The 142686-nt window shown below is 46.6% G+C and overlaps 8 protein-coding genes across 30 annotated transcripts; 2 read left to right on the forward strand and 6 right to left on the reverse strand.

The window, feature by feature from the left end:
• Positions 1–25977: 25977 nt before the first annotated feature.
• LOC113523643 (uncharacterized) lies at positions 25978–26696 on the reverse strand. The gene is made up of 2 exons (NM_001367002.1): positions 26414–26696; positions 25978–26206 (listed from the first exon to the last, which is right to left on the reverse strand). The coding sequence occupies exons 1-2, from the start codon at positions 26621–26623 to the stop codon at positions 26030–26032; spliced, it is 387 nt and encodes a 128-aa protein (NP_001353931.1). The 5' UTR covers positions 26624–26696; the 3' UTR covers positions 25978–26029.
• On the reverse strand, positions 26501–27378 carry LOC101027244 (uncharacterized). The gene is made up of 2 exons (NM_001367001.1): positions 27082–27378; positions 26501–27000 (listed from the first exon to the last, which is right to left on the reverse strand). The coding sequence occupies exons 1-2, from the start codon at positions 27283–27285 to the stop codon at positions 26785–26787; spliced, it is 420 nt and encodes a 139-aa protein (NP_001353930.1). The 5' UTR covers positions 27286–27378; the 3' UTR covers positions 26501–26784.
• A 394-nt stretch (positions 27379–27772) lies between these two features.
• On the forward strand, positions 27773–41010 carry LOC100382773 (uncharacterized). Its single transcript, XM_020539085.2, has 28 exons — positions 27773–28184; positions 29536–29625; positions 30291–30392; positions 30480–30656; positions 30861–30991; positions 31091–31169; positions 31249–31406; positions 31483–31558; positions 31734–31862; positions 31947–32091; positions 32167–32297; positions 32555–32707; positions 32828–33017; positions 33935–34074; positions 34158–34316; positions 34423–34728; positions 34822–34998; positions 35231–35314; positions 35391–35600; positions 35704–35793; positions 35883–36004; positions 36101–36256; positions 36346–36453; positions 36529–36589; positions 36812–36946; positions 40243–40330; positions 40400–40472; positions 40620–41010. Exons 1-28 carry the CDS (start codon positions 28044–28046, stop codon positions 40738–40740), a joined length of 3732 nt encoding a protein of 1243 aa, XP_020394674.1. The 5' UTR covers positions 27773–28043; the 3' UTR covers positions 40741–41010.
• Positions 41011–44142: 3132 nt separating this feature from the next.
• On the reverse strand, positions 44143–45431 carry LOC103630552 (ethylene-responsive transcription factor 12). Its single transcript, XM_008651603.4, has one exon. The coding sequence runs from the start codon at positions 45016–45018 to the stop codon at positions 44386–44388; it is 633 nt and encodes a 210-aa protein (XP_008649825.1). The 5' UTR covers positions 45019–45431; the 3' UTR covers positions 44143–44385.
• A 10956-nt stretch (positions 45432–56387) lies between these two features.
• On the reverse strand, positions 56388–57639 carry LOC103630553 (ethylene-responsive transcription factor 8). Its single transcript, XM_008651604.4, has one exon. It carries the CDS (start codon positions 57247–57249, stop codon positions 56587–56589), a length of 663 nt encoding a protein of 220 aa, XP_008649826.1. The 5' UTR covers positions 57250–57639; the 3' UTR covers positions 56388–56586.
• A 4472-nt stretch (positions 57640–62111) lies between these two features.
• Positions 62112–80357, reverse strand: LOC100281752 (zinc finger C-x8-C-x5-C-x3-H type family protein). 21 transcript variants are annotated; one of them, XR_004849963.1, is made up of 9 exons: positions 80162–80357; positions 77557–80019; positions 76137–76323; positions 75804–75979; positions 74335–75719; positions 74112–74261; positions 67415–67460; positions 64142–64240; positions 62112–62996 (listed from the first exon to the last, which is right to left on the reverse strand). XR_004849963.1 is itself a non-coding variant. In XM_035959588.1 (6 exons), exons 2-6 carry the CDS (start codon positions 77567–77569, stop codon positions 74193–74195), a joined length of 1830 nt encoding a protein of 609 aa, XP_035815481.1. In that variant the 5' UTR covers positions 77570–80019; positions 80162–80357; the 3' UTR covers positions 72309–74192. The 21 variants fall into 21 exon arrangements, 2 of the variants coding, with proteins under 2 accessions (XP_035815481.1, NP_001148144.1); XR_004849959.1 differs by lacking the exon at positions 64142–64240 and adding an exon at positions 65610–65754; XR_004849960.1 differs by lacking the exon at positions 64142–64240 and adding an exon at positions 65610–65760.
• Positions 80358–97157: 16800 nt separating this feature from the next.
• LOC100384043 (Glyoxysomal processing protease glyoxysomal) lies at positions 97158–102804 on the reverse strand. 3 transcript variants are annotated; one of them, XM_008649942.3, is made up of 14 exons: positions 102641–102804; positions 102496–102542; positions 102225–102408; positions 102091–102141; positions 101377–101448; positions 100426–100565; positions 100235–100328; positions 100026–100129; positions 99474–99559; positions 99305–99399; positions 98536–99226; positions 98199–98397; positions 97859–97947; positions 97158–97744 (listed from the first exon to the last, which is right to left on the reverse strand). In XM_008649942.3, exons 1-14 carry the CDS (start codon positions 102704–102706, stop codon positions 97515–97517), a joined length of 2148 nt encoding a protein of 715 aa, XP_008648164.1. In that variant the 5' UTR covers positions 102707–102804; the 3' UTR covers positions 97158–97514.
• A 17310-nt stretch (positions 102805–120114) lies between these two features.
• LOC103631585 (60S ribosomal protein L10a) lies at positions 120115–121196 on the forward strand. The gene is made up of 3 exons (XM_020540154.3): positions 120115–120333; positions 120615–120780; positions 121054–121196. The coding sequence occupies exons 1-3, from the start codon at positions 120292–120294 to the stop codon at positions 121194–121196; spliced, it is 351 nt and encodes a 116-aa protein (XP_020395743.1). The 5' UTR covers positions 120115–120291.
• Positions 121197–142686: the final 21490 nt, after the last annotated feature.

Genomic DNA, 142686 nt, shown 5'->3' on the forward strand with positions numbered 1-142686 from the left:
TGATTTTCCCGAAGCTCTTCCTTTTGTGACGAAGCAGAATCAAAAGCGAGGTTTCGTCTGAGCACGATGATTAAGCTTCGGCTATGACTAAAATTTTGGCAGCAAAAAAATGCAATAGCAATGAATGCTGTGTTAACTTCACACCTACCCGTCTGTTTATATAGTGCCGCAGGTGGGAAGGTGAATCGTCAAAGTCTCCCACACCAAACAAACATTTACCCGCACTCGCTGAACGGTGGGCCACAGGGTCCGAGAAGGTGAATCGCTGGGGGCGCGTAATTGCTGCAAGATGGGGCCACCACGCGCGTGACGATTATTTTAATCGTTTCTCGCCAACGAGCTCAGGGAAGGTGTTTTTTGGATCTTCGGCGTCCCCGAAGCCTAGAAGACCTTTTCACGGATCAAGCTCGTTACGAAAAATGATCTAGCACCGCGAAGGGGCTACTGTTGGGGGTATGCTTCGTAGCCGAAGATCCTAAAGAAAGAGAACACCTTCGGAAGATCTTCTCAGGAGCAAGCGTCGAAGCTATTACCTAGAGAGCTTCGACACAATGATAGATCTCAAGACGAAGGGGCAAACCGACTTAAAGATGGATTGACTTAAAGACCCATGATGTTTTGTGTCATTATTGTAGTCGATTATAAAGGACATAAATGTAATTTTACGCAGGTTGCACCCTGTGCCTATAAATAGGTGAACAGTACCCCAACACTATTCACGCAATCTTGTAATCGCTGACATATTATGCTTAAATCATTGCTTCCCGCCAAGGTGAAGCATTTGAGAACAAGTCCCCAACAGGATCGGCTTGGAATCTTGCACACATGCATACAGAAAGCATAATATCCGGTCGAGATGCACATAAATAGAGTAAAGATCCTATCATCGACCAATATACCTTTTGATCTACGGATTTACCTCCCGTGTCGAGGTTGAGAGGCCCATTGGTTCCCATGGGTGTCTTGATGGGTTTGGCATCCTTCATTCCAAACTTGGTGAGTATGTCTTGAATGTACTTAGTTTAGCTGATGAAGGTGCCCTCTTGGAGTTGCTTCACTTGAAATCCTAGGAGATACTTCAACTCCCCCATCATTGACATCTCAAATTTTTGAATCATGGTCCTACTAAACTCTTCACAAGTATATTTGTTAGTAGACCCAAATACGATATCATCAACATAAATTTGGCATACAAACAAATCATTTGCAATGGTTTTAGTAAAGAGAGTAGGATCGGCTTTACCGACTTTGAAGCCATTAGCGATAAGGAAATCTCTTAGGCATTCATACCATGCTCTTGGGGCTTGCTTGAGCCCATAAAACGCCTTAGAGAGTTTATACACATGGTTAGGGTACTCACTATCTTCAAAGCCGGGAGGTTGCTTAACATAGACCTCCTCCTTAATTGGTCCATTGAGGAAGACACTTTTCACGTCCATTTGGTAAAGCTTAAAGCCATGATAAGTAGCATAGGCAAGTAATATACGAATTGACTCAAGCCTAGCTATAGGTGCATAGGTTTCACCGAAATCCAAACCTTCGACTTGTGAATATCCCTTGGCCACAAGTCGGGCTTTGTTCCTTGTCACTAGACCATGCTCATCTTGCTTGTTGCGGAAGACCCACTTGGTTCCTACAACATTTTGATTAGGACGTGGAATAAGATGCCATATCTAATTCCTCGTGAAGTTGTTGAGTTCCTCTTTGAAAGTCGCCTAGAGGGGGGTGAATAGGGCAAATAGTAGAGGGTTTGCAAGAATTTAGTTCAACAATCTTAGCATGTGAAATGTCATTCTCATCTCTAAGATTGGAAATAGAAACATTGCAAACATCTAATTCCTTAGCCTTAGCAATTAATTTTTCATTCTCATTTCTAAGGCTAGCAAGAGAGGCATTTAATTTTTCAATCTTAGCAATTGAACTAGCATTATCATTTCTAAGATTGTCAATTGAATCATTACAAACATTTGATTTCTCAACCTTAGCAATTAATTTGGCATTTTCATTTCTAAGGTTAGAAATAACATCATGGCAAGTGCTTAGCTCACTAGATAATTTCTCACATTTTTCTACCTCTAGAGCATAAGCATTTTTAACCTTAACATGTTTTTGTTTTCTTTAATTAGGAAGTCCTCTTGGCTATCTAAGAGTTCGTCCTTATCATGAATAGCACTAATTAATTCATTTAATTTCTCCTTTTGTTGCATGTTTAGGTTGGCAAAAAGCGTTAATAAATCACCCTCATCATCACTAGAGCTAGCCTCATCACTAGATGTTGCATACTTAGTGGAGGACTTAGATTTTACCTTCTTCTTCTTGCCGTCCTTTGCCATGAGGCACTTGTGGCCAACGTTGGGGAAGAGAAGGCCCTTGGTGACGGCGATGTTTGCGGCGTCCTCGTCGAAGGAGGAGTCGGTGGAGCTCTCGTCGGAGTCCCACTCCCGGCAAACGTGGGCATCGTCGCCCTTCTTCTTGTAGTACCTCTTCTTTTCTCTTCTCTTGCCCTTCTTGTCGTTGCCCCTGTCACTATCACTTGATAATGGACATTTTGCAATAAAATGATCGGGCTTACCACCCTTGTAGCAAACTTTCTTGGAGCGGGGCTTGTAGTCCTTCCCCCTCCTTTGCTTGAGGATTTGGCGGAAGCTCTTGATGATGAGCGCCATCTCCTCATTGTCGAGCTTGGAGGCGTCGATGGGGACTCTACTTGGTGTAGAGTCTTCTTTCTTCTCCTTCGTTGTCTTGAATGCCATGGGTTGCACATCGGGTGTGGAGGAGGCGCCTTGCTCGATGATTTTCTTAGAGCCTTTGATCATCAATTCAAAGCTCACAAATTTTCCTATCACTTCCACGGGAGACATTAGCTTGTATCTAGGATCACCATGAATTAATTGAACTTTAGTGGGATTAAGAAATACAAGTGATCTTAGAATAACCTTGACCATCTCATGGTCATCCCATTTGGTGCTCCCCGAGGTTGCGCACTTGGTTCACCAAGGTCTTGAGCCGGTTGTACATCGCTTATGGCTCCCCCCCTTGGTGAAGCATGAACCGACCGAGCTCCCCCTCGATCGTCTCCCTCTTGGTGGTCTCGGTCACCTCGTCTCCTTCGTGCGCGGTCTTGAGCACGTCCCAAATCTCCTTTGCGCTCTTCAACCCTTGCACCTTATTATACTCCTCTCGACTTAGAGAGGCGAGGAGTATAGTGGTGGCTTGGGAGTTGAAGTGTTGGATTTGTTCGACCTCCTCCGAATCATAATCCTTGTCCCCTTCCTTTGGTACCTGCGCTCCATATTCAACAATATCCCATATAATTTTGTGGAGTGAGGTTAGGTGATGCCTCATTTTATCACTCCACATAGAATAATCTTAACCATCAAACATAGGTGGTTTGCCTAATGGTACGGAAAGTAATGGAGTGTGTTTTGAAATACGAGGATAGCAAAAGGGCATCTTACTATACTTCTTGCGCTCATTGCGCTTAGAAGTGGCGGATGTCGATTCCGAGCCGGAGGTGGAGGGTGACGAAGAGTCGGTCTCGTAGTAGACCACTTTCTACATCTTATTCTTATTGTCACCCTTCCATTGGGACTTGATGGAGGAAGATGATTCCTCCTTGTGCTTATGGGCGGACTCCCTTGAGTGTGTTCTTCCCGAGCTTGCGGACTTGTCGCCGGTCCCGATCTCCCTCATGGTGGATGCTCCCGACATCACTTCGAGCGGTTAGGCTCTAATGAAGCACCGGACTCTGATACCAATTGAAAGTCGCCTAGAGGGGGTGAATAGGGCGAATCTGAAATTTACAAACTTTAAGCACAACTATAAGCTGGGGTTAGCATTAGAATTAAATTCGAGTCTGAAAGAGAGGGCGAAAACAAATCACAAGTAAATAAGGCGGATGACACGGTGATTTGTTTTACCGAGGTTCGGTTCTTGCAAACCTACTCCCTGTTGAGGTGGTCACAAAGACCGGGTCTCTTTCAACCCTTTCCCTCTCTCAAACGGTCACTTAGACCGAGTGAGCTTCTCTTCTCAATCAAACGGGACACTAAGTCCCCACAAGGATCACCACATAATTGGTGTCTCTTGCCTTAATTACAATTGAGTTGGAATCAAGAAAGAATGAAGAAGAAAAGCAATCCAAGCGCAAGAGCTCAAATAAACACAAATGTCTCTCTCTAGTCACTAATTTGGTTGGAGTGATTCCGGACTTGGGAGAGGATTTGATCTCTTTGTTTGTGTCTTGTATTGAATGTTATAGCTCTTGTAAGAGGTGTGAAGGCTAAAAACTTGGATGCATTAAAGTGTGGTGGTTGGGGGGTATTTATAGCCCCAACCACCAAAAGAACCGTTGGTGAGGGCTTATGTCGCATGGCGCATCGGTCAGTCTGGTGCGCCATCGGACACTGTTCGGTGCGCCAGCCATGTCACCCGGCCGTTGGATTCTGACTGTTGGAGCTTCTGACATCTGGGTCACCGGACAGTTTGGTGGTGTACCGTACAGTCACTGTTCACTGTCCGGTGCGCCTTCTGGCCATGCTCTGACTTCTGCCGCACTGTAGCGCATTAACTGCTGTTGCAGACGACCGTTGGCGTTGTAGTAGCCGTTACTCCGCTGGCACACCGGACAGTCCGGTGAATTATAGCGGAGCGGCTCCCAGAATTCCCGAAGGTGGCAAGTTCATACTGGAATCCCCTGGTGCACCGGACACTGTCCGGTGGCACACCAGACAGTCTGGTGCGCCAGACCAGGGCACACTTCGGTTGTCTTTTGCTCTCTTTGTTTGAATCCTTTCTTGGTCTTTTTATTGGTTTGTTGTGAACCTTTGGCACCTGTAAAACTTATAATCTATAGCAAACTAGTTAGTCCAATTATTTGTGTTGGGCAATTCAACCACCAAAATCAACTAGGAAAAGGTGTAAGCCTATTTCCCTTCACTCTTGCATTGCCAACACCCAATCCAAATCTCTTAATGCATCTTCCACCCTGTATGGCTCAATAGAAGACACAAAAGAGTAATGTTCACAAAAATGAGCGACACGAGATCGAGTAGTTACCCCCTTATGAATGTCGCCGAGGATGGAGTTCACGGGGTGATCTCGTTGTATCGCTTGGTGGACTCTTGGGTGTGGCGGTCTTGGACCCTGATCATCTTCCTTGTCTTGATCATTGACATCTCCCCCTTGATCATTGTCCTCCTCTTGAGGTGGCTCTTCTTGATCTTCATTTTCATCATCTTGAGCTTGATCCTCATCTTGAGTTGGTGGAGATGCTTGTATGGAAGATGATGGTTGATCTTGTGCATGTGGAGGCTCTTCTGATTCCTTAGGACACACATCCCCAATGGACATGTTCCTTAGCGCGACACATGGAGCCTCTTCATCATCTAGCTCATCAAGATCAACTTGCTCTACTTGAGAGCCGTTAGTTTCATCAAAGACAATGTCACAAGAAACTTCAACTAGTCCAGTGGACTTGTTAAAGACTCTATATGCCCTTGTGTTTGAGTCATAACCAAGTAAAAAGCCTTCTACAACCTTAGGAGCAAATTTAGATTTTCTACCTCTTTTAACAATAATAAAGCATTTGCTACCAAAGACTCTAAAATATGAAACATTGGGCTTTTACCGGTGAGGAGTTCATAAGATGTCTTCTTGAGGATTCGGTGAAGGTAGAGACGGTTGATGGCGTAACAAGCGGTGTTGATTGCTTCCGCCCAAAACCGGTCTGAAGTCTTGTACTCATCAAGCATGGTCCTCGCCATGTCAAGTAGAGTTCTATTGTTCCTCTCGACTACACCATTTTGTTGTGGCATGTAGGGAGAAGAGAACTCATGCTTGATGTCCTCATCCTCAAGAAAGCCTTCTATTTGTGAGTTCTTGAATTCCGTCCCGTTGTCGCTTCTAATCTTCTTGATCCTTAAGCCGAACTCATTTTGAGCCCGTCTCAAGAATCCCTTTAAGGTCTCTTGGGTTTGAGATTTTTCATGTAAAAAGAACACCCAAGTGAAGCGAGAATAATCATCCATAATAACTAGACAATATTTACTCCCGCCGATGCTTATGTAAGCTATCGGGCCGAATAGGTCCATGTGGAGTAGCTCAAGTGGCTTGTCGGTCGTCATGATGTTCTTGTGTGGATGATGAACACCAACTTGCTTCCCTGCTTGACATGCGCTACAAACTCTGTCTTTCTCAAAATGAACATTTGTTAGTCCCAAAATGTGTTCTCCTTTAGAAGCTTGTGAAGATTCTTCATCCCGATGTGGGCTAGTCGGCGATGCCAGAGCCAGCCCATGTTAATCTTAGCAATTAAGCAAGTGTCGAGTTCAGCTCTATTAAAATCAACTAAGTATAGCTAACCCTCTAACACTCCCTTAAATGCTACTGAATCATCACTTCTTCTAAAGACAGTAACATCTATATCCGTAAAAAGACAATTGTAGCCCATTTTGCATAATTGAGAAACTGAAAGCAAGTTATAATCTAAAGAATCTACAAGAAAAACATTGGAAATAGAATGGTCAGGAGATATAGCAATTTTACCTAGTCCTTTGACCAAACCTTGATTTCCATCCCCGAATGTGATAGCTCTTTGGGGATCATGGTTTTTCTCGTAGGAGGAGAACATTCTTTTCTCCCCAGTCATGTGGTTTGTGCACCCGCTATCCATTATCCAACTTGAGCCCCCAGATGCATAAACCTACAAAACAAATTTAGGCCTTGTTCTTAGGTACCCAAACGGTCTTGGGTCCTTTGACATTAGAAACAAGCACCTTGGGTACCCAAACACAAGTCTTTGAGCCCTTGTGTTTGGCCCCAACATATTTGGCAACTACTTTGCCTGATTTGTTAGTTAAAATATATAAAACATCAAAAGTCTTAAATAAAATAATAGGCTCATTTGATGCAATAGGAGTTTTCTTCTTAGGCAATTTATCATGAGTGGATTGCCTAGAACTAGATGTCTCACTCTTATACATACAAGCATGATAAGAGCCAGAGTGAGACTTTCTAGAATGAATTCTCCTAAATTTGTGCTCGGGATAACCAGCAGGATATAAAATGTAACCTTCGTTATCCTGAGCCATGGGAGCTTTGCCCTTAACAAAGTTAGACAATTTATTAGGGGCATTAAGCTTGACATTGTCTCCCTGTTGGAAGCCAATATCATCCTTAATGCCTAGGCGTCTCCCACTATAGAGCATGCTTCTAGCAAATTTAGTTTTTTCATTTTCTAAGTCATGCTCATTAATCTTAGCACTAAGTTGAGCTATGTGATCATTTTGTTGTTTAATTAAAGCTAGGTGATCATGAATAGCATTAATATTAATATCTATACATCTAGTGCAAGTAGTAACATGTTCAATGGTAGATGTAGAGGGTTTGCAGACATTCAATTTATCAATCTTAGCATGTAAAATAGCATTCTCATTCTTAAGATTGGAAATAGAAATATTGCAAACATTTAAATCTTTAGCCTTAGCAATTAATTTTTCATTCTCAATTTTAAGGCTAGAGAGTGATTCATTCAACTTGTCAATCTTAGTAATTAAACTAGCATTATCATTTTAAGGTTGACAAGAGAATCATCACTACCATTTAATTTCTCAACCTTAGCAATCAATTTATCATTCTCAAATCTAAGGTTGGAAATAGTGTCATGGCAAGTGCTTAGCTCACTAGTTAATTTTTCATATTTTTCTATCTCCTGAGCATAAGCATTTTTAACTTTAACATGCTTCTTATTTTCTTTAATAAGGAAGTCCTCTTGGCTATCCAAGAGTTAATCCTTCTCATGAATAGCACTAATCAATTCACTCAATTTTTCTTTTTGTTGCATGTTTAAGTTTGCAAAAAGGGTGAACAAATCATCCTCATCATCACTAGAGTTTTCCTCATCACTAGATGTTGCATATTTAGTGGAGGCTCTAGATTTTACCTTCTTTTTGCCGTCTCTTGCCATGAGGCACTTGTGGCCGACGTTGGGGAAGAGAAGACCTTTAGTGACGACGATGTTGGCGGCGTCCTCGTCGGAGGAAGAGTCAGTGGAGCTCTCATCGGAGTCCCACTCCCGACAAACATGGGCATCTCCACCCTTCTTCTTGTAATACTTCTTCTTCTCCTTCCTTCTTCCCTTCTTGTCGTCGCCCCTGTCACTAGATAATGGACATTTTTCTATAAAATGACCGGACTTACCACATTTGTAGCAAACCTTCTTGGAACGGGGCTTGTAATCTTTCCCCTTCCTTTGCTTGAGGATTTGGCGAAAGCTTTTGATGATTAAATCCATCTCCTCATTGTCGAGCTTGGAGGCGTTGATGGGGAGCCTACTTGACGTAGACTCTTCTTTCTTCTCCTCCGTCGCCTTGAATGCGACGGGTTGCACCTCGAGTGTGGAGGTGGCGCCTCGCTCAATGATTTGTTTGGAGCCTTTGATCATCAATTCAAAGCTCACAAACTTTCCTATCACTTCCTCGGGAGACATTAGTTTATATCTAGGATCACCACAAATTAATTGAACTTGAGTAGGGTTAAGAAAAACGAGTGATCTAAGAATAACCTTGACCATTTCATGGTCATCCCATTTGGTGCTCCCGAGGTTGCGCACTTGGTTCACCAAGGTCTTGAGCTGGTTGTACATCGCTTGTGGCTCCTCCCCTTGATGAAGCATGAAGCGACCGAGCTCCCCCTCGATCGTTTCTCGCTTGGTGATCTTGGTCACCTCATCTCCTTCGTGCGCGGTCTTGAGGACGTCCTAAATTTCTTTGGCACCTTTCAACCCTTGCACTTTATTATACTCCTCTCGACTTAGAGAGGCGAGGAGTATAGTAGTGGCTTGGGAGTTGAAGTGCCAGATTTGGGCTACCTCGTCCGAGTCATAGCCTTCATCCCCTACGGATGGTTCCTGCGCACCAAATTCAACAATGTCCCAAATGCTACGTGGAGTGAGGTTAGATGGTGCCTCATTTTATCACTCTACATACAATAATCTTCACCGTAAAAAACCGGTGGTTTGCCTAGTGGGACGGAAAGTAAAGGAGTGCGTTTGGAAATGCGAGGATAGCGTAAGGGGATCTTACTAAACTTCTTGCGCTCATGGCGCTTAGAAGTGACGGACGGCGTGTCGGAGCCGGAGGTGGAAGGCGACGAAGAATCCGTCTCGTAGTAGACCACTTTCTTCATTTTCTTCTTCTTGTCGCCACTCCGGTGCGACTTGACGCGGGGAGGTGATTCCTCCCTCTTCTTGTTGCCGGACTCTCCCGATGGAGCTTTCCCGTGGCTTGTGGCGGGCTTCTCGCCGGTCACCATCTCCTTCTTGGCGTGAGCTCTCGACATCACTTCGAGCGGCTAGGCTCTTAATGAAGTACCGGGCTTTGATACCAATTAAAAGTCACCTAGAGGGGGGGTGAATAGGCAAATCTAAAATTTATAAAGTTTAAGCACGACTACAAGCCGGGGTTAGCGTAAGAAATATAATTGAGTCCGAAAGAGAGGGCGAAAACAAATCACAAGCAAATAAGGCAGATGACACAGTGATTTGTTTTACCGAGGTTCGGTTCTTTCAAACCTACTCCCCGTTGAGGTGGTCACAAAGACCGGGTCTCTTTCAACCCTTTCCCTCTCTCAAACGGTCACCTAGACCGAATGAGCTTCTCTTCTCAATCAATTGGGACACTTAGTCCCCGCAAGGACTACCACACAATTGGTGTCTCTTGCTTTGATTACAAAGAACTTGGGAACAAGAGTAGAGGAAGAAGAAAAGCGATCCAAGCGCAAGAGCTCAAAAGAACACGACAAAACTCTCTCTTCTAGTCACTAATGCTTTGAGCGGAATTGGGACTTGGAGAGATTTTGATTCACTCTATTTGTGTCTTGTATTGAATGCACTAGCTCTTGTATTAAATGTGTTGGCTGAAAACTTGTATGCTTTGAAGTGTTGGTGGTTGGGGGTATTAAATGCACTGTAGCTCACTGTTCACCTTTTGCAGACGACTGTTGGCACTGTAGTCGTTACTCCGCTTGGCACACCGGACAGTCCGGTGCTACACCGGACAGTCCAACGAATTATAGCGGAGAGCCATTTTCTGAAACCCGAAGCTTAGCAGTTGGAGGAAATTCTCCCTGGTGCACCGGACACTGTCCGGTGGCACACTGAACAGTCCGGTGCGCCAGACCAGGGCAGCCTTCGGTTGTCTTTTGCTCTTTTTATTTGAACCCTTTCTTGGACTTTTTATTGGTTTGTGTTGAACCTTTTGGCACCTGTAGAACTTATAATCTAGAGCAAACTAGTTAGTCCAATTATTTGTGTTGGGCAATTCAACCACCAAAATCATTTAGGAAAAGGTGTAAGCCTATTTCCCTTTCAGAGTGTTCTCAGGTTCGCTAAACAAAATGATCTAACCATCATTGATTATTATAATTCAATGATGTATAATATTGATGAGGTGACCGACAAGAGGGTGATAGCTTTCGGAGCAATAGAAAAGGACAAGATCATGGTAGCCAGGGCCTACAACAAGAAGGTCAAAGCAAAGTCATTTCAAGTAGGGGACCTGGTGTGGAAGACTATCCTGCCTCTAAGGAATAAAGACCGAAAGTTTGGGAAATGGTCGCCAAGCTGGGAGGGTCCTTACAAAGTAAAACAGGTAATGTCTGGTAACGCCTATTTACTACAAACATTACAAGGCAAGGATTTACCCAAGGCTTTGAATGGGCGTTTCCTCAAACAGTACCACCCTAGTATATGGCAAGATGTCTAAGAGAACCGATGTAATCACATTGAGTTAGTTGCTTTTGGTTTGCTCAGCTCCATCAAAAGGCAGGGGGCATATGTTGGGCACCAAAATGAGTTGCGGACGGTCTGGCCCTGAGGCCAGACGGTCCGTGGTCCGGACGGTCCGCGCGTGCGCAGAACAGATTAGGGTTCCGAGTTTTGTGCTATGGTGTTAGCTAGATTCGCGGAATTAGCTCGAAAATTAGTTTGTAAAGGGTCCAGCCCCCTCCTCTATAAATAGAGAGGTATACGGCCGATTTGTAATCATCAATCGAATCAATAACACTTCTATTTCACATTTATTTCCTAGGAGTAGTTCTAGTCTAGTTCTAGTTTAGCCTTCCAAACCCCAAATTCTTCGCTTCTCTTCGACTCTACGTCGATTAGAGGAGTCTAGGTCGGTATGCCGAGCCTAGACATCACCTAGGATCTCTCCTCCCCGATGGGGTCCCTCCTGGGAGAGAGATCCAGGCACCGCCGGCGATCTTCCACCGCCCCTGCGCACGCGCGGACCGTCCTGTCGTCAGGCAGGAACCCTAGCCTCGCGCCAGGCCGCGGATCGTCCGGCCTCTAGCCACGAACCGTCCGCCCCTGTGCAGAGAGCACCACCGCTGGTTCGTGTTGAGTGATTGGCGCCCTAAAAAGGTGTCAACAATGGGTTCAAATTATATAATCTAAAGCCCAGATTATGATAATCTCATAATCTCTTCAATAGTAGCTTATTTGAGATTATTTTGGCAAAAGACCCACTATCCATGGTTACGTAAATAGAAATTACAATATATGTCATCCTTATTTCCTCACCTCAAATAAACAACAAGGGTACTGCTGTCTTTATGAATAATCTACATTTGTATAATCTAGACTATCAAACAACTACATATAGATTATAATATATCTAGATTATAATCTAGAATATATAATTTAGATTATAGTCTATATTATATAATCTATAAGCTGAAACAAACAAGCCCTAAATCTCAAAGCCTGAAAGTTCGAATTAATTACTTTTTCCACCATTTTTATCAAAGGGTAAATCAAATAACCTCTGAAACCCGCAGCTAAAAGTGGCATCGACACACCAAGTGTCTAACAAAAATCTGGTATTGACACCATTTCCTAGCTTTTTGCAGAATCTATGTAAATACTATTTTGCCTCCAAAACTCCCCTCTAAAAAATGACAATCACCCTGATTTTTTCCATTTAATACCAAAGTGTGTCCCTAATGTATTTGTGTCTGACAATCTGCTACCACAGACCATCAGAGGTTTCTAATTTCCACAACCATTTGGCCAAGAGGCTGATGCTCATACATCTAAGGTCTAAAATGCCTAACCCACCTTGATCCCTTTGGAGACATACGTAATGCTAATTAATCATGTGGTGTTTTTTATTGCTATTGCCCCCCTATTACAACATTATTTTTCTAAAACAATCCTATTTCTTCATGACCATCTTAGGGGCAAAGTAGATAGACAACATATGCAGAGGCACATTAAAGAGGCTACTATTGATCAAAGTCACCTTACCTCGTCTTACGCTAGCCATCCACCACCACCACCATGGCCACTATATTACTTCCTCTCCCCAGTTGTGTAAGAGCTCTTGTTCATTCTCGCTATATCCTTGCATTCATTTCTCACTCTCGTATCATTTTTCATTCTTCCTCGACAATGGTCATTTTCAACCTTTTTAGAACTATTTATGAAATTAACACCCGAATTTTTTTTCAACACTAACCTCGTTTATTCGCACCAATCTCCTTTGCACAGCCAAACGACACGGGTCTGCTTGGCATAGATGGCTTGCCAATATGGCAGATTAGTTGTATGCTGATTGATGTTCATGATGTGGCCCTCTTTTATTACGCTACTGACTTAGACACGACAAATGTCGCGCCATTCCAGGGCGGTGCCGGTAAAATCCAAGGCCCTATGCAGATTTGAAACGAGGCCTCTCTTACTAGTCGAGAGGTTAGACGCCAGTGAACGAATCACCACAAAATTGTAGGCCTGTGGACTATGCTTAGGGATGACAACGAGAAATTCACCGTTGGAGAATGACTCCCATCAACGTCCCTATGGGGAGAAAAATTCCACGTCTCTGTCTCAGTGAACGCTCACGAAGATGTTTTTTTCTCCATCCATATCCTTGTCGGAAAATTTATCCCTGCGTGTGAAAGGAAAATAGAGTTTAACATTTTCCTATAAATGATTTTGGTGGTTGAATGCCCAACACAAATAATTGGACTAACTAGTTTGCTCTAGATTATATATTCTACAGGTGCATAAAGGTTCAACACAAACCAATAAAAGATCAAAGTTAGGGTTCAAAAAGAAAGGAGCAAAGAAACCCAAGTGTGCCCTGGTCTGGCGCTCCGGACAGTGTCCGGTGCACCAGGATCGTACAACTCCGAACTGGCCACCTTCGGGTTTCTGCAGCGCCACTTCGCTATAATTTACTGGACTGTCCGGTGTACCACCGGACTGTCCGGTGCACCAGTGGAGCAACGGTTACTAGCGCAACGGTCGACTGCAACAGACACCTGCAACACGCTATAGTGCGTGGACAGTGCGCGCAGAAGTCAGAGCAGCCGCCAGAGGCGCACCAGACAGTGAGCAGTGACTGTCCGGTGCGGCACCAGACTGTCCGGTGCCACTAGAAGACAAATCTCCAACGGTCGAACTCTAACGATTGGGTGACGTGGCTGGCGCACCGAACAGCGTCCGGTGGCGCATCGGACTGTCCAGTGCGCCCATCGACAACAGCCACCCCAACGGTTGTTTTGGTGGTTAAGGGCTATAAATACCCCCAACCACCTCCACTCCAACCATCCAAGCATTCATCACTCTCCATTCAATACAAGAGAAAAGAACAACACTCCAAGACACAAATCAAAGCCACCGATCCGATCAAAGTTCCCAATTCAATTCTAGTGCATTAGGACTTGTGAGAGGATCACTTGTGTTTCTTGTTTCTCTTGTTTGTTTGGCTTGGCTTTTTTTCTTTCTCACTTCTTACTCTCAAGTGCTTTGTAAGCGAGGAAAGAGACACCAGTTTGTAAGCGAGGAAAGAGACACCAATTATTTCTCACTTCTCACTCCAAGACATGATATTTATTGAGTTTTAAGTACAATTTTTATAAGTAAATGGACTGATTCAAATCAAAAGAAGTTTATGGGGCGTGTACGCGAGGACATGGATGAAGATGGTTCCCCATCCCCGTGAACCCGACGAAGACTACGTTGTTCTTGTTTTGATAGACTAAATTACTCTCATACACATCCCCTAATAGGGCCCCATGGGGAATCAAATCACTATTACCATCTCTAGCTGTGGCTAAACTCATACTTCACGATCATAAAATAAAAACATGCATATAGACAGATGTAACGCCCCGAATTTTGCAGTTGAATTTTTTCTTTTCTTTACTCGCCAAAATTCGGGCGTTACCTTTTCCTTTTCTTTTTCCCCTCGCTAAACCTTGACCTTTTCCAAAGTTCTAGCGGGATCCGGTTTGGAATTCCCGTACGTATAAAAACCCTAAATGCTTTATGATGTTTGATGCACCATGCCGCCCTTGCATTTCTTTTGATTGCTTTGAAAGTGCAAATGCATTCATGTAGAAAGATCGGATTTCGAAAATGAGAAGAAGATCTTTCTTTCTCTTTTCTCTCTCTCTTTCTCTCTCCCCTCTCTCTCTCTCCCGCGCCCTGGGCCGACCCCGGCCGGCCCAGCCGCCCCCTTGCGCCCCCCTCTTGGGCCCAAAGCAGGCCCAGCCGCCCCCACCCCCCCCCCCTCTTTTTCCCCAAATCCCCTCTCCCTCTCCCTCATTCTCTCCCTCTCTCCCTCCCCACCCAAGCCGCCGCCCCCACCCACCTCCCTGCCCTAGCCGTCGTCGCTGCCCCGACCCCGGCTGCGCGCCCTCGCCGTCGGCCACCCCCCTCGCCGGTGAGCCCCCCTCCCCTCCCCCTTCTCCCTCCTCTCTCCTTCCCCCTCCCCTCCTTCTCCCCTTGGCCGCTGGCCCTTGGCCGCGCCGCCCGGCCGCCCGGCCGCCCCCAGCCCCGCGCCGCTCGGCCCCCTGGCCGCGTCCGCCGCCCGCTCGGCCCCCTGGCCGCGCCCGCCGCCCGCCCTGGCCCCTGGTCGCGCCCCCCCCTGTCCCGGGCCGGTTCAGCCGCTCGGCCCCGGCTCAGCCGCCCCGCCCCCCCCCCCAGCTCGGCCGCCCCCGCGCTCGGCCGCCCCAGCTCGGCCGCCTGCCCCCGGGCCGGTTCAACCGCCCTAGGGCCGGTTCAACCCCCCCCCCCTTTTTTCTGTTTTTTTTATTATTTTTTTTATTTTATTTTATTTACTTTATGTGATCATAATTACTGTATTTTAAGTAGGCTAATCACTGTTTATGCTATGAGAAAATAGGAAGTTTAATTTAAATTCCGTTATGCTATTGATTCACGTAGTTAATTGTTTACCCTGTGCAATGTTGATCAACTAAAAGTGATTAGGTTTCCATTAGTAGATATAAATATGTATAACAGAATTATCTTGTTAAAAACCAATTGTGTCGTTAGTGCATAAGATTTAACCCCCTGCGAGACCTTTCCCGTTTCTTTCTAACCATAACAAATGCGTTATCGAATGTCATACTTGATGCATATTCGCTTTATTTGTTATCTTGTATGGTGTACTGTTCTTTTGTATTAAATATGTGGATGTATGTATGTATGTTTGCGCTCGCATAGAGAACGATCTGGTCGAAGAGCCCGAGGAATTCGCAGGAGAAGCCCCTGAGCAGCAGTCGTTTGGTGGAGGCAAGTGTCCTTTGACCTATCTATGTCCTATTCATTCTTTAATTCACCTCCCGCATTACACATTTATACCTAAGGATTGACTAGCTTTTGTTATCCATGTCCTTGTTTACCTATTTGGGTCGGATTATTACTACTTAGTCTGATGCTATTGCTCAACTCTAATCAATGAACATGATGTGATTATCTATGATACGCTGTTTTCCCGTTCTTCTTTATGATTAGTGATACTTGATCAGAGACATTGTGGTACAGGTGGCAATGAGATTGATGATTCTGGTTATGATTATGGTGCTGGTAAGTGGTATTCTTTCCGTTTGGAAAGGGTACATCGGGTTAATAACTTGGGTAAATGCTAAAACTTGGCTTTCTACTAGTAAATAATAATCTGACCAACTAAAAGCAACTGCTTGACTTATCCCCACATAAAGCTAGTCCACTACAGCCAAACAGGATACTTGCTGAGTATGTTGATGTGTACTCACCCTTGCTCTACACACCAAACCCCCCCCCCCCAGGTTGTCAGCATTGCAACCACTGCTCAGGCGAAGATGAAGCTGTGGAAGGAGACTTCCAGGAGTTCCAAGACTACGACGAGTTCTAGGTGTGGGTTAGCGGCAACCCCCAGTCGGCTGCCTGTGAAGGCCGCGTTATCTACGTTTCTTTTCCGCACTTTGATTTATTGTAAGAACTATATGGACGTCTCAGACGTATGATGTAATCGACTATTTCCCTTATTAATACTATTTTGAGCACTGTGTGATGATGTCCATATTATGTAACTGCTGTGTACGTGAATAACTGATCCTGGCACGTACATGGTTCGCATTCGGTTTGCCTTCTAAAACCGGGTGTGACATAAGTGGTATCAGAGCCGTGCTGACTGTAGGACCGCTAACCTAGAGTAGAATGGTCGTTCTAAGGATTATAGACCTCTGTCTCTTCCTTGACTTTGATATCCCTTCAAAAGTTGGTCCTACTGACCAAACCTATGTTCTACTATATATTATACCTTGCTGAAAATTATGTTTTATTCTAATCCTTCACCTACTTATGATTCATTACTTGCTGGTCATATTAATTCTGTTCTCACCCTTTTGCTTGCGATGTCTTTTGTAGATGGCTCGACTTAGACACACTGCACGAAAGTCAGTCATCCCCTTCTTACCTTCCCGCCTTGCTGAGCGTCCGCTTCGCCGTCCCGTGGCCGGACAGTCCAGCCACTTGGAGAGACTACACCACCGCCTGCGTGAGGAGCAGGAACGTCGACGACAGGAGCAGCGGAGCTCTTCCCTCTCGCTCCACCAGGAGATAGAGTCTGTGAGGAGCTGCTCCCCTGTGCTTCCTCTGGAGCCGCCCCCTGCACCACCACTGGGCGCCCCAGCCTCTGGAGTAGCTGCTGGAGGAGACCCAGACGACGGAGATGGCGACGACAGCTCGAGCCACGACACCGACTTCTCTGCTAACCCTGAGCCGGAAGGATGGGTTGCTCGACCCATCACTCGCGACGCTGCTCGCGGGTGTCACTTCCATGATGCGCTCGACACCCTGCTACGTCGGGCATTTGACCGGCATACTTGGTCCATCGAGTATCGCTGTGTGGTCTACCAGCATAGTCGCGGGGTCTACCCGGACCGCTGGGAGGCGACTTGCTTGGTGCGCTGCCCGGAGGACAGTCTCCAGGGTGCAGAGGCCTGTTCAGAGCACTATTCTATCTCTGAGCGGGACTCAGCTGAGGCAGCCATGCAAGATGCTGCACGGCGTGCGCTTTCGCACTACTGCTCGGTTTTCGGTGGGGCAGCTGACGGTCTCGACCTGAAGTATTACCCCCGCCGTCCATCTGGCAGCACAGGAGGCGTGATTGTCTCACCTGTCGGTGAGGGCAATCCTAGGTTGAGCAGCACAGTCAACCTAGCCGCCGTGCTAAACACGGAGCTGGACCATGCACTAGACGAGCTGAGTAGGGCTCGTGCTGAGATCGCCCAGCTGCGGGCTGAGCGCGCGGAACGTCGTTATTTGGACGGTGGTTCCCCCGCTCCCGTTGGGACTCAGCACCCGTACCGCTCACCTCAGCGTGGACACCAGTCTTATGGCAATCCCGCCTGCAAGACCAAGATAAACCTAGAACCATAGATCGTTAGAGTTGGATCTTGTAATTAATACGAAATAAATATATACATGGAAGCTTCAGTCTTAGCGTTAGTCTCGGTCTTAGTTAGTTTTAGTTAGACAGGGTAGTTTGCTATATCCTGTGCATTTATGTTTGTCATGATGAACTATGTTTGGTTTGGATCTTTGTAATGATTGTCACCAGAGTGTGGGTATCCCCTGCATTTTGGTTTACATACTATGTCAATAAAGTTAGTTATATAGTTGGGAAACCCATTATTCTCCTTTCCTCTTTATCTGAGAAGTTGTGTGGTCTGTGTTGGAGATCAGTGAAGATGCTCATCTGTTCAGTGCTGTTGGAGAATTCTATACTCTTTTCTTATGCTGCAAGCTTTGCCAGATCAGTTCTGATGTGTGGTTGCGTTCTGCAGATGTCAGAGAACAGGCGTAGAGGAGGAAGGCGTGCTCAGCAGGAGCGAGCCGCTCCGCAGGATGAGGTGCCCCAGCAGCAGCACCTGCCGCCCCCGCCCCCGATGTCGATTGAGCAGATGTTTCTGATGCAGACTCAGGCAGTTCAAGCCATCGGTCAGACTCTGGCCGCCATTCAGCAGCAGCAGCAGCAGCAACAGCAGCAAGCACCACCCCAGCCTCAGATGCCTCAGATGCCTAGAGACAAGCGTGCTGAATTCATGAGAGGTCATCCACCAACGTTCGCTCATTCCTCTGACCCCATGGATGCTGAAGATTGGCTGCGCACTGTGGAGCGGGAGTTGCATACCGCTCAGTGCGATGACAGAGAGAAAGTTCTGTATGGTCCCCGTCTGTTGAGAGGAGCAGCCCAGTCATGGTGGGAGTCTTACCTCGCCACCCATGCCAACCCCGACACCATCACTTGGGAAGAATTCCGAGGTAGCTTTCGTCAGTACCATGTGCCTGCAGGTCTGATGACAGTGAAGAAGGAGGAGTTCCTGGCCCTTAAGCAAGGGTCATCGTCTGTCAGTGAGTATCGAGACAAGTTTCTGCAATTGTCTCGCTATGCTCCTGAAGATGTCAACACCGATGCCAAGCGACAGTACCGTTTCCTGAGAGGCTTGGTTGACCCTCTGCAGTATCAGCTGATGAACCACACCTTCCCGACATTCCAGCACCTGATTGACAGAGCAATCATGACAGAAAGGAAGCGCAAGGAGATGGAAGATCGTAAGCGCAAGATCAGTGGACCCCAGCCTGGAAGCAGCAGCCGCCCTCGTTTCTCAGGCAATCAACCTCAGCAGTTCAGGCAGAACCAGCGTCCACCTCAGCAGCATCAGCAGTTTCAAAGGCAGTACCCTCAGAATCAGTACCAGAACCGTCAGAGCAATCAGTCAGGAGGTCAGTTTCAAAAGCAGAATCAGCAAACACCTCGCCTTCCTGCCCCAGCAAGCCAGCAGAACAGTCAGGCAACACCAGCTCAGGTTGGAAACAGGGCATGTTTCCACTGTGGAGAGCAAGGCCACTGGGTGATGCAATGTCCGAAGAAGGCAGCCCAGCAGCAGTCAGGCCCCAATGCCCCAGCAAAGCAGAATGTGTCTCAGTCTGGAGCAGGCAATCGCTCTCAGCAGCGCTATAATCATGGAAGACTGAACCACTTGGAGGCTGAAGCAGTTCAGGAGACCCCCGGCATGATAGTAGGTATGTTCCCAGTCGACTCCCATATTGCGGAAGTGTTATTTGATACTGGAGCAACGCATTCTTTCATTACTGCATCATGGGTAGAAGCACATAATCTTCCAACTACTACCATGTCAACCCCTATTCAAATTGACTCAGCCGGTGGTAGAATTCGAGCTGATAGCATTTGTTTAAATGTAAGTGTGGAAATAAGGGGGATAGCGTTTCCCGCCAACCTTATAGTGATGGGTACTCAGGGAATAGATGTCATCCTAGGGATGAATTGGCTAGATAAGTATCAGGCAGTTATCAGTTGTGATAAAAGGACCATCAAGTTAGTGTCCCCACTAGGAGAGGAAGTGGTGACCGAGTTAGTCCCGCCTGAGCCAAAGAAAGGAAGTTGTTATCAGATGGCTGTCGATAGCAGTGAAGCAGACCCAATTGAGAGTATCAAGGTTGTGTCTGAATTCCCAGATGTGTTTCCAAAGGACTTACCGGGTATGCCACCAGAGCGGAAAGTTGAATTTGCTATAGAGCTTCTTCCTGGAACCGCCCCTATCTTCAAGAGAGCTTACAGAATATCTGGACCAGAGTTGGATGAACTTAAGAAGCAGATTGATGAGCTGTCAGAGAAAGGTTACATCCGTCCAAGCACCTCGCCTTGGGCCGCCCCTGTCTTGTTTGTGGAGAAGAAAGATGGCACTAAGAGGATGTGTATCGATTACCGAGCTTTGAATGAGGTCACGATCAAGAACAAGTATCCTTTGCCCAGAATAGAAGATCTGTTCGACCAGTTGAGAGGAGCCAGTGTGTTCTCCAAGATTGATCTGAGGTCAGGTTATCATCAGCTCAGGATCCGACCTTCGGACATTCCGAAGACGGCATTCATTACCAAGTATGGTTTATATGAGTTCACAGTGATGTCTTTTGGTTTGACCAATGCGCCAGCATTCTTCATGAACTTGATGAACAGTGTATTCATGGATTATCTTGATAAGTTCGTGGTGGTATTCATTGATGACATTCTGGTTTATTCTCAAAGTGAAGAAGAGCATGCAGATCATTTGAGGATGGTATTGCAGAGATTGCGAGAGCACCAGTTGTATGCAAAGTTGAGCAAGTGTGAGTTCTGGATCAGTGAAGTCCTGTTCTTGGGTCACATAATCAACAAAGAAGGATTGGCTGTGGATCCGAAGAAAGTGGCAGACATTTTGAACTGGAAAGCGCCAACGGACGCTAGAGGAATCAAGAGCTTCATTGGAATGGCCGGATATTATCGGCGATTCATTGAAGGGTTTTCGAAGATTGCGAAACCAATGACAGCGTTGCTAGGCAACAAGGTTGAGTTCAAGTGGACCCAGAAATGCCAAGAGGCCTTTGAAGCGCTGAAAGAGAAGTTGACTACAGCGCCTGTCCTAGTCTTGCCTGATGTGCACAAGCCCTTCTCGGTGTATTGCGATGCTTGTCACACAGGTTTGGGATGTGTGTTGATGCAAGAGGGAAGAGTTGTGGCTTACTCGTCCCGACAGCTGAAGGTTCATGAGAAGAACTACCCAATCCATGATCTAGAGTTGGCAGCAGTGGTTCACGCACTGAAGACATGGAGGCACTATCTGTATGGACAGAAATGCGATGTTTACACAGATCACAAGAGTCTGAAGTACATATTCACTCAGTCAGAGTTGAACATGAGGCAACGAAGATGGTTAGAATTGATCAAAGACTATGAGTTGGAGATTCATTACCATCCAGGCAAAGCAAACGTAGTGGCAGATGCTTTGAGCAGAAAGAGTCAAGTCAATCTGATGGTCGCTCGTCCGATGCCTTATGAGTTGGCCAAAGAGTTTGACAGGTTGAGTCTCGGATTTCTGAACAATTCGCGAGGAGTCACAGTTGAGTTGGAACCTACCTTGGAGCGCGAAATCAAAGTAGCGCAGAAGAATGATGAGAAGATCAGTGAGATTCGGTGATTGATTCTTGATGACAGAGGCAAAGATTTTCGAGAAGATGCAGAAGGAGTGATATGGTTCAAAGATCGCTTGTGTGTTCCCAATGTCCAGTCTATTCGGGAGTTGATTCTCAAGGAAGCTCATGAGACAGCTTATTCGATTCACCCTGGCAGTGAGAAGATGTATCAGGATCTGAAGAAGAAATTCTGGTGGTACGGAATGAAAAGAGAAATCGCAGAGCATGTGGCTATGTGCGATAGTTGTCGAAGAATTAAGGCAGAACACCAGAGACCAGCTGGATTGTTGCAACCGTTGCAGATCCCTCAGTGGAAATGGGATGAAATTGGTATGGATTTCATAGTCGGATTGCCTCGCACTCGAGCCGGCTACGATTCTATTTGGGTAGTGGTGGACCGTTTGACCAAGTCAGCCCACTTCATACCTGTCAAGACCAACTACAACAGTGCAGTATTGGCAGAATTGTATATGTCTCGGATCGTTTGTCTTCATGGTGTGCCAAAGAAGATAGTGTCAGACCGAGGAACGCAGTTCACCTCTCATTTCTGGCAGCAGTTGCATGAAGCCTTGGGCACGCATCTGAATTTCAGTTCAGCTTATCATCCGCAGACAGATGGTCAGACTGAAAGAACCAATCAAATTCTTGAAGATATGTTGAGAGCCTGTGCGTTGCAAGATCAGTCCGGATGGGATAAGAGATTGCCTTATGCAGAGTTTTCCTATAACAACAGTTACCAGGCCAGTTTGAAGATGTCACCGTTTCAAGCGCTGTATGGAAGGAGTTGCAGAACTCCATTGCAATGGGATCAGCCTGGAGAAAAGCAAGTGTTTGGGCCAGATATTTTGCTTGAAGCCGAAGAGAACATCAAGATGGTCCGAGAGAATCTGAAGATAGCGCAATCAAGGCAGCGAAGCTATGCAGACACAAGAAGAAGAGAGCTGAGTTTCGAAGTCGGAGACTTTGTTTATCTGAAAGTGTCACCGATCAGAGGAGTCAGAAGATTCGGAGTGAAAGGCAAGCTGGCACCCCGCTACATTGGTCCGTATCAGATTCTTGCAAGACGAGGAGAAGTGGCTTATCAGCTCAGTTTGCCAGAGAATTTGTCTGCTGTGCATGATGTCTTTCATGTGTCTCAGTTGAAGAAGTGCTTGCGTGTGCCAGAAGAGCAGTTGCCAGTGGAAGGTCTGGAAGTCCAGGAGGACTTGACCTATGTTGAGAAGCCAGCTCAGATCCTTGAGGTTGCAGATAGAGTCACCCGAAGGAAGACCGTCAGAATGTGCAAAGTCAGATGGAGTCACCACTCTGAGGAAGAAGCAACCTGGGAGCGTGAAGATGATCTGATGGCTAAGTACCCGGAGCTCTTTGCTAGCCAGCCCTGAATCTCGAGGGCGAGATTCTTTTAAGGGGGATAGGTTTGTAACGCCCCGAATTTTGCAGTTGAATTTTTTCTTTTCTTTACTCGCCAAAATTCGGGCGTTACCTTTTCCTTTTCTTTTTCCCCTCGCTAAACCTTGACCTTTTCCAAAGTTCTAGCGGGATCCGGTTTGGAATTCCCGTACGTATAAAAACCCTAAATGCTTTATGATGTTTGATGCACCATGCCGCCCTTGCATTTCTTTTGATTGCTTTGAAAGTGCAAATGCATTCATGTAGAAAGATCGGATTTCGAAAATGAGAAGAAGATCTTTCTTTCTCTTTTCTCTCTCTCTTTCTCTCTCCCCTCTCTCTCTCTCTCCCGCGCCCTGGGCCGACCCCGGCCGGCCCAGCCGCCCCCTTGCGCCCCCCTCTTGGGCCCAAAGCAGGCCCAGCCGCCCCCACCCCCCCTCTTTTTCCCCAAATCCCCTCTCCCTCTCCCTCATTCTCTCCCTCTCTCCCTCCCCACCCAAGCCGCCGCCCCCACCCACCTCCCTGCCCTAGCCGTCGTCGCTGCCCCGACCCCGGCTGCGCGCCCTCGCCGTCGGCCACCCCCCTCGCCGGTGAGCCCCCCTCCCCTCCCCCTTCTCCCTCCTCTCTCCTTCCCCCTCCCCTCCTTCTCCCCTTGGCCGCTGGCCCTTGGCCGCGCCGCCCGGCCGCCCGGCCGCCCCCAGCCCCGCGCCGCTCGGCCCCCTGGCCGCGTCCGCCGCCCGCTCGGCCCCCTGGCCGCGCCCGCCGCCCGCCCTGGCCCCTGGTCGCGCCCCCCCCTGTCCCGGGCCGGTTCAGCCGCTCGGCCCCGGCTCAGCCGCCCCGCCCCCCCCCCCAGCTCGGCCGCCCCCGCGCTCGGCCGCCCCAGCTCGGCCGCCTGCCCCCGGGCCGGTTCAACCGCCCTAGGGCCGGTTCAACCGCCCCCCCTTTTTTCTGTTTTTTTTTATTATTTTTTTTATTTTATTTTATTTACTTTCTGTGATCATAATTACTGTATTTTAAGTAGGCTAATCACTGTTTATGCTATGAGAAAATAGGAAGTTTAATTTAAATTCCGTTATGCTATTGATTCACGTAGTTAATTGTTTACCCTGTGCAATGTTGATCAACTAAAAGTGATTAGGTTTCCATTAGTAGATATAAATATGTATAACAGAATTATCTTGTTAAAAACCAATTGTGTCGTTAGTGCATAAGATTTAACCCCCTGCGAGACCTTTCCCGTTTCTTTCTAACCATAACAAATGCGTTATCGAATGTCATACTTGATGCATATTCGCTTTATTTGTTATCTTGTATGGTGTACTGTTCTTTTGTATTAAATATGTGGATGTATGTATGTATGTTTGCGCTCGCATAGAGAACGATCTGGTCGAAGAGCCCGAGGAATTCGCAGGAGAAGCCCCTGAGCAGCAGTCGTTTGGTGGAGGCAAGTGTCCTTTGACCTATCTATGTCCTATTCATTCTTTAATTCACCTCCCGCATTACACATTTATACCTAAGGATTGACTAGCTTTTGTTATCCATGTCCTTGTTTACCTATTTGGGTCGGATTATTACTACTTAGTCTGATGCTATTGCTCAACTCTAATCAATGAACATGATGTGATTATCTATGATACGCTGTTTTCCCGTTCTTCTTTATGATTAGTGATACTTGATCAGAGACATTGTGGTACAGGTGGCAATGAGATTGATGATTCTGGTTATGATTATGGTGCTGGTAAGTGGTATTCTTTCCGTTTGGAAAGGGTACATCGGGTTAATAACTTGGGTAAATGCTAAAACTTGGCTTTCTACTAGTAAATAATAATCTGACCAACTAAAAGCAACTGCTTGACTTATCCCCACATAAAGCTAGTCCACTACAGCCAAACAGGATACTTGCTGAGTATGTTGATGTGTACTCACCCTTGCTCTACACACCAAACCCCCCCCCCCCAGGTTGTCAGCATTGCAACCACTGCTCAGGCGAAGATGAAGCTGTGGAAGGAGACTTCCAGGAGTTCCAAGACTACGACGAGTTCTAGGTGTGGGTTAGCGGCAACCCCCAGTCGGCTGCCTGTGAAGGCCGCGTTATCTACGTTTCTTTTCCGCACTTTGATTTATTGTAAGAACTATATGGACGTCTCAGACGTATGATGTAATCGACTATTTCCCTTATTAATACTATTTTGAGCACTGTGTGATGATGTCCATATTATGTAACTGCTGTGTACGTGAATAACTGATCCTGGCACGTACATGGTTCGCATTCGGTTTGCCTTCTAAAACCGGGTGTGACAACAGATGAGTTAAGAATTAGAGACCAATACATGTTTTCTATCATATAAATGTACTTCATACTTGTATGTTTGGAGCCCAAGGATTTGGGGGCCTTGTTCGAGCGGACAGCCCGCACACCCTCTGGCAGGTCTCTGCGCCATTCCGCCTAGCATGGCAGCCAGGGGATACATGCCTCGTATGTGGTTCTTACTCTAGGGATGAAAACAAACGGAAAAATCTCTCACCCGTTTTCGCATCCACCCCGTTTATGTACCGCATTTTATCGTCGGAAACGGGATCAGGTCCGGAACAGATGGGAAGGAAACAGGAGCGGGATAAATGGAATTGCGAAAACGAACGAAAGCTCATAATTTAATACAAATAGAAATGGTATTGATGTTTGACTAGTGATTGATTGACATAACAATAACATAAAAAAGTAGATATAGAGAGGCAACATTTTATTGTTGTTTGGTTGCTAAATGTGTATATTTAGCTACATCCGCTGTTGTTTAAGACTTCTGATCACTTGTCATTGAAAAGAGTCTATAGTTACAATGACCAATTGTGCTATAATTTGTCACCTAAATACATGAGTCTTTAGTTTATATACTAATACATATTAGGCTTGTCACATATTTATCAAATACGAAATAAATACGTGTTCAATCCGGATAAAAACGGGATCCCGCAAAAAAAAGGACGGAATAAGCCCTCTCTCGTTTCCATATTTTTTTGTAAATACAAAAATAGTCAGATCAAATATAGAAAACGGTACGGATCAAAATGATATTTTATCAGTTCTTTTTCAACCCTATCTCACTCCGCTGAACCATCTTATTGCCATCCCTACACATGTGACACCACGAACCAACAACCTATTACTCTACTAGAATAAGACAGCGCCCTATCGGGCGCTATGCGATTCACATAAGCATGTGAAATTGTAATAAAAAAAATCACTCAAATAGCACCACAATAATTTTTCACAAAAAGAAGCATAAAACAAAACATCAAAGTGGCTGCAAAAGTCTCTTTATATAACAATCTCCTATGTTACATTTGCTTATGGTTTACATGTATGGTTACAGTGAACAAATGAACTGCTACATATAAAACCTGTATCAATTTGTGAACCTTAAAATATGTAAAGGAACATATAAAAATCTTGATACTGTAATAACTATCTAACCAGCGACGTCCCCTCAGAAGGATTGCTGCTCTTTCATGGATCTAATGTCATACAGTTGCAAAATGAATTAGCAAATGGACCAAAATCAATAATTTACTGGCATCAGAAAACAAACTTATCGATCATTTGATCATAAGGATGGATTGGGCCATCTCCATAGATAGTATAGAATCCTGGTTATAGAGTGCACACTGTAATCCGAAAATTCTTTGAAGAAGATAGAAAAATAAAAAGCACAAGCCACGTACCTTAATAATCTGATCCTTTGAGGCAGTCTGCACCCAGTTCCCATTTTGATTCCACTTCACACTACCATTCTTTGAATTTAGCCACGAATTAAGCAGAAATTGCAGCAGGATAAGCAGGTTTCGTAGGTGTAGGCAGTAGCGTGGGTATGGGATACCTTTTTTGGCTTGTGTAACCAGGAGGAGCTCTTGAGTAGCAGGTTGCCAGGCCATGGCTAGGCGTAGAAGAAGCTACAGGCTGCCTATGCTATGCCTGGCCGGAGCAGTGGCCACCACTGTCGTCGGATGAGGAGAAGAGGGTTCCAGTTGCGGTGTGGGTCACTTGGCCGAGGAGAAGAGGGTCCTCGGGCGGTTCTGGCTCCCACCTGTCCCCGTCAATCCGCAGTCAAGTCGGCAATCCCAGTCCATGCAAACACCGCTTCTTTCTCCTGCATGCGCGGTCTGCGGTGTGGCTGGCTAGTGGCTGCGGCTTCCATCCGTCGTCTCCGTCCATCCGTCCCTGGCCGACTGCCTGCCTGCTGGCTAGGGCCAATGCCACAGGGAGCAGGATCACCAGCGGCAGCCGACAGCGAGACGAGGCGAGTGCTATGCTGTCACAGCGATTAAAAGCAAAAACGTAAAGCGGCAGCAGGATGAGGAAAGCAGGGGAGAACCTGGAGACCGAGCGGTACCGCCCACTCCCAATCGCGCGGGGCCGTTTCCTCCCAGACCGCTGCGGCGTCGAAGCCGCAGCAGCAGCCTCCTCCTCCTCGGCCTCCGCGGCAGCCACCGTCGCCTCCATCTCGGTCGCGTGCTCGACCGCCTTCACCTGGAGAAACACAAGTTACACATATCAGCAGCACAAATACAGGAAGACGATGGAACAACGACTCCATGGGGGACCGCAATCAGCGGCGAGACGCGAGCGTGGCGGCGAGGTCGTGAGGAAAAGGCAGGGCACGATGGGAGGGAGGAAGCGAGGTCGAGAGGATGAGAGGGAAGTGGACAACAGGCAAGAGAGGAGACGCTCAGAGCTTGATTGAAGAAAAAATCGGGTCCGGCCTACGTGCCACACGCGGACAGGTGTTCGAGCAAGGGCCACGAGCTAAATCGCGAAAAGACAGAGGGCCTTTATGCAAAAACGCGACCACGAAACGCGGGGAGCGCTTCAAACAGCTTCAGGCTTTAATAACTCTGATTTTTTTTTGTCCGCAACAGTTTGCGTACGGGCCTGAAACCAGAGCATACCTAGAAACAGCCCAACATTTGGTGCGCATGCATGGGCTAACGCAAGACCGTACCCTATCAGCCAAAGTTAGCGAAAAAGCCCAGTCCAACTAAATGATACTCCATTTCATATTTTTCTGGCCTGAAACACCTTCAAATTCCGCAGCGCGAGGACGAAACCCTCGCACCGTTTCAGTTTTCCCTCCCAAACTTGCCCCAAATATCTAAATCCATCCTCCTTCGCAGGCGCTCCAACTTTCCCCTTCCCGGCAACCACCCTGTGCCTTCCTCGCTGCCTCGATTCCGCTTCTGTGCTCGGCTAGGGAGAGCGGCAGAGTATCAGGCGGGTGACCTCTATCTCGCCGGGGCGGGGCGGGGCGGTGACGCTCGCAATCCCTCGCTTGCTGCTGCATTTTCGAATACTGAGATGGCCATGGAGATGTCCCCGCGGCAGTCGCCTCCGCGGACGCCGCGTAGGGCGGCGAAGCCGCGACTGTTCATCAAGGAGATGGTCCTCCGCAACTTCAAGTCCTACGCAGGGGAGCAGCGCATCGGTCCTTTCCACAAGGTCTCCCCCCCCTCTCACTCACTCACTCACTCACTCACACACGCCCACTCGTGGGTGCTAACAATTTGTTTAGATTTAGAAATCCTACGAACGAAGTTCGCATTATTGTAATTCATTTACATCAGCATGTGCCTATCGAAACTTAATCTACTTGTGCACTATGTCATAGCTTCAATTTTGCTATTCTGCCCCACTCTCAATTTATGTCATTGTTCCCGATAAAGAAACGGCAAGATGGATGTTTATTTGTGGTTGCTAGTGGCGGTCAAGACTTGATCCGAGAAATCGCAGTGGAATTTCTGTAGCTATTATTGGGGCTTACATGTGAGTGTAGGTGTGGCTTTAATTCCAAACCCTAGGGTACAGTTCACACTGTAGAGTTGTCATTCTAACAACTTTGTTTTACTGGTACAATAGTTAACAGATATCACTTTCGACTGTGATACATAAACATACAACACAAATAGAATTTGTACTTGCAGAAGAGAGGTCTTCCATTCAGTTCTATATATTTTGTTATGATTATGCTTGCATATCTAAGGAAGTATCGATGTTACGGCCAAACTCATGGTTTAGCTTTCACTTGAGCAACTTCACCACATTTAGGAAAACAATCCCCTCTCCATAAAAGCTGTCATATAGGGGAATGATGTGAAAAAAATGCTCCAGAAGATCCCCTTTCTCAACCCCCCTTCCCTATGTTTTTTCTCAATCCCTCAAATAGAGGGGAGCAAGCAGCTTTTTTCCTCAACCCCCTTTCCTTCTTCAAATCTGGTGTGGAGTTGCTCTCCCATTTTATTAAAGCTATGCTCCTGCCTCCTAGAGTAACTGATCCTTCATCTCTGCAGAAAGTATTACAATTTATATAATAAAAGTATAACTGGATCTAAGCATAGATTGGAGCATGTTTGGGAGAGCTTCTTAGGGCTTTGGCTCCTTGCTATAGTATCTAAAAGAGCCAGAGCCAGAGTTGGTGAAGACTTTTTTCTGGCTTCACTGACTTCTAGTTCATTTTGTAAAGAGAGAGAAAATGGCCCCCTGATACAGTGCACATTTTCCCTAGTAGCCGGAGACATTTCGTGAGAAGCCCTCCTAAACGAGTCATTAGAAAAACATACCAGGATTTCTGAGGACACACTCTTCTCAATCTAATTTGAGAAAAACATAGTTATAATCAAACACAAACAAATAATAGTCCTTCAGGATACAGATATTACACACTAAGGTCGTGTAATAGTGCTCATGTTTAACAGATGGAAATAATTCCATTTTACCCCAAATGTATTATGTACCGATTGAACAACGATTAAAGACAAAACAATAGAAACATAATTTGTTATCTTGACTGCAGAGCTTCTCGGCTGTTGTTGGTCCAAATGGCAGTGGAAAGAGTAATGTCATTGACGCAATGCTTTTTGTGTTTGGGAAGCGTGCAAAGCAGGTTGGTATTGTTGCTTAATGTTGATTTTTTAGTGATTATCACTATATTCATTTAGTTCATTTCACCGGGAGATTTTATGTTATTTGTTCTATGTCAACAAATCATTCGATTTGTTTATAGCCTATCCAATGGTAGATTCTAGCATGTCACTCTAAGTTCCACAATAATTTAAAAGCCTGAGAGTAATATCCTGCCATTTAAGTTTGTAAACATATAAATTATCATCCTAAGTATTATGTGAAAGGATTATTCTAGAACCTAGCACATTGATGCTTCAATTGTATTAATCCTCTTGGTTTAGATAATAATCGTATTAATCCTATGGTTGCCAAGTAGTCTGTGTTTTGAAGTTGATACTTTAGAGTTCCTGTCTGCTAAATGTACTGTGCATACTAGTTTCTCGTTACTGTTACCTGTTTTCCCTTTGAACTTTACATGGACAATGCAATTTTCACAAATTCATTCGTACAAGTGATCAGATTCATTTTTTCCTTACCAATATCTCTGCTTTTAAAGAAAGTAAAAATAACGTTTGAGATACAAACCCCACTGGATTACCATTTCACAAGGAACATATACGGAAATAAAATTGATCCAATACATTGTTAGTCGCTATCATTACTTAGGATAATTTTGTATTTCTCTTGTTCTTCCATCAACTGCAGATGCGCCTAAACAAGGTCTCCGAGCTCATACACAATTCTTCCAATCATCAGAACCTAGACAGTGCTGGTGTTTCTGTTCATTTTCAAGAAATTATTGACATGGTATTGTTTGAAGCTTGGGTTGAGTTTTCGACATTTCTTATTTGTACTGCCAATAATCATTTTACTTTTTTCTGTGCCTGTAAGCAGGATGATGGGAACTACAGTGCTGTTGAGGGTAGTGACTTTGTCATCTCAAGGGTTGCTTTCCGTGACAACACTTCTAAATACTACATAAATGAGCGTGGAAGCAATTTTACTGAAGTAACTAAACTGCTGAAGGGCAAAGGAGTTGACCTTGATAATAACCGTTTTCTCATCCTCCAGGTTTTGTGTGTTCTTCACATATACACATGGATAAGACAAACAATTAAAGTGTAATTTGTAGGTTCTTGAGATTTGGTTCCATCACTTGCATCTCCACTTATCTCTCATAGCTTCTTTGTTTGAGCCTGCATGAATTTATTGTGCAGTTTCAATTATGTTTTCTACTTTTACAATTGCATAACTTCTGAAGTGGGCACTATACAGGGTGAGGTTGAGCAAATCTCCCTAATGAAACCAAAGGCTCAAGGTCCACATGATGAAGGTTTTCTAGAGTATCTTGAAGACATAATAGGGACAAACCAGTATGTTGAAAAAATTGAAGAAGCGTACAAGCAGTGAGTTTCTGACATAATTTTTAATGCATGCTGTTATAACTAGTGCTTTGTATATATTTAGCAACGATTTAGTTTCTTACCTTGTTATGGATCTGTTAGACTCGAATTGCTCAATGAAAAGAGAACAGCATCAGTGCAGATGCTAAAATTAGCTGAGAAAGAAAGAGACAGTTTAGAGGTGATCATCTAATTGTTTATGATTTCACTATTTGACCATTTAACAGTTAAGCACTATTAATGGAGTTATTTTTCTGTAGAGTGCAAAAAATGAGGCTGAAACATACATGCTGAAGGAACTTTTGCTTCTGAAATGGCAAGAAAAGGCAACGAAGCTGGCTTCTGATGATGCTATCTCACGTGTTAATCAGTGTCAGGAGAATGTGGCAGACCTGGAAAAGAATCTTGCCGCTGAAAGGTTATTTGTTACAGATGGACAGTGTCCCCCCTCCCATTTACATGTTTTCTGAGTAAGCATATTCACTATTATACAGGGAGAAGATACACCAGAATTCACAAACTCTGAAGGAAATGGAGGCTATTTACAGTAAACATGTCAAAAGGCAAGAGGTATTGTTTCAACTTACCATATCTGTAACCTAATCAATCATTGAATTGAAGTCATTTATTTCCTATATTTGAAGGTTAGAAAACTCGTTATTTTCTATCACAAGGTTATTGCGAATGGGCCTTTTACAGTCAACTAATAGCGCCCTACTTTTATTTGCTTCTTTTATGTCTTTAGGACCTTGAAAATAACATGAAGAGCTGCAAAGACCAGTTTAAAGAGTTTGAGAGGAAAGACGTAAAATACAGGGAAGATCTAAAGCATCTTAAGCAGAACATCAAGAAGCTGGATGACAAAGCTGAAAAGGTAATACTGAAACGGTTTCAATTGTAACATTGAAATTAAAGTTGAAGCAAGACTGGCTATTGTTTCACCTACAATCTAACACAGGATACATCAAAACGTGATGAAAAAACAAAAGAGATGGAGGAGTCATCCAATCTCATTCCACAGCTGGAGGCAGAAATACCCAAATTGCAAAAGCGACTTAATGAAGAAGAGAAAGTCTTAGAGCAGATCAAAGCATCCTCTCGAGGTGATGTTAGCTTTTACTATCCATGTTCACCGAATCATTCTCTGATAACTGAACTTTATTCTTCTGTAATTACAGAAGAAACTGAGAGGTTTCGTGCTGAACTTACTCAAGTAAGAACTGAGCTTGAACCATGGGAAAATCAAATTATTGAACATAAAGGAAGGTTGGATGTTGCATCTGCGGAGAAAAAGTTAATGAAACAAAAGGTAGACTTTTTGGGAAACAAGAAGACTGCTGTCAAGTACTTCAATTCACTTTGAGTCCTTTAGATGGAGATATATGATGCACTGATCACAAGCAAAATATCTTCAATTCTTTATGTGCGATAGCTTACCATGCCTGACACTGACACTGCAAGCTTTGTATAATTAAATCTACTTATCCATTTAGTTTATTTGATAAACATTAATTTGATTTTTTTCAAACTTGTCAATTACGTTTGAAACTAGTTCCCTGATTTCAGCATGATGGAGCACAAGCAGAGTTAACTGATGCACAAAATCAGATGGAAAGTATAAAGGAGAAAGTTAAAACAAAGGATTCATACATTGTGGGGCTTCAAGAAAAAATAGAGAAGCATTTGAATGAAGCATCTGAAGCTCGCAAAATCGAACAGGTAAATTACTTCCAGCTTAATTTGAACAAAACCCATGCACTGGGTTCCCTTAAGTTTAGTCATTACTTACGTGCAGTATGCTGAGTCTCCTGAATGTATTGCTTGCAAAATTTGTTGCAGGAATGCCAAAAGCAGGAGGATTCACTGATCCCTCTGGAACAAGCAGCAAGGCAGAAAGTTGCAGAGATGAAAACCACTAGGGATTCTGAGAAGAACCAAAGTACTGCTCTGAAGGCAATTTTGCAAGCCAAGGAATCAAATGAAATACAAGGGATTTATGGCAGGCTTGGTGATCTTGGTGCAATTGATGGTAAGATATACTCCCTTTGCCCACAAAATCAAATATGTCCTGTGATATGTGTTGCCTAACTGTTATGTCTTCGGCAGCACATATTAAAGCCATGTTTGAATGCACTAGAGCTAATAGTTAGTTGCTAAAATTAGTTGAAGACATCCAAAGTTCCAAACAGTCTAGCTAATCGTTTAACTATTAACTATTTTTTAGCAAATTAGCTAATATTTAGCTAGATATTTATTAGCTAGCTAATTTCACTAGCTATTTTTTAGTCAACTAACTATTAGCTCTAGTTCATTCAAACACCCCTATGTTTAATAGGTGGATCTAACGGTTATAAACTGTTATGAATAATTTTTCTATATATAGTAATTTCGGTAACACTGAACTTCTCAAACAAGGAGAATATGGTACGAACTTAGCAAACTCGGCCAGGCTGATAGCCAAACCTGGTCAGGTTAGGAACCATAGTGGCAAAGCAGGCCAGGCCGTTCATCAAAGGCTAGGTCGTCAAGGTTGACTAGGCGGCCCCCAGAAGCTGACTAAGCCGACTTCGTGTTGCCAGTGCGGCTACAATGTCTGGCCCCCGAAACCTGGACTGGCCGACTTTCAAACTTACCTGACGGCCATTACAGCAGTAAGCCAGTAACCACACCAATAATCTAACAGACACAACACAAAGTCTAACAAGGACAAATACCTGCACTTTGTTTTGACCATGCCAAAACGGATTAGTATTTATGTAGTTTAATTCTTCCATTTTAGTATGTTCCGTTAGGGAGATTTTGTTTGTAAAGCCATGGCCACCAATATCTAAGCAATTGTTGTATCTGCTAGAATCCGCGAATGTCATTATGCAATCATACAGAGTTGATTGAAAGCTTGTATGAAGCATTTGTGGATCTTAATTTTTTAGAAACTCTGGTCTGCAGCAAAATATGACGTGGCCATATCAACATCAGCTTCATCTGGGCTTAATTATATTGTGGTTGAAACAATAAATTCGGCGCAAGCTTGTATTGAGTTGTTACGTAGAAGGAACCGTGAGGAAACTGTAACTTGTTTAATCCTGGTAACACTTTTTTTTTCTGTGCTTATTTGTTTTCATTTTTTTACCTGTTAATTTCATTTTGTAATTGGAACCTTATGTTACAGGAAAAACAAACACACCTCCTTCACAAAATTAAGGAGAAAGTAAAAACACCTGAAGGAGTTCCACGCCTTTTTGATCTAGTAAAGGTTAAAGATGAGAAGCTGAAGTTAGCCTTCTTCCATGTCTTGGGGAATACTGTTGTTGCAAATGATCTTGATCAGGTTGATCCTTGATTTGTTTGGTCTTAAACTTTTTCCTACTAACGTAGTTGCTTGTAGTTGTAATTTGTGCTGTGATTAATGGTATCTCAGCACCTGTCTTTGTCAGGCTTCACGAATTGCATACACTGCAGCAAAGGAGTTCCGTCGGGTAGTTACCCTCGGCGGTGAATTATTTGAGAAGTCTGGTACCATGAGTGGTGGCGGTAAAAGGGTACAACGAGGCATGATGGGAACAGCCATCCGAGAAAGCTTTTCAGAAGAGGCTATTAAAAATGCTGAAAATGAACTAACCAAGCTTGTTGATGAACTCAACAAGTTGCGTGAAAAAATGAATAATGCTAAAAAACAATATCGATCCATGGAAGATGCTAAATCCCGTCTTGAAATGGAATTGGCAAAAGCTAAAAAGGAGGTATTTAGACAGGAGTGTTCTGCCTGCCTTTAAGTCGGTTGTTTCTTATGCCTTGGTCTGACTACTGTTTTACCATTTTCTTTCTCGAAATAGGTTGAGAGTATGAATGCACAATATATTTACAATGAAAAGCGACTAGATTCTCTGAAAACCGCTTCACAACCTAAAGCTGACGAGCTTCGCAGAATGCAAGAGCTGGATGGCATCATATCTAGTGAGCAAGCTGAACTAGAGAGGCTCACAAAGTGTTCCAGCAAACTTAAAGATCAGGCAAGTGCCTATAGACAGTCTCGTTTCCATTTCCAGGTCATATTTATCTAGTCTTTTTCCCAACCATTTCCATTCACTTTGCTTTAGTGTGGTCACATGATAAAAGGGGCCAACTCTACAAATTCAACACTCTTCTGTTTCAAATATTTTTGTATGCATCTCCTTATATTTTTAGCATTGCTGCTAACAGAATCTTGCTTTGCCACCTTAACCTATTTGTAATGTATACCAGGCTTCGGAACTTCAACAAAAAGTTGAAAATGCTGGAGGGAAGAAGCTGAAGGACCAGAAGACAAAAGTTGGCAACATCCAATCTGTAAGCATGCAACCTTTTGCTTCTATTGCTTTCGTTTTTTATGGTAATCTGTTTTATAGTTTTATGGTAATGTCAGGAACTTGACAAAACAAGTTCAGAAATCAACAGACACAAAGTCAACGTAACTTCAGGTGAGAAGTTGGTGAAAAGGTTAACCAAGGGCATTGAGGAGTCCAAGAAAGATAGAGAAAAACTTTCTGCTGAAACAGAGAAGATGATGTCTATGTTCAAAGAGATTGAGAAGAAAGCGTTTGTTGTTCAGGAAGAGTATAAGAAAACACAGGAGGTATATGTTCTGTCGCATTGCACTTCTGGCTGCCCCCCCCCCCCCCCCCCCCCAAATCTATTTGCACTTTCTGATGAGTGTTTCTTTATTTGTTTTTACTTAGATGATAGACAACCATAAAGTTGAGCTTGACAAAACTAAGGAAGAATACACCAAACTAAAAAAAGCAATGGATGAACTGAGAGCCACAGAGGTATGTAATTTGGATCCTGTTAAGTAGTGCTGCCATAATTCTGCTGTATTGTTTCTTTCCACAACCTTGTGTGTTTGGCCATAAAACAGGTTGACGCTGAGTACAAATTGCAAGATACAAAAAAACTTGCCAAGGAGTGGGAAATGAAGGTGAAAACATTCAAGAAAAGGCTTGATGAAATTCAGATAAATGTTGTTAAACACATGGATCAGTATGTTTAAATGTTCCAATTTTTTCTGTAACTTCGTGACTTATATGTTTTCTGTGGTTTCTTCTGATGTTAGTATGCATTATTTTGTTTTTTCAGAATCCAAAAGGATGCTGTTGATCCTGATAAACTCAAAGCGACTCTAGGTGATGAGCAACTAAATGATACATATGACATGAAAAGGGCAATGGAGATGGTAGCATTGTTAGAGGCCCAGATTAAAGATTTGAACCCAAATCTGGATTCCATAGCAGAGTATGAATGCATGAGATAAATTCTACTAAATGACACGTATGATAACATTTTTGTATCAATGATTTCATTATTTCTCCTGATTGAACCAGGTACCGCACAAAGGCTTGCTTGTACGGTGAGCGTGTTGATGAGTTAAATGCTACCACTCAAGAACGTGATGATCTTAAAAAGTTGTACGATGGGTTAAGGAAGAGAAGGTATGTCTTTGTAATTAACTTTAGTAGTTATGTTGGCCTGTTTTCATCTCTTACCTGCATTGTATTTTATTTCAGGCTAGATGAATTCATGGCTGGATTCAACATAATATCTTTGAAACTGAAGGAGATGTACCAGGTACTGAATACATACAACATCCTGTAGTGTAGCACCTTTTGGTTTACTTGATGTACAGACACAAACCAGATGACAAAAGTTTGACATAGGAAGAAAATGAAATTAAGCTTTGCTCAACCCTTATTGCAACAATGTTTGTGCTAACTTGGTTCTATCTTCTGGTCATGTGACTGTTGCACTTCTTCAAATGAGTTTTTATATTAACTAACGATATTGTTTCAGATGATTACTCTTGGAGGTGATGCTGAACTGGAACTTGTTGATTCCTTGGACCCATTTTCAGAAGGTGTTGTTTTCAGTGTGAGGCCCCCAAAGAAAAGCTGGAAAAATATTGCCAATTTATCTGGTGGTGAGAAGGTATGTTCCATCCATGTAGTGTTGTGTTATTGTCTATTTAATGGCCAAGGATGTTACCCTTGAAGTTATTGCCTGAATTTCTGTTTTCACATGATTTTACAATTCCATGGTTAGTCAACTTGATACATAAGTTTGTTTTGGTTGTTTGTTAGACTGTGTGTGAATGTGTATGGGCCGACACCATCGTTGGGTTACCGTCCCATTAGGGTTAGGGTTGAGTCTATATATTGTACCCCATCTATTATTGTATCAATACAACACTTCACTATTCTACATGGTATCAAATTAGAGTTTTCTTCCTCCCACATCCCAGCCGCCATCCTCCTCAAACATCCACGTCCGCCAGCCTAGGCCTCACCGTCGCCCCGGGAGGCTCATCCCTCCCTCCCGGGGCGACTCCCTTCCTGGCCGCCGCCACCCAGCCGGCGGGCTCAATCCCCGCGCGAGCCGCAGGCGGCGCATGCCGGCGCCAACTCGTCCCGTGTCATGCCGCTGCTCATGGCCCCACCACACGTCCCGGCGTCCGCGCCCGCCGCGCTTACCGAGTCGTCGAGCGAGGAGCTGCGCGGCCACGCGCCCGCGCCGCCGCTGCCCTACGCGCAGGTGGTGGCCCAAGCGGGGTCGGCCTCCAGGCGGGGTCCCACCGTCGGCCGCTAAGGCTCATGTCCCCTGCTCTTGCTCCTGCCTTCGGGGCGCGACGCCTTCCCCTCTCCCTTCCTCCTCCTCCCCCACTGCTCGGCATCCTCCACCACACGCGCAAGGTGCCCTCCCCGGTGCGGCGCCAAAACGCAGGTGGGGCCTCGTCGGCTTCCCGCGGCTGCGACGGGCCGGAGCAGCCAGCATCGCGGCCGGGCTGTGATCTGGGGCCACGTCGCATTGCTGACTGCCTGCGGCCGGGCTCGCGTGCACAGTTCCTACCGGTGGCGACCATTGCATCAGCGAGTCCTTCCTCGGAGAAAGCCGCAGCTATAAGTCCTGCTGCTCCCACGGAGCCACACGGCTGTGAGGACGGTGCACAACGACCTAGGCAACGCAGATCTCAGTCTGGGTGGTGCGCCCACGGCTCCCCTCCTCGCGGCCTCACACCCCCACCCCAGATCAGCGCTGCCTGAATCTGCGCCGCCGCCGCCGCGTCCAGAGCTGGTCGTCGCTACCGGTCCTCATGTTGGTCGTTCGCTCCGCTGCCTCTCTGGTTGTGGGGGCCTCCTTCCCCTCGGCCGCTCTCGCCCTTGCACGCCGTCCTCACCAGTGCCAGCCACCTCTTCCCCGCCATGGATACCCTGCGCTCATCTCCCCTGTGTCGGCATCTTCGCCCGTGCAGCCCCTTGTCATCGCGCTAGCCACCTCCTAATTGCTCGCGCTGACGCCCCAACAGCGCCTCCCACTTCGAGCTTCTCCCGTCACTGGTGCTGTCAACACCCCTTGCCAGGTCCGGCGCAGGCCCCTGCCTGGCTGGACCCGCCTCGCCGCCCACCCCCTTCATCGCCTTCGCTGGATCTGTCGCTGCCGCGGTCTTCCCGGCCGGATCCACGTTGCTGCGACCTTTTCGGCTTGATCCGCCGTCCCTTTGGCTGGATCACGTCTTCCCGGCTGGATCCGTCGTTGTCGTGGCCTTCCTGGCCGGATCTGCCGTTTCCCCCATCTATTCTGCCGCGGGCGCGGACACCATGACCGACGCAGACGCGTGCGCTGCTGTCGGCCTCCCTGGCGGGGCTCGTTGACGCCCGGATGATCAAAGAAGCAGGAAGGTCGCCCTGCCGATCGTTGACGCTCGAACGTCGACCCCTCCCGAAGATCAGGCTTCTGCTGCGCGTCTCCCGACCGCGACCACCTCGACTTCGGTACCTCGGCATCTAGGGGCTATCGTCTTCTTGGAGCACACACCGGTCTCTACTCCAGTCGCAACATTCGCACCATCACGACGCTGCGACTGCGGGGGGATTTCAACCCGTCGGCTCCTACCTTCGGCCTCTCTTCTAGTCTCATCGTGTGTGGTGCCCCCGTTGCGACTGCGGAGGGATGTTAGACTGTGTGTGAATGTGTATGGGCCGACACCACTGTTGGGCTACCGGCCCATTAGGGTTATGGTTGAGTCTATATATTGTACCCCATCTATTATCAATACAACACTTCACTATTCTACATTGTTTATGAAAATGAATTCTGTAAATATTTTAATGAGAATCCTTTACTATGCTGTAAAATATCAGAAATATTGTCAACATATTTACAGATCTGTGCCGTTTCTTTGCGGTAAAGGCACTATCAGATATAAGCTAATAAACATCATCATTGCTACAGCCAGGAGCCTAGAAGGAATATTAGTATGCAATTTGATGTTGATCTGTGCTTGAGTAATTCCCATTTTGGGATAAAGTAAGCCATAATTATTATCGGTAAATACTACCAGTCTACCAGACATGATCTAAATTGGGATTGACTGACACTTAAAATGGCCGTACCATTCCTTTTTAGATAATGGAAACATTTGGCTTCATCCTCAGACGAATTAGCAACTTATTTGAACCAATTGACTGGACTGAGTTTAACATAACAAAACCATCTCAAAACTCAATTCTTGTCTAGAAATAAAAGGCCATGTGAAGGTGCGAAAAAACACTGCATACCTGCATTCTCTAAGTCGTGGCACATGCCCTGAAGTGTATAAGTGGATTGCCACCTTTTCCCAATAGCTTAAGCGTTCGGGTTGAACTGGTGCGTCCACTCTAACATGCCCAAAACTATCTTTATATTAGAAATAACATTGTGCATAAAAGTAGAGACTGTTTATTACTTAATTATAGGAGATTCACTACCTGTACTAAGCTATTTTGCATACAATACATCAGCTAGATGAATGTCACCTGCAACAGGCAAGGCTATGCCCAGATGTTGAACATCCCATCTCTGATTGTTTTGCCAGCACTGATGACTGCCTTGCGGTTGCGGACAGTTATTCATGTTAGCTGGATGTGATTCGAATTTGTATGCACACTTGATTTAGTGTATAAAAGTTCCTTTGCAGGTACTCTTTGCATTCCATTGCTTCTTTTGGAAGAACAAATTACCTTTTAATTTAGCATTTAATATGTTGTGTTGATGGGTTGGCTGATCCCTGTTGCTTTCCAAACTCGTTAATTTTGTTTTAGTTACATAGATTACTTGAAAACTGTAATACCAATATCTGCTATCCAAACTCCTTGCCTTGCGTTTTAGCTACATGGATCACTTCAAAATTGTAAAACCAATGCCTATCTGGAATACTTACAAGTGCTGACGAGCCTTTCGTCTTGCAGACACTTAGTTCACTGGCTTTGGTGTTTGCTCTTCACCACTATAAACCTACTCCTTTATATGTTATGGATGAGATTGATGCTGCGTTGGGTAAGTCTCGAGACCCATTTTTTTAAATAATGTCTGATTTCAAGAGATTGATGCATTTATCCCTTATAGACTTTAAGAACGTATCAATTGTGGGACACTATGTGAAAGATAGGACCAAAGATGCGCAATTCATCATTATAAGGTATTACTATCAGCTCAGATGCAATAATATTTTCTTTGCCTATACTTCACACCATCTCTAGAAAGGTGTGGTACTAGTACAAAGAAGCATCCATATCTGAGATGGCCATGGGCCATGGCTCATGTAAACTCACGTGTTATTTTGCAGTCTGAGGAACAACATGTTTGAACTAGCCGACAGGTTGGTTGGTATTTACAAGACGGACAATTGCACCAAGAGCATAACGATCAACCCAGGAAGCTTTGCCGAGAGCATGAAAGTAGTGTAGCGTGCTCACCATGGATCCTTCCGCTAAATGTAACCTCCCTAGTGTCCTAAGCGAAACTAACCACTCTGGTGTCCTTCAGCTAAATGTAACCGTTGTAGTGTCCTCGTGGAACCGAGGTTCCTCGGGCATTGTGTTTGCCGTGCACTCTACAAAGCAGTATGCTATGATTAAGTCTGGCTTGACACATTGGTATTTCACTTAGAAGCGGATAGACACTTTTCGGTTGTTTGGGAGCAATAGAATTGGAGAGGATTGAGGGGTTAAAATTCATTCCTGTTTATGTTTTCAAATATTTGTTAGTGGCTAGTTTATTTTTAAACTAAAATACGATAAATAAAAAAGAAGTGCGAGTACATTAGAATAGGCATGTGAGGGGGTGGGTGGGAGGAGGAAGTTACTGCACTTCATGGATCTTAACCTTCTGTAACCTTGGGTCAAATAGCCATCACTACAACTCCGCCATGGAACCTTTTTGTCATCGCACTCTCGAGCAACAGAAGGATCGGTGCCCGATGAACAAGTGTGAGGTCATGCACTATCTAGTCATCTACCTACAACTGTTCGCATATGTCCTAATCCAGTGCCAGCAGGTGATTCTATGCTCCTTGAGCAACAAAGAAAAGCTACTGCAACAAACCTAGCAAAACTGACATCAAGCTAGAGCATATGTGACACGCTCTTAGCCACTAGTCCAACTGATACATGTGGTACAGTAATGACGACTTCAACGATGAGCAAAAATCTCGTCTAAAGATGGATGATGATTATAGGCCTGCAACACCAGACAATGTTGGTCCAACATTCCCTATTAACATCAATAGGGAGCATTTCAATGCAAAGTGAAGAGGCCAACAACAAGTAGGATTGTAGGAGCGAGATCCCCTGTCATGGAAAAGGCATGTTGAACAAGCTCTACAAAGATGGCTCTAGAGGATGAATCAATCAAAATTGTTTAAGAAATTCAGTAAGTCGTTAAGCTGTTAGATCGCTTTACTGTCGACATGAACAATAACATGGAAAGAGTCCACACATTAGCCTTAAACAGTTGACCAAACAATTAAACTTAGATGAATAACAAGATGTGAAAGTGGTGGAAGAGTATGATAACGATGAGTAATACTATGTCAGTTATTTTTACAAACTATGTAATTTTTATTTATTTTTACATTTTATTGATTTTTATAAATTATGTATTTTTCTTTAATTATTTATTCTTCTATTTTAATAAAACATCATGTTTCATGAGATGGGTGTATGCTATCGGTAAATGCTACTCCCCCGTCTAAAAATAATATTCGTTTTAGCTCTTATTTTTTATGTCTATATTTAAATGGATAATGATAAATTATTAATTAACTAATACAAATTGTAATTTAGGATGAAGGGAGTACAAACTAAAGCAAATACAACTAGTTATAACTAACACTAATATTATTCAAGGCTAATCTAGCAACTAACTTATCTTTGCTATAATGTAGGAGTTTTCTTGTGCGTCACCCCTCTCGTGCATCTCTCCCTGGTCCACACGGGTCGACATGCCATGAACACATGAAGTCGTAAAAATAAGCCTCCAAACACATTCATACTCACTTAGCTAATAAAACACAAGTTTTATATTTATACTTAAGCATAATATATATTTTTTAATAAAAATTATGGAAAAAAATAAAACTGGACCTTGTCGACTCGTACCTAGTCCGACATGTCACACCTAAGACCCGACCTTGACATGGTGATCAAACTGAGCCAACACAGGTCTAATGAACAACGAGCAAGGCTACTCTTGGGCTAGGCTAAATTGTGTATGGTTGTACCTAGTCCGACATGTCACACCTAAGACCCGACCTTGACATGGTGATCAAACTGGGCCAACACAGGTCTAATGAACAACGAGCAAGGCTACACTTGGGCTAGGCTAAATTGTGTATGGTTGTACCTAGTCCGACATGTCACATCTAAGACCCGACCTTGACATGGTGACCAAACTGGGCCAACACAGGTCTAATGAACAACGAGCAAGGCTACACTTGGGCTAGGCTAAATTGTGTATGGTTGTACCTAGTCCGACATGTCACACCTAAGACCCGACCTTGACATGGTGATCAAATTGGGCCAACACAGGTCTAATGAACAACGAGCAAGGCTACACTTGGGCTAGGCTAAATTGTGTATGGTTGTACCTAGTCCGACATGTCACACCTAAGACCCGACCTTGACATGGTCATCAAACTGGGCCAATACAGGTCTAATGAACAACGAGCAAGGCTACACTTGGGCTAGGCTAAATTGTGTATGGTTGCTTGCTCGGTGACACATGAAAGCCGCCTTTTAATCAGCGCCCGTCGGAATGATGTTCATCAGGGTTATATCGTGATGTTGTTTGTAAAATATAAAACTATGATATAATGTATTTGAACCACGAAACCGTATCATGTAATACGTTTGAACCGCTAAATGATGATATTGAATGTGATAACATTTAGGCAATCTTTTATTAAATTGTGTAACTTAAATGTGCTTTATTTACTACAAAACAAGAAGTTTGGTTTGTGATGCACTGTTGTTGATGATCGATTAATCGGTCGTATGGGCTGATAAACCATTCTTGAACCGATCAAAATAAAAAAATAGTTTAGACTTAAATTTGACCGATTTATCTGGTTTAGCCCCAACCGATTTGTAGACAGCTCACGACGAGCATGCCGGGAAACATAAGTGCGTCATCAAATATTTGTTTGAGAAACAAATAATGGGTTTTAAATTTATGTGGGTTTCTTAAGAAGTAAATTTATCTAAAAATATATTACATAGTTAATCTAATAAGAAATACTGATCGTAAATAATAATATTCTTATATAGCAAATTAAATGTATAAATTGGTTCATGCAAGCGATATCTCCGTCTTAAATAGCGACATATTTGGAAGGAAAACGCCTCACAAGTTCACAACAACAGCATGTATGGGCCTTCTGTTTTTTCGCTTCTTTATTTGAGTCTTGTATTTCAGTGCCATATTTCAGGTGCCTAAATATTAAGATAATTTCATTTAACACCTTTATAGAACTAATTAAGATAATTCAATTATTTTGTATAATTTGAACTTTATCTTTATATTATAAAATCAAAATTATGTCTTTATCTAACTATAAAAATAATTGTTACTTATCTTTGTACAAGTTGACATAGCGGTTTTTTATTCTCAAAACTGAAATTCCAAACGAAACACCCAGCAAAAAGCGCACTGCCGACGAGACACCAAACCATTTGGAAAAAGGAGACGGTGAATTTGACTATTTAAGAATAGGAACGAAGACGACAAAGGCAAATCTTCGTCTCAAGTAGCCACATGTTTCGAAGGAAAAGGAAAAAAAAAGGCCCCACAGCAAACAAAATACCCAGCAAAAAGCGCGCCGCCGACGAGACACCAAACGAACTTGTGGAAAAGGAGATGGGAACAAGAACATGAACGAATACGAGAAAGACAAGATCTCCTAAAATAGGTTCTGGTAGATATATACAACCGGAGCGATGGTCTCCACTCCCACCAGTTGATTACCCTCACTAGTCAATCCTACCACCTAGTTCAATGGTCGATGATCCCTACTCGATACTACTGACCTACCATCACCTCCGTCTCCACGTCCATTATGGAGACCGCGAGCCCAACAGCAGCGACGGCGGCTCGTTGAGGTCGAACGGGAGGGCCTTGGGCCCTGTCCGGAGCTCCAGCGCCGTGGACGGCAGCGACGAGGCGGCGTCCCCTGCCACTGCCACGAGAGGCATCGGCGGCGCCACGGCGTGGTGCAGCCTAGGCGGTGGGAGGTAGACGACGTGCCAGGGCGACGAGCGGGCGCCGTCGAGCACGCCGAAGTGGCCCGGCGCCAGCGCGGGGTACGGGAGCGGGCGAGCCTGGACGGGGGGAGTGGCGCGGGAGCCGCGCCCGGCGGCGAAGTTGGTCCTGGCCTTGGCGCCGCGCAGCGCGACGGCGGCGCGGTCGTATGCCATGGCCGCATCGACGGGCGTGTCGTAGGTGCCCAGCCACACGCGCGTCTTCCTCCAGGGGTCGCGGATCTCCGCCGCGTACCGGCCCCACGGCCGCTTCCGGACGCCGCGGTAGTGCGCCTCCACGCGCTGCTGGTCCGCTACCCCGACAGCAACGCCTCCGACTGTGAGGCCTCCTCCTCTCGGCCCACCGTCCCCGACAGCGCCACCGTGCCCTCCTCCTCCTCCTCCTCCTCCTCCTCCTCCTCCTCTCGTGTCCCACTCCATCTGCTGCATCCCCACGCACGCTCTCGCGAGGTTGGCCGGGCCGGCGGGCAGGGGGCACCTCTTTCGTTGGTCTCGGCAACGGCAACGGCAACGGCTCAGTGGTGGGAGCAGTAGTAACTCGCTCTTTATACCGCTGGCCTGGTCGCCTCACCTGAGCACCTCCCCCTCCTCCCCTCACGCACGATGGCGGTGGACTTTTACTAATGGCCGCGCCTCGTGAAACGGGGAGGTAGGTTTCTGGGGCAAGGCTTTGAGGCTGTCGCTGACCGGGCGTGGGCGCGGGCTCACGGCGTCATGAACCAGCCGCCGCGCGATTTGACGCCTTGCGGGTCCTCGTTGTGGACAGTGTGCGACTGGTCTTGTCCGGCGCGACGCGCGACTGGCGCCGTGACGCCAGCCCTACCGCAATGGCTGGCTGCCACTGCCAGAGCATGGACGCCTCGTCCAATCGTCCTGTCTGTCACCCCCACCGCCCTGCCGTACCGAGCCTGCGGACTGCGGCACGCGCGGCCGCACGACTGTCCAAAGGGATACCGCACGTCCCCTTCGGCGGCAGGTGCCAAGGTAACCCACTCGTGCATGACGGATGGGGCCTGCTGGAGGCTGGTCCCAAGACATGACTGCCCAGCCAGCGGCGGGTAGGGACGCCGCCGCGTTCCCGGGAGCGGGAGGCGACGTGCCGGGCCACGATTCGGCTGCGCGCGGTTCACGTGTGGGCCGGACGAGCGATGCCGTGTCGTGTGTGTGGGGGCAGCACAGTTCGCGGTGGGTGGAGCGGAGGACGTACGTGTGCAGCGGCGCCGCTCAACGGGCGGTGGGGCCCTCGGGCCGGGCTCCATGAAAACGGCACCACACCACGGTCCACGGCCTATCCGGTGGCCGGTGGGTGGGTGGGGCGTTTGGTACCCCGCTCCTGCGGCAGCAGCGAGAGCCGAGCGGGTGGCACGCGCACGGCACGGCAGCCCACCCAGCGCTCGTCGGAGAGGCAGCGACGGGCCTTGGGAATGCACGAGGCCTTGACTGCCATCCTGCCTTCCTGCATGGTGAGGCAGCGACGGAGGCCTGTCGAACGCTGCATCGGGAAGAGGCGTGCCGTTCAATAGCTCAAGGCTTTGGCAGAACTTGCTACGCCATGCTTTGCATTGCAGCACTGCAGCCCGACCTGACCATCAAGCATTTCTTCGGCTAATTAGACTTTCTAACTTGATTTTAATTTTGCAGAAGTTAAATAAAGGGCTTGGTTTCAATTCAAAACCAGCCAAAATCATATTTTTGCGTGGTATTTTACATAGGAAACGTATATATGTATAAGATCGTCTTCACGCACAAATGCATAAAATTAATATGAACCTTTTACCCAAAGACCTTATATAAGAAATTATAATATGGCATAGAAATTAAAAAAAAACTTACATACGAAATTCGAGAATCAAGATATAAAGAAATAATTTTTTTACAGGATAACCACACATCTAATTTTCCACAAGGCCAAATTTTAAATTCCAACAAATATATACACAAAAATACATTCATACTAAATATATGTAATAAGTATCATTAAATTAATAATATAATATAGTTTTTAACAAACATACTTGTCGGAGACCATAATTAGGGGTACCCTTAAGACGCCTAATTCTCAGCTGGTAACCCCATCAGCATAAAGCTGCAGAGGCCTGATGGGTGCGATTAAGTCAGGGATCAGTCCATACGAGCGACTCGATCACGCCTCGCCCGAGCCTCGGGCAAGGGCAGCCGACCCCGAGAAGTTTCCGTCTCGCCCGAGGCCCCCCTTTTAACGGCGGACACATCTCCGGCTCGCCCGAGGCTTTTCCTTCGCTAAGAAGCAACCCTGACTAAATCGCCGCGCCGACCGACCGAGTCGCAGGAGCATTTAACGCAAAGGTGGCCTGACACCTTTATCCTGACGCGCGCCCCCCGGCAGAGCCGAAGTGACCGCCGTCACTTCGCCGCTCCACTGACCGGTCTGACAGAAGGACAGCGCCGCCTGCGCCACTCCGACTGCAGCACCACTTGACAGAGTGATGCTGACAGGAAGCCAGGCCCTGCCAAAGGCGCCATAGGAAGCTTCGCCCGACCCAGGGCTCGGACTCGGGCTCAGCCCCGGAAGACGGCGAACTCCGCTCCGCCCGACCCAGGGCTCGGACTCGGGCTAAGCCCCGGAAGACGGCGAACTCCGCTCCGCCCGACCCAGGGCTCGGACTCGGGCTAAGACCCGGAAGACGGCGAACTCCGCTCCGCCCGACCCAGGGCTCGGACTCGGGCTCAGCCCCAGAAGACGACGAACTCCGCTTCACCCGACCCCAGGGCTCGGACACCGCCCTGGCCTCTGCCGACGTCCTCCGCCTCGCCCGACCCAAGGGCTCGGACTCGGCCTCGGCCATGAAGAACAGACTCGACCTCGGCTTCGGAGGAGCCTCCACGTCGCCCGACCTAGGGCACAGGCCCGCCACGTCAACAGGAAGCGCCATCATCACCCTACCCCGAGCCGACTCGGGCCGTAGAGAACAATACCGGAGTCCCATCTGGCTGTCTCCACCAGATAGGCAATGATGGCGCCCCGCATGCCCTATGACGACGGCGGCTCTCAGCTCTCTTACGGAAGCAGGGGGACGTCAGCAAGGACACAACCGCTCCAACAGCTGTCTCTCCGCCAGGCTCCGTTGCTCCTCCGACAGCCACGATCATCCCACCAGCAGGGTGCCAATATCTCTCTGGCTGCCACATTGGCATGTACTTAGGGCGCTAGCTCTTCCCCCGCTAGACACGTAGCACTCTGCTACACCCCCATTGTACACCTGGATCCTCTCCTTACGCCTATAAAAGGAAGGACCAGGGCCTTCTTAGAGAAGGTTGGCCGCGCGGGAACGAGGACGGGACAGGCGCTCTCTTGGGGCCGCTCGCTTCCCTCACCCGCGTGGACGCTTGTAACCCCCTACTGCAAGCGCACCCGACCTGGGCGCGGGACGAACACGAAGGCCGCGGGATTTCCACCTCTCTCACGCTCGTCTCCGGCCACCTCGCTTCCCCCCTTTGCGCTCGCCCACGCGCTCGACCCATCTGGGCTGGGGCACGCGGCACACTCACTCGTCGGCTTAGGGACCCCTCGGTCTCGAGACGCCGACAATACTCCTCTATCGTAAAATAAACTCATATTTTATTTCTTGATAATTTAATGTCTTATGTTTAGTTACAAATATAGAAAATGGTATTAATATTTGTATCTCTAAATATTTTTAGATACTTAATATAATATTATTTATTATACATTATAAATATTAATATGTTTTATGTATTGTTTATTAACAAATAAAAGATTTCACTTTTTTAGAAGATGGGTGTGCGTTTATTTTGGAACTTTAAAACCTTTTGGTTGGATTCTGGTTGTCAGACGCGCTTCTGGCACCCAAACAGGTCACTACTCATTCCGCTTGTGAGAGAACCGTTTCTGTGAAAATCATCTAAATTAACGTGACGGCAGAATCTATCTAAATCCAACTGGTGTTCTTAAATTCCATATCTTTGTGACTTTTGTTCAAAGGGTATACAATTGTCTTCGTTTTTTGTGCTCAATGTCAAAGGGGACAAATTATTAGGCCAAAGAAAAGGAGCACACCATCACCTTATTTAAAAAAAACATTTCAAAATTGGTATATTTTAACTTTAAGCAAAAAACCTCTTAACAACTAAGAGGATGACTCTTTAAAAATTGGAGGAGAAATTTTCAAGAAGGAGAATCTCTTTTGGCCAGGGAAAATGTATTAGAAAAAGAGATGACCTTAAAAACATTTCTATATTAATTTTGGTGTTTAATGACCATCACAATCATATGGACTATCTAGTTTACCAAGTCTATGATTCATAGGTTCAAATGATCAACTTCAAATTTTCTAAGTAAAAAAATAGCTCAAATCCAGCCAAATAGGGGGGACATGGAATAGATGAACTACCAGTAATTCTATACTTGGGAAAAGTTTGAAAAAAAACCTAGGTACATAATTGACCCATCTAGACATGTTGGAAAACTCATATTCAACAAATCACTCTTTTGGAGCTAGTTTGAGCCGAAATAGTAATATGAGTTAGAGAAATCGAATTGTCTAAGTTTAATGACTTAGACTAAGTTGGATAGTCTCTAGAAATGTTTGTCTAAGTCATAGGAACGTACTCAACGATAGCCAAATGGTCTGAGTCTGGAAGCACTAGACCTCTTATGCAGGAAAGGTGAAACTTGTTCAAATGACGACTGGTTATCCAGAGCGGTCCGGTGTGCATTGAACCATATGTGCAGAGAGGGCTAAAATATGGATAATCAAAGAGTAGAGGACCGGAATAGTCAGGATGCAACAACCACTTCAAGTCTCAACGATCATCTATTGACGTGTCGCTAACGTGGAGGGTCTGGTGGCACAACATATTAGTTACTGGTCAACCTGACATGTCAAACGTTAACTTGTCGGCCAGAAGTTAGAGGGTCCAGTGGTGCACCAGACCAGAACTACAGGGAGTCCGGTGCACCACCCGTAGTGCAATTTTGGCTGCGTTTTTCAACAACCATATTTGGTTATTGAGGCCATAAATACCGCAAACCAGTATTCAAGATACACAAGACCTACACCAAAGTCATTCATTGCTTGCAACAACTCTAAGTCTCCAAACTCCTCACAAGCGTCATATTCACTAGAATTGAGCTAGAAAAATAGTAGTGCCTTGCAGAATGTTTCATTTGAGCTTGTTGCATTTGGATCATGTGTTCTTGAGTTTATTTCTCACTCTCTGTTCTCATAATCTCATTCACTTGTAAGATCTCGTAAGAGACTTCATATTGGTTTGGAGATCCTTGTGGGGGGACTTTGTGTCCTTTGAAAAGAGAAAACACTTAATCAGTCTAAGTGACCATTTGATAGAGGAAAAATGTTGAAAAAGGCTGTCCTTAGTGGACTCCTCAATGGGGACGTAGGTCTTTCAGGGCCGAACCTTAGGAAACAAATCACGGGTGTTCTTTGTATTGATTCCTTATTGTAATTTGTTTCATCTTCTCCCCTCTCTATTAGTTCTCTTGCATGTGATTGATCTTGTATCAATTATGTCTCTCCCAAATCAATTCCGCAATTATTTGAGCAACTCAAGCAAGAATAACTCTTTCTGTTTCACACCTCGATTGTTTTAATTCTCAATGCAAAGAATAACCGGGGTTAAAGTTTGTGCTTTAAGTTATGAATTTCATGTTTCGCTTATTCACCCCCTATAGGTGACTTTCATGTGCACACCTCGAGAGCCCCACCTCACCGTCCTTAACTGGATTCTCTACTACCTGTGTGGATCCATCGACTACGGACTTCTACTTCAACCCTCACTAACTTTGGATTTGGTGGTCTACACCGACACCAACTAGGCTGGCTACCCCGACACATGCATATCCACATTTGGCTACATCATGTTCCTAGGTGTCAACCTCATCTCCTGGACCTCAAAGCGACAACCTGTTGTCTTTCGCTCTAGCGCTGAGGCTGAGTACCGCGTTGTGGCCAACGGTGTGGCCAAGGCCTCATAGCTCCACCATCATCTTCAGTAGCTCCACAGGCCCCTCGAGCGCTCCACCCTCGTCTACTATAGCAATATCAACGTGATCTATCTCTCCAATTCTGTGTAGCATTAGCACGCGAAGCACATGGAGATCGATCTTCACTTCGTGCACGAGCATGTTGCCGCCAATTTTGTTCAGGTTTTCCATGTCCTGACCACTTTACAGTTCGCTGGCATCTTCACTAAGGGACCGCTGTCGAGTGTATTCCCTAAGTTGCAATCCAGTCTCAACATATGTACATAATAGAGTTAAGGTTGCAGGAGGTTAGACTCTGTTTAGGGTCAAGTTAGGGTATCTCTGTATTTACCTAATTACCCCTATTGCAATGGGCTTGACCCACCTAACTCTTCTATATAATATACTCTCAACCATGAATTAGGGTTAGGGTTTTACATACTCCAACTCATGTCTCTAAACTTTTTGCTTCTCAATCCACTTATGTAAGAACTGATTGTGTGAATATTGCCCAAATAAGCGTGGACGCGGAATCCGTCGAGTCTTTGCAATGGGAGGAATCCGACGATTTCAAAATCCTAAAATGTGAAGACCCCTTCATATTTCTTCACACGCAAGCTCAGTGATATCTGTATTCTTATGGCAACTTATATTGTTGACGAACCTAGATTCTTAAAAAAGCTCTTCAGTAAAAAGTTGCCACAAATAAGCACATAGACTAATAATGGTGAACAATGCATGGTTGATGTGACAATGATATAGTCTGTTGGAACACTTTTTTCGGAATAGATTTTTCTAAGAATCTAGATTGCTATATACTCCCTCCGTTTCTTTTTATTTGTCGCTTGGTAGTGCAAAATTGTACTATCCAGCGACAAATAAAAAGAAACGGAGGGAGTAATCTAGTTCTCACGAGAATATAGATATAACGTGGCTTGCATGCACGATAACTTATATTGTTCATGAACCTAGATTCTTAGAAAAAAACTCTTCGGTAAAAAGTTGACACAAATAAGTTTATAGACTAATAAATGGTGAACGATGGCTGATGTGATAATATATATAGTCTTTTTTTCTAAAGAGATTTTTTTAAATCTAATTCCCGGATAATACAGTTCTCACGAGAATCTGGATATCATGTGACGTGCGGAAAATACGAAGGTGTCTATACGGGTTAGGATTTTAAAATCGGTCGATTTCTTGACGACTCAGTAAATTCTATATATTTTTTAAAAAAACTATTGTTACCATAGGTTTTGGGAAAACGAAACGTTTCTCGATCAATTACCTACAAAATCTTGGAAAAAAAGGCACATAGTCTGTTAGCTCTGTAACCAGCCTAAAGGCTTCCTACACACGTTACCATGGACAGCTTTCAAACCGTCTCGCCCGTGCTACGTCCACGGCAGCCGCACACAACCACGGATGGCCGGCTTTTACAGCTCCCGGTACCGGAAACCCTCGCCGCGGGGGTACAGTACCGCACGCCTGCCAACCAACGTACTGCACGGGGCGGCACTCCCCCCCCCCCCCCCCCCCCCCCCCCGACCTGTCCCGTCCGATGACGCCCGCCACACGTAGCACGGGCGCAGCGCAGTACGCGCCACCCGCCGCCGGCCGCTGCCACTGACCGCACGGGCAGCGGCGCGCGCGGCGGGATCAATCGATCCGATTCCCGCCCGCCGTCCGGTACTCATGCTGCTACAGTACCCCCGGCCGCGCGCCGTAACTTCCCCGCCGCTGGCCACTTCTGACTCGCGGCGCCCCGGCCGCTGCCGAGAGAAAAACGCAGACGCAGCAGTGCCAGGCCCAGGCGCCGTGCCGTGCCCGTGCCGGGTGGCCCGCCCGTGGTCCTTCAGGTCGCCGCTACGCTACCTCACGTGATCCTGGATTCCTGTTCCTGGGCAGGGCTCCAGTGCAGTGCAGTGCAGTGCAGTGCAGGCTGATGTCACGCTATTGTTTAGGCTTGCTGCACGCTACTCGAATAGCCCGGATCGGGCCGCGTTCGCCGCAATCAAGGCACCAAAGCCGCTTTGCCGTATTCCGCGCCGAGCGCCGCCATGCGACTCCTTTGGGCTTTGGAGCAGCAGCGTGCAGCGAGAGAGGGGAACACTAATCATCCGGCACATGCATCGCAAGCAAAGCAAGAGGAAAAAACGGATCTTCAGTCGTCACCACTCACCCGCCGCGATGAATGGAAAAAAAAAAAGCATGGGCTTTCAGGGAGCCCCTAGTCCTACGCGGCGAATGCTACAGTGGCGCTACAGCGATGGCGTAGGCAGCCCTGTCGAGGCAGCGGCCGGCGACTCCGGGCGTGAAGACCGTCGTCGGGGGCGCCGTGGGCATAGGCGATCGACCGATGTGGTGGCCAGTCGCCGTGGCCCGTGGGCGCCGCGCGACTTTACGTTACGTGGGAGCGTGTCGCGGTGATGGGGGCAGGTCGGGCCGGCGCACACGTGGTCCGAGCGGCTGCCTGGCCTGGGTGCCTGCAGCGGAAAAGATGGCGTCACGTCACCGTGCTTTTTTGACCTTGGTCCGCGGCGGTAGGACGGCGGCGGTGGTACTGCTGTTGCAGGTTCGGGGCCTCCGTGGGGTTCGCTGCTCACAGCCTCACTCTCCGTGGGGTACTGACGTTGATACAAGTGACACGCGTTTTATCTATTTCAGTTCTATAATGTAGTAGCATTTAAAATTTATATAATTTTGCACTGAGACTGGTAACAAAATATTATATATGTTCTATTTTTTTAAAAACAATTAGGAGTAGCTGCTACCTGCTAGGGCTATTGCTACCGCATCTTTGATCCCCCCTAGCTTCCAGATTTGTTGCCGTGTGCGGCCACGCCGAGTCGCCGACGGTGTGCAACTGCAACCCCAGGCCCAGGCCAGGGCAGCAGGGCGCGGCGCCGCTGCCACCATGAGCCTAGGCGACGATGTGACGAACGCGGATACGACGGGTCAGGGTCAGGGCAGAGGAAACAGCAGCGCCGGGATGGAGAGACTTGAGCGGGGCAGGGCAAGCTGCAGAGGAAAGGAAACAGCAGATACGATGTTCGTCACGTCTAACATGAAACGACCAGACCACACAAAAAAGAGCCACAGCTGTTTGGTTTGGTGGGTTAGATGCAGTAGACATAATTTTTATAGAACAAAAACGTCGACGACTCTGTCCTGACCTTTTCTTTAGATTATATGCTCTTTCATTGACAGGACAAGAAATTGGAATTTGAAGCAACTTGTTCTTTTTTGCTAAATAGCATTTAAGCTCTGTACAAAGTAACGACATTACGAGAACATATACATTCCTCCTGCATTTAGTTTCATGAAGTGGTTACATTTTTGTTGTGTTACTCATTGTTGTCTGCCCCCCCCCCCCCCCCCCCCCCCTAATTATGCATAATTACTCCTCTGCATTCCCTTCCTTCTATTTCAGACGGATTTTCCATAAACTTCCAATTTGCCTCCTGTTCTTGTGACCTCAGATGTTCATCTCTACAACTGAAAATGAAATGAAATGAAATTCCATTAGCTTGAACACTTTTATAATAATTTGAGCTATGTGGACTCTTGGAAGGATTAATCAGCGCTGTTTTGCACAAGTTATTTATACCATGTCTAGATACAGACACCTTCATTCATTCACGTGTATTTAAACTTACAGTTCTTCTGATGTGTGCTGCAATCTATATTTGTAACAGTTACACACTATTAAAGATCACCGCTGAAATACTACTTGCAATAGAGGGAAACACTTTTTTAACAAAGTTCAGCAGCCTCCGATTACATTATTGGTTCCTCTTTCATTTTCCCAAGTTTTTTTTCATAATCCTTTACAAATGCGTTTGTACATATCTAATCTCTACATAAAATTTCTATCATACAATATCAATACAATGGGGGAAAAAGACACATAATGTAACAAAGTAAACATGATTGTTACATAAGACAAATATGCCCTAAATCGGTAATAGCAACTTATAGTTTATTCTTTCAAATTTGTACTATGCAATGACTTCCTATTGCTTCCGTACTGCATGACTACAACTAGAATGGTAATATCTCATATATTTCATATTGCAACAATGTAATATCTCCTATATTTCATATTACTTAATGCAGTATTTACTCATTTGAACCTATATATTTTGGATGATGTACAACTTTGAGAATACTATCAAAATTGTGTGTATATATATCATCGTATCGATGTTTGACAAACCAGCGTGTGTTAGCCAGTCCTACATTTTTAACAGAATAGGACGAGTTCACAAACTTGCCCGATGCCGCTTTGACCGCCTGTGTGGGCCTTTTTGTTCTCCTTGGGATGCACGGCCCAGCTATTTTTTTTTTGGGTTAAGGCCTACCTACTACGGGACGAGTTCACAAAGTAGAGCACCCCCGAACTTTTGGTTGGAGAGTGCGTGGTGTGACAAGCAGTTTGACGTGTTGCTGGCTCGAGCCGTCTAGCGTAACCAGATCCAAGATCCAACCCCCAACTCGAGTAGCCCGATGGGCAGGCCCCGTGCCTCAGCATGCAGGCTCGAGAGCTTAGCGTCGCAACAGACCACAGCTCGAATTGCTCCTCCAGACTCCGTTCCTTCGAGAAAGAAATATAATTTTCTAGCCGCGCAGTAATATTTGTCAGTACGTATACTTATTTCTTCATGACAGCAATTGAATTCGTTGTTCTGTAACGTTTGGGGGGTGGTGCCAGAAGGAGCACTGCGTGTAGGTAGGTAGCTGCAGCGCAACGGAATCCCGGGAGGCAACTGTGGCAAGGAACAGCAGACGCGCGCCGGCAAAGCAATAGAAAACGCGCACAGCCGAGCCGAGCCGAGGCAGGGTGGCGCAGTGCGCGACGACCTTCCGATAGTGGCCGGCCGCGGGCCCCGCCCCCGAGGGCGAGGGCGAGGGCGAAACGGCCTCCGCGCGCCCCGCGTGCCGGGGCCCGCCCGCGCCTGTCCGCCGCGGACCACGCACGTCTGGTCCTCCCACCGCGTCCACGCACCACTGACGCCAGCCAATTGGCCGCCGCCTCCCACGCGCGGCGCGGGGTTGGTTCGTGGTCCCGGGCGCGGAGGCCGGCAGCGGGCCGGCAGCGACGCGCACACGTGGCCCGTGGGGGGAGCGTCGCCCACACCACACGCTCACGTTACTCCCGGGGTCACGAGCGGAAAGGGGGCAACCACGACCTGCCAGCCCAGCGCACAGGCAGGACGATCGCGCCGTACGCGCGCACCGACGGGTCCATCCGCCGCCCCACCACCACCCCGCTGCCCTGCCCTGCCGGCCGCCGCCGCTCCGGATTAGTTTAATCCGTCGATTAAGCTGACCCAGCTCCTGTGTTTACTCGTTCCTTATCCACACATGCATGCGTCACCTTGGATTAGCGGCGGCACCAACAGCCTGGCCTGCAGGCTGCAGGAGGCCAGCATTATTATTTTCTGCCCCCTGTTGTGTCAGACGCGGTACAGTTCCATAGCGCTCGCTGCGCCGGGAAAACGACTCGAGAAGGCACGCGGTGGCGGTGCGCGAAATTATATTCTCCGTCGGCACGGCGACTGTAGCGGCGGTTGTTCTGAAATGGACAACGTACATGACCGAGCCTGTCTACGCGGGATGAGACGACTCGTCGACTCCGTTTGGTAAGTACATCTTTAACCGACCAATAAAGGCGACGTTGCATAGATCGCAAGCAAGCTAAATGAAACGCCTTACCGATCTTTGCAGCTCCTAGATCTCACTTCAGTTTATGAGAACAGGAAATAAATAGTTTCTGTTAGCTGCAGAATTTTTTAGCCGTTTCTCATGACTATAAACCATATAGAGTTAACTTTGAACCATTTAAACCACGTGTTCGTAGTTTCACTCTAAATATCAGAGTACCAGAGTTCGGAGGTGTGGCCGTGACACCGTGTGAATACAAAGGGGTCCTAAGCCTACCGATTCTCTCTACGGATAAAAGACGAAAGAAAGGAAGAAACTACAGGCAGTCATTCAGCAAAACTCCGCGACTATGCCTCCGCCTCGGCCGGCGGTGGGCAGTTGAGGTCGAGATCAAACGTGGCGGATCTCGTCGCTGACACGGCGGCCGGCGGCGACGGCGACGGCGACGGCGACAGATCCTCGACCGACGAGGAGTCTGAGTCGCTCTGAGCCACAGTCACCGTCGTCGGTGGCAGCTTCAGCATATGGCACCCTGCTGCCGCCTGCCCGAAGAAGTAATACGGGTGCGTCACGGGGTAGCTGCTGAAAGGGAAGCGTACGGCGCCGGTGGCGCAGAAGGACGGTGGGAGCGGCATGGCCTGCATGGGCGGCGCCTGCACGTCGCCGCCGAAGGAGTCGACGGTGGTGGTGGTGGTGGTGCTGCTGCTGTTGCCGCTCCGGCAGGCGCCGGCCACGTCCGCGGCGGCGAGCGGCAGGCACGCAGGGAAGGAGAAGTTGGTCTTGGCCTTGGCGCCGCGGTACTCGCGCGCGGCGGCGTCGTAGGCCCGCGCGGCGTCCTCGGGCGTGTCGAACGTGCCGAGCCACACGCGGCTCTTCTTGGCCGGGTCGCGGATCTCCGCGGCGTACCGGCCCCACGGCCGCTTCCTGACGCCTCTGTAGTGCGGGCCGGCGCCACGCGCGAGCCCCGCGGCCGCCGATGTCATCGCTCTCTCTGACGTTCTCGGCGCCATGGGCCTCGGTGTTTTTCTTCGCGGAGGCGCGAGCGTGTGGGTTGGGTTTTCAGGTGGAAGGAAGACACAGAGGAGGGCGGAGCCGCGGACGGGACTTTAATAGCGGTGGGAGGAGGAGGTGGTGTACTGGTGGTTAAAAAGGGCGGCAACAATGGGGAGAGCGGGCCGGGCCTTGCGGAGCGGCAAGGCGCTGCCAGGGAGCGGTTTGACTGACCGCGCCGCCGCCGTCCCTCGTCTTTTAGCGTGGCTGCGTTACGATTCGGCAGGAGGACTGCTTTCGCTTCCGCTCCCCCACGGTGGAGTGGAAAATTGCTCAACCTGGGGAGAGGGGACCGGCGGCTTCGATCAAGAAAAAAAAATGCTTCACGTCCAAGGCGTGGGCGGCTAGGCGGCATTGCGCTCGTAGGGCTTGAGAGCAGGGTAATAAAAAAAGGAGCATGATCCCATTCCGTAAACAAAAACAAAAGGCATCAAAGCCGCCGCTGGGTGGGCCCACCGCGGGCGCGTAGGGCCTGGCCTGTTGTGGGAGGGAGCACGTCACGGGCGGCGTGGGGCCCCGCTCGAGGACGCATCACGATCCGTGCGTACCGAGCCGCTGTCTGCGCGGCGCCAACCATCCCCCGTCGCCGCCCGCGTGCGCGCGCACAGGCACGTGGACCACCCGCCGAGGGTAAGCGCTGGCTGCTGGACTGACTGACTGGACGCCACCTCTCTCTCTCTCTTTCCGCTCGGCGCGGCACGGCACCTCCTGTCCCCCCGCGCCTCGCGTCGTCGTCACACGGGATCGTATCTCTCCAACCGCATCGTCGGCGCGCGCCAGCAGATAAAGCCGCCCGCCGCACCGCTCAGCCCGTAGTCATCACAAATGTAGAGGGGCGTCGCGCCGGGCTGGACGACAAAGTAAAACGCCAGGTGGGACAGACGTGACTACGACACGGCACGTTACGCTACGGCGGCAAGCGGAAACGTCCCGTTCGAGGCCTGTGGGGGTGGGGCTCGGCCCAATTGTCGGCATCGACCGGCTCCGCTCGCGCGCCGGCCTCGATTGCTTGCCTTCGCCTGGATCGCGTCGCCACTCGCCACCAGCCGTTTGCTTCCGCCCGCGTTATCGCATCCAAAGTGCTGCAGCCTGCAGGTGCGCGCGTGTGGAGTACCGACAGCCCCGCGCGGTCGCGACGTGGACACGGTCCGGTGGCGGCGGGGCCAGGGTACCTCGTGCCTGACATGGCAAACGACACGAGTAGGTCAAGCGTTATACATATAGAGAGCAAAATTAGTTGTGTACGTAATCGAGTACTGTAAGCAACGGTACGTTGTTTGTCCATGTTCTTTAGTTTCGTTATGGATCCTTACAGCAATATCCCTACAATATTCGCACATGTGAGATAAAACACCATAACGTTGGTGTGCTCCTACGCACGCAGCAAGAGAAATGGTAGATTGTGTGATCCGTCTCTCACCTAGTATACGAGCTTCTTCATAAATATAGACCGTAAAACCGATGGAAATGGGAAGACACACAGTGTTTATTCAGTATGTATAGTTAAGTCGTACTACTCGTACTGCTACTTGTATGCAATGATTGTCTGTCTTAACGTTAAGAGTCTCCGTACACAATTTAGTGGCCATGAGACAGTCATACGGCACGGCACAGCACAGCACAAGCAAAGCCGGTACCCGCTGGCAGCTGCCACAGCGCGGAAGTTTCGTGAGGAAGCGGGTTGTTTTGTTTGGCCGTTGGCGCCGCGCCTGGCTGGCGGGCTGCCGCCGGCACCTGCACCTGCACTGCAGTAGCGCAGTACTGCACCCCACGGACCGCGCACCACACCCACCCGGCGGCCGGCGCGCAGGATCCGGACCCGCCAGGTGAGCAACCAGCGTGCCGGAGGGAGGACCGCGCGCCGTGCGGGCACGAAAAGACGCGGGCCCAGGCGGCGCGGTGGCATGGATGGCGGATCACGCAACGGATCCTGTCGCGGAATGATTCGTGCGCTGCCGCTACAGATGCAGACGGCGCGGCGGCGGGCAGCCCGGTCCGTCCCGCGTCGGCAAGCGCGGGCGCGGCGTCCTCGTCAGCGGATTCTGCGGCGACCGTATCCTCTTGCCCGCATCGGATGTGGGCTAGCGGCGTCACCATGGCTGCCGCGGGGAAAAAAAAAGAAAAAGGGATGAGGGACTCGAAAGAGATTGTGACTGCGACGGCCTGCGGCGTACGTGCCGCCCCATCAAAACCCCGTCAAAAATATCGCGTCGGGCCGACGACGTCGGGGCCCGTGCCCGTCAGTCGCCGCACCGAACGTGCGTGCGTGCGTGCCGGCGCGGCGCCCGCCATCTGCTGCTGGCGACGGACGGTAACAGGTGAGCGGAGCGGTGTGGAGGCGAGTGGGTCGTCGCTGCCGTGTCGGGCACCAGGTCGCCGCCGGGTCGCGAACAACTCCCCCACGTCTCCATCCCCTCGAACGCGTACGCAGGTCGCGAGGGTCGTGCCGGCGGGTTTCTGCTTGGCGGGCGGGCGACGTCTGAATTGCGGACTCCGCAGGCAGCCACTGACTCGGTTGTGTCATTGTGTGCCGGGTCGTGAGTCCACTCACTGCCATCCGTGCCCGTGGTTTCCAGAATTTAGAATCATGTGGTGTGAGTCGCCGGACCATCAGCGGAAACCGGCTAACCATTCCCTTCTCTCTCTTTTTTTTTTCTCAGAAAGCTTTCAGCTGTACCTGCAGATGGTTAACCTCTGCAAACACGTATCCACCGTACGTGTGGCCGACAACGTTCGGTCACTGACTGCACGGCCCTACTAGAGGATGATATCTTCGTGTGATTGCTTTGACTGGCCCGTGGCCCCTGACGCTAATCCGCGTAGTAGGTGGTGCGATTGCGTTGCGTGAACCCAACCTGTACGCCTGACAACTGAGTCGAGATGGGGGGTGTTGGGGACGCACGGTTGCTGGGAGTCAGCGAAGGATCGTGCTGGGCCCGACCTCACGTTTCAGGTTCCGATGGTATATGACAAGTCCAGACCACGGCCCGGCCTGACCGCCTCGAAAGGCCATGGACCGGAACCGGAAGGCCTTGGATCCGAACATCACTGGATCCGCAGCTGGATAGGGTCATTATCTTTTACAACCTGTTTTCAAAAGGTTCTTATACTTAAAAATGTATGGATTATACATCGTAAAATTATATCGCAACAAATTTATTCAAAATCGATAGCTAAAGGTACAAATGCTTCGTTCAGACGAAACTAACACGACATGAATAAAAACGGAGTACACCCTGAATGAGGGCGAGTGGCACACGAGAGCAATTCAGAGGTACCTTCAACAATCAAGACGGTTTAAATTGGCTCCTGAGAAGGTTTCAAAAAAGTGCAATGGGCACGAAGACAATTAAAAAAACTCGTGAATCATGCAAAGCAAATATTAAAGCGCAGTAATTCTAACCATGGAAGAGAATCATAGCTTGACATATCTGAGGCCGACAGTGAAACTGGAAGGAAGGTCTATACGCATGGGGCGATATTTTTCGGATAAAAATACCAGGATTTGAATGAGCTCCACAAGGAAACAATGATCAGATGACAGTCCTAACCAGCCTGTAGGACATAGAGGCTCGCTACAGATAGTCTGCAAAAGCACATTTAACATTCAGATACGAGCAATGAATGGAGTTGATATTTAACAGAGACGTTTGGCGGGTCTTGAGGTTTTAGAAGCACTTACTACTAATCTGCACTGCCCATATAGATAATTTTTCACTGCCCCTTAGCTAGAATGAAGTGAAGTAATGAAAAAGCTATGCAATAGCAGATAATGGAAGAATTGGCAGAAAGTAAATTCACTTCTAGATTAGGAGACCTGCCCATTGATGGTATGCAATAGCCCGTTGTTGGTGCTCTACTACTACAAGCAGGACTCAGGAGTGTCTGTCGTCGTCTGTCTCGTCTCGCCGCAGCTTCCTCTTTCTCCCTCTGCACAGCTTTTCTCCCTCTCCACAGGCTCCAGCAGCCATGGCCGAGACGAGAACGGCCTGTGGGATGGTGGACGACGTCCAAAACGCACCCACTGGGTGTGAGAGCGACCTCGAGGCCATTGAGCTCGCGTGCTTCAGTCACGGTCACGGAGCACAACAGCAAGACCGAAAGACATGTCACTCTGCATAAACCTAGTTGATATCGTTGGAGCCACCACTGATGCATCCCATGTATAATATATGTGCAGAACGTGATGCCAGGACCATGCATTTTACTGTCGAGGTGGATGCCGGCAGCGGAAAGAAGCTGTGCAAGGCCAAGGTGGGGGCGGTGTGGAACAACTTCAAGCAGCTGTAGAAGCATCGATCCCATCTTGGATTCCGCAGTCACCTGACATGAGGTACAAGTTCTTTCACAGGTGTAGCGCGCACACAAATAAAAAGAGGGAATACGACCGAAATAGATTTGCAAAACCTTGAGCTGGCGAGTCGCAATCACTGCTGGAACTTTTTCCTTGTGCTTGGATAACCATGTTTCAGGAAATAAAGGTATCATCTCCCAGTATGATGACGCGTTATCCCTGAAGGCTCGCAATCTTTTCGCTGGAGGCCGGAGCACAACAGCGAAAGAATTTAGCTGTTGGACATGAAGGGCTTGTTTGGTTCGTGGCTAACCGTGTCACACTTTGCCTAAGGTTAGTCGTCTGAATTGAAGAACTAATCTTGGGCAGAAAAGTTAGACAAAATATGGCGACTTAGTCATCAAACCAAACATGCCCGAAATACATCTCACCGGAAAAGTATAATAATATGATGAATAAACCAGCCTCTTTACCAGGTCTATCATATATGAAAATATTGACTCCTGTCATGGAATGAGCTGTGATAAGTAATCTGAAACTCTTTCTTGCTTTTTATTTGCCATACATGCATCCAGCAAGATCTTCCTCAACTATCCAATGAAGCATAAGCATATAATTAACATTAAACTGGAGAGCAACTGGAGACAGGAGTGTACAAGTACAACTGGTACTACATGCCAAAGCACTACGTGTTGAGCGAATCTAGCTTCGGAACGTTACAGTCAACTAGCCAGCCAACCTTAAACCTCTGGCACATTATAAGCTGCATCTGCAGCTTTGGCGGCTATGATACACATGATACATGAGAATCTCTAAAGAGTTAAGATGAACCTACAACTGTCCTGCTATCCTACTTATCCACTCTGAAAGCTATAAGGGCAGAGCTAGTCTTGATTGTCATAATACCCATTCTCTCCAATCTGTATTTTTTTTACAAAGCAAACTGGACAGGGCCCATCTCCATATTGTTCATGTCAGGCAGTTCCCAAGCACCCAGAAAGTGCAACAGATGGTCCCGCAGTGGCTGCAACGGAACTAGTCGCTGGATCGACTGGGCTTGGGGTGGCACTGTAATCTCATCTTCTTCATCAGTTGGATCTAAATTCAAGTCAATGTTCCTGAGCAAACCCCTTGGAGTGGGTTCAGTTGCATCTAAGACCTCATCAAATGGACTATGCCATCAAATGAGTGGTTGAACTGCTCCTTGATGTAGTAGCCTCTTTTGCTTCAGTTGCATCTTAAGACCTCATCGGCTATCTCCACTTTTAGGCTACTAGCTTGCTAGATTGGTTCTCCACGAATTGTTTATGAACTATGACAACACCCGCTAAGTTCCACACGTCCGCGGCAGCCTCTCACACAAGTACACAACCCCTCGCACAACCTGTCATTGCCTGTATGGTTTTCTGCTTTCTGCACACAAGAAACTTAATCAGCAAAAAGAGCTCAAAAGTCATAGGGCCTGTTTGGTTCCTTTAGTCTATGGACTAAAGTTTAGTCCCAACCCTGTTTAGTTTTAGGGACTAAAAATATTCAAAACGCATTAAATGACTTATAAGAAGACCAAAATGCCTCTTAACATTGTTCAAAAGGGACCTCAAACCAAAAGGGACCTTAGGCTCAATAGAAAACGGGATTATCATAGCCATAAGGAGATTGATAAAATTGTTCAAAACATGCCTTTTGACAAAGCTCCAGTCCTTAATGGATTTAATGGAAAGTTTCTGAGACACATCATCAAAATTGATTTTTATAAACTTTGTCATGATTTTTATGATGGTAACATTAATCTGGATGGAATTAACACCTCTTTCATCGCTCTCATCCCAAAGGTGAACAACCCTGTTAGGGTGAATGATTTTAGGCCAATCTCTCTTCTCAGTATAGCCATCAAATTAATCACAAAGCTATTGGTGAATAGGCTGAAGCCTGTGATTCAACGAATTGTGCACAAAAATCAATATGATTTTATTAAAAACAGAACCATACAGGATTGTGTCTTGCTTGGTGCTATGAATACTTACATCAGTGCCATCTTTCTAGAAAGGAAGTGGTTGTTCTCAAATTTTGATAAAGCTTTTAATACAGTGGAGCATAGTGTCATTATTGCTATACTCAATCAGTTGGGTTTTCCCGTCAGGTGGATTCGTTGGGTCAGTTCAACCTTAAATTCTGAATCCTCTACTGTTCTTTTAAATGGTGTTTCTGGGAAAAAAAATTCTTTGCAAAAGAGGTGTTAGGCAGGGGGATCCTTTATCTCCCTTGCTCTTTGTGATTGCAACTGAGCTTCTCCAATACATCATTAGTAAGGCTACCCATCTTAGGGTTTTATCCCTTCCTATTGAGCATATGTTTTGTCTGAAAGAAATTCTTCGCTCATTCACAAACACTACCATGCTCAAGGTGAATTATAGCAAATCATGCCTCTTACCCATCAATCTGGAAGCCACCAAAACAGCTCAATTGGCTAGTCTTTGGTTGCCAAGTTGGCTCTATTCCCTTTACATATCTCAGTCTACAAATGGGGATTATTAAGCCCAGAATTAAGGATTTCTTACCTCTGTTGAGTAAAATAGAAAGAAGACCAATTATGACCAGCATGTGGCTATCAATGGCTTGGAGACTGACTATAGTAAATTCCACATTTTCTACGCTTCCTACATACACCATGTGCACAATCAAGCTTCCAGCTTAGTCATCAACTCTATTGATAGAGCCAGAAGAGATTGTTTATGGAAAGAGAATGATATTAATGCAAATAGTAAGCCAATGATTTCTTGGGATAAGGTTACCACCCCCAAGGACAAGGGTGGTCTGGGGTTATTAACCTTAAAAATACAGAATATTGCTTTGCTAATGAAACATCTTCATAAGTTTTATGATCGATTAGAAGTTCCCTATCTGGAATACTCGCTATAACTCATGGCAGATTCCTCATTGCTCCTCTGAAAGAGACTCGTTCTAGTGGAAAGATATTTTTAGACTGGGAGATTACTATAGAGGTATTGCTATGCTGATGGCAGGTGATGAGAAACCTTTTTTTTACTATGGGATGTTGTCTGGAATAACTCTCTTTTCAAATCGGATTTCATATGTCTATGCTCGTTTGTCAAAAAGAAAAACTGCTTTCTTGCTCAGTTTCTGGGCAACATGGACTTCCAAGAAAATTTTCATGCACCTCTTTCTATGGAAGCCACTGAAGAATATCTCAAGTTCTATGAGACAATTATTTCAGTTCAAAACAACATGCATGGCAAGGACAAATGGATCTATTCTTGAGGAAACAGCAATTTCCGTTCAAGCAAGGTCTACAGACTAAACTTCCAATCCATTTGCCCACCTCCTTTCATGTGGATCTGGAAGTCTAAAGTGAGTAAAAAGATCAAGGTGTCCATTTGGCTGACCTATAGAGACAGAATCAACTCAAAAAATATTCTTCAAAAAACGAGGTGTAAAGTTACAAATGATGATTAACCTATGTGCTTTGGGACATTAATTGTGAGGAAACCACCTAGGCACCTATCATGTTTTATTTGAATGTCCATTCAGTACAGCCTGCTGGAATCACGTTGGTATTCACAGGGATCATTGTTTGAATTTCTTTGAAATGATCATATCAGCGAGGGATCAATTCACGAAAAAGTTCTTCATGGAAATTCTAGCTATTACGGCCTGGGAGATTTGGAAGCAGAGGAATGTTGTTATATTCAGAGATTTTGTTCCATCCTTTACGTCTTAAAGGTTTTGCTTCAGTAGCAGGTTGAAGCTCCAGATGCTTAGAATGAACTCGGACGTTCGCTTGGCAATTTCCTTATGGCTTGTTCTTTATAATTGCTTCTTTATTTTCTTTTTTCCTTCTGTCTGCTTTTGCTTCTATACTTTCTTTATTGTGCAGTTCCTCCTTTTTATTTAATATATACCACTATAAGGGTCTCCCCTACAAATTTATCGGTTAAAAAGATAAAAAGTGAAATATGGAAGGTACATAACAAAGGGAAATTAAGTTCTGACAGATAAAGGGCGTACCCAGTGTCGTAGGCTTCCCGCACTGTGCGGGGTCTGGGGAAGGGTATCTTTAAGCGCCAAGCGTTACCCGCATAATATGCAGAGGCTGGGGCTCGAACCCGGGACCTTCCGGTTACAGACGGTAGGCTCTACCGCTGCATCAGGCCTGCCACTTTAAATTATTATTAGTCGAATAAGACCACTTTGTCCATCCTTGAAACTTTCAAACTGACCAATCTAGTCATTTAGGTTTCCTTTTTCTTTTGCTCCAACATAACCTCGGTACAACATGCCTAATCAGCCTCAAAGTTGTCATCCTTTGTTGGGTCATCATGGAAAAGACGTTCCTTTTACCCTTATTTTGCTCCAATACCAAGGCCTAATTTGGAAGCAAGAGGGGGCAAACCCAAGATGGAAAGCCCCCTGTGGAGAACTAACTGCCATAAAGGAATGTACACTGCAATCTACAGCCCATGATTAATCGACGCCCCCGGCAGCTATAAAAGGTTATCTATGGATAGATTATGTAATAAGTGAGTAGAATTATCGACAATCCAACAAAAAAAGCAAGAGCATCGGAAGAGAAAGTAAAGATAACAGTAAAAAGGAACAAAAAAGGGTAAAAGGTAAAAAAGTAGGTAAGAATGAGAAATTTGGAATTGTGCCATCATGAAATGTGGGCTTCGCAGGATTGCCATTAAATGGGTGGGTTTCGCTCAGGTGCCATTATAAACAATGACATAAGCGTTATAATGTCTTTTGGCTATTTAACAAAAACTGAAATGACTTTAATTTAGTTATAGCTTATAGGAGATGATATGACTGTTTTGGCCCTCTCTGGTTTTCAATGGCCTTCTCTTTCCCTTCTGGTGACCACGCTTCTTCCCCCATGACCGGTGGTGTGCAGCTCCAACGACAGCAGCGGGAGCGAGCAGTCCGGCCTGCCGCATTTCATCCTAGGAGAGCAGCCTGTGTCTGCGTGGCCATCCACGTTCCCGCAGATCTTGTCACTGGTTGGGGAAAAAACGGATCTCCTGCGTGTATCCTCCTGTGTCCAGACGTGAAGTATCCATAGCTAGGCAATGTGCAACTACATGTAGGTGACCTTGAGATTTTTTTCGCTCCTCACGCCGTATGCTCTCGTGAATTCACATGTTTTATGCTTGCAGGATAACGTTGAGTACAACGCTGGAAAGAAAAAGAGAAAAAGTGCATGGTCACAGGGAAAGAATGGAGGCGGTCACCAGGACAGAAAGAGAAGACCGTGAAAAGGCAGAGAGGGGCAAACTAGTCAGATCATCTCCTATAATTAAATTAAAGCTATTTCAGTTTTTGTTAAATAGCCAAAAGGCATTATAGCGTGTACGCCATCATTTTAATGGCACCTAAGTGAAACCCACTCATTTGATGGCAATTTGGTGGAGCCCATGTTTCATAATGACACAGTTCCAAATTTCTCGGTAAGAATGTGCATAGTTGACTGGATTGAGATATTATTGGGTAGCCATTCCCTTAGAAACTGAGCAGAACAAGGACAAAATTGATATTTCATGTGTGATGAAATAGCAATGGATGTCCATGGGTGACAAGGCGCGCAATGTAGCATGCCATATGGGAGGAAGGACAGGTTTGAGTTAGAAGAAGAGAAAGTTATGAGGTTGAAATGGCTGATCTGAAAGTTCAGCAGTGAAACTTTGGGGGTCAAATTGGATACTTTTCCACCAAATTATTATTAAAGATGCATGAGAATTGTGAAATATGGAACATCCACATGGAGTTAAGGACCCGTTCACAAAAACATGGAGTTATGGATAATAGTGACTTACGTTTATTGTCCTCTTTAATTCCTCCTCGCTTCCATCTCCAGCTTTCCTGATGACAATTCAGCATTTATTAACACTTCGTAGAAGATTATTTTGACATGTAAGAACCTTATCAACTACAGGATAGATATACGTCCTTTGCCAAGCTTATCATCAGCAATAACATCAGATGCACCAATATCTGGAACTTCGCTGACTACTTGCCTCAAGAAGTCATGGACATACATGTTTGTATGAACTGTTTCCAGAACACATTAATACAAACTAATCAGTTAAATAAATGATGATTAATAACATGCAAAAGATGATACTACAGTCCAGAAAATACTCATTTTTTATCTATATATGACATAGGCAAGCAAGTTTGACGACGAACCCACAAAGCAATTTTTTGCCACCTGAATCACACTACATAGGCAAGCGGATTTGTCCGTAAACCCACAAAGCAATTTGTTGCCACATGAACCACACTGCATAGGCAGTATGCAGTAGGCATGATAGTGTGGAACCCTCAGCCAATGCGAGGCACCGTAAATCTAGTATTTAATGGTAAAAGTTCTTTTTGCTAACGTGGAAATGCTGGGATCCTGCAGAGCTTGCGGCTCTCACAAGTAAAAAAATTCCTGTCCCGTATTCAAAACAATGACAGATAAGCTGTTGAGTTATGAATGGCATGGCACAATCAGTATTGATAGGGAAGTAACTGAAATGTGAGAAGGCATGATCTAATGGCTGTTCAATACAATCACTGGCGTTATTTCCTTTTTGGAGCAGAAAAAAACAAAGTACATTAAATGGCCCCAGATAGGAAATCATTAAGCAAATTAAAGGGTAGAGGGGGGGGGGCCACAGGACACATGCAAAATTTACTCTATGGAAAGATGTGGAACTTTCAGGAAGTATGAATTTAGAAGTTGTTTCCTTAGAAAGCCAATATGTATGCTTTTTCTTGCCCATGAAATCCAAAATATTCATTTATATGCTTCTAGTTATCATAAACATGCATTCATTCGCAATACAGTTCTATTCTCTAGCATATAGTCATTTTGCAACATTAAGATTTTAAACTGGGAAGAATAGCGAATTTAGTTTTTTTTTGCAATATGATATTAAGGAATATACATTTGGGTGGCCGATTTTTATGAGGTATCATCAATATGTACCCAGGGGCTGGCTTGACAAAGACAAAAATTGGCACCGAAATTACCCAACTAATTGCAAAAAAGAAAACGAGAGCAAAACTTATTGACATTGGAAACTTCAAGCAAGTACACCATTGTGGTGATTATGATGAGCAAGAGCTAATAATATGAACCAGGAGGATTATTTTAGTGGTTTAGAACTTTAGATGAGCAAGAGCTAACAATATGAGCTCCAAACAAGCACTCCATTAATTAAAACTCCAAATAAACCATTTATTGACATTGGAGCAAACACGGAATAATTCGTACAAGTTCAATGTTGATGCCATTTAAACCCTAACTCCAAGATAGACATGAAACTCATCTATCCTACCGCATCGTCAAACCCAATGCAATTGAAGTTCTTTACGAAAAAATGCATGCAAACAACTTGGTCGGGGAGGGAAAGACCGCCCTCCCGGTATTATATTAAGAAGAGACGGAAACAGATGTCTCGGACGAGAAAATCCCCAAACCCTAGTCCCCTATCACTAATGGCCCAGCGCCAACCGTCCACTCTGCAACGGCCCAACCAGAGGGTGGCGCATAGGACATCGTAACCCGAGAGCTGATGGGGCACAACGAGGGGATTCTTTTTAACCAAGCCTGAAAAATCGCCCCCCGGGGGGGGGGGGGGGGGGGGGTCGAGCCCAGGACTTGGAGGTCCTACTCGGAAGCCCTTAATCACTAGACTAGAGGCCCTTTCACTAAAAACACTCCTAGGTTTCCCAAGGTGTCAAGAAATGTTAAGATACGATCCTCATGATCCAAAGGTACGCTCCTAGGATCACGAAGGCCTATCTCTAGGAGACCATAGAGGACCGTACCTTCGTGATCCTCAAGGTGTGATTCCCTCAAAGTCAAGAAATGTTAAGATGACATGTCCTCGTGATCATGGAGTCAATTCATTGAAACCCTCCTAGGTTTTGCCTTCAAAATACGATAGTACATCCAAATGTTATGTCATCATGAGTCCTTGATCCTCAAGGAAACCAAGCTTGAGTCTACATAGAGAAGCAAGAAGGCAGAAGAAGGAATGCAACCATGGAACCAACCACCTTGTACGAAGCATCTACTAATGTGGATGGCACACCAAAGACCACATGTTCTTCCCCCACTAAAAAAGGTTGTTCACATGTCATTAACTTTTACATGCATCGAGATCAAGAAAAGACTTGGATGGCTAGCATGGATAAGTGGACAACCTAAGATAGGCTTCAATTTTCATTGGAATACCATTGTACCCTATAGGAGAACCAAAACTAATTTATTTGGTAGTAGGCAGATGATGGTTTAGCAAAAAAAATCTTATAAAATTAAGAGTTGTTTGATGCCACCAATCACACAACGATGAACTAGAAGTAAAGAAATCTCCTTGGACAATTTTATTGCTGAAAGAAGTATATCAAGTGTGACCAATTTGGAAAAACAAAGCGATGATCACATGTTTGTGTCTTGAACCAATGCCCACTTTCCGAACATGAAGACATCCAAGACTTGCTTGTACCATGTGTCTTTGCAAGAGAGTTTTGACACAAGCTCTTCACCCATCGGCCGCAAGAGCTAACAGAAGTTTAAGCGAGCTAGAGGGATATCGTCGAAGGGTGCATTGTGATTAGCTAGCAAACATGCCCAACGTTGCAATGGGACATATACCTTATCATGCAGCCACCTTGTGGCTTGGAGAAAAGATTGTGTCATGCGTTCCAATTCGTCTAGGAATCTAAGTGAGTGTTATGCATGGGCGTGCGATGCTTGATTGCATAATGTGTTCAAATATGTCTCGGGATTGGACTCCGCTCATGCCTAGACCCATGATACTCTAACTTGCACATGCACAAGCGTGGTAGACCATGAAACGCTTTGTGATATTATACGAGCAATCATGCTTGTGCGTTGCTACGAGACATATTGGGTTTGTTTGGTTCAGCTTTTTCTGACCAGCTTTTCCGAGAATCTAGTTGTGGGGAGGATCTCGCTTTGTAGAGAATTTGAGTATCATTACGATTACGTGTGGAGGAAGATAAAGTTATCCATGGGGCTCAGGATCTATAAAGTGACGGATTATTACGATTGCGACGACTCAACCGATTATATGTTTATGTTAATTTTGAATGGTTTTTACTCAAACGAATTTTATAGAAGCTGGCTGAAAAGCTGAGTGTTTGGCAGTCCGCAGCAGCTTTTGGTGGCTAGAAGCTGCGAAAAGCCGAAACAAACAGGGGCATAGCTTGTTGCATAGTCACTTGGAGAACTTGTGACTCAGAGACTTATTGAACGATTGTGTCATGTGTTTTGATTTGTCAAGGAATCGAACTTTGTATCGTGCTTGGATGAATGTTGCTTTAACTTGTACATGCAAAAGAGGCATATAGAATTTTCAATAATGTCATGTGCTCCAATTCGTCTTGGGATTGGATGTTTGCACATACATATGATGTGATCACCTTACGACTTGGAGATATATTCAAGGATCATGTCATATGTTTGAGACCCTTCCGAAAGAGAGACAGGACGAAACAAAGCTTTGTTTCATGTCCCTAACATGTATGAAGAGGTGAAAATTCAAAACTTCAGGGTCCAATTATAAATACTGAAATTAAGCAATTTTGCTTATCCCTTCTCTCCGAAGGAGCCAAAGGAGAGAAGGGTGTTAACATCATGAAACATGAATGAATCACTTCAGGTATTATATCACAATACACACAGGCGAAGGACCAAGCATATGAGCTTCGATAATGAATTACCTTCGAAAACTCTTTCCCGGGACTAAGGTGCTACAGGCACAAGGTTACAAAATAACCGACACCCGTAGCAGTAGTATTTTTCATTTATTTTTAGGGCCAGACCGGCACACCTTTATACATATGAAATTACAATTCAGCCCTCCCTATTACATAGCATCCCTTCACGATTGAGGGGATACAATTCCGTCATTTTACACCCTTGACGTGTAGTGTATGACTTTTCTTCTCTTGGAGATCACCTTCGGCTCCCTTCACTGGCAAACCATATCGGAGGCACCAAAACTTGTTTATCCTTCCTTTGGCTTTGCAACACATCCGAAGCCTCGGCTTCAATCTTTGTCTGAAGCTTCCTTATCTTTTGACTTTTATATAGATCTTTATCATGAGAAAAAGCTTAAACAATGATCCTTGTTAGTAGGGACCTTTGGTCGAAGACCTCCTCAACATCATGCTTTTCAATTCACTGTTTAATCTAACAGAGCGCCATACCTAGACATGCTCAACTTGATTTCGTCTTGTGTTCGAATACGTCTTGGGATCGTACTCTGCCCTAGGACTCATGTTGCTCTAACTCGCACAAGCACAAGAGAGTGGTAGACTAGGGGAACACTACATATTGCAATATTATATACACACATACATGCTCGTACGTTGCAACGAGATGTACAATTGTGAACTAAAGGTACCTGAATGACTGGTGACTCAGAGATTTATTCGACGATTATGACATGTGCTCCAATTCTTCAAAGAATCAGACTCTAATCATGCTTAGATGCACAATGCTTTAACTCGTATAAGCACGGGAGGCATGGAGATTATCGATTGTATCATGCGCGCTAATTCGTCTTGGGATCAAACTCAACACCATGTCTACACACGCTACTCTTACTCGTAGCAACCACAGGGGTGGCACGCCATGCAAATGTAACATCTTCCAATTTGTCTTTAGATTAAACTCTTCACTGTGTCTATGACACGAGGGAGTGAAGGAGCATGGAAATGTTCTATACTTTGATATTAGGTATAGACATGCACAAGGGATACAACTCCCTCATCATTCTAGAATTGATCAGCATGATGGGAAGAAACATATTGCAACGGCCATGCATAAGGAAATTTGAGTGGTTCTTGGTGTCTCAACAATTTGGAACCATCAGACCAATGTCATCTTCAAGAATGGCTCCTCCCTTACAGAGGATGTAAGATGTTCACCTACAAAGCATTGCTAGTACCATGGGTTGTAGTCATTTTTTGTCATCTTCAAGAATGACTCCCCCTCATTACAGATGTAGGCTAACTCGCCTCTGATGCCTTGATAGTGTCATGGGTTGTGGTCTTTTTTATTAAACACTAGAATAAATCTAATTTGGAAAACTAACTGGTTGTAACAAACTTTCTTAATGCAATGACACACATTTCACGCTTGTTCAAGAAAAAATTGTCACAAGTTTGGCAAGCTAGAGAGAAAGGTCTAGCTACTCAATAAGGATAGGACCATCGATAACCAAACCCAAGCGAAGGCAAAGTGGAAGGAAAAAAAAAGGAGCAACCAAATAAACTTATGCAATGGTAATACAAAGAGTTAAACAATGACACATTCGATGGAGTTAAAGTTAAAACAACGGAACATCCATTGGCCATAGAGAAAAATGCCCATGGTGGTGGCCCTCTATCAAGAAGGTAGAGGCATGTCCAGCATCAAGAAGTTTCAACTTTCAAGTACTTAGTCAATATCGTGTCAACATCCATCCAATGTTTTCAAGTCGTCCGATTAATCGCGATTAATCGTCCAAAATGCCATGGTGGTGGCCCTCTATCAAGAAGGTAGAGGCATGTCCAGCATCAAGACGTTTCAACTTTCAAGTACTTAGTCAATATCGTGTCAACATCCATCCAATGTTTTCAGGTCATCCTATTAATCGCGATTAGTCGCGATTAATCGTCCAAAATGGTTTGGACCAATCATGATTAATCGCCCAAGTCGGACAGCCAGAACGACCAGCAAGTCGTCCGACTTGAAAACATTCCATCCATCCAACAAAAGCTTCATCATGACATGATAAGGGCCTATACCGTAAACGTCACAATCATATGTTGTGTAGGGTTCCACAATGAGGTAGAATGTTTATTACTAATCTATGTTCACTCTCTGTCTAGAAACTAGGTTATCATGTGGCTAGGTCGTATCTCTTTACATCCTCACTTGCAATATTGCCCCTTGTCAAAGTATTGGTCATCCCTTGCTTTTTTAGTTTGATATTTGATATTAAGCTATTCTACCCCCATCTTCCTCTGTTTTGATATTGTATTTTAGTGCACATCTAATAAGAAAATGAATAATATGGCCTTGTAGCCCTACTAATCTTTTTCTTGCCACGGTGTTGAACTATATAACATCTAGTAAACTATAGTTGACTATAAATTATGTTATGTAGGCACACTTTACGAACGTGTCTTCTATTCAAACACTATAACACTAAATAAAAGAGAACTTCTCAACTTATACAAAATACAAAACAAAAGGGGCAGGACAATACATCAAGCACAAGAGGAGAAAAGAGTATGCATTGTTGTTTAACACACATTCGATAACCAATAACCATACATGCAGTTAAGCTTGTTCTTAGCTGCATTAGATGACATCACATTTAACATGCAAACATAAACTAAAAATCTACCATCTCCAGTTACTCTTAAGGGAGTTCAGACTGAAGTCTGCAAAACCAACCAGGTTCAAGCTACAAAACATATTATTTGAAACGACTGCCATACCAATATTAACTTGTTGGGCCTACAAATGAAGGTTAACCAGATTGGTAGGACAGAAGGTTCAAGCTGTCATCACCATTAAGCTCAAGCTCCCATCTCAGAGCTGCTGTATTTGATGGTTGGATGACATGTACTGTGCCTATCAACATATGCCTGTGATTGAACAGACAGAAGTAAATAATGTGAGCTGATTGCTTGCAATCGACTGGAAGTGCAAGATATTTACCTTCACAAGTTTTTCTATCTTTGGTCCACATGTGGCTATGTACTTCGTAATCAACTCTTCAGTAGTTGGTACTTGATTTGGCTCAATGGAGTCCACAACCTTCTCGACAGATTTTCTCACTACCAGTTTATGAGCATCTTTACTCAGATTACCTTTTTTCCATATTGGTTTGACCAACTCCTTTATATGTTCTGCCAAATGAAAACGGAAATCCCTTGTTTTCTCATTGTAATCAACTGCATCCTTTTTTCTGTCACAAGCTTTCACCTTGATAGTATCATCCAGGCTAGAGCTGCATCCTCTATCAGGAGCAATAAAGTAAGCAGGTTCATTTGATCCTTTGGCAGTTATATTCCTGGTCAATTTGTCATTGCAATTCAAGGATTTATCAGTAACTGCGTACTGATCTGTATGCTGACTTGTAATGTTGCAGGATATAGTGGAGGGCTTGAGATTATTTGTATTCCCAACTTTAGGAGGTTCAACATAGTCAACAAATGGATCATATTGACTTTCTGAAGCTGTTGTGCTATCAGGAAAACTAAAAGAAGGTACAAAAGGCACTGATGTTTCCCAGACCTCATTCTTAATTGGAGAGTGGGGCCCAACTGGCGTCATAGAAGGTTCAGGTTTACTGCTCACAAGCAATGCGGGTCCAGAACTAGAAGTACCATAGCCCTTTCCAACATCAAGGCATCTATGGAGATCAGCCTTCTCAATATCAGATGTGAACAGATGATGGGACTGTATTCCCAGATGAGAAGTTGCTAGAAGAGATGGGCTACCGAAAGTATGTTCAGAGGTAGCAAAGCAAGGATTTCTGGATCCTGTTAAGCTATGTGAGCTGTATGAAGCATGGCATGAGTGATGTTCTTTCTGATGTATGTTAGGAATAGTATTTGTCACTCCACCATATGCTGACAGCTTCTCACTGAGCTGGAGAGGATCAGATGAAATAGACAAGCCAAATGATTTATATGGATAATCTGAAAGGTAAGTTCTTGAGACATGGGAATCACTAACACTGCTTTCCTTGTCTATGTCAAACTGAAAAATACCTCCATCTAATCTTGGATAGGTACCTCCAGCATCCAAATAGTTTTCAGCAGCCACATCAATATGGTGTCCCATGAAACGTTTGTTGTTCTTCTCATGAACTAATGGATTCTGAGCCAATGAATGACCAATGCTGACGGGCATCCTTTGTGAAACCCCAGGAATGGGAGAGCTGTGTTTACCAGCAAGATGTACCGACATCTGATTATCTTTGCCAAATGCATAAATAAGATTCCGACACATTTCATCTTTTGACAAACCCTCTGAATCCTTGAACTGATGCACTTTCAAGTCAGATATATGTTGTACTTGAGAACCTCCTTCAGAACCTATGCACAGCAGGGAGCAATAAGAAGTTGGCTCTGTTATAGCAAGTTGTTGCTCACAGATTGCCCTAGTTAGGAAGCTCATACCTCTATGATTTCCAGAACCAGCTGGTGCGAGCAGACCAGTCTTTGCAGAACCAAATCCCTCCCTTTCATGAAGAGAGATGCAACTCTTTCCTTTCTTGCACCGACCTTGAGCATCAAAGGTACATATTTCGATGGGCCTTCTGATTTTGTTGTTCATATTTTCTCCAGGGGATGAGCTACTCGATATTTGTTATGAAACGAATAAGTTAATAGGTACAGATCTGGTCGTTTTAAGTATGTATAACAGGAAAAAAACAAGGCCATTCAAAGAATACAATAGCCAGATATTTTGCTCAACGGTTTCAAACTCCTATTAATTACAATAGAACATACCTCTGAGCATCAGAATCTAGCCGAGTCCCCAAACCATGTGTACCATGCAGGCAGTGACCACCAATTTTAGAAATGTCGCCAGAGTTCATGAGCACATGGTTAATGTTGTCAGCTTTGTTCAAATATTTATCAACATCACGAGATTGCATCATTGGTCTCTTCTCAGCAACAGTCACTCCACAAAAACCTAGATGATGATGCATGGTCAAAATATAAGACCAAAAATGTCAATACTTTCAATCATAACACGAAAACAACAACAACAAAGCCTTTCAGTCGTAAGCAAGTTGGGGTAGTCTGGATTTGAAACCCAACATGAGCCAAAACATTTGACCTGAGAAACCTTCAGAGAAGATTTGCTACTAAAGTCACCTTACTCCTACTACTGTTCTTAAGGCGTCGCCTAGGCGTCCGGGTTGTGGTCTAACGCCTAGGCGCCTTGCCCGCCTACCTCGCCTAGGCGCCGCCTAGGCGTCCAGGCGGTGGTCCAACGCCTTGGACCGCCTTACCGCTCTAAAAACCATGACTCCTAGTGTATTCTATTGCAAAACTACTACAAGTATGTGCCGACACGTGTTACGTATTCATGCAGCTGTATCTCGGTTCAAGGATATCTTTTTTTCTTTTCATAAGATCTCAAGTAGAGTACCTCTCATCCAGTTCCAGGAAATCAGTTAATGAAGATTTCATCGTAAGATCTCCCAGGTGCACCATGATTTGGACTTGGTAGTTTCAATTTTTATTACTAGTTTTGCTGGGTTTTAAACCTTCCAAGCCCCCTTCACATCCCACGCCAAATAAAAAGGGAACACAACTTGTATTAAGTACAGGGAAATATAATTGAAACAAATGAGGTTCAATTCAATGGAGCATGGATACAACAAGGCCTTTTAGGGTATGTTAGGTTGCCTGGATTAGGGCATGGACAGGCTCATAAAATGCAACTTCACGGTGTCAGCAGGACCAAAAAGGATTTGAGCTCTTCCTCGCTGCCACCAACCTGCCACGCCCCATGACACAGGTCCGCGGCTTGAACCAAGCTCAGGTTCTCCCACTATCAGACATCAGAATCATTGGAAATTTAGTGATTTGCTGCAAGCAAGTGTACTTAACTGAGCAGATTAGATTGCTTCTGCTAATTAGTTTTTAGAACCTGAGATATGCACTGAATTGACAGGTGGTTTACTAGTTTCTGATATCAAATCATATTCAATTCCATGTTGGATGATCCAATCTGAGTTGATTGGTGCTACCATCAGTTGTGAATTCTGTCACTTAAGTTTTACTGCTGCTGCAAAACAATTAGTTCACTTGGAATCCTTCTGTGAGAATCTTGCGCTGCAGAATTGTGGAAATGAATAGAGAGAAACAAAGAGATTGTGGTTCTGGTCTGAAGCATACGTGATCCAAATAGACTCACCAGTCACCAACATATCCAATACAAGCTAGACAATCAAACACAACGTTTGTAATACGGGCTAATCTCTGTAGGCAAACCAACCACTGAGCAAAATGCTTGCTCCAACCAGGCCAGGCCTCAGGACTGGGCTGACTTAGGCCTCGCATGGCTAGTTCCTAAGACAAGCAAGAAGCAACCAAACAGAGCATTAGTTCCAAGCAAGTTGGGTAGGCTAGAGCATAGATACATGGTTATTAAGGCATTGCCTAGGCATCTAGGTGCTTTCCAATCAAAGTGCCATGCCAATAGTAACCTCCCTGTGTATGACGTTGACTCACGTGTAAAAGTCGTCACCAAGGTATGGCACCAACGCCGCATGAGCAAAAAAGCAGCTGCACGTGCAGGGAAAAGTTCGCAGAGCTATGCACATGGGGAAAACTAGAGAGAGCTAAGCGTGTGGATGGGAAATCATGCGCCTATAGCCCTATACCTCCCAAGAGAACGCACAGCATCCCTGCAGCTCGCTAATTGGGAGAAGGGGAGAGAAAGAGAGGAGAAAAGGGAAGAGAAGATGGTGGCGGCGGCACCTGTAATCCAGAGGCAAGTCCTGCCTCATCCAGCCACTCCCGCCCCTTCCGCTCCACCGATTCACAGCTCTTACTGTGACTCCATGACCACCACTGATACGTTGCCCCCAACCTCTGCTCCATCAGCCTCTGATGTCCAACCTCCACCCACCAATCCGAACCTCTGACCTCTATTGGTCTACCTCGTCGATTAATGACTGCTTCCACTTCTACATGGACTTAGTGTCTTAGTGTGTCCTTCCTCTGCTCGATACCCTGTCTGTAGCCCAGGACCCTTCACGTCAGTTCACAAGTACCCTCATCTCCCCTCCTTTGCTCTCCATCGCAATCCCTTCCTCTTCTCTTCTTCCCCTTTCCTTCCTCTGTTCAAAAGTCTGAAATATATTTATGCTTGCTTGGTTCCTGGACTCAGATTTGGATATATTTCTTTGATATGGTATTCTGCTTGTGCTCTAGCTAGTGCGTGGTGGCTGCTTGTGCATAGGCTCTAAAACCGGCAGCAAAAAGGTATATGTATCAATGTATGTCAGGGGCTAAGCTATAGCAAATTCGAGGGGGTGCGCTTGGCTTGTGGGTGTGTAGATTTTTATCATGAGGGTGCGAATATGGTAAAATATTGGTCATAATCACTGTTTTTCATTTTTGTATGGGTGCGGCCACACTGTCTAATTACTATATAGATCCGGCCCTGATGTTTGTCCTGCTCTGATGTAGGTGAGAGTATGTGTATGGTGTCACCTCGCCGCGCACCTGATTCTCCTAGGCAACTGGAATAGGGTGGGCCACCACGCCTCACCTTACCGCCTTAATAAGCATGCATAGATATAAAAGCCACGATAATAAAATCAATGTAGATTATTAATTCATGTCTGTGTGACTAATCATCCAACGAAAGGACTAAAGATAAAAGGATGGATGGTGGTGGCTTCGCCAGTAATAGTAACAGGTCTAATGACATGTCAAATTGGTTCGTCAAAATAGTGTTTATTACAATACAAATTATACCAAGTGAACTTTTATTTCCTGTTGTAGGTGTATAATAAGTTAGTAGATTTGCCCATTTCATTCTCATACTTGTGTAAAACAATGGCATGAGCTAATCAAACGTAAACAAATAAACTTTTACGAATGATCTGCAACTCAGAAACTTGGTGTGCTAATATATTGCACATCTGTAACTAAGTGAAGAACACGAAACAAACAACACCTTCCCTCACACCCCTACGTCCTCATGACTATTTCATTAACAGAGTAGCAACAGGTGGCACTTCTCACCTATCTGATCAGAACTTGCTAGTCAAAAAGAAAATGACTCTTCAACAAAATACATAGTTTTTCACGCAAAACAGTTCTTAAGAAAAAGTCAGTTCATTATTGGCAATACGTAAACAAGAAATCATTGAAGACCCACAAGGAAAAAGGTATGGTTTTAAAAGAATCAGTCATACGTCACACGTGTATGTCATCACTTCACATAGACTAACGAGACAAAATCAACATGACGACAAATGTAGCATAATCCACATAATAACTGGAAACTGATAACTACGAACCTCAAACATGCCACATTGCTTCATTGCATAATACATCACTCACAGGCTACTATCAAGCCTATTCTCTAGATAACAAAGCAACTTCTAGCTCCACCATTATGGCAACTAGTAAAACCGACAACGTCAGGTGCAGACATTGGCTCAATCGATCTAGCTATTGATTGATCAGCTGTACAACTTTACCCTAAACCATAGATCGCGACAGTCTAACGATAAATGGATCAGCTACCCAGCTCAGGTCAGCATGCCAGGGCAGGCCCTAGACACATCGCAATACCAGAATCGTAGCCATTTGCTAATCAGGGGTGGACCCGGTAAAGGACATTGACGTACACATCTATACCCTGTAATTTTCGCAAAGCAATCGAAGTTAGTAGCCATAATACATGCATATACACTTGCAAATAGGTCAGATCCGAATACAAAAAGTAAGTTAGGGTTTGGGTGTGCGGTTTCGCACAGCAGGAAGTGAAGGGGAAGATGTACCTGATGGTGCTCGTCTCCGGCGGAGAGATCGAAGAAGACCTGGCCACCTATCGTAGGCGGCGACGGTGGCGGCGGCGACGACGGTCGCCCAAGCGTGCCCACGAGAGAGAGCGCACACTAGGCTGTGATGGAAGAAGAAAAGGCACGCTGGGTGCCCGGCCGGAGGCTGGAGTAGACTGTATATAAGAGCATCTTCACGAGGGTCATTCAAAAGTCTACTATCTCCATTTTTTATCTGTAAATAATGTAAATTTCAAAACAATATTTTGTATAACCATTTCTATATATTTAAGACGGGAGCAAAACTAAAGCCAGTGTCATCGATTTTAATACTAGTAACGGGTGCGCGCTTTGCGCGCGCGCAACAGATTTATACAAAATAAAATATAGTTAAGTAAACACTAGTAGAAGGTAATATATTTGTTGCAATATTTGAAGTTACCTTGTTATATTTACATGAAATATTTTCAGAAGAGTTAAGCAGTTATATATAATTACACGTAGAGCATTCTACAACCTAAAACGCTGCTAATAATCCGAGAAAATCTTCAGTTCTTGGAAGATCTGGTGTCCGGCTTTTCTTTGATGCGCAGAGATCCATGCTTGAACCTGTATAGTTGGGAAACAAAGAATTTTAATTTCTTCGTTTATGAAAGCAAAAGAGAAAGGGATGTACCCTCCTATGTGGGAACATGCATGCATGGATATCCATAATAACACACATCATGTTCTCTCTGTTGTCGACGGCTCTCCTAAATTGTCTTGTAAATTGAGTTTTCTAGTGCATAAGATATATAAGAGAGCTACATCAATCTAGTTGTGACCATAATGCAGCATCGACAGAATGAAGAGATCTATGCTTGGACCTGTATAGTTGGGAAACAAAGAATTTTAATTTCTTCGTTTATGTAAGCAGAAGAGAAAGAGATGTACCCTCCTATGTGGGAACATGCATGCATGGATATCCATAATAACACACATCATGTTCTCTCTGCTGTCGACATCTCTGCTAAATTGTTTTAGAAATTGAGTTTCCTAGTGCATAAGATATATAAGAGAGCTACATCAATCTAGTTGTGACCATAATGCAGCAGCGACTGAATGAGGATGAGAGTGACTACTAACTCCAGGAATTTCAGGATCCAATTCACTCAAAACGCCAAGAGAATTCTTGGCATCGCAATCCACGATATATATTAGTCATGTCCCGTCGATCTGATTCTAAATTCTATTTTCTATTTGCATCATTGCATGTATATGTGGTATTAAATATTGGATAAGTTAAATATTAGGCAAAAAATATGTGTGAAAGAAATTTAGTTTTAGATAAGTTTAGTTTTGTAGTTGCAATAATTACCAAAGAAAAATGGAATGATGCTTTTATAATAGATAGAAAATAATACATGTAGGATATTGTATAACAAGGTATAACCTTTTTGGTGGAGATTCAATTGTAGCTGTTAGACCTTTTCCCTGGTTGTCAAGTATTGCATCATGCTGCATATGTAAAAATTATTTATAAAGAAGTGGTAAGAAGGTAATGGTATTTGTTAAATGTAAATAAAAGTGTGAAGCAGTACTATCTATAATTGTTATTGTCTATAAGTGTATACCTCTATGTTTTCTTCGTCGATATCGTCGTTTTCTGCATTAGTAATATCAATGTTGGTTGGTCTGTGAATATAGAACAGATGTAATACAAATAGTTGTTAGTATATTGTGTTATTATGATACATTTTAACATGAATGTATATATATATATATATATATATATATATATATATATATGTCGGGGATCATAATTAGGGGTACCCTCAAGACTCCTAATTCTCAGCTGGTAACCCTCATCAGCACAAAGCTGCAAAGGCCTGATGGGTGCGACTAAGTCAAGGATCGGTCCATTCGAGGGACCCGATCACGCTTCGCCCGAGCCCAGCCTCGGGCAAGGGCAGCCGACCCCGGAGGATTTACGTCTCGCCCGAGGCTCCCTCCAGCAACGGACATACTTTCGGCTCGTCCGAGGCCCAGCCTTCACCAAGAAGCAACCTTGGCCAAACCGCCACGCCAACCGACCAAATCGCAGGGGCATTTAATGCAAAGGTGGCCTGACACCTTTATCCTGACGCGCGCCCTCCAGTCGACACAGCCGAAGTGACCGTAGTCACTTCGCCGCTCCACTGACCGGTCTGACAAGAGGACAGCGCCGTCTGCGCCGCTCCGACTGCTGTGCCACTCGACAGAGTGAGGCTGACAAGCAGCCAGGCCCGGCCTCAGGCGCCATAGGAAACTTCGCTTCACCCGACCCCAGGGCTTGGACTCGGGCTCAGCCCCTGAAGACGACGAACTCCGCTTCGCCCGACCCCAGAGCTCGGACTCGGGCTCAGCCCCTGAAGACGACGAACTCCGCTTCGCCCGACCCCAAGGCTCGGACTCGGGCTCAGCCCCTGAAGACGACGAACTCCGCTTCGCCCGACCCCAGGGCTCGGACTCGGGCTCAGCCCCGGAAGACGACGAACTCCGCTTCGCCCGACCCCAGGGCTCGGACTCAGCCCTGGCCTCAGCCGACGGTCTTCGCCTCGCCCGACCCAGGGGCTCGGACTCGACCTCGGCCTCGGAAGACAGACTCGACCTCGACCTCGGAGGAGCCTCCACATCGCCCAACCCAGGGCACGGACCGACCACGTCAACAGGAGGTGCCATCATTACCCTACCCCAAGCTGACTCAGGCTACGGGGAACAAGACCGGCGTCCCATCTGGCTTGCTCCGCCAGACAAGTAATGATGGCGCCCCGCACGCTCTATGACGATGACGGCTCTCAGCCCCCTTACGGAAGCAAGAGGACGTCAGCAAGGACTTGACAGCCCCGACAGCTGTCCTTCCGCCAGGCTCCAGCGCTCCTCCGACAGCCACGACACCACACGGACCGGGTGCCAAAACCTCTCCGGCTGCCACGATGGCATGTACTTAGGGCGCTAGCTCTCCTCCGCTAGACACGTTAGCACACTGCTACACCCCACTGTACACCTGGATCCTCTCCTTGCGCCTATAAAAGGAAGGACCAGGGCCCTCTTATAGAGGGTTGGCCGCGCGGGGAAAGGACGGGACAGGCGCTCGCGTGAGGCCGCTCGCTCCCTCCCGCGTGGACGCTTGTAACTCCCTACTGCAAGCGCACCCGACCTGGGCGCGGGACAAACACGAAGGCCGCGGGATTTCCACCTCTCACGCCCGTCTCCCTCCGGCCGCCTTCCCCCCTTCGCGCTCCGTCTCGCGCCGACCCATCTGGGCTCGGGCACGCGGCGACAGTTTACTCGTCGGTCCAGGGACCCCCCGGTCTCGAAACGCCGACAATATATAATAAAAGAGAGTTAGTACGGTTTTGTTGTGCCGTCATTTGTTGGATATAGAAGCTTCTTCGTAACCTGAAAAAGTTAATTGACACATTATTTTAGTTCGAAGTAATAATGCGATATATATGTACTGTATTATTTTTTGATTGAAGAAATATCTTACAGCCGTCGAAGTTGTCGTGGATAATTTTCCTAGAGATGTAGATGGAGAATCTTTGTTGTTCTTTGAGTTGCTGCAGGCATATGCCCCCCTGCCGGATTGGTCGGCCTTGGAGGTCGAGGAGTCCGACAATCTTGTTGGGCCTGTGCCTGGTGACCAGATTCAGCAGCGCTTAATCGGTCTTGTACTGGCGGTGCCAACCTGTCGAATACAGATGTTTGGGGTGCCCCCCAAGCAGGGTACTGTGGCATCCCAAATGAATATGATGGCACGCCCCACATTTGATTTGGAACGTATGGTGGAGGCATGTATGTGTATGGATATGGCATAGGTGGATATGGAGGTGGAGGTGTCCATGCAGGTATGTTAGGTCTCAATTGCACAGTGTGACCTTTCATTTCTTCCGATTGGTGGGGTGCTCCAATCGGCCTTACCTGACGTTGCTCATGGATAGGTGAGCGGGGTCGCTTTGCTGGCCGGTTACTGGGACCGGCCTTCTTTTTCACATATTTGGATAACAATTGATCGAAAGTCGGGTCGGGTCTGACCAGCCGACCAGCTGCTTTAAAAGTATTTGTTTTCCATGTACCTATCTCTGGTCGTCGTGGTTTGAACGTGCGTGGTCGTTGTGGGTCCTGAGTGTCGCCAGACCGTCCGCCAGAGGTCTTCGGACCGTCCGGAGAAGCTTCGTACCGTCCGCGTCTGGATGGCGGACCGTCTGTGATGCGCAAAATGGGTTCTTGCGCCTGTCTCCCTGTCTGTGTTTGCCCCCCAGCGCCAGAGGCTGTGATGGTCACCTTCAGGGTCTCCCCTCCATCAGGAGTCTTCTCGGCCACCACTTTCCTGCAAGAAATTTTATGATTCCCACCGACATCTCTTGCATTGCTGATGACTATCTCTTTGCCTTTGCCTTCATCGGCTGTGTTTGGCCGAGTCAGGACTTTCTTGCCCTCAAAGTCGATCATGTTCATCGGAAAGGGCTCTGTGTCCACCTGCATTTCCTGAAATTTCAATCGTCCTTCGTTAATGGTCGATTGAATCTATCGACGGAATACATTACAATCATTAGTGGCATGAGAAAATGAGTTATGCCACTTGCAGTATGCACGACGTTTTAGCTTGTCGGCGAATGGAACAGTGTGATTTATTTTAATATTGCCATTTTTGAGTAACTCATCAAATATTTTATCACATTTACCAACATTACATGTAAACTTGACCTCCTCTTGCCGCTTCTTTTGAACCGGCTATAAGGAAGAACAAGCCGAAGATTTGGCCTGCTTTGGCCAAACCATTTCAGCTGCATATATTTCTGTTGATTCGTCGTCCGAGCTACTTTGATCGCACTCTACTATATGGACATTGTGACGAATGGTTTTGGCAGTCTCTTTACTTCGGCTTTCGCACGCCAAAGCTCTCTGGTGTAATTGTGCTAACGTGAAAAATTGGATGTCTTCTAATCTTTCTTTTAAATAATATCGCACACTACACCAAAATAAGAAACTTCCGAGAGGCAAATAACTTCCTACGGTTTCTTTTCAAAACCGTAGGAAATTACTAATTTCCGAGCGGCAACTAGTGCCTCTCGGAAGTTAAGTTAACTTCCGACGATTGGTCTATCGCCTCTCGGAAGTTTAGATAACTTCCGAGAGGCCGTCGAAAGTTAAGTTAACTTCCGACAGTTGGTCTATCGCCTCTCGGAAGTTACCTATGCAGGCGTTGACCGATCCGGGTATGCCTTAACTTCCGACGGTTTTGCACTGGGCCTCTCGGAAGTTAGCAATTTTAGGCTAACGGCGCGCACCCGTCTCTGTCCGTCTCACATTTTGCAGCGCCCGCTCGCCGTCTCCGCGCGCCGCCGCCGCCTGCTCGCCCGCGCGCGCCACCGCCGCCTGCTCGCCGGAACGCGCCGCCGTCGCCTGCCGTCTCCGCGCGCCACCGCCGCCTGCTACGCCGTCTCCGCGCGCCACCGCCGCCTGCTCGCCCGCCTGCTCGCCGGAACGCGCCGCCGCGCTCGCCCGGCCTACCCTCCGCGTGTTCCGGCGCCTCCACCACCGCCTGCTCGCTCCACCCGCCCGCCTGCTCGCTAAACCGCCGCCCGCTCGCCGCGCGCCCGCCGGCGAGCTCCACCGCCGCCCGCTCGCAGTGCGCCCGCCTGCTCTCCGCGCGCCCGCCTGCTCGGCCGGCGCCCGCTCGCTCCACCGGCGCCTGCTCGTCCGCCGGCGTGCCCGTCTGCTCGGCCGCCTCCCCGCCGCCGGGTGCTCAGCCGCCCCACATCCCGTCGTCTCCGTTCCGCCCCGCCCGCTACTCGCCCGGCCCGGCTCCGCCAGTCACCGTCGTCGCTTCAGGTAACTACTTCCGATTATTTATATTATATTTTTTATATTAAATATGCTAACTTCCGAGAGTTAACTGTTTTTAAATCGTAGAAAGTTATGTTAATACGGTTAATTAACTTAATAAGCTAGGTGGTGCATGTAATTGAATTATGTTAGTCTCTTGTTTGTTGTGTGTTAGTAATATTTTTGCAAATTCCGGATAGGCACGAGTCACATGATATATACACATATGACTCGTATTGGTCCGAAATTGTCCCTTTTTGGACAGCCTGTTAGTGGATGATAGAGCTATGGATTTATGACGATGACAGGTCCGAACGAGATTTCGGTGACATAACCCTGTTGTTCTCTATTGCACCATTTATGGGCATGTAAATGGAGAACAACGGGGTTATGCTGCTGAAATTTCGTTCGGACTCGTTGCTCGTCATAAATCATTGCTCTATCGGTCACTCATGGGTGGGTTTAGGAACTATCTTTTTCTATAGATGTAGTGACACGATCGATATGTGTTTAGTACCGGAAAAAATTTATGAATCATGTGTTCTACTATTTTAGAATCAAATATGGTGGGCGAGGACCGTCGATGGATGTATGAAGGTTGGCGTATGAATGATCCCTCAGCAGATTGGATAAGAAAGACAGAGGATTTTATTGATCGTGCTTTTGCTATATCAAGAACCGGCACAGATGTGCGTTGTCCATGTAGTATGTGTCGGATTTGTAGATGTCAAGACAAGAGAACTCTGTCGGGGCACCTTTGCAAATATGGCTACATGCCTAACTATGAAGTATGGGTGTATCACGGCGAGGACTTTCCCCGTGAAAATTTGCCGGAAGCCAACAACACTGACGACGTGGAGTACGATAGAATGGACGAGATGCTTGAAGATTTAAGGGAGGATCCTGATTTGGTGTAAATCATGAGGAGCCGCCTCCTCCAGAGGTTAAAAAGTTCTTCGACCTCCTTAAGGCTGCAGAAGAGCCATTGCACGAACACACAACAGTTTCAGTCCTCGCTTTCGTGACTCGACTTATGGCTATCAAGTCGAAGTTCGTGTTCTCGAACAATTGTTACAACGAGCTCTTGAACTTAATCAGTGAAGTGTTTCCACCAAATCACAAGATGCCGAAAGACGTGTATCAGTGCAGGAAACTGCTCTCTAGTCTAGGTATGGACTATCAGAAAATCGATGTCTGTCCAGATAATTGTATGTTGTTCTGGAAGGATCATGAGAATGATAGTAAGTGTCTAAAGTGTGGCAAGTCGAGATATGTAGAGGTAAAAAACGATGATGGTGAAATGGTCATATCAACTGTAGCCCAAAAGCAACTTCGTTATATGCCTCTTGCGCCTCGTGTTAAGCGTTTGTTTCTTTCGAGGAACACAGCTAGGCACATGAGATGGCATAAAGAACGTGAACGAGGGGACACTCATGTGATGACGCACCCGTCTGACAGTGATGCGTGGAAGGCTCTAGATGACTTTGATCCAGAATTTGCTAGTGAAGCGAGAAATATTCGAATTGGGTTGGCGACAGATGGTTTCACACCTTTCAATACGAACGCAGCATCATATTCTTGTTGGCCTGTTTTTGTTATTCCATACAACCTTCCACCTCATCTGTGCATGAAATATGATTACATGTTTCTTTCCCTAATTATTCCTGGTCCAGACCATCCTGGGAAAGGGCTGAATGTGATGATGCAACCCTTGATCGATGATCTCAAAAAGTTATGGAAAGGAGTCGAAGCATACGATTGCTACAAAAACGAGAAATTCACACTTCGAGTTGCATATTTGTGGTCCATTCATGATTTCATGGCATACAGTTTATTTGCTGGATGGAGCTGCCATGGAACTCTGACATGTCCAATATGTGGTAAGGGTACAGATTGTTTCCGCCTTGAGTTTGGAGGGAAGATCTATTACTTTGACTGCCACAGATGCTTCTTGCCCCAAAAACACCTGTATAGGTTCGAGGTTAACACCTTTAAGAAGGGCACTATCGTGACAAAGGGACCGCCCAGGCGTCTTAGCGGAATAGAGATTGAGGCTATGCTTAATAATTTGAAAGAGAATGAAAGTGGTGATGGATACATAGGTTTTGGAACCGAGCATAACTGGACACATAAATGTGGTTTATGGGAACTACCTTATGTTAAGGCATTGATTCTGATGCATAACATTGACGTCATGCATCAGGAACATAATGTTGGTGAAAGCATTCTAAGTACCTGCATGAATCTAGGTGACAAAACAAAAGACAATATAAAGGCCAGAAAGGACTTAGCAAAACTTTGTAACCGACCAACCCAGGAACTCGACGAAAATGGAAAAAAGCCACGTGCTCAATTTTGTCTAAAACCTAAACAGAAGAAAGAAGTAATGGAATGGTTGAAAAATTTGAAATTCCCAGATGGTTATGCGGCCGGGTTTAGGAGAGCTGTGAACTTAAAGACAAATAAAATAACTGGATTGAAGAGCCATGATTATCATATAATGATGGAAAGGCTCCTCCCTGTAATGTTCCGAGGGTACTTGAAAGTCAGTATCTGGCAGGCTTTAGCTGAGTTAAGCTACTTTTATAGGCAACTTTGTGCTAAAGAAATAAACAAAGATGTGATGGAGAAGTTGGAGACAGAAATTCCTGTCCTTATATGCAAGTTGGAAAAAATATTCCCCCCAGGATTCTTCAATCCAATGCAACATCTACTTGTCCACCTTCCATATGAAGCTAAGGTTGGTGGTCCTGTGCAATACAGGTGGATGTACCATATTGAAAGGGCATTAAAGAAGCTTAGTTCAATGATTGGTAACAAAGGAAGAGTTGAAGGGTGTATAGCTGAAGAATTCAAATATAAAGAGGTAGCAGCCTTCACGAGTGTATACTTTGCAGACGAGCACAATATCAATGCCCCTACATTGAGGTATCATGATGACAAAGTAGGGACCCGCAGCAATCTCCAAATTTTTTAGATTGAGGGCAAGACTGTTGGGGCATCCACAGAATATCATCCTGAGCGCGAAGAAAAGTTGGACGCTTTGCTCTATATGTATGAAAATATGGATGAAATGACTCAATATTTCAAGTAAGATGACTCCATATTTCAATTTGTTTACTTGTAGTAATCGTGTTCCGCACCTCATTTGTTTACTTGTTGTAACAGAGAATTCCAATCGCATCTTAATGAGAAATTGTCCTCGAGGCAGTATGAAAACGCGCTTCGAGGAAGACATGGGAAGCCCAATTTCATTAATTGGTTTCGAAATTATGTAAATAACCTAACACTCTTGTTCTACTTTATATATTTTGTTTTAGAAATATAATTTCACCATCTGATTGGCAGTGTGACAAAATTCCAAATTTAGACGAGGACTTGCTTCAGATGTCTTACGCAATCGTAAAAGTCAGAAGCTACGGTCGTTACGACATTAAGGGGTTTCGTTTTCGTTCGACCAAATTTGAATGTACTCGTCCATTTGCGACGACAAAAAATACTGGAGTTGTATGCAGGGCAGTCGATGATCGTGGAAGAGAGATGAATTATTATGGAGTTATTAATGACATACTCGAGTACGACTTTGCTGGGAGCAAAAATCTTAAGGTGGTGTTTTTCAAATGTGATTGGTTTGATCCCAATCAAGGGACTGTAGAAAACCAATTTGGCATGGTAGAAGTCAAACATGAGCTCAAAACAAGTGCATGTAGCAAATTTGTTCTTGCTCACCAAGTTGACCAGGTGTACTACATACCGTATCCATCTATAAAGCTGGAAGCCACATGGGTAGTGTACAAAGTGAATCCTCGTGAACAGTTACACACCAGGGGTGAATGGTTCGAGGCGGAAGTTGAAGAAATTTACCAAGAAGATGAACTTCCGACCAATTTTAATATAGATACTGAGGTTTTGCCAGAATCATTAGTGGGAGATCCTGAAGATGTAGTAAGCCCCAAAAAACGGAAACGGAAGTCAAAGAAGAAAACATCGAATCGAAGAAAACAATTTGATCCTGATTTTGAATACGACTAAAAAGTAATTATATATTTATTGTTCATTTCAATACATTATGTTCATTTACATTATGTTCATTTCAATACATTATGTTCATTTACATTATGCTCAATTACTAATTTGATTTTGTTTTAATAACAGGATGTCTAAAAAGGTCAAGCAGCTCGCTAAGGGACTAGCGCGGAGAGCCTCCATTTTTGGTAGAAAGGAGGACTTAGTGTTCCAGGGCACTAGTTCAAGCTCGAGCAGGCGTAGAGCTTTGTTGGAGCATGTTCCAGAGTTGCAGGGTTAGGCAGTCGGCGTACAGAGGAATGAGGTAACCAATATATTTGTTTTGTAATGTAATATTTGTATGAGTTCGAATAACTAAATTATTAATTTTGATCTATAGGATGAGCCTGAAGATGAGGAAGAGACAGAGGAGTGGAGACAGGTGGAAGATGAGGAAGAGACAGGGTGGGGTGAATGGCCCAATGATGGAGGGTCGGGAGTTGGGGGAGCTAGTGGGTCAAGGGAAGGAGAAGCTGGTGTTTCAGGTGGAGGTTCTGGAAGCGGGGGAGTTGGAGGGTCTTCACGGGTCCGGAAGCCGCGGAAGACTAGTTGGGTCCCCCCTCCTAAAGAACCAGTTAACAAGGTTGAGATAATCCCGAGTGGAGATGGGTAAGAGCATATTTGCTTTGTTCTTATGTCTTACACATTGATGATAAATAATTTTTTTTTGAATTTGACAATTGTGCTTGTGTTGTTAGGGCTTGGCTGGATAGTAGTTTCACCGGCAAAGATCGTGTAAGGCAAGTAAATAAAGTGTTGGGCAATATCTGTCGTATGAGATGGCCTGGATTGGTGATTGAGAATGGTATTGAGGTCCCTGTCACAAGATGGGATCAACACGGCCTTGCGGTTAACGCGCAACATGGGAATGCGCAAGGTGCAGTTTGGCACGACTTCTGGGTATGTTTATCTATCTTCTTGCGAAGTTATCAGCTCAATGATTGATTCATATTATGGATTCTTGACTATGTTTCTTTTTCAGAAATATTATAAGTTGCCTGATGGAGATACTCATACCGAGCATGCACACTCCGTGTTCCATAAGAACACGGCAGATGTTGTTGCAGATATGATGTACTATGTTCGAATCCAGGTGATTAATCAAGCTATGTTGAGTAGTGAAGGACGACGAGCAACCAGTAAGAGCGAGGCGTCACAATATGGACTTTCTATGACTGAACAAGATTTTCTTCAGGTAATTGATGTTTTTGCTTATGTTGGAAAAAACTGATGTTTTTGCATATGATGTACTGTGTTCCTTGTATATGTTACAGTTACTTATAAATGAATTGTGTTTCCATAGCATTCGATTCCATGGATAGCCGCCAATGATGCTGCTTGGCGTGCCTTATGTCGTTATTGGGCTTCGGATAATTTCAAGGCAAAGTCTATACGACAAAGTTCCAATCGTGGAACCGAGTCGTATCACAAGTATGGAGGTGATGATCACTTTCGTTTGGCAAAACGAATGGTAAGTACGGGAAACTAGCAGTGGTGTAGTTTTGTTGATTGTATATGACTTGATGTCATTTCTGATTATAATGTTTGTCAGATGTACGTACATGAAGCTAGCAGTGGTGTAGTGCCCAGTGATGTTCAAATATACCTGAGGGGGCACAGAGGACCAGATCCTGCAAATCCAGATGTGTTGTGTAGCCAAAAGGCAACAGATCGTCTGGTGAGTGTTTTGAAATGCTTGGTAGATTTTGTTCATATGAATTTATGTATGTGCCCAGTGATGTAAGATTGCATTGTTCTTTTGTATGGAGGCTGCATATGCTGAGGCGATGTCTAGTCAGCACGGATCGGACTATGATTGGAGGACCGCACCTATTGATCCTCAGGCTGTGTATGCAAGTGGTGGAAAACCCCATGGAAGGTGTGGACTCTACATACCTTATCTTATTTCATCGGTTTAAGTACAATAGATTATTTTTGAATCTGTCGTGATGTTACTTGTTTGAAGGTACTCGATTTTCGATAACGTCATCGACTCGAGCCAGGTGACGGTTCAGAGGGGAGGTTCGTCGAGGCCTGCTGCTCGTAGCTCCCGTCGCTCTACTCAGGATACTGCAGAAGTTGAGCAACTACGAGAAGAGCTTAGGCAACATCAGGAGCGGCAAAGGGTTCAGGAGGAATACTTGAGGCAGCATGCTGCTCAACAAGAATACTATGCTACTCAGTTTCAACAACAGCAAGCACTGATACAAGTAAGTTCAAAAAGATCATTCATTTTAAGTTATGTATTGATTTAAAACACTGACATTAATGTGTTCAGAAATTTGGTAGCAACTAGCACAAGCCCAAGGGATACAGTTCCGATGGCCCCCCACCTCCACCTTCCATACATTTTCCTTGGCCTTCACCTCCACCTCCACCTACCGAACATCAGGTATGCAAATTTATCATAATTTACTTGTTACATTACGATGTAACTCCGTGAATGTCATTTGTATAGGTATATGAGACTCCTCCAGCTACCTTGTCGGCGCAGCAACAAGATGATGGGTTAGACTTTGTCAATACGCTCTTCGCGAGTGGAGGTAGCGAGCATCACTCTTCGATATTTCCTGATGTTGATCGACAGTAGTGGGCTTCCATTCGATGTATTTTGTGAGACTTCAAACTTGTGTCTTGTGAGACTTGTGAATTATTATGTCGAGGTGGATTTGACTTGTGAGACTTGTGTCTTGTGAATTCTTATGTTATTATTATGTATGTTAGATGTTATATGTGATATGTTGTGTATTGTGACTGTTATATATATTTGTGGCTGTTATATATATTTGTTATGTATGCAATGTGTTGAATTGCCAAAAACAAATTGTATATTAAGTGCTGGTCATATTAACTTCCGAGAGGCGAGGAAAACTCTCAGAAGTTAATGGTTAACTTCCGAGAGGCCGTCGGAAGTTATTCCGCGGACGGCGTTAGTCCGTGCTGGACGGCGTCAGCAATTAACTTCCGAGAGGCGGACGGCCTCTCGGAAGTTAATAATTAACTTCCGAGCGGCAGACGGCCCTCTCGGAAGTTTCTTTAACTTCCGAGAGTCCGTCGGAAGTTAGCCTAACTTCCGACTAATTTGTTCCGACGGGCTAACTTCCGACGGTTTTGGCTAACTTCCGACGGTTTAAATAACTTCCGAGAGTTTTGCGCTAACTTCCTACGGTGTAGGCCCTCGGAAGTTAGGTATTTTGGTGTAGTGGCAGTCCATTAAAAGCTAATCATGCTAGCTATTTTTCTGCTAAGTGTATTTAGAAGCATCGGTTTCTTGTATCTCGGAACCTCCGGATATATTAATTAACCGATTCATCCTTCCCCTGCCGCAGGGCCACTAAGTCTACCAAATCTAACTCATAGTCACCGGAGAAAAAGTGGTCATGAAATTTTTGTTCTAAATCCCCCCATGATGAAATAGAATTAGGAGGTAAGTGGTGTACCATGCGAACGTGGTTCCTGTTAAAGATAATGAAAATAAACGTACGTGAAATGCTTCTGTGTCGGCCAATTCTCCTAATTGTGTTAAAAACTGGCCTATGTGTTCGCGTGTGTTTTTTCCTTGGTCACCCGAAAATTTTGCGAATTCGGGTATCCTGGTTCCCTAGGGGTATGGGTGGTGATCAAATCGGCTGTCATAAGGTTTCCGATATGATTGCCCCCCAGGGACCATGCTTACTCTGAGCTTATCTCGGAATGCCCCAGCTATTTCCTCTCTCACTATGTCAATGGCAGCCGGTACGAGACCACCAGCTCTCTGGTCAAACATAAGTGGGGTTGACTGGATATTAGCATGTTGTCTTCCCCCCATGGGTTTGAGCTATGCGGTGCATTGCCATTTGCCCTATATGACTCATAGGATTGATCGTTCCTTTCCGTCCTTCTAGATGGGGCCGGAAAGCTTTCCTGGGCTCTGGATCTTGAATTAATGGGCTGATGCATTGCATAGTGTGATGGGAAACGTTGCTGGGATGGGTGAGGATTCAAGTAACAATCCTCCTCAACAAGGACATGTGCGGACTGTCCGGACATTGGCCCGGACCGTCCGTGATTATATGCGGACCGTCCGTCGTTGTACGCGGACCGTCCGATTGGGTAGCTCAGATTTTGTGCCATATGTGGTGGCTCGGGTGCATGTCGGGGTAACTCATTAAAAATGGGCCCGGCTGTGGCTGGCTCGGACGGTCCGCGATCACGGGCGGACGATCCGGTCATGTGCAGATCGGCTGATTTACTGCCGATCCGTGGTTGATCAGGGTACGTGTCCATCGGCATCCCATAAAGGGGTTGGTCGTGACAACCTATAGCCGATGTATTACGTGTGTTACCCCCTAACTCAACCTCGTGTGAAGGAAAATTTGCAATGCTAGATTTATCAAATGCACGTGCTAGTCTCCTATAGTCGTTTTGCATACCCCCTATGATACTTTGTATTTGTTCTCGCTGTTCATCTACATAATTCTTAAGAGATTGCAGCTCGTTTATATTACTTACATTGGGGATATCTGGCGTGGGTCGGAGCGAAGCTGGATCCGTCGCCCGATGTCGGACGACCTTGTTCCTGTCCACTTTGAAGTTGGCCAAGAACTTTGCTTTTGCCTCCTGGATCATCTGCTCCTTGTGCTCCTCGAACTGGAGCTGTTCGTCAACCGGCAAGGTCTCCCAAGTCGGCTCTATGATGTTGCTTGGGGAAATATCAGAGTTATCTCTTGAACCGGCCATTGAGGCCCGATTTGATGAGTCTATATTTGTTTTCCCCAGCGGAGTCATCAAAAAGTATGTTGACACCTTTTTAGGGCGCCAAACACTCAACACAAACCAACGGCGGTGCTCTCTGCAAGGAGCGGACGGTCCGCGCGCAGGGGCCGGACGGTCCGCGCGTGCGCAGGGGCGGCGGAAGATCGCCGACGGCGCCTGGATCTCGCTCCCGGGAGGGACCCCGTCGGGGAGGAGAGATCCTAGGAGTTGTCTAGGCTCGGGCAGGCCGACCTAGACTCCTCTAATCGACGTAGAGTCGAATAGAAGCGAAGAATTTGGGGATCGGAAGGCTAAACTAGAACTAGACTAGAACTACTCCTAGGAAATAAATGCGAAATAGAAATGTTTTTGATTCGATTGATTATCACAAATCGGCCGTATACCTCTCTATTTATAGAGGAGGGGGCTGGACCCTTTACACAACTGAATTCCGAGCTAATTCCGCGAATCTAGCTAACAAACATAGCACAAAACTCGGAACCCTAATCTACTCTGCGCACGCGCGGACCGTCCGGCCCACAGGCGCGGACTGTCTGGACCGCAGACTGTCCGGCCTCAGGATCAGACCGTCCGCATGCTCATTTTGGTGCCAAACAGCTACATACTTTTTAGATTTAAAAATTCAAGAAACTCATGAAACAGCTGCACACACCGAAGCTATATCAAACCGACCAGTGATGGAACATATGTCCTCACATTCCCTAGAAACCGACGAATTTGATGAGGAGCACAACCAATGAGCATCCCAAACTCACCAACATGCAATAGTAGGACCGATATGACTCCTCGATGGCGGCGGCGGTAGCAGGGTCCATCGTCGTGGCAGGAGAATGGGGAGGAGAGGGAGCGGCGGCTGGGAGCTTCTTGAGACTGTGGTAGGAGAAGCTCTGGTGGTCTATAGCCGCCAGATACGACGAGCCGCCGGCTAGCATGCTGGGCAGGCCGCTGTGTGGCGTGTGAGGAATGAGATGAATGCGAACGAACGATAGGCGAGGGGCCAGCGAAGACGACGACTCAAGTCTGCCTCTTTTTCCCATGCGCTGCACCTCTCTAGAAGCAGTGTGATTCTCTGTAGGCAACATGCCGAGACCTCCGTGATCGTTGATGCTTTCATCGGAGGGTCTATATTCTTTTTGCTAACGTGGACGGGCTCGATGAGATGCTTTGTGTCGCGCTCTATTATATAGAAATAGAAATTTAACTGACTTTAGACTGTACACAACATTTTTAGAACCTGAGAAGGCCTGTAACTGTCATACTACAAGCACATTGTCAGGGTGTTTGAATGAACTAAAATTAATAGTTAGTTGTCTAAAAAATTACTAGTGAAATTAGCTAGCTAACAAATAACTAGCTAACTACTCTCTCCGTTCTTTTTTTTTGTCGCGGGTTAGTTAAAAATAAACTAGCGGACGATAAATATTCGAGGACGGAGGTAATATTAACTAATTTACTAAAAATAACTAATAATTAAACTAATAGCTAAAGTGTTTCGATATCTTCAGCTAATTTTAGCCACTAATAATTAGCACTAGTGCATTCAAACACCCCATAATCACATAGGTGCTAGCCCAGCGTAGGCTTGATTTACACAATAGTGTGTGTTAGACTGTGTGTGAGTGGGTCGGCATTACTGTTAGGCTACCGACCCATTAGGGTTAGAGTTGTGAGTCTATATATTATATCCCATCTCCTATCAATACATCAAGTACTACAATTTCCTACATGGTATCAGAGGATTAGGGTTTCCAATAATGTTCACATGTTTTATGCTCGCCATAATCAACTGGGATATCATGTAGGATCAATATTGCCTCTGATTGGATGAAAATGTGGCAAAGTGTTGCAGGGTATCAACACCCTAGTTTGATCTTCATTTTAAAGGTTTAGCAACCTATACTAAGAGAACACATGACTCTCAGGTATAATTACAAAATAGACAGAAATTATCCTTCCCAACTAGTACAAGAATTGGTAATTGACATTTTCAATTGTAAAAACTGTTCCTATATAAGTTTATTACATTCCCAGCGGCATCATCATTTTTTTCGAGAAGAGAAAATTTATTGCATCAAGATAACCATAAGTCACAACTTTCTTGACAACAAAACTTCTACATCGCGCTAGATGCACACAGTCTAAAGAAGACTAACAACCTAATAACTCTAGTAGAAATCAATCCTAAGACTAGATTGCCACCCGCGAGCCTAGGTAAAAAACAACCTGACCATTTGCTCCAAACGTTGTCAGGTAGCCAAAACCAACTCCTGAAAGATAGGCTTCTGTAGCACAACCTAGGAACGGAGCCAGTGAATAACCAAACGAAGAACCTGTAAAGAGTTTGTCACATATTTTCTTTGAAACGCAATGTCAAATGGCCCAACAAACTGCTGCTGCCCCTAAAAGAGCTAACAATTTTAAATCTTTACCAATCCCCCTAGCTATGACCTAAACATATTCACGACACTAGAGGGAGGGTAAAAATTGTAGCGATTTGAACAGTATGCCATATAGCCCGCGCTACCTGACACTCGAAGAAAAGATGCTTATGCCTTAACCATCTGTAAAAAAAAGGCACTGTGCTCTGATAACTCATTTTGTACTGGGGATTTCTGGGATCAAACGTCTCATACAAAATTCTGGGAACAAACATTTTCCTTGTATGAATTCTAGTGGACGCACTCTATATTTTGCTGGGAGTCTTGTACCTAAATAGTTCCTTCAGATCTACGTTAGATTTCAGAGCTTGTTGCTTGTCACTAAGAAACTTAGAGAACTCCAAGACCTTTTCCTCTTTGCCTTTTTCTGGGGAGCTCCTGACAAATGGGGATGATGATGGTGCCAATGCCCAAACTGATGAGAGCACTTCATTTGGTTTGTCCAACTGCTCCAAAACCACGAGGTTTCCATTTGCTGCCAAGAAAGGAAATGCATTCCTTATTTTTATATGTACTTAGAAGGGTTTTGATACCATCAATATTGACTAAAGCTGAGAGCAGAAAAAATACGAGCAAACTTAATTAGCACCTGAATACTCGAAGACTGCAACCAGTAATTTGCAGGGGATGCTGAAATTCAGATGAGGTATTGTGCTTCCACCACCATGCTTAGCATTACTGGATATGGTAATAAAAAAAATAAGGCAGAAAAAAGACAAGCTCTTTGGAAAATACATACTTCACCATTATTCTAGTTACGAAAATGAATGACATGATGCTATGCTTGCAATGTTTTAGCATATCATAAAATGACACATAACAACATAAAATGTAGAAAGTTGATACAGTCGATGAAATGGCAAAATAACTTGATGAACTTTAGGTTCTAGTTAACGTATGTAAGGCTTCAAAAAGGTTCTATTTTATACCTTGTTATTATCCCAACCATTAGCCCATGTGTATTAACAAGAACGCCGCCACTGGCTCCTGGATGAACTGCTGCTGTTGTCTGAAGCATTACTGGTATGTCCATATTGTCAGCCTCAGCACGGGCCAGATGAGAAAGTTGATTTGCTGGGATTTGGACAACCTTTGACACAACCCCCGAGTATAGAGAAGAGTGTAGGCCTAAATTCAGATACTCAAACATCAGTTCCATAATAACAAAACTCAGCATTTGAAATGGCATGCAGCCATGCACATTGATAAAAAAAAACATCGAACTGCTCAAACACTAATTTAAGCTGCGGTTCTAAGATTTTTCACCTGATCGGGGTCCAAAAAGGCCATGCCCAACAACATAAACAGGCGACCCTGCTGTTGGACAAACAAATTCTGGTCTGATTGTATTTAATTCAACTGGAACCTTTTCTATTTGAAGCAATGCAACATCAAGTGGACCCTTTGAGATGAAAACCACACTAGCATTGCACCATATCTGTCTCTCTTCATGGTCCAAACGAACAGATATTCTCTTCCCTCTTTTGAAACCCAAGTTAAATGACGAAACCTTATGCTTGACAGCATCTTCATTGGAAATTTTGCCTTGTTGTGGTTGCAATGATTTGTTTTCTCCAGCATTGAGATGTTCTCCAGCGAACGAGGCTTGTAAATCTGAAGGTGAAGTTCTTCCAAATCTCCAAGGTTCCAAGAGATGAGCATTTGTCAGAACTAAACCCCTTTTGTTCAGAACAATACCTGAAGCCCAAGACGTATCACCAACCGTGACAAGAACAACTGCAGATATAGCCTCTCTGAGCGAACGGGGTGATATGCAATGCTGATTAGTTTTGTTGTCCGTAGAAGAGAAAACCCTCACATAGTTATATACATGCCGTAATTCCATAGATTTACTATCTGTATTTTTGTCATTAGGTAGTTTTCTTGGGGGTCGTTCAATTTCCTCCAGTTTTTTGCTGTTCCATTCCGTGCATATTGCATCCCATGTAATCACGAGCTGGTAAGTAGATTTTAAGATAATTAAGTTACAAATATTCGATGTGCAAATGTATCTTGTTGAAACCAGTGAACTAACCTGGACTTCTATATTGCTGCCTTTCTGTGTTAATGGGTTCATCAGCAGCCCCACGAGGCAAGAATTTTGGTCAAACACTGGAGCGCCTTCCATGCCTTTGGTCAATTTAATAGATTATCAATAACTAATGTCATACCATACAAGAAAATAAAGACAGAAAGATGTTTACCAGGGAGACAGTGCATGTCAGCCATCAGTAATGAGCTCCTTGCAGTGCATGGAGGAAGGCAATTTGCAACAGCACCAACTGATACACTGCTCAAAAAACACATATGTATACAAATAAATATGACACTCTTATTCTGTTTTCTAATAATGGTAGCACAAGAAAATAGTCAACAAAAGCATGCCAGGCGTTTTCAATTTTAGAAACATCAGTATCTAGTTAACGCTTTCCAGGCCACTAGACATACCGGGAACAAACACAACACAACAAATGTATATGCTTTGGAAGATGTAATGATGACGTGCAAAGCAAAGAGTTAATAAAACTCTAGATATTAAAAGTTTAGTGTTTTCTCCATAATGCATATGGAACAGTATCAAGTTTTAAAACATCTGGAGTTTACCATTGCATAAGTCAACATTATGAATGCCCAGACTATGTTCTTGTCATCATCAAATCAAAATGTTCGACAGGTTACATGCACTAAATTCTGGTGCATACTTAAAGAGTTAAAGACATGCTGGCATTCTGCTAAAGCAGTAGAATAAACATTACCTGTTGAAGAAATGGAAGGGTGACATGAGGCCAAATGGAGATCCTACTATAAGCAAAGGGTCCCCTCGTTGTTGCATCACTGAAACATTGATACGTCTTGCATCCTGTTCACCAACGACCAAAGAATACTCAGTACAAAAAAACTACAGCTTGTAACTTTCAAAGTGCTAATTTTCAGGAAAAGAAAAATATATCGACATGTGCCTTACATTTAAATTGGAGGTTGAAATTCCTAGAATAGCAATTCTTGTGGCAGACTTGGCCAACATCAATGAGTCTACTGACTCCAAAGATGAATTATTCCTGTTAGACTCGAGGGAAGATCTGCTGTCATTTTCAACCTTGTAAATTGTAACGGTAAGTTCTAATGCAAGACAAAAGAGGGACAACAGTTTAATACTTTGATTCGATGAACAAAGAGACCTGTTTCTGATTAGCATCAGCCAATGACCAGCCTACATCCCAAGTTGGCCTTCTGATGAATGAATCGTCATGTCTCAATAAGGATAAAGCAGAAACAGCAGCTGTTGGGACATCAACCTAAAGAAGAAACCAGGCTGCTGGTTGATCATGTATGCGTGGGTGAAGACTAACCAAAACCTACAAATGTTATGTTACTACAAGACAGAAGTGTACTTTCTTCTGCTGAGTGCAGTGTACATATGCAGATCACTAAATAAAAAAGGCAGACCCAGTGCCGAAGGCTCCCACGTGAGTGGGGTCTGCAGAAGAGATCAACCAAAGCAAGACTTTCCCTGCAAATGCAAGAGGCTGCTTCGAACCACAACCTGGCGACTCAGTGAGGCAGGTCTCACCACTGCACCAGACTTGTCCTTCTACTCGTAATAAGGATATCTAAACAAATTCCCTCTTTCTTACTGGCCTTAGTTTATTCCTAATGAGCAACCAAGGCCAGTCTTAAATTCTTAATATAGGTCATTGGTACGATGTCAATAGCAAGTTAAGCAACTCTTCTTACCGAAAATAAATTGATAGCAACTACTACAGGTTTAAACAGTTTCAGAACACTGGCAAAAAAACATTTTGGAATCATAGTTTAATCAAGACCGATAAAGGCTGCTGCAATGCACAGTTGCAAAACTCCTTAAACTGAAAGTAAAATGCACATAGTGTGTAAAACTTTTAAGTCCAATTGGGCATCACCACTATTTCTGAACATAGAACATCCTCACAAACTAAATGGACTCAGAAAACAACCTTTATCTTGTAACATAATGGCTGCTATTTTCGTGCATCTGTTATTAACAGTATAAACTAACTCCCTGGCTGCTACTTTTTCCTGTACCTATTAGTAACACTACAATCTAGATGAAAAAATTACAGTACTGACCATGGCAAGCAGTCGAGCTGGAAGCCACCGCGGAGGTCCAGACTTCCCATCTTGAGCATTCCCCAACTCATACTGTACACATCACAGAAGGTTCAGGAATTCATGAAAAACTTCCTGGTTTTGAAACTAATATCTTGGAAGGCATGAGTTCCTTACGGTACGAGGACACACATTGTACATCATGCATTGGTTTATTAGCTATATATAGTTCGGAATCGGGATGTAACTGATGCACTTCCAGCAATAATCAATTTGAGTTCACTTAACTTCCTTTGCAAAGAGGCACTTTACTGATCATGAATGATTGAATGCTAAGCACGAATTCCACACCGATGCTTTAGGCCCTGTTTGGAATTGTAGTATTTTTGCGGTTTTGAAACAATACTATGGTATTTAATGATACTATAGTATTGGAGCTCAAAAGGTGTTTGGTTTGTACAGTCAAAACTCAGTTTTAAATACCGTGGTTTACCCAAAACTATGGTATTTTTAGAGTTTTTGAAACTCCACTCAGGACCTCAGTTTTCTTCTCTTCTCTATATATACTTTGTTTTTCTAATAGAACCAAACAGATCTCGGTTTTGAGCAATACTGTAGTTTTACTGTGGTAAAGCAATACCGTAGTATTTATGTCATGTACAATTGTAAACTATGCTATCTCAAAACTACAGTATTTCAAAACTGTATTCCCAAACAGGCCCTTATTATCTTTACCTCAACAAACACATCAAGACGCGTCTCCGGAACCAACCTCGGCTGAAGCTCCTGCAGGCATCCAAAGAAAAAGCAAACAAAATCTTAGCACTAAAGAGTGATTACACGGTGCTGTGACACTGTAACCTACCAACCTCGCCGGAGTTATTGCGCTGCTCCGCGACCAGGAACGGCTCGACGAGGGAAGCAGCCGTGAGCGCGACGTCTCCTGCCGCGTGCCCGTGGGCCGAGCAGATATGGTCGAGAAGTAGCGGCGGCTCCGCTAAAGCGCCCCGCGGCAGGAGCAGAGCCGACGCCGAGAGCGTGGTCGACCCCGAACTGCAGCCCCAAGTCAGCGCGGGGCTTTAGGAAAGCTCGATTTTATATCGAGTAAAAATCTCAAAATTGGGAGGGGTGAGGGCTAACTGGTGAAAATGAAAGGCGTGGCGGCGCATCTTCACGGCCTTGGGGTCCTGGAGTCGGAGATGCCGGAGCCCCGAGAAGTGGAGAAGCACGGCGGTTAGCAAGATAATACGGGTGAGCTGCCGATGGTGCGAAGTCGCAGACTAACCGGACCGACGATTCGAACCATGGCGCAGAAGTGGCGCGCTGCAGCGGCGATCTCCTGGGCCTCCATGGCGCGCAGGGAGGGGGGAAGGGCCGAAGGGGGAGAAGACCCCGACGAGAGCTGTATAGCAGGGACTGTACGCTTCTCCTTGAAAGCTGTTTGGATGGCTAATAACTAGCTCAAATATCTAATTAATATTCAGCTAATAATTATCTCACTAGTTGGATCAAACTATAGCTAATATTAGGGCTCGTTCAGATATAGATAGATATTTAATAATTGGCGTAAAAGATGACTCAAATTAGTTATGGTTGTCTAGGTATTACTTGCTAAAAAATTTAATCCACCTGTTAGCTCTCCTATTTAGATGTCCTAAAGCTAATTTTAGCTAGTTTTTATCTAACCAGCAATTAACTCTTGTATCTAAATAAATTTAACCTTAATTGTAAACTATTAGTGGATTCAAACATAGCTTAGCTTAGAGTTTAAGTAACCCTATTAAGCACGAGCTTGACATCATACTAATTGAACTCTTAAAATCAAACAAATACCCAGCACAGCATTTTAAAAGTGTTTTTCAATATAGTTTTGCTAAAAAATAGATACCACATATTTAAACTCTTAAAACCGAATAAGTTAAGCACTCAATGGTTTAAAATGGTTGTCGGCGTGAGATTTTGCTGACATGGTATGCGGGTGACACTGCCACATGTCAAAACTCTATGTGCTCTTTTTATTTTGGTGTTAAGCCAAGCTAACCTGTTTTTTTTTTTTGCTACAACTACAAAACATGCATATCGGGTCCACTTTCAAGTTTTTCTTTCTCTCCATGCATCTACCTTTCTCTATTTATATCTATCATTAACCATTGCTAGCTGATCCCGCCCACCATTCTTTGTCCTTCTATCCCTATCACCAATCTCTTATGCTTTGACCATCAGTGCCTGCCGACATGAGGAGGCTAGGCAGAGATACACGAGGCCGCTCCCAAGGGTTCATCCAATCGCTCCCTCCCCAGTCCCCACTCATTGCGGTGTACGGCAATGCCCTCTCTCACTCCAACGTTTCACTGTCTTTCTGTCCCTTTACTCCGTGTCAAATAAATTCCCCTAATCTCCCCCCTCTTCACTTATCAGTAAGATTAATTACGAAATTAATTATTTTTTAAATCTCTACTCTCTACTACTCTATATGTTCTTAGAGTAGGCGTCCATAGGCGCTGTTCTGCCCGTATCCCGCTGTTGGACACCAAAATGAGCGGACGGTCCGGCCTCGGATGTTTATCCTTATCTCGTGTGTGGTTATCCATCTAATCACGTGGGAGTTTGTTGACTATCTCTTAGGAAAAGGTCCAGACCTCCTCCCCTATAAATATAAAGGGGTACGACCGATTGAGAACCCCCGAACACATTCCAATCGAACCAATTACCTTATTTACTTTTCCTGCCCTAGGAGTAGATGTAGCATAGTTCTAGTTGTAGCCTTCCGCATATCCACCTCCACCCCTAGTCGACTCTACGTCGTCTAGATCCGTCTTGGGTGGCCTGCCGATCCCAAGACGACCCTAGGATCTCACCCCTCCCGGGGGGCAAGATCTAGTTGTCCATCCAAGATCTCTTCCTCAATTTGATCTCTTAATTCCTAGGCGACTCCACGTCGTCTGGGGACGCCCCGGGTGACCTGTCGACCCGGGGCACCTTAAGATCTTTTCCCCCCAGGGGATGAGATCTAGATTCTAGCAAGGAGGAGGAAGACGACCCTGTCGCCAGGTCGCGGACCGTCCGGCCCAGAGCTGCGGACCGTCCGGTGTGACGCAGGGAAGACACCGCTCCTGCGCCCAGGTCGCGGACCGTCCGGCCCAAGGTCGCGGACCGTCCGCGCCGTCGCAGAGGGCACTACCAGGCGATCCGGCGACCTGTCGCAGGCCGCCACTACTGTTCACCTTGCGGAGCCGAACCCAAGGTATTGCTCATCACGAGAAGGTCCTAGGGTTCGTTGCTATTTGGTCCCAAATAGGTGGTGACCATCATAGAGGTGTTGCCCCACATTTAGGATAACCACTTTATTTGACCCTACATCATCTAAAGGTGTCAAGTACCGCCAAGCAGTTCATTATAGTGTTTGGTGACCAAAAAGGCACCAACATACTTTTGGCGACTCCGCTGGGGAAGAAAAATCGGATCTATCAAATCCGATCCATTAGATCAGATATATTAAATTAGACCTATCAGATCGGTCGCAATGGCCAATCCCAAAGATCACAACAATGTCGTCCTAGACATTAACACAAGGCTGACTAACTCGCCGACCAATGAGGATGAGAAATTAGAAGACCACATGAAAAGGTTAGACGAGGAATTCCAACGACAACAGGCTCAGATAAGCAAGGTGGCGAAAAAGTGGTACCTCTCGCACTTCGAGGTAGATCACCACCAGAAGGTCGTCAAGAAGAGGGAAGTAAAGTACGATTCACTGTCAGCCTTGCTGCATCAGCTTCCCATTGTAAGTAACACCACGCCATTAGCCGATATTCAATCTGTTAAAATTTCTTTTGATAATTAGATTAAAATTATAATGGAGGATATAGAGAATATGACGCATGCATTAGAAAATACTCATACACCTGATTTTTTGTCACATAAATTGGGCACTAAAATAACTGCGTCAAAAACATCGGCGACAAATGAGGCTTCTCAGTCCCAACCATGTTTTGGTATGCCGATGGACTCATATCCAGGACGACCGTCACCACCATCTTCGCTAAATGGTGAGTCAACTCTGAGCACGGCCAGACCGTCCGCACACAATCGCGGACCGTCCGGCCCCCGTCAGACCGTCCGGCACCCTACGCCGGACGGTCCGGAGTTACACAGAGCCCACCACAAGGGTCACAGGTGTTGCCTGACGTGACCGGACAGTCCGGGGATAGTACCGGACCGTCCGGTCCACTCGCAGACCGTCTGACTGCGCAGGTCGGACCGTCCGGAGCACCAGAAGTCACCTGTGATCCGCCTAGTGCGGAAGGCCGGCATAAATATAACCGGTCACCCAAGCCCCAAGAACCAAAAAAGTCACATGTCCCTGAGCTTATTTGGCCCACTAAGGCCAAACCTTATGTTCGCTTTCACCCGCACTCGACACAAAAGGAAAAAGTTAAGTTCACATTTAATATTACTAAGTGTGATAAAATATTTGATGAGTTGCTTAAACATGGTAATATTAAATTGTCACATGTAATTCCTCCGGTTGTACAATTAAAAGGGCGCGTTTATTGCAAATGGCATGGCTCCTTTCTCCATAACACCAATGATTGTGTCGTCTTCAGTCGGCAAATACAATCGGCTATAAACGAAGGCCGGTTGAGGTTTCAAAAAGAGGTGAAAACTGACAGGCCACCTGTTCCTGTCACCACATTAGAGCCGACGAGCAAAAAGGCCATAATTCGGCCTTGTGCGGCCGATAAAAGCAAAGATAAAAATATCGTCATTGGTGATCCCCGCACACCAAATATGTCACGCGGAATGGTTACTCGAAAGGCTCCGGACAAAAGAAAGACCGGAGGCACCGGGGGGCAACCACGATCGGACACCCGATCACGGTCACCTGTCATGCGTACGCCGGACAGTCCAGGTACTAAGGCCGAACAGTCCAAGACAAGAGCGGACGGTCCGACTATAATGGTCGGACGGTCCGTAGACAGTCAGAAGCAGCAACCTCAGACCATCGGACCACAATGTTCCAAAACAAGTGTTAGGAAACAAAATACTACTAAGACGTCTGGACGACTCAGTAGAGTCGACCCTACTTTTGGTCAGTTGCTTGCCAAATATATGAAGAAGGTCGTTCCACACAACCGGCCAATAAAACAGACGAAGTCAAAAGGGCGATCTGTGCGAAAGCAAAAGCCAACCAAACGGACCCAAAAAGTAGCACAACCAAGATCGCCTTGTCATCCTCCTCCGGGGATAGCATGGTGCGTCCCGTTCTATCCATCGCCGATGTGTTGTCCTGCTCATGTGTGGGGTGGTACGGCGATGAATTCGTATTACTGGCCCAATCTGTTTGCTTATTTGGGCTGGGGGGCACCACAAGTTTTTGCCTATTGACAGGTTGATCAGGTAGACATGGCCGAAGCGGATGCGATCCGAAACGGCCTTTGTGCATTAAGGTTCCATCAAGTATTTATATTATCTGATCGCAAGAGCCGATGACTTGCATCGAGCTGAGTCCTTACTTCGGGAACAAAAGCTCATGAGGTCAATTTTTTCCGAAGTTTTTGCTGATGCTTTTGGTTCGCCAAGCTCCACCAAAAGGCAGGGGGGCATATGTTGGACACCAAAATGAGCGGACGGTCTGGCCCTTGGGCCCGGACGGTCCGCGTGTCCCGAAATTAGATTAACTCGGATGTTTATCCTTATCTCGTGCGTGGTTATCCATCTAATCACGTGGGAGTTTGTTGGCTATCTCTTAGGAAAAGGTCCAGACCTCCTCCCCTATAAATATAAAGGGGTACGGCCGATTGAGAACCCCCGAACACATTCCAATCGAACCAATTACCTTATTTACTTTTCCTGCCCTAGGAGTAGATGTAGCATAGTTCTAGTTGTAGCCTTCCGCATATCCACCTCCACCCCTAGTCGACTCTACGTCGTCTAGATCCGTCTTGGGTGGCCTGCCGATCCCAAGACGACCCTAGGATCTCACCCCTCCCGGGGGGCAAGATCTAGTTGTCCATCCAAGATCTCTTCCTCGATTTGATCTCTTAATTCCTAGGCGACTCCACGTTGTCTGGGGACGCCCCGGGTGACCTGTCGACCCGGGGCACCTTAAGATCTTTTTCCCCCAGGGGATGAGATCTAGATTCTAGCAAGGAGGAGGAAGACGACCCTGTCGCCAGGTCGCGGACCGTCCGGCCCAGAGCTGCGGACCGTCCGGTGTGACGCAGGGAAGACACCGCTCCTGCGCCCAGGTCGCGGACCGTCCGGCCCAAGGTCGCGGACCGTCCGCGCCGTCGCAGAGGGCACTACCAGGTGATCTGCCGACCTGTCGCAGGCCGCCACTACTGTTCACCTTGCGGAGCCAAACCCAAGGTATTGCTCATCACGAGAAGGTCCTAGGGTTCGTTGCTATTTGGTCCCAAATAGGTGGTGACCATCATAGAGGTGTTGCCCCACATTTAGGATAACCACTTTATTTGACCCTACATCATCTAAAGGTGTCAAGTACCGCCAAGCAGTTCATTATAGTGTTTGGTGACCAAAAAGGCACCAACACCCGCACGCCGCGCTTTCTCCAGCACGCCGCGCTTTCTCCGTGCGCTTCCCCCGCCTGCCATCGCCAGCGCGCTCCCTCTGCGCCGCAATCAACTCCATTGCCCCCGCTATCTCGCCTTCCCAGGAAACCCTTCCATCCATGGCGCCTCTCCAGGGATCTCCGCGGTCAATTTTTACGGAGAAATCGCGCCTCCCCAGCGTGCCTTTCCATCCATGGCGTCGTTGCTGCAAGTGCCCCCGCGATCCGCTTCCACCGACGGCACTCCATCGACAAAAACGGCTTTTCCTCCATTCCACCGTCCACCGCCAAGCGCAGACGCGAGGCGGTGTCTTCCAGGAAGAAGCCCAAGCCAACACCCAACCAGGCCAAACCGGCCGTGGTGGGGATGAAGAAGGGGGAGACCGAGAGGATGGAGCTCGTTGTGGACGATGTGTGCGTCGAGGAGGCCGACGAGGAGGAGCGCGTCTCCGGCCGGAAGCGCTCCGCCATGGCCGAGGAGATCCACCAGAACCAGGAGGAGGAGGTTGTGGCTGCATCCACCGCCAAGCGCAGACGCAAGGCGGCGTCTTCCAAGAAGAAGCCCAAGCCGACGCCCAAGAAGGCCAAACCGGTCGTCGACGGCGACCCAGGGACGTGCCCCCGTGCCATTGCCCCCGGCCTCGCGTTGCCCGCGCCGCCGCCGCTGCCTGCGCCCGCGACCCCCCCTCGCGTGCGATGCCAGGATCCGCGAACGCAACCGCCTCTTCCCTGTCCTCTATCGGTGAGCCCACTGCTACCTCGCGCCTCCTTCCAATGTGTCGTCCTCCACACCGAGCTCCTCTCGAACGGGAGTTATGCTCATGCGTTGTGCGGAAGTGATCCATCCCTACAATAGTAGCGCCATCCCGGCAGCCGCGGCCCTTCACGCTGGCGCTCGACCCATCACGTCGCTCTGCTCGCACCATCCGGTTGCTGCCGCACCATCCTGATTCATTCTCCACTCTTGCCGTCGCAAGGTAAGCAACCAATAGAAATGCTGAGTATTGGTTTGATTCCGTTCGTGATGTGTCAGATTTCATGATTGTGTGTCTACAAGTAGCCATGATTGATTAGGCTTGCCAAGTACTTGGCGTTCCACAATTTGCTCATGAGTAAAAAGTAAAACAGTCAAATTCTTTCGAATTAAAATAAAGGAATCACATAACCGCACAAGGGCAAGTGAAAATATATCTGGCTCAACTGCAGAATGTAATGCGACAGTGAACATGATATAAAATGACGGTATGTGTCTTGGTGAGTTGTTCCATTCCAATAGAATGTAGTCAGCATATTATGAAAAATATTTTTGCTTGCTCAAATATTCTTGTATTGACTATTTCACAATTTGGTTGGACATGACCAACATTTTTTGATGGAAATTCTTGGATGGAACTATTTGATGTGATTGTGCAGACAAATAAACCAACTTTCTATAACTCAGATCACCCATTCAGGTTCTGCTAGCATATATGTGTTACTAACCAGAAAATGTTAATTACTTTGAATCCTCCTTGCTAAGATATTATTGTTATTGTTTTTGCGTTGATGCATCTGTTGCTAAATTTTGAATATTAATGAGAAGTAGCGTTAATAAGTACATGCACTTAGGGAAACTGGACATATATTGCTATCAGTTATTGTATTTTTTCTTCCTTTTATCTGTACTACCTATTAAGAGGCAAAGGAGGGCGTGCACATGGTGAGGCCATGCCCCCGCCCCTGTCTATCTCCCTCACATCTGCACTCGAGCCGCCGTCGTGGTCGCCGTCCCTCCTTCCCGAGATTGTCGCTGTTTCCCCCCCTCCCGCGCCGACTTGGCGGCGACGTCAGTGGCTCCCCATCCCACCAATCGCCTCGTGCCCTCGCCTCTGGAACTCTGCACACGTACAACGACTCTGCGTGTGCGATTCCCACTCCCCTCCTGCCTCCGGTGGACCGTCGACGGCGTTCGACCCTAGCGGCTAAACTGGCTGCACCGTGTGCGGCTAGCGGGCAGCGGGAGCCACCAGCCGCTGCTCCACCAAGGCTCATTGTGCGTATTGTGCGTCTTGGCGTATTCCTTGTGTCTCACCACATTCTCTTCAGGTTCACCATCCTTAGTAGTTTAAATCCTTCCTTTTGTCGTTTTTGCTTGATGCAGGCGTGTCATGTCATTGTGTGTGTGGGGCGGACAGATTTTCTCCTTCCGCTTTTTCTCAAATTTCATTTAATAGATTCAGACTTCAGTGCCTAACTTTTTAAAAGTTTTCTTAATCAGGCATAGAAGCTTGCAGTTCCTATCATTTGTGGAGTAGTTATAGCTTCTTCGATATGCTCTTCTGAAATTACTTTTCATAACTTCATTTTTCCTATTCATGTACTGGACAGTGCAGTGTGTTTATTTTTTGGTAATGTGACGTAGATCGCTTCATACTTCCACTTGCACAAAAAGTCAAGTATTTCCCCTTTTCACACTCGCAAGAATGTAACATCGACCCACTTGTTTACTAAACTAAATCTAGAACTGAATTTCTATTTGCAATGGCTTTGCCAATACTTGTTTATGTGATATCCAAGCCATAAATTGAACCTTGTTATTGCAGGGTGTACTGGTCTCTAGAATTTTGTATTGTGTGTTGAGATGCTAATAGTAGCCATTGGACACTTATTTGCCTTCCCCTACTAGGAATATACATGTCCCAATGCCCGCCCTTTACATGGTTTCAGAGAAAGCCTTCTCCATGCATTGAAATTTAATGATTTCTACCATGACACCGTTCATCAGGTAACTCCATGGGATAAGATTGCCCTGTCCTCGGTTCAAAATGCTGCACTCCATGCTTATCAATCGTATGTATTTGTGCATATAAATTTCTTTAGTGCATGGTGCATTGGGTCAAGACATAAAGTTACTTAGACCCCTGATAAGGACATATCTTAATTAATAATGATGCACATGGATAGCAGGACCACCATTTTAGGCAACTGCAAAACATGTTCCTTAGACCCCTCTTGCCTTCAAGGCCACCCAAGCACTAAACTCAGTATGCCATCACAGATATGATATGACAACATGCAAAGGAATTCAAAGCCTCTTTCGTTTTTACACACCAATCAAATTTTGATGCTGCACTTTCCCTTCTATCACTAGATTGAAAAAGATAACATTTAGTTAATTTTGTAGTTTTTCTTTCTGGAGATGATTGATCTTTCTAATGGAATTAGTTAGTTATGACTTCGGTTGTGATTAATCACAACTAAGATTACTGCTTTGTGGAGTTAAGAATACTAGAGTACTACTTTGTAACTGTCTTTTTTTCATGGACTGTAGAAGCTAACATTCATCATAATTGGAATTCTGAATTTACTATCTTTTGGTATGGATTGTTCTGCTTTTAAACATAAAGATTGTTTTAATCATATTTTATATCTTATCATCTTTACAAGGACACAATTGTTTTGGCAACTAAAGATTAGTATGGAGCTTTCTTTTCCAAAAGGTACCATTTAGTCTACATTATCATGATCTACTCTTTTGTAATTTCATGTAAACCTGCACTCTGAAAAAAACTTGACCAACTGGAATACTGAAATCTTTAGTGTTTCTCAGATATTGGAGATAGTATGCAGATTCCAGTGACTTTGGGATGGCGCTGGACATGGTGTGGGAGATGGCGAGGAACTGTAGGTTGGACAGCGCGCTGAGGCAGCTCAGGATGGAGCCCGTCGGCCCGCCGAAACAGGGTCAGCGACATGAGCTCCATGAGCACGCCCACAATGGACGAGATCACTTCACGCATGGTCCCGGGTCTCACCAAGCTATCACCCCGAGCCCATCACGTGGGCGCATTAGGGCAATCCGACCAGGTCTGACGATCGCGAGCACTCCATGCTAATACAATAAAACCAGCTCAGTATGCAGATTTCAGTCCTGAGAAGGTGAGTCTTGTATTGGTGGTACCGACCATCTTATTTATCATGTTGTTATGTACTCCATTTTTTTTGCTTTTATTGTATCAGCATTTGTCCTTGGCATGAAATCATCTGGAAACATCTCTCAACTAAAAACAATGTTAGGGATCAATCTTTTTACTGAAGTCTCTATTCTTGTCTGAACATTAAGCCAGTGGTTTTCTTTGAAATCATAAGCATGGAGTGCATCTATTTTACCTTTTTCAGTTCTAACAAAGTAAAGCATAGCAATGATATGCCATCATCCAAGCACACATTAGAGTATAAATATTTGATTTATGATTCTGTTATAGGTGAAAAGGGCATTCCTTACTCTAATAGGTAACAATGACTTAACAATAATGATAGGTGAAAATGGCATTCCTTACTCTAAATCTCTAATAGATTTAAAATCCAGGTACAGATGTTTATTCCCTCTTGGTCAAGATATAGATGCACATTCTGTTCTCAATCTTAAAGCTATAGCAACTGTCTAAAAATTGTAGGTTCCAGCAGCAACATCTTCATCGATGATTGCTATATTTGGACGAGTGACGATGCTATTGCCAAAGAGAGTGGTTGGGAAGAGTATGGAATCTCCTATGGTCACCCTAGTTGTGATATCAATGTCTGGTCGGTCACAGGCTCCTCTCCTTTTGCTGGCTTCGCTGTTGGAAGCGAGACATCATGTGGTGTGGAGAATGTCCTTGCAGAGCACCTGAACTCAAATTTCACTCTAATGCCAGCTAGCTGCTACATAGTGCATTTATGTATATTATGAGTATGTATACAAAATTTTAAAGTATGAATACATGTGTTTTAAAGCTTGGACAACCAATCATTTATTATCCGAGAATTTAATTTCATTTTATTAATCAATTTAAACCTTTCTATAGGAAGAGAGTGGCTCTTCACTCCCATCGGATTGACAAAAAGCGAGTCTCATGTTTTCTTATTTGTTTGACTCATGTTGGTCTGATATTTTGCTAAACAGATTTTGTATATCATAGCGACGTTTGTCATTTCGTATCTACACGTTTATGCTAATTTTTAACTCTCGTGGCAACGCACGGGTACATACCTAGTATATTAGAAGATAATATTATGATACTACAAATACTGTATAGTTTTTTTACTCTAAACACTAATGTATGAAAATCAAATAGCTCACTTAAAGCGTACATGGAGAGTTGAATAGGGGAAATGGTTGGAGAGAAAGTAAAATAGGGGGAGAAAAGAAAGAGGGAAATATATTTCAAAATGAATAGAAGGTACAAACAGGGAGAGATAAGAGGGTGAATGGTTGGAATCAGCCTAAGGAGAGAAGAGGATACAATGGCGAAGGAGAGAGCACTTTTGTTGCTTCCAGGAGTGGTGCAAACATCACATGGGAGTGCTCACCATGGTCTATGACTCTTATTTTTTTGGTCATACTACAACATTAGAGCAAATTTAACAATATAGTCTGTTGCTGGATGTAAGAATTCTTGTAGCCTACCTTTCCGTACAATAGTTTAGCTCTTCACAATTAATATATGACTCACTTGCTCATTCACATGGTTCCTTGTTTCTTATATCCAAGCCGACTATAAATTTATATCTTTCTCTTCTCTCTCATCTTCTCACCCATCCACAACAGTATTCAGCCGACTTACCGCCTCTTATTATTCTTATGAGATCGGGACAATTGCCAATATGTACTAGCCTAGAGTGAGGGAACAACAGGAATGGTTTATTCAATTAGCAAAAACCATCTTGAAAAACATTGCCACAAGCCCACAACCCAAAAGGGGATGTTCGGTTTTAAAGAGAGAGGGGTATAGTTTTGAAAGTTAAGGGTACATGACGTCAAGTTTTCAAACTCAACAAGATGTTCGTATTTTATACTCCGTTTGGATATTGATATTAGAGTGGATGGACTTGAATTTGATTGAATACCAAATCAAGCATGATATTGAAATAAGATGTAATTCTAATTCTATTGTTTGGGTGTCGCTAAATTGGAGTTTGAAATTGTGCGGTGTAACTCCACATAATACCGAGGGTGGGACTTTATATTAGTAGAGGGGGGTTTCTAGTTATAGTTTAATTTCAGAAAATTAGGTTTCTAATTCAAAATCTCAATTTCACGTGTAACTAAACAACAGAATTTAAGAAAATTGATTCCAATTCTCAACTATATGCTCCAATAGATACTTCTAAACAGGATATGATATGTGTTCACGCAACGATAAAGTTCACTAAAAACATGATAAATACAAACATCATGGTCGTGGGATTAACTTGTCTATACCGACATAAAAGCGGTGTTTGGTTTCTAGAAACTAATTTTTAGTCCCTCCATTTTAGTCCCTTTTAGCATCTAAAATGTCACACACAAGAATTAAAATAGAGATAATCTCTCTTTTAGTCCATGTGTTTAGTAATTTAGAGACTAAAATAGATGAACTAAAAATTAGTCCCCAGGAACCAAACATAGGGCTGAAAAAAAAGATTGAGACTCGCGAGGCGGCTCGAGCTCGGAGTGGCATGGTTCGGTTCGGGGTGACTCGTGAGCATGAGGCGACGAGCTAGGTTTTCAAGCTCGTTGGTGCAACAAGCCGAGCCGACTCGCGAGTTACACCAGATTAATCGACCTATATAATAATGATGAATATTGGATAATTATATAGATATTCAACTCATTTCTTAGCTTTTAACGATGGATATACGATAGTTTATATTTTAGATTACTTGTAATGTTACATTGTGGTCTATATGTCATATTTATAGACTATCAATACCTATATCTCTACTACCTATTAAGTAAGCAATAGTAGTCTGCCTCCACTCGTTCTGCCGTTCTGCCGTTCTGCCTCCCATCTATCTGGACCGTCCGTTTCTATTGCCTATGCCATCCAGCCGCACGCGCCCACCCCGCCCCCTCCCCACCCCGCACCAACCGCCCGCCTCATCCGCACCGCCCCTCCACAGACTCCCAGCCGAAACCCTAGCTCTGCTTGCGGCGGGCGGTAGCGACTGCGCGCGATGTGGAGGAGGCACCCCCACCCTCCACACGGCTCATCGCGCTCCAACCCGCTTGCCGGGCCACATCGTCTCCGAGACGTTCCGCCTCGGCCTCCTCGGCGTGCGCTGGTTTGTCTTGGGCGACGACGACACCGTCTTCTTCCCGGACAACCTCCTCACACCTGCAGAACATCTACTTTTCCTACGGGATGGCGTACGGCGGCGGCGGCTTTGCCATCAGCCGGCCGCTGGCCGAGGCGCTCGCGCGGATGCAGGATGGCTGCCTCCGCCGGTACCCGGCGCTGTGCGGCAGCGACGACCGGAATCCAGGCGTGCATGGCGGAGCTGGGCGTGCCGCTCACCAAGCACCCGGGGTTCCACCAGTACGACGTGTACGACGACCTCCTCGGCCTCCTCGCGTCCCACCAGGTGGCGCCGATCATGACGCTTCACCACCTCGACGTAGTGAAGCCGCTGTTCCCGGATGCGAGGTCGCGCCCCTCGGCGGTGCGGCGGCTGTTCGACGGGCCGGTGAAGCTGGACACGACGGGGCTGATGCAGCAGTCCATCTGCTACGACAGCACGAACCGCTGGACGGTGTCCGTGGCGTGGGGGTTTGTGCGAATGGGCTCCAAGCCGCTCCAGATCTGCGTGTCCAGGTTGTGGCGGCGATGATCGAGGACTAGATCCACGTCCAGGCTGCTGCGGTGACGGCGGAGGCCTCAATCCGGGTCTAGACCAAGGTCATGGTGGCGACGAAGGTGGAGGCCGAGGTGGAGGGCGATGCTTCCACTCGCGATGGTTCTGCTGCCCCTGCCCCTCTCCCACGCGTACATCGTGGTTCTACTGCCCCTCTCCCACTCCCCCATCCACGCGGCACTGCCCCTCTCCCACTCCCCCGTCCATGCCTGCCGCGGGGGAGAGGGAAGCAATCTCCACGATCATCGCCCCGCCTTGAATCGCGCTTGGATCCCCTTCCATCCTTGGCGCCATTGGCCCTTCCATCCTTGGCGCCCTCCGTCCAACGGCAGCGATCCCATTCCATTGGTCGGCCATCTCCGCCTCCCTTCCACAAGAACACCTGCGTGCCTCCCTTCCATCCGCCATCTTCATGCTTGGATCCCCTTCCAGGCGTTAGAGCCTGCCATCTACCTTAGGTCTATAGCAAGCACAGATTACAGCAAGCCCACCATCTATTTAAGAAATCCTCCTTGTGTAACACCCGTGGAACTTCCACAGGCAAGGCCGCCACCCGCCCATCCCAACCTCATGCACAAGCAACCGTGAAGCTTCCACAGGCAATAGTGAAACGTAATCTGTGCTTGTTGTTCATCTGTTCAAAAGTCCTACAGTAAGTTCTCGTCTAATTTGTGTTAGTCTTGTTTAGTTCCGTTGTCTCTGTTCTCTCAATGGTTCAGTACAATCTTGTTTATTTCATTGTTAGGTTTAGTTCAATGGTGTACATGTCAATTTAATTGTTCTAATTTTAGTGTACTGAGTTCGAGGTAATATATACCAAACACTGGTATTTTGAATACATGTTTGGTTCTTGTTAGGCTATATCAGTTAGGGTCTTGTTCAGCTAGGGTGTAGTTCTTACATTTTGCATCAAAGCATCGTAATTTTAGCTCTAATTTTAACGGATAGAGCACAGAGCTGGGCTTGAATAGAAAAGCACATCTGACCCAGTTAATGTTATAGGCCAATGAGCTCCATATAGATTAGATCAGTATTCTTCCTTGCCAATGGTTCTACTCACTCCAATAATGTCATTATGTTATTGTTAGCAGAACATAATAAGACAATAATAGGTTTGCATCACTAGACAATAATATGTGATTGGACGGAGGGTATTTTTGTTTGACTACTATTAAGACAATTTTTGTGGTAGTTGTGATGCCAAACAAAATAAACACAGCTTGCCATAGAAGCCAGGCATGATGACAATTAGCAAGGAAGCACCTCGTTTAGTATTATTAATTATAGATGACCGGTCCATATTTTGAAACTGTTCTTGGACAACTTCATAAGCTTTAGTTTGTTCGAATCCCGTTTGTCTAGGTTCAGTTCAATGGTGTACATGTCAATTTAATTGTTCTGTTAGAATCTCGTTTGACTTTGTAAACATGATTTTAGTGTACTGAGTTCAAGGTCATATATACCAAACACTGGTATTTTGAATACATGTTTGGTTCTATTTTGATCTTTTTTTTCTTTTCATCTCGTGCTAGGGTATTAGTTAGGCTCTTGTTCAGTTAGGGTGTAGTTCTTACATTTTTCACCAAAGCATCGTAATTTTGGCTATAATTGTAACTGATAGAGCACATAGCAATGCTTGAATAGAAAAGCACATCTGACCCAGTTAGTGTTCCAGGCCAATGAACTCCATACAGATTAGATCAGTCTTATTTCTTGCCAATGGTTCAACTCATTCCATTAATGTCATTCTGTTCTTGTTAGCAACAAACATATGTAAACTTTTCGATTTATCTTTTTCCTAGACCCTACTCATGTGGGAGCCTCTAGCACTGTCTGCCCTGGATTATATGTGATAATATTTCATTTGGCATTTTCTCATGCACTAGCAAGTGTATCATCATATCTGCACATTTCATGCAAAACGTCTTGTAATAGTACATGCTCTATCTTTTACCCACTTCTCTTTACACTGAATTATCAGGCACATACAATAATGTTTTGCCAAAGATCAATTCCTTTCTCTATGATATACACATGTTTGCTGGGTTGCATCACCTCGAACAAGTTCCGTTTTGGGAGTTGTTATTAACAGTTTGGAGTATGGGAAGCAGATTCAAGGTTTATCTATCAAGTATTGGTTGGCCCGCAATTCTTACATAGGTTCTCGCTCGATGACATTTATGTGCAGGGTATTGGTGGGCAGTGGTACATCTGCGGCGGGCACACCCTAAACTGCAGCAAGCTCTGTCGCATCCTGGACAGACTCTTCCTACAGTACCCCATAACGACAAGGTATGGAAATTGGCAGCTTCCGTCGTACCTTATTTTCAAGTCTGAAACACGACTGGTGCTAACTTGCTTCAATCAAGATCCACAACGCAATAATATTCTAAAGAAATTGAAGGATTCGCTAGAATGATTTAGGAATATTTAAAGACTTTGATTGGTCTACTTGACCATTTACTTTGGCAGCAGTATATTGGATTACTTGCAGTCTTCATGTCCTACCTTTTTGCAGGTGCAAGGATCAGGTGATTACTTTAGCAGCAGTATATTCTCTAGCCTTGCTTTGCTATTTTCATAAAAACAACTTGTGTTTTTGTTATTATTAGGCACATATAGTAATGTGTTAGGCAAATTAGCACACAACTCTTCTTTTTCTCCCTTTTTCGAGGTATCATAGCTAGCCCATAAGGAGTCAGTAAAAGATAGACAAAAGGTCGTAATACTGAATCATGTGAAACTACACAGAAGGAAAGCAGTACAAAGAGCTACTTGAAGACTTTGCAGTAAGATGGATGCATTGTAGCTCTGCAGGCGATGGACGTGCTGTCGCGGTGGGAGACCATGCTGCGGGACTCTCTGCGACGAAGCCAGAAAAACACGGACGGCATGGTCACCATCCTCGGCTCCTTCGACAACTGCCTCTCCGCGTTCGAGGCCGCAATGCGCCCCACCCAGGTTCGCCCGCCCCGTATCATGCCCCACCATTTCGGACGCGTCAAGCCTTGGTTGGATGGAATTTGAGGCGGGTATGCTTGGTGGAGTTGCAGGTGAGGACGCACGCGATCCGGACGGCGCATGAGAATATTGACCGGACCATCAAGGCCACCGACGACATCCTCTCCCAGTTCGATCTCGCTCACCGGGTGCGTTCGCTGTTCCTCTCTCAATTAACATGCTAGACGTTTAGCCGAAATCAGGGTGGATTAGATAAAGTTTTCTCGTGGCATCCTGTGGATCTGAGGGAATCTGAATGAATGTGAAAAAGGCCAGGCGATTACGATGATTTGTTGCTGAATTATTTAACTGTGTGGTAGGTTTAGATTTCGGACTTAATCAGCATGTAGTATTAACATGATTAACACACATTTGGTATGCTATATTTTCTTCTCTATCGGGTGCATTTGTGGGGCTTTTTGCACATTTGGGAGAGATCAGGGACATGAAACAGCTGTGACTTAGGTTCCAGTTCTTTGCAAGTGCCATGTCATTCAACATCATGCCAGAGGAGCAGCAGGTGAATGAGAGCTTCTTGCCCAGCCATTTTCGCAATTTCTGGCAGCGATTACAGTTAAGGTATGGTTTCAGCAGATCCTTTTGAAGACTGTCTATCTTCCATGTTTTCATTATTGTTGGATTAGTCACACAATTGTTAGGCCTTTACCATTCTCTTGCCTTTTTGCAAGATTCTTGGTGATTAATCTCTTGCTTTGTTTCCTTACCGCAGAAATATTAGGAGCACCTAAAGGATCAACTACGATAAATATTTTCAGTGAGTGTACCAAGGCCGAATCATTTCTTCCATTTGGTTCTGGAAGTCGAGCATGTGTTGGACAGAAGTTTGTTTTTCTTGCAATATCGATGTTGATTGCCAGTCTGCTATGCAACTATGAGGTTAGATGCACTGGTACCTTCTTGTTGTGACACCCACACCTCCAAATATCTTCTACACATTGCCCTTCTACAGATTGACACACACCTCATCATGAGTGAGTGTGCCAAGGCCAGATCATTTCTTCTACATATTGCCCTTTTCAGTATGATTTGTGTTTTAAATTTTTAAACTTCTGATGTTTTAAGCTTATATATTTAGGACAGCTTGGGGATGGACCATTGAACAACCTGACATCATTAGTTAGCATGCTCCACGGTTTAAAATGGACTGGTTTGGGTGTGTGTGTTACAGAGCATGTTGGGGTGGGTGCTTGATTTAGATTTTTGGATAGGTCTGGGCTACAACAGCTGACTGATTGGCTATGGGTTGGGGTGGATTAGACCCCCATTAGCAGGCTTATTCCAATTTGATTCTTTGGGAGCCGGGTCCAACTGTTAGTTCATTCTCATAATGAAAATGGATGTGAGATAGATTTAGGTTCTTGTCTCGACACATGAGATGGATTCACGTAGCTTGCTTATTATTATTGATTATTCTACTGTTTTTGCCTTCTGCAATTCTTCCTATTGGCAGGAGTATTTGGAATTCTAGAGTATTGTTCCCATCCAGATAGATTATCTCTGCCTAATAAATTCTGCCCATTGATTATTGCAGTAAGTTGCAGTCCGAGGTTCTCAAGGATGCCATCTCCCAGATAGTTTAGGATGCCAAGAAGAATAGGAAGTTCACTGAGACTGTTGAGCTTCAGATTAGTCTGAAGAATTATGATCCACAAAAGGACAAGCGTTTCAGTGGCTCTGTTAAGTTGCCTCACATCCCTCGTCCAAAGATGAAGGTGTGCATGCTTGGTGATGCCCAACACGTTGAGGAGGTAAACAGGCAGTTGATGATGCACTTGAAAATGTACTTATTTATATGTTGAACATGCTTGCAGTAGTAAATCTGCAAAAACACCAATGCTTCGAGTTACTCAATTGTGGTTGGCATGTATTAGTCAGTCCAAGCCCGCACTTGATTCCATTTGCAATTAAATCTTCTTATACAAATCCTGCTCAACTACATGGAAGATTGAAAGTTTTGCTAAGATAATGCAAGTGCCCTTCCTATCTGGATCAACTTTTCCCCACACAAACCATTTTACTGTATTCTCAGGCTGAGAAGATGGGACTTGACTACATGGATGTTGAGGCCCTCAAGAAAATGAACAAGAACAAGAAGCTTGTTAAGAAGCTTGCCAAGAAGTACCATGCTTTTTTGGCATCAGAGACCATCATCAAGAAAATTCCCCGTCTCCTTGGTCCTGGTCTCAACAAGGCAGGCAAGTAGTCCATTTCTGACATGACTGTTACTTTGCGTGCCAAGCTGTAGCATGCAATGCAGTGTTGTCTCATATTTCTGTATGTAGTTTTGCATGATAATGACTAATTTGGTACTTATTGCAAGGCAATGTCCTGTCATTATGTTTGTATTGAACTATTTTATTAGTTGCTTGATGACATACTCTTGGAGCTGTTCATCTGGAGAGCTTTTGATATATGTGGTCTGCTTTGCCTGCCCAGCTGATTGAATCATGTTGATATCACTCCTGCAGGCAAGTTCCCCACTCTGGTCACTCACCAGGAATTCCTAGAATCCAAGGTGAATGAGACGAAGTCTACAGTCAAGTTTCAACTGAAGAAAGTCCTTTGCATGGGTGTCGCGGTCGGTAACCTGTCTATGTGTCGGGGACCATAATTAGGGGTACCCTCAAGACTCCTAATTCTCAGCTGATAACCCCCATCAGCATAAAGCTGCTAAGGTCTGATGGGTGCGATTAAGTCAGGGATCAGTCCATTCGAGCGACTCGATCACGCCTCGCCCGAGCCTAGCCTCGGACAAGGACAGCCGACCCCGGAGGATTTCCGTCTCGCCCGAGGCCCCCCTCCGACGGCGAACATATTTCTGGCTCGCCCGAGGCCCTACCTTCGCTAAGAAGCAACCCTGACTAAATCGCCGCACCGATCGACCAAATCGCAGGAGCATTTAATGCAAAGGTAGCCTGACACCTTTATCCTGACGCGCGCCCCCCGGCAGAGCCGAAGTGACCGCCGTCACTTCGCCGCTCCACTGACCGGCCTGACAGAAGGACAGCGCCGCCTGCGCCACTCCGACTGCAATACCACTTGACAGAGTGAGACTGACAGGCAGTCAGGCCCCGCCAAAGGCACCATAGGAAGCTCCGCTCCGCCCGACCCAGGGCTCGGACTCGGGCTAAGTCCCGGAAGACGGCGAACTCCGCTCCGCCCGACCCAGGGCTCGGACTCGGGCTAAGTCCTAGAAGACGGCGAATCCGCTCCGCCCGACCCAGGGCTCGGACTCGGGCTAAGTCCCGGAAGACGGCGAACTCCGCTCCGCCCGACCCAGGGCTCGGACTCGGGCTAAGTCCCGGAAGACGGCGAACTCCGCTCCGCCCGACCCAGGGCTCGGACTCGGGCTGAGTCTCGGAAGACGGCGAACTCCGCTCCGCCCGACCCAGGGCTCGGACTCGGGCTCAGCCCCAGAAGACGACGAACTCCACTTCGCCCGACCCTAGGGCTCAGACTCCGCCCTGGCCTCTGCCGACGACCTCCGCCTCGCCCGACCCAGGGGCTCGGACTCGGCCTCGGCCATGGAAGACAGACTCGACCTCGGCTTCGGAGGAGCCTCCACATCGCCCAACCTAGGGCGCAGGCCAGCCACGTCAACAGGAAGCGCCATCATCACCCTACCCCGAGCTGACTCGGGCCGCAGGGAACAAGACCGGTGTCCCATCTAGCTAGCTCCGCCAGATAGGCAATGATGGCGCCCCGCATGCTCTGTGACGACGGCAGCTCTCAGCCCCCTTACGGAAGCAAGAGGACGTCAGCAAGGACTCAACCGCTCCGACAGCTGTCCCTCCGCCAGGCTCCATCACTCCTCCGACGGCCACGACATCACACCAGCTGGGTGCCAAAATCTCTCCGGCTGCCACATCGGCATGTACTTTGGGTGCTAGCTCTCCCCCGCTAGACACGTAGCACTCTGCTACACCCCCGTTGTACACCTGGATCCTCTCCTAACGCCTATAAAAGGAAGGACCAGGGCCCTCTTAGAGAGGGTTGGCCGCGCGGGGACGAGGACGAGACAGGCGCTCTCTTGGGGCCGCTCGCTTCCCTCTCCCTCGTGGACGCTTGTAACCCCCTACTGCAAGCGCACCCGACCTGGGCGCGGGACGAACACGAAGGCCGCGGGATTCCCACCTCTCTCACACCGGTCTCCGGCCGCCTCGCTTCTCCCCCCTTCGCGCTCGCCCTCGCGTTTGACCCATCTGGGCTGGGGCACGCGGCGACACTCACTCGTCGGCCCAAGGGACCCCCCGGTCTCGAAACGCCGACAGTTGGCGCGCCAGGTAGGGGCCTGCTGCATGTTGACGAACAGCTTCCCGTCAAGCTCCAGATGGGCAGTCTCCAACAACCTCTCCAACCCGGGACGATGCTCCGTTTCGGGAGTCTTGAGTTCATGTCCTTCGACGGCAGCTACGACATGATACTCCTTCCACCGCCGCGCGACAACGACAATGGCGACCGACAGCCCGCCCGCCGGCGGCGGAATCGACGACGTCTTCCCCGCGTGGTGGAAGAACAACCTTCGAGCTCATCCCGCTTTCTTCCCCGCCGACGGAGGGGAAGGCGGGGCAGCCAAGGTGAAAGTAGCCTAGAGGGGGGTGAATAGGCTAATCTGAATATTTTCACAACAAACTTCGAAAGATTGTTAGATACACAGTTCGACTGGTGCAGACCGGTTCAACAGCTACGTACGCAAGTTGAACCACTCTGAACCAATCCAACTGTTTTAAAAACTTTAGACTAAAATCTACTCGAAAAGTATTTCGCAAGTTCTTGAGAGAAGTAAGATATAGCTAAGTGAGGATGAAAAGATGAATATGTAAAGGCTATTTTACTTCTAGATAAACTCTACGAAGAAATCTTTATGTCAATCTTGCAAGTAAAAATATCTCAAGTTGAAACAAGCAAGAACACAAGACACAAGATTTAATCCGAGGTTCGGCCACACCACAAAGGTGTCCTACTCCCCGTTGAGGAGCCCACAAAGGGCCGGGTCTTTTTCAACCCTAATCCTCCAAAAGCCGACCACAAAGGTCAAGGCAATCTCTTCTTATCTTAGCTCAAAGAACGGGTGATACAAACTTCTTAGGGTCATCCACAAATTTGGAGACTCCCAAGCAACCTCAAAGATCTTGAAACCTAGGGTTTCAAGAACACCAAGAACGCACAAGAGGGGTTTGCACAAGCTCAAGTCTTTGAAAGAGAGATGGGAGAGGAAAACCAAATCGTGAGCACAAGCACAAACCTCACACCCAAGAGCTCCTCCAACAAGGTTGAATCTTGAGGAAGATTTAAGTGTGAGAGAGATGGAGAGATGAGTGCTTTGTCTCAAGTTAGGTGAGCAATAAATAAGTGAGTGTTCAGCCGTGTTGAAGAAGAGAGAGAGAGGGAGGGGTCTATTTATAGCCACGGCTCAAAAACTAGCCGTTTGACCAAAAACCCCGTTGAAAACCGGTTGAACCGCCCCCTAGGGCGGTTGAACCGCCCCCTGACAGGTCAGCAGACTGTCTGCCAGTCTGACTGCCAGTCTGACTGGCAGACTGACCTGCAGGCGGGTCAGACAGGCCAGGAGCGGTTGAACCGCCCCCCAGGGCGGTTGAACCGCCCCCTGACACCCCTGGCGACCTGACTGCCAGTCTGACTGGCAGACTGCAGACCAGAAGTCAGAGGGTCAGAGACCAGTTGAGCTGCCCCCCAGGACCAGTTCAGCTGGTCTAGACTAGAGAGTTTTGGAGAGAAAACCCCAGCTCAGATGCCCGGGGGCAAGTTCAGCTGGGTATGGTCAAAGAGGTCCACAGCTGAAGTTGAAGTTCAGCTGGAGTTGAAAAAGTTCAACTCAGCTGAAGTCCAGCTCAGCTGAAAAGCTCAGCTGCAGCTGAAGAAGCTCATCACAGCTGAAGTTAAGTTCAGCTGGAAAGCTCAGCTGCAGTTGAAGAAGCTCAGCTGTTTTTCAGCAAGAACACTCTAGGTTTCTCAACCCAAACCATGGTCAGCCAAATAATGTTAACGTGATTTTTGGTTTTCAAAAATAGCTTTTGAATTAGAGGACTTGAGCTATAGCAAACACCTGTACCTGTGCGAAAAAGAACAAGGAAGAATTACATCATGCAACACAAGATTTTACATAGATTTTATATGTCCGTTGCATGAAGTCCTTGGTGCTTCCTTAAGTTCCTGTTTCCTTCTAATCAAACACTGAGAACAAAAACTGTTAGTACCCTTATTTGTTTTGTCATTAAATCACCAAAACCCTCACTTGGGGTTGATTGCACTTACAATCTCCCCCTTTTTGGTGATTGATGCCAAAACAATTAAGGTCAAAAGATATATATTTGCAATAGAAAATTTCTTTTGAATGATTGTATGTAGATGGCTCCCCCTAAATGTGTGCACGATTGTGAATCCAACGTCTTGACATAATATGTCATGTGAGCAACACATTTAGAGATAGTGACAAAAACCATGCTAAATACAATCATCTGAGGGGTGCAAAAGTGTCATAACAGGAGTTGTGATGCACATGACTATAAACACATTATTTTTACTTCATAGCAGAGTAGACATTACAAACTGATAGGACAAAAGATGATGGCCAGAAGACCATCATATTACTTTGAATAACAATCCAACAGTTTTATTTCATATAATGGTAAAAAGGGTACAAGCCACAATAGTGGCCAAAAACAAAAATAATCCAAAAGAAAAAACGAAAGAACCACAAACTAGAAGTGAACCACAAACTAGAAGTTGGATTTTCTCCCCCTTTTTGGCAACAAGTACCAAAAACGGAGAGAGAGACAAGGATACAAGAATCAGTATCCTCCAGGAGGAGGATATGACGGAGGATACGATGGAGGATATGAAGTGTAGTCAGGGAAAAAAGTCCTCATCGCGTCCTCCTCAAAAGTGGAGTCCCGAGGTGGCTCATCAGCCGCAGAAAAAACAGATGCCGAAGATGTACGATGATCAGGAGGAGGTGGAGGGTGGTGGGGGTAACCAGAGCCGGATGGCCTAGGGTCACCAGGAATGGGTCCCGGACCCGGGTAAGGAGGCGGAGGGTGAGAGGATGATTGACCCGGATCCCCATGGTAGGGAGGCGGAGCAAACTCCTCGCGATCATCAACATAAACTTCTTCATCTTCATCGTCTGCAGACATAAAAGGCACCCCGTAGGCCTGCTGGTGCCACTCATTGATCTACGGGGGAGGAGGATGGAGAGGCACATCAGGCGAACGAGGGACAAAAGGCATGCCCATGGAGGAAGCTTGACGACGAAGATTGTCGTCAGTCTCCCGCTGACGCCGTGCCACCTCATGGACATCAGCAGAAATGTTGCGGCACATGGAGAAAAATGCCGCAAGCCCATGGACCAAGCGAGCACCCATCCCGCGGCCACGACCTCGACCACGACCACGAGCACGTGGCATGGGAGATCCGCGGCCAGGAGAGGGACGCGAGGCAGCAGCGGGGGGAGAGGAGGAAGGATGGTGGGGAGGCTGGCGAGGTGGCTCAGAGGAGGAGGCAGGGCCTCCAGACCGTGAGGGAACCCGCTTCGTACGAGCAGCTGGGTTGGAGGAATCAACCCAGTAGGGTACGTAGCGGGAGTGTTTGACGGGTTTTTCGAAGTGGGTCTGGGTGACCACTTCGATCATCTTCATGATAAAGGGTGCATGAAGACACCCTCTGTGAGGAGACCAGGAAGCACGGACGATCTCCTCCCAGATCATGTCAAACACATTGATGCGGGCGAGACTGTTTGGAGCAAGGAGGAGGAGGAGGACTCGACTCTCCCCAAGGACGTTCATTTGATTACCGCCCTTTGGGAGAACGTTCATCCGGGACAAGGAATTAAGGTACCTATAGTACCTATGCATGTTAGCGGTTGTCCAGAACTCCCGCTCAGTAGAGACATGAATGAATTCCGTCTCTTCCCGCATGGGCAGCCGAATGCCATGCACTCGCATGTTGCTGCCCTGAATGTCTGCATCAGTGAAGCCCAGAATATGGGCAAAACGACGATAACTGACTCTGTGCCAGTTACCCTGGATGAAGAAATACATGACTGGGTACTCATACCCATCGGCTTCCTCATCTACTTTCTTTATCCAGAGGGTGGCATAGAACTGAGCTACCACCTCATCGTTCCAGGGGTATTCCATGGTCATAATGTTTCGTAACCCCTTTCTCTCAAGGTTTACGAGAGCTGACGACATGTCAGCATCTCCCATATTCTCACAACCCTCCCAGTCAATAAATCTATGTCGGACGACTGGGTGTTTCTTGGTAAGAATGACAGAATTGTAGAAGTCAGCCTGGAAAAGATTCCAGAACCGAGGGTCCTGGACACCAGGATGACGAGGAGTGAGAGTGGGGTTGGTAAACCTCAAACGCTGAAGGGTTTCTATTCCCTTCTGAGTGAAGTCGACGGGAGATTCATGCGGACCGCGGCTGACGTTCGCCGGATGCATGTGCAGTCCGGTGACGTAGAGAGCATCAGGCGCCGGAAGGTCGACGAAGTCGTCGAAAGCCCCATCCTCCTCTTGGCAGGGAGCATACCCTGAGGAAGACGTGCTACGACGAGGACGAGAGGCGCCAACCTTTTGGCGTCTCCCGCGAGTCGGCTGCGAGGGCATGGAAGATCCCTCGCCAGGCATCCGACCAGAGCCACGTCCTCTCTTAGAGAGGGAGCGACGAGGCGGAGGAGAGGGGACGGGAGATTCCTCCTGAATCTCGTCGGAGTCGCTGCTAAACTCAACCACAGAGGGGTTGCGACGACGCACCATGATTGAAAAGGTGGTGAAACTGTGAAGCGGTTGAAGTGTGTGAAAGAGAGGCTCTAGAGGTTGTGAAGCGACCAAGGCGAGAGAGAATGAAGTGGGAGAAGAGAAGGGGAGAGTCAAGTATATATAGGCAGTTGAGCTGGTCCTCAGGACCAGTTCAACCGCCCCCATGGGCCAGTTCAGCTGGTTCTGACCAGTGTGGCAGAGAACCAGAAACAACAGAGGGAAGGAAGAAAAATTCAAATTTGCGCGCAGCTGCTGGAAGTGACCGGACAAAAAAAAAGTGGTGCTCACATGAAACAATTCGATATCTCCTTTGGCTTCGTGGTCTCTCAAGAAATGGTGTCTGATGTCAATATGTTTAGTTCTAGAGTGTTGCACAGGGTTGTTTGCAAGTTTTATGGCACTCTCATTGTCACACAAAAGTGGAATTTTGTTAAACTCACAACCAAAATCTCGAAGGGTTTGCTTCATCCATAACAACTGTGCACAACATGCCCCAGCTGCTATGTACTCAGCTTCTGCAGTGGAAAGTGCAACACAATTTTGTTTCTTGGAACTCCATGATACTAAGGATCGCCCAAGGAATTGGCAAGTCCCAGTAGTACTTTTTCGATCTACTTTGCAACCGGCATAATCTGAGTCAGAATAGCCAAGTAAATCGAAAAGGGAGCCTTTAGGATACCATAATCCTAGGTTTTGGGTGTGAACTAAGTATCTTAGAATTCTCTTAACTGCTACAAGATGGCAATCTTTAGGATTTGCTTGAAAACGTGCACACATGCAAACACTCAACATAATATCAGGTCTAGATGCACATAAGTAAAGCAGTGATCCTATCATTGATCTATATAATGTTTGATCTACGGGTTTACCTTCCTCATTTAGGTCGAGATGTCCATTTGATGACATTGGAGTCTTGGCGTGCTTTGCCTTTTCCATGCCAAATTTCTTGAGCATATCTTGTGTATATTTGGTTTGACATAGAAAAGTACCTTCCTTGAGCTGTTTGACTTGAAATCCCAGGAAGTATTTAAGCTCGCCCATCATAGACATCTCAAACCTGTTCGTCATTACTTTGCTAAACTCTTCACAAAATTTTTCATTAGTACTACCAAATATAATGTCATCAACATATACTTGGCACACAAATAATTCATTGTCAACTTTTCTAGTAAATAAGGTAGAGTCAGCTTTTCCTATTGTAAACCCATTCTTAATTAAAAATTCTTTAAGACAGTCATACCAAGCTCTAGGGGCTTGCTTAAGCCCGTAGAGTGCCTTGTGAAGAAGATAAACATGATTTGGCTTCTTTGGATCTTCAAAACCCGGTGGTTGCTCCACATATACTCTCTCTTGTAGTGGTCCATTTAGAAATGCGCTCTTGACATCCATTTGATATAGCTTGAAATCATGGTTAGTAGCATATGCAATTAATATTCTAATTGATTCTAACCTTGCTACCGGCGCATATGTTTCGCCAAAATCAAGTCCTTCCACTTGAGTATAGCCTTGGGCAACCAACCGTGCCTTGTTTCTTGTAACCACGCCATGTTCATCTTACTTGTTCCTAAAGACCCATTTAGTCCCAATCACATTTTGTTTGGGTCTTTGGACTAAGAACCAGACTTCATTCCTAGTGAAGTTGTTCAACTCCTCTTGCATGGCAATTATCCAATCCGGATCACCCAATGCTTCTTCAACCTTAAGTGGCTCAAGAGAGGAAACAAACGAGTAAAATTCACAAAAATTAGCTAAACGAGATCGAGTTGTTACCCCTCTCCTAATGCTACCCAGGATGTTGTCCACTCGATGATCCCTTTGAATTGTTTGATGGACTCTAGGATGAGGCACTGATGGATGTCTTTGTATTTGCTCCTCCTCATCAATTACTTGATTAAGAGGCACTTCACCATCAATACTTTCTTGTTCATCTTCTACCACTTTTGGCATCCTTTGATGATTTTCTTCGTGGCTTGGATGACTTGAGGTTGATGGGTTTGCTTGGGTGGAGACTTTGTCACTCACCACCCTTGCACCCACATCAACTATCTCATTGGTCATCCATAAGGTTCCTTCTTCATCATCCCTTTCTTGAGGTCTCACCTCACCTATTGCAAGTTTCTTTATGGCCTCACAAGGTGGTTCTTCATTTCCTGCAGTGTCATTAGAAATATGCCCTTGCGAGCCATTAGACTCATCAAATGTCACGTCTATCGCTATTTCAACAAGACCGGTGGTATTGTTGAAAACACGATATCCATGCGCATTTGATGCATACCCAAGCAAGAAGCCCTCGTCCACTCTAGGAGCAAACTTTGAGCTCTTGACTTTCTTGTTAAGAATAAAACACTTACAACCAAATACTCTAAAATAATCAACTTTTGGTTTGTTACCAGTGAGAAGCTCATAAGCAGTCTTTTTGTAGATCTTATGAAGATAGAGACGGTTGATTGCATGACAGGCGGTGTTGACCGCCTCTGTCCAAAAGTTGTCAGGTGTCTTATACTCATCCAACATGGTTCTTGCAGCTTCAATTAGAGTTCGGTTCTTTCTTTCCACAACACCATTTTGTTGTGGAGTGTAAGGCACCGAGAACTCATGCTTGATTCCCTCTTCTCCTAAGAATTCTTCGACACCTGTGTTCTTGAATTCCGTCCCATTATCACTTCTCACTTTCTTGATTTTGAGCTCAAATTCATTTTGAGCTCGCCTCATGAATTTCTTTAAAATTTCTTGAGTTTCACCTTTGTCACTTAAAAAGAAAACCCAGGTGAATCGAGAAAAATCATCAACAATAACTAAACCATACTTACTACCACCAATGCTAATGTAGGCCACAGGTCCGAAGAGGTCCATGTGAAGAAGCTCCAATGGCCTCTTTGTTGTGACCACATTCTTTGATTGATGTGGGACTCCATGTTGCTTTCCTGCTTGGCATGCGCCACAAACCCTATCTTTCTCAAATACAACATTTGTTAGTCCAATGATGTGATTATCCTTTTGAAGTTTGGCTAAATTCCTCATACCGACATGGGCTAGCCGGCGATGCCAAAGCCAACCCTTGTCGGACTTTGCCACTAAACAAGTCTCAAGCGTCACTTTACTTGTTGTGAAATCAACAAGATAAAGCTTGCCCTTCAAGCGACCGGTAAAGGCAACTGAGGAGTCCTCCCTTCTAAGGATCTTCACATCCACATCCGAAAATAGGCAATTATAACCCATTCCACAAAGTTGTGAAACAGACAACAAATTATAGCTTAAAGAATCTACTAATAAAACATTTGAAAGTGATTGTTGGTCAGAGATAGGAATTTTACCAATACCAATCACCTTACTCTTGCCACTATCTCCAAACACAATTTCTTGTGCTTCTTGAGTTAGTTGCAATGTATGAAACATGTCTTTCTCCCTGGTCATGTGATTTGTACATCCACTGTCAAGCACCCAACTTGACCCACCAGAGGAGTAGACCTGCAAAACAAGTTTAGGTTATGCTTTTAGGTACCCAAATTGAATTGGGTCCTACAGTGTTAGTTATAGCCTTGGGTACCCACACACTTCTTTTCATGACTTTTCGTTTAGTGTAGGCACCCACGTATTTCACAACCAATTTTCCTAAATCCCAAGTCAACATATAATCACAAAGATATGAGTGGGAAATGGGAGCATTAGATTTTTGTCCACTTGAGGATCCCACTTCCTTCATCTTACTCTTTGTGGAACTCAAGTTAACCTTTACCTGAGGTGACTTGTCATTTGAGGAGTGAATCCTCCCCAAGGCATCATATAGGGTGGTTCCCTCTATGAACTTGGGGGATCTCCACCCCTTATGCACTATGCTAGGGTTTTCCTTGGATGAGTTGAACCCAAGCCCCCTTCTTCCATTGTTGGGCTTTAGGGACTTGTACTTGGGTTCAATTTTCTTTAACCCATCATTGCTAGAGCATCTTTTCAATATTTCTTTGACCTTCACCTGTGGGCTCTTTTTCCTTGCATGGTTAGTTAGACAACAAGAAGCATGATATTTGGCACAATGTTTGCAAAAGGTATTATTTGAGGAGCTAGACTTAGATTCAATCAATAAAGATGAAGCTTTGATGTTCTTGCAATTTTCAAGTTGCACTTGAAGTTCTTGATTGTGGACATTCAAGCTTAATATGCTTGATTCAAGTGCATCCTTTTCATTTGCAAGACTAGCTATAGAGGTTTTCATATTGATTACTTCCTTTTCTTTATCCTCTATAGTTATCTTGACTAAAGATACTTCCTTAGTCAAGACATCTAGCATTTCATCTTTATTGAGTAGCAATCCTTGAAGCTCTAGGTTTCTTTCCTTTTCAAGGATAAGCAAGTCTTCTTGAGCATCAAGAGTTGCTTTTCTTTTATCTAGCTTCTCCATCAATTTTATGATAACATTATATCCATTCAAGCCAAATTCCTTAATCATTTTATTTTTCATAGCAATTTGTTCATCATCATCATCATTTTGAAAATCATTACTAAATAAAGTTACCTTATCTCCTTTTGCCATGAGGCAAGTTGGAGTGTAGAAGTCGTCTTGTAGGTTGGTGAAGAGTTGCGAGCTTGATGTAGATTGGATGGCCACGTTTGCCACCACTTCCTCTTCCTCGGAGCTAGAACTCTCTTCATCGGAGTTCCATTCTTCACCAATATGGGCTTGACCATATTTCTTCTTCTTGAAGTGTCCCTTGGTCTTGCCCCCCTTTTTGAACTTGTCCTTCTTGTATTCCTTCTTAGCTTCTTGTTCCTTCTTGTTAGGACAATCCGCTATGAAATGACCGGTTTGGCCACATTCATAGCATGCCCTCTTCTTTCCTTTCCTTTGAAACTTGTCATTTTTCCTTACAAATTTCTTGAATGTTTTGATGAACATAGCTGTGTCTTCATCACTTGAGCTATCTTCATCACTTGAGGTCTCGACCACTTTCTTTGCTTTGTGGTCTTTGTTCTTCTTGGGGTTGTCTTGTTCATTAGTGATCAAGGCATGAGAGTCCCTTGACTTGATGGGGGCTTCTTCGGACTCATGTTGTTGAATCTTTGCAAATAATTGATGAGGCGTCATATCCTCATAGTCATCACGATCCCTAATCATCCTTGCAAGACTCTTATCCTTTTCTTTATAAGCTCTCATGAACAATCTTGTGACCTTGGAGTCACTCCAATCTTCACTCCCAAGAACTCTTATTTTGTTGACCAACACCATCAACCGATCAAAGAGTGATTGAAGCGACTCACCCTTTGTCCAATCATATCTTGCAAGCTCACTTTCCAAAGCCTCAACTCTATGTCTTTTAGCTTTGGGATCTCCTTCATGTGACATTTTAAGAATATTCCAAATGTCACGGACATCTTCTCTTCCTTGAACTTTCCGGTATTCTTCCGGACAAAGACTTCCTTTAATTATGCTCACTGCTTGAGCATTTCGATGAACCTCTTGCATCATTTCCGGAGTCATCTCTTCTCCTTGGGCGGGCTTATACATACCTACATTAACAATCTCCCAAAGACTAGGATGCACACCGATTAAATGCGACTTCATCTTGTCGGCCCACTCATCATAGTTCAACTCACTAAGAGTTGGTAACTTTCCAAGTGGGGCGGAAGAGAAGTTGGGAATATAATTTCTAGAGTAATCGAATTGAACTTTGCTAAAGTCATTACCTTTGCTTTTGGTAGATGATCCTTCGGTGTTGAGACTTACCTTGCTCAATACCTTAGACACCAAAAGATCCACTAGATCGTCATTATAATCAAATGTTCCCTTACCTTTATCTTCTTCGGCCTTTCTTCTTGATTCTTCTTCTTCGGCCTTTTTCTTAGCATCTTCCTCTTTCATTTTGAGGAACATTCTCTCGGCAATCTTCATGGCGAGGTCGAGGACCTTGGGGTCCACTTCCTCACCGGAAGATGTGATGGGGATTTCCTCGAGGAGAGGATCCACATGGTCCCGTTGAGTAGACATGATCGTTTCCTCACGCGGTTAAGCGTAAAACGAGGCACGAAGCTCCGATACCAATTGAAAGTAGCCTAGAGGGGGGGTGAATAGGCTAATCTGAATATTTTCACAACAAACTTCGAAAGATTGTTAGATACACAATTCGACTGGTGCAGACCGGTTCAACAGCTACGTACGCAAGTTGAACCACTCTGAACCAATCCAACTGTTTTAAAAACTTTAGACTAAAATCTACTCGAAAAGTATTTCGCAAGTTCTTGAGAGAAGTAAGATATAGCTAAGTGAGGATGAAAAGATGAATATGTAAAGGCTATTTTACTTCTAGATAAACTCTACGGAGAAATCTTTATGTCAATCTTGCAAGTAAAAATATCTCAAGTTGAAACAAGCAAGAACACAAGACACAAGATTTAATCCGAGGTTCGGCCACACCACAAAGGTGTCCTACTCCCCGTTGAGGAGCCCACAAAGGGCCGGGTCTTTTTCAACCCTAATCCTCCAAAAGCCGACCACAAAGGTCAAGGCAATCTCTTCTTATCTTAGCTCAAAGAACGGGTGATACAAACTTCTTAGGGTCGTCCACAAATTTGGAGACTCCCAAGCAACCTCAAAGATCTTGAAACCTAGGGTTTCAAGAACACCAAGAACGCACAAGAGGGGTTTGCACAAGCTCAAGTCTTTGAAAGAGAGATGGGAGAGGAAAACCAAATCGTGAGCACAAGCACAAACCTCACACCCAAGAGCTCCTCCAACAAGGTTGAATCTTGAGGAAGATTTAAGTGTGAGAGAGATGGAGAGATGAGTGCTTTGTCTCAAGTTAGGTGAGCAATAAATGAGTGAGTGTTCAGCCGTGTTGAAGAAGAGAGAGAGGGAGGGGTCTATTTATATCCACGGCTCAAAAACTAGCCGTTTGACCAAAAACCCCGTTGAAAATCGGTTGAACCGCCCCCTAGGGCGGTTGAACCGCCCCCTGACAGGTCAGCAGACTGCCTGCCAGTCTGACTGCCAAACTGACTGGCAGACTGACCTGCAGGCGGGTCAGACAGGCCAGGAGCGGTTGAACCGCCCCCCCAGGGCGGTTGAACCGCCCCCTGACACCCCTGGCGACCTGACTACCAGTCTGACTGGCAGACTGCAGACCAGAAGTCAGAGGGTCAGAGACCAGTTGAGCTGCCCCCCAGGACCAGTTCAGCTGGTCTAGACCAGAGAGTTTTGGAGAGAAAACCCCAGCTCAGCTGCCCGGGGGCAAGTTCAGCTGGGTATGGTCAAAGAGGTCCACAGCTGAAGTTGAAGTTCAGCTGGAGTTGAAAAAGTTCAACTTAGCTGAAAAGCTTAGCTGCAGCTGAAGAAGCTCATCACACCTGAAGTTAAGTTCAGCTGGAAAGCTCAGCTGCAGTTGAAGAAGTTCAGCTGTTTTTCAGCAAGAACACTCTAGGTTTCTCAACCCAAACCATGGTCAGCCAAATAATGTTAACGTGATTTTTGGTTTTCAAAAATAGCTTTTGAATTAGAGGACTTGAGCTATAGCAAACACCTGTACCTGTGCGAAAAAGAACAAGGAAGAATTACATCATGCAACACAAGATTTTACATAGATTTTATACGTCCGTTGCATGAAGTCCTTGGTGCTTCCTTAAGTTCATGTTTCCTTCTAATCAAACACTGAGAACAAAAACCGTTAGTACCCTTATTTGTTTTGTCATTAAATCACCAAAACCCTCACTTGGGGTTGATTGCACTTACACAAGGCCAAGCAGGAGGCAGCGCCTCGTTGGCTGTCGAGCGAGCCGACAGCACCGGCACCCCAACGAGGGGCACACCGGGTGTCGACTTCACGCCTGAGACGAAGACGAGCGCCGTCTCCCCGCGACACGCCAATCCCGAGCAAGCGGACGACGCCAGCGCGCTCGCGGAGAGCTTGCTGGACGTCACCCTCGTACCTGAGACGACGGTGCAGTCAGTCCCCGACGTGACTTCATCGCCGCTCGTCGACCAAAAGGTACCGACCGATTCCCATCCTACGTCATTTGGATTCAGCCTCAACCCGCCTAGCGACCTTGCTTTGGCGGGCGCTCTCGTAGAGGCGAGTTAAACCCTCTGGGGTTTCGCACGCGGTCGCCTTGGGACCGGCTGACGGACGTCTCGACCTACGGGCCCTCTGGGTCCGAGGAAGACGACGAGCCCAGCATCTGTTGGGATTTCTCTGGACTTAGCAACCCCAGTGCCATGCGGGACTTCATGACCGCATGTGACTACTGCCTCTCCGACTGTTCCGACGGTAGCCGCAGCCTCGACGACGAGGACTGCGGCCCAAGCCGCGAATGTTTCCACGTCGATCTAGGGGGTCCCTCCGAAGGCAATCATCTCGGCATGCCAGAGGATGGTGATCTCCCTAGGCCGGTGCCCCGCGTTGACATCCCACGGGAGCTAGCTGTGGTCCCCGTTCAGGCGGGGGGCCATGACCCACAGCTCGAGCAAATCCGCGGGGTGCAGGCGAGGCTCGATGAGGGAACAGGAGCGCTTGAGCCGATCCGCCGGGACGTCGGGCAGGCATGGGTGGGCCAACCCCCGGCCGGAGAAATACGTCATCTGCCCCAGGGCTTCCAGCACCGCGTCGCCGATGACGTCAGGGTCAGGCCACCACCCGCATCCAGTGGGGTCGGTCAGAACCTGGCTGCAGCGGCGATGCTTCTCCGCGCGATGCCGGAGCCATCCACCACCGAGGGTCGGCGAATCCAGGGGGAGCTCAAGAATCTCCTGGAAGGCGCTGCGGTCCGACGGGCCGAGAGCTCTGCCTCCCGAAGGCAGGGATACCCCTTGGAACCTCATGCCGCGACTTCCCGATTCATGCGGGAAGCCTCGGTCTACACCGGGCGCACGCGCAACACCGCGCCTGCGGCCCCGGGCTGCCTCGGCAACGAGCACCATCACCGCGACCATCGGGCCCACCTCGACGAGAGGGTGCGCCGAGGCTACCACCCCAGGCGTGGGGGACGCTACGACAGCGGGGAGGATCGGAGTCCCTCGCCCGAACCGCCCGGTCCGCAGGCCTTCAGCCGGGCCATCCGACGGGCACCGTTCCCGACCCGGTTCCGACCCCCGACTACTATCGCAAAGTACTCGGGGGAGACGAGACCGGAACTGTGGCTCGCGGACTACCGTCTGGCCTGCCAACTGGGTGGAACGGACGACGACAACCTCATCATCCGCAACCTCCCCCTGTTCCTCTTCGACACCGCTCGCGCCTGGTTGGAGCACCTGCCTCCGGGGCAGATCTCCAACTGGGATGACCTGGTCCAAGCTTTCGCCGGCAATTTCCAGGGCATGTACGTGCGCCCCGGGAATTCCTGGGACATCTGAAGCTGCCGGCAGCTGCCGGGAGAGTCTCTCCGGGACTACATTCGGCGATTTTCGAAGCAGCGCACCGAGCTGCCCAACATCACCGACTCGGATGTCATCGGCGCGTTCATCGCCGGCACCACCTGCCGCGACCTGGTGAGCAAGTTGGGTCGCAAGACCCCCACAGGGCGAGCGAGCTAATGAACATCGCCACCAAGTTCGCCTCCGGCCAGGAGGCGGTCGAGGCTATCTTCCGAAAGGACAAGCAGCCCCAGGGCCGCCCATCGGAAGATGCTCCCGAGGCGTCTACTCAGCGTGGCGCCAAGAAGAAAGGCAAGGAGAAGTCGCAAGCGAAACGCGACACCGCCGACGCGGACCTTGTCGCCGCCGCCGAGTACAAGAACCCTCGGAAGCCCCCCGGAGGTGCCAACCTCTTCGAGAAGATGCTCAAGGAGCCGTGCCCCTATCACCAGGGGCCCGTCAAGCACACCCTTGAGGAGTGTGTCATGCTTCGGCGTCACTTTCACAGGGCCGGGCCACCCGCGGAGGGTGGCAGGGCCCGCGACGATGACAAGAAGGAAGATCACCAAGCAGGAGAGTTCCCCGAGGTCCGCGACTGCTTCATGATCTATGGTGGGCATGCGGCGAATGCCTCGGCTCGGCATCGCAAGCAAGAGCGCCGGGAGGTCTGCTCGGTGAAGGTGGCGGCGCCAGTCTACCTAGACTGGTCCGACAAGCCCATCACCTTCGACCAAGCTGACCACCCCGACCACGTGCCGAGCCCGGGGAAATACCCGCTCGTCGTCGACCCCGTCATCAGCGACGTCAGGCTCACCAAGGTCCTTATGGACGGGGGCAGCAACCTCAACATCATCTACGCCGAGACCCTCAGGCTCCTGCGCGTCGATTTGTCCTCCGTCCGAGCAGGCGCTGCACCCTTCCACGGGATCATTCCCGGGAAGCGCGTCCAGCCCCTTGGATGACTCGACCTTCCCGTCTGCTTCAGAACGCCCTCCAACTTCCGAAGGGAGACTCTGACGTTCGAGGTGGTCGGGTTCCGAGGAACCTACCACGCGGTACTGGGAAGGCCATGCTACGCGAAGTTCATGGCCGTCCCCAACTACACCTACCTGAAGCTCAAGATGCCGGGCCCCAACGGGGTCATCACCGTCGGCCACACGTACAAACACTCGTTCGAATGCGACGTGGAGTGCGTGGAGTACGCCGAGGCCCTCGCCGAGTCCGAGGCCCTCATCGCCGACCTGGAAAGCCTCTCCAAAGAGGTGCCAGACGTGAAGCGTCATGCCGGCAACTTCGAGCCAGTGGAGACGGTTAAGGCCGTCCCCCTCGACCCCAGTGGTGACGCCTCCAAGCAGATCCGGATCGGCTCCGGGCTCGACCCCAAATAGGAAGCAGTGCTCATCGACTTTCTCCGCGTGAATGCCGATGTCTTCGCGTGGAGTCCCTCGGACATGCCCGGCATACCGAGGGATGTCGCCGAGCACTCGCTAGATATTCGGGCCGGAGCCCGACCCGTCAAGCAGCCTCTGCGCCGATTCGACGAGGAGAAGCGCAGAGCGATAGGCGAGGAGATCCACAAGCTAATGGCGGCAGGGTTCATCAAAGAGGTATTCCATCCCGAATGGCTTGCCAACCCTGTGCTTGTGAGAAAGAAAGGGGGAAATGGCGGATGTGTGTAGACTACACTGGTCTCAACAAAGCATGTTCGAAGGTTCCCTACCCTCTGCCTCGCATCGATCAAATCGTGGATTCCACTGCTGGGTGCGAAACCCTGTCTTTCCTCGATGCCTACTCAGGGTATCACCAAATCAGGATGAAAGAGTCCGACCAGCTCGCGACTTCTTTCATCACGCCCTTCGGCACGTACTGCTATGTCACCATGCCGTTCGGCTTGAGGAATGCGGGTGCGACGTACCAGCGGTGCATGAACCATGTGTTCGGCGAACACATCAGTCGCACGGTCGAGGCCTACGTCGATGACATCGTAGTCAAGACGAGGAAAGCTTCCAACCTCCTTTCCGACCTTGAAGTGACATTCCGATGTCTCAAGGCGAAAGGCGTCAAGCTCAATCCCGAGAAGTGTGTCTTCGGGGTGCCCCAAGGCATGCTCTTGGGGTTCATCGTCTCCGAGCGGGGCATCGAAGCCAACCCGGAGAAGATCGCAGCCATCACCAGCATGGGGCCCATCAAGGACTTGAAAGGCGTACAAAGGGTCATGGGATGTCTCGCGGCTCTAAGCCGCTTCATCTCACGCCTCGGCGAAAGAGGTCTGCCTCTGTACCGCCTCTTAAGGAAGGCCGAGTGCTTCACTTGGACCCCTGAGGCCGAGGAAGCTCTCGGGAACTTGAAGGCGCTCCTCACAAAGGCGCCTATCTTGGTGCCTCCAGCTGCCGGAGAAGCCCTCTTGGTCTACGTCGTCGCGACCACTCAGGTGGTTAGCGCCGCGATTGTGGTCGAGAGGCAGGAAGAGGGGCATGCATTGCCCGTTCAGAGGCCAGTTTACTTCGTCAACGAGGTACTGTCCGAAACCAAGATCCGCTACCCACAAGTTCAGAAGCTGCTGTATGCAGTGATCCTGACGCGGCGGAAGTTGCGACACTACTTCGAGTCTCATCCGGTAACTGTGGTGTCATCCTTCCCCCTGGGGGAGATCATCCAGTGCCGAGAGGCCTCGGGCAGGATTGCAAAGTGAGTGGTGGAAATCATGGGCGAGACAATCTCGTTCGCCCCTCGGAAGGCCATCAAGTCCCAGGTCTTGGCGGACTTCGTGGCCGAATGGGTTGATACCTAGCTACCGACGGCTCCGATCCAACCGGAGCTCTGGACCATGTTTTTCGACGGGTCGCTGATGAAGACGGTAGCCGGCGTAGGCCTACTCTTCATCTCGCCCCTCGGGAAACACCTACGCTATGTGCTGCGCCTCCATTTCCCGGCGTCCAACAATGTGGCTGAGTATGAGGCTCTGGTCAACGGGTTGCGGATCGCCATCGAGCTAGGGGTCCGGCGCCTCGACGCCCGCGGTGACTCACAACTCGTCATCGACCAAGTCATGAAGAACCCCCACTGCCGCGACCCGAAGATGGAGGCCTACTGCGATGAGGTTCGGCGCCTGGAAGACAAGTTCTACGGGCTCGAGCTTAACCACATCGCTCGGCGCTACAACGAGACTGCGGACGAGCTGGCTAAAATAGCCTCGGGGCGAACAACGGTTCCCCCGGACGTCTTCTCCCGGGATCTGCATCAACCCTCCGTCAAGATCGACGACACGCCCGAGCCTGAGGCGCCCTCGGCCCAGTCCGAGGTACCCTCGGCCCCGCCCGAGGTATCCTCGGCACAGCCCGAGGCACCCTCAGCTTGGCCCGAGGCGCCCTCGGTTCAGCCCGAGGTACCCTCGGCCTCCGAGGGTGAGGCACTACGCATCGAGGAGGAGTGAAGCGGGGCCACGCCTGATCGAAACTGGCAGACCCCGTACCTGCAATATCCCCACCAAGGAGAGCTACCCCTCGACCGAGCCGAGGCTCGGCGGGTGGCGCGACGCGCCAAGTCGTTCGTCTTGCTGGGCGATGAGAAGGAGCTCTACCACCGCAGCCCCTCAGGCATCCTCCAGCGATGCATCTCCGTCACCGAAGGTCAGGAACTCCTGCGAGAGATACACTCGGGGGCTTGCGGCCATCACGCAGCGCCTCGAGCCCTTGTCGGGAATGCTTTCCGACAAGGCTTCTACTGGCCAACGGCGGTGGCCGACGCCACTAGAATTATCCGCACCTGCGAAGGGTGTCAATTCTATGCGAAGCGGACCCACCTGCCCGCTCAGGCTCTGCAGACGATACCCTACACCTGGCCCTTTGCTGTGTGGGGTCTGGACCTCGTCGGCCCCTTGCAGAAGGCGCCCGGGGGCTACACGCACCTGCTGGTCGCCATCGACAAATTCTCCAAGTGGATCGAGGTCCGACCTCTGAACAACATCAGGTCCGAGCATGCGGTGGCGTTCTTCACCAACATCATCCATCGTTTCGGGGTCCCGAACTCCATCATCACCGACAACGGCACCCAGTTCACCGGCAGAAAGTTCTTGGACTTCTGCGAGGATCACCACATCCGGGTGGACTGTTCCGTCGTGGCTCATCCCATGTCAAATGGGCAAGTAGAGCGTGCCAACGGCATGATTCTACAAGGGCTCAAGCCTCGGATTTACAACGACCTCAACAAGTTCGGCAAGCGATGGATGAAGGAACTCCCCTCGGTGGTCTGGAGCCTGAGGACAACGCCGAGCCGAGCCACGGGTTTCACACCGTTCTTCCTAGTCTACGGGGCCGAGGCTGTCTTGCCCATAGACCTGGAATACGGCTCTCCGAGGACGAGGGCCTACAGCGGTCAAAGCAACCAAGCCAGCCGAGAAGACTCGCTGGACCAGCTGGAAGAAGCTCGGGACAAGGCCTTACTACACTCGGCGCGGTACCAGCAGTCCCTACGACGCTACCACGCCCGAGGGGTCCGGTTCCGAGACCTCCAGGTGGGCAACCTGGTGCTTCGGCTGCGACAAGACGCCCGAGGGAGGCACAAGCTCACGCCCCCCTGGGAGGGGCCATTCGTCATCGCCAAAGTTCTGAAGCCCGGAACGTACAAGCTGGCCAACAGTCAAGGCGAGGTCTACGACAACGCTTGGAACATCCAACAACTACGTCGCTTCTACCCTTAAGATGTTTTCAAGTTGTTCATATACCTCGCACCCACGCAAAGTTTAGTCATCAAGGAAGGGTCGGCCTCGCCTCGGCAAAGCCCGACCCTCCCTCGGGGGCTAAAAGATGGGGAACCCCCTCTGCGTTGAAATTTTCCTCGAAAAAAGATCTCTTCTGCCAGAATATCTTTCGTGCTTTTTGACTGCTTCGAAAAGTGGATCCTGAAAACGACGGAGTACACGTAAGCAGCCAAGGCTGACCAAGCCGAGGGACTCCTACGCCTCCGGGATACGGATACCTCACTCATCACCTTCTGCGATAAGTAACTCACGTTCGGATAAGTGGTTCCGCGGACCGAACAAGTCTTCACGTTCGGAAGCTCTTCTGCCGAAGCGATCCTTCGAGCCTTCTTGACTGAGTCGGTGACAGAGCCTCATGGATGGGTGAAAGTGCGCGTAAGCGGCAAGGCCGACTGAGCCGAGGGACTCCCACGCCTCCGGGATACGGATACCTCACTCATCACCTTCCGCGAGAAGCAACTCTCGCTCGCACAAACAACCCTGTTACCGACAAAAAAGTCCAGATACTCGAAACAAGAGGAAAAGAGACGCAGCTTTACAACGCAGCGAGGGTGTGTGTTCTGGCCTCGGCGGCCGCAGAAGGCACACACTACAAGACACTCTGATCCTGCAGGCTTGGGTCTTGACGCTGGAAGGGGGCAGTAACACCCTCGGCATCGACGACACCTTCGGCGAGGTCCGACCTAGCCTCGGACGGCGACGCGGTCCGAGGATTTCCGCTCTGAAGGACGACGCCATCGCCACGCCCAGGCAATCGCTGCCAGGGACTTCTCCGGGAATCCGCGGGAATCCGGCCCGAGCAGGTGGCTCGGCCGGTCACCCCTGGGGCCTCGGCCAACCATCTTCCAAGGGCGCCAGCCCGACCCGAGGCCTCGGCTCGTCAACTCCGGCATCGGTCCCGCCAACGGACGACCCGACTAGGCTCCGGCCAACCAGGTTTCATTTTCGAGCCAACTCTGCCCCTGTTCATGCTGATATCGCTACCCCTGGCCTCGGCTCATTGAAGAGCGGCCAAGGGGTCCCTTTAACTAAGCTAGAGAAGCCTCAGACAACAAGGCCGACCGAGCCGAGGAACTCCTACGCCTCCGGGATACGGATACCTCACTCGTCACCTTGACACGGGGCGACTCACGCTTGGTGAAGCGGTTCAGGCAACCAACAGGCGAGTCTTAGTGCTCGAAAATGAGGAAAAAACATGGCTCCGTGCCAAAATTACATACAT

The sequence above is a fragment of the Zea mays genome, chromosome 6, assembly GCF_902167145.1.
Source record: "Zea mays cultivar B73 chromosome 6, Zm-B73-REFERENCE-NAM-5.0, whole genome shotgun sequence".
Classification (NCBI taxonomy): domain Eukaryota; kingdom Viridiplantae; phylum Streptophyta; class Magnoliopsida; order Poales; family Poaceae; genus Zea; species Zea mays.

Excerpts from the sequence above, each read along its gene's own strand:
- LOC113523643 (NM_001367002.1), bottom strand. The coding sequence starts at position 26,623 with ATGGCCTGGCAACCTGCTACTCAAGAGCTCCTCCTGGTTACACAAGCC. Across the intron at positions 26,207-26,413 it reads CAAAGGATCAGATTATTAAG|ATCCATGAAAGAGCAGCAAT; the intron begins GTACGTGGCTTG and ends GTATGACATTAG.
- LOC101027244 (NM_001367001.1), bottom strand. The coding sequence starts at position 27,285 with ATGGAGTCGTTGTTCCATCGTCTTCCTGTATTTGTGCTGCTGATATGT. Across the intron at positions 27,001-27,081 it reads CGCGCGATTGGGAGTGGGCG|CATAGCACTCGCCTCGTCTC; the intron begins GTACCGCTCGGT and ends TCGCTGTGACAG.
- LOC100382773 (XM_020539085.2), top strand. The coding sequence starts at position 28,044 with ATGGCCATGGAGATGTCCCCGCGGCAGTCGCCTCCGCGGACGCCGCGT. Across the intron at positions 31,170-31,248 it reads AAGAAAGAGACAGTTTAGAG|AGTGCAAAAAATGAGGCTGA; the intron begins GTGATCATCTAA and ends ATTTTTCTGTAG. Across the intron at positions 40,331-40,399 it reads TGAGATTGATGCTGCGTTGG|ACTTTAAGAACGTATCAATT; the intron begins GTAAGTCTCGAG and ends TATCCCTTATAG.
- LOC103630552 (XM_008651603.4), bottom strand. The coding sequence starts at position 45,018 with ATGCAGCAGATGGAGTGGGACACGAGAGGAGGAGGAGGAGGAGGAGGA.
- LOC103630553 (XM_008651604.4), bottom strand. The coding sequence starts at position 57,249 with ATGGCGCCGAGAACGTCAGAGAGAGCGATGACATCGGCGGCCGCGGGG.
- LOC100281752 (XM_035959588.1), bottom strand. Across the intron at positions 75,980-76,136 it reads CTAGATTCTGATGCTCAGAG|CTCATCCCCTGGAGAAAATA; the intron begins GTATGTTCTATT and ends AATATCGAGTAG. Across the intron at positions 75,720-75,803 it reads TGGTTCTGGAAATCATAGAG|GTTCTGAAGGAGGTTCTCAA; the intron begins GTATGAGCTTCC and ends TGCTGTGCATAG.
- LOC100384043 (XM_008649941.3), bottom strand. The coding sequence starts at position 102,706 with ATGGAGGCCCAGGAGATCGCCGCTGCAGCGCGCCACTTCTGCGCCATG. Across the intron at positions 98,398-98,535 it reads CCTTTTTGGACCCCGATCAG|GCCTACACTCTTCTCTATAC; the intron begins GTGAAAAATCTT and ends ATCTGAATTTAG. Across the intron at positions 97,948-98,198 it reads ATGGTTGGGATAATAACAAG|TAATGCTAAGCATGGTGGTG; the intron begins GTATAAAATAGA and ends TACCATATCCAG.
- LOC103631585 (XM_020540154.3), top strand. The coding sequence starts at position 120,292 with ATGAAGGTGTGCATGCTTGGTGATGCCCAACACGTTGAGGAG. Across the intron at positions 120,334-120,614 it reads ATGCCCAACACGTTGAGGAG|GCTGAGAAGATGGGACTTGA; the intron begins GTAAACAGGCAG and ends CTGTATTCTCAG. Across the intron at positions 120,781-121,053 it reads TCCTGGTCTCAACAAGGCAG|GCAAGTTCCCCACTCTGGTC; the intron begins GCAAGTAGTCCA and ends TCACTCCTGCAG.